This window comes from Pinus tabuliformis, chromosome X, assembly GCF_031772625.1.
Source record: "Pinus tabuliformis cultivar Carrire ecotype Pingquan chromosome X, CPIR1, whole genome shotgun sequence".
Lineage (NCBI taxonomy): Eukaryota > Viridiplantae > Streptophyta > Pinopsida > Pinales > Pinaceae > Pinus > Pinus tabuliformis.
Window position 1 is genome coordinate 36,005,080 of NC_142308.1, and position 144,179 is coordinate 36,149,258.

General features: G+C 39.8%; 1 protein-coding gene across 1 annotated transcript; it reads right to left on the reverse strand.

Annotated features, from left to right (window-relative positions):
• Positions 1-18,294: 18,294 nt before the first annotated feature.
• On the reverse strand, positions 18,295-100,860 carry COP8 (Proteasome component (PCI) domain protein). The gene is made up of 14 exons (XM_089452883.1): positions 100,583-100,860; positions 100,321-100,472; positions 81,227-81,330; positions 80,998-81,058; positions 80,783-80,875; positions 80,590-80,690; positions 66,875-66,983; positions 66,183-66,227; positions 65,954-66,022; positions 65,678-65,769; positions 65,526-65,568; positions 24,444-24,503; positions 18,816-18,875; positions 18,295-18,674 (listed from the first exon to the last, which is right to left on the reverse strand). Exons 1-14 carry the CDS (start codon positions 100,722-100,724, stop codon positions 18,600-18,602), a joined length of 1,206 nt encoding a protein of 401 aa, XP_089309009.1. The 5' UTR covers positions 100,725-100,860; the 3' UTR covers positions 18,295-18,599.
• Positions 100,861-144,179: the final 43,319 nt, after the last annotated feature.

Below are 144,179 nucleotides of genomic sequence, written 5' to 3' on the forward strand. Positions count from 1 at the left end.
TAGACATGGGCAGCATGCTAATTATCATGTTTAGTGCAGCATGGTGCAATATGCAGTGGTGTAGCTAGAGGACCAGATGCAGCACGATGATAGGTGAAAGAGTCACCTTGAGAATTAGTTGAATCATAATGTCTTCAACTCATCTCATCATTATACAAAATGATCTATGCTAGATCTAGATAAGTCAAAGAGTTGACTTCTATTGTAAATGTACTCTCTCTCTCTTTCTCTTCTGAACTTTGAATATAAAAGAAGATTTGATCAAATGGTTTCCCCACACATTTTGGGGTTTGTCCCTGGCTCACGCCACATCTTGTGTCCTCTTGTCTTGGCTTGTTTTCTGCGATTTATATTTATGTTCTATTTGCAGTTTATCTTAATGCTGATGTGATTGCTGGCTATGAAAATTTAAAGAAATTGCTTTAGCATAGAACATACCTAAACTTAACATGGTACCAGAGCTGAGGTGAAGACAATGCCCAAGCAAGAGTGAAAGAGTAATCACCAAAGACAGTTGGGACAAGACAAAAGGATCAATGGGTTCTTCACAGTTCACTTACGGTGAAGTTGAAGCACAACATATTATCAGAATGGTGCAGCAGAACTTCTGATGGCATACCTAAAGATCACTTCATTGGGAAGTTCAGATCTAAGGGTGGAAGGAAAGGTAGATGTCTTGGTTATGAGTTCAGCCCTTATACGAAGGAGTGTCTGAATGGCAGATATGCGGCTCATCTAGGACACAACCGACTCTTCAAGGAAGCAAGGAACCCCAAGAATGGAAGTTGAAGGTTTTAAGGTGGCCTTCGTCGATGGAAAGGAACATGTTTAAAAATATAATTTTCAAAGATGCTTTTGAGTTCAGGGTTACAGGAAGTCCATTGACACATAGCACCGGAGGTCTGTGAGTCAGATGGTGACAGGGAAGCCTGAATTCAAAAGGAGCATGTTTGAGATGTACCGAAGGAAAATCTTATAAGGGGACCATCCCCCTCATGCCACAGGTCCACAGGTTTGGAACAACCCCAGGAGTTTGATTCATGATCGGGAATCTCATGCATGCAGAGCCCTCTATGGCTTGAAGCAAGGCACCCCGAGCATAGTATGAGAGGATCAGCAGCTGTCTGATGAAGCTGAGATTCACTAGGAGTGAAATCGATCCAAACCATCTGAAGGTTGTAGATGACAGACCTCTCATACCTAAACCTATGTCTGATAGGTGCAGACCCTCTCATTTGTAGAAGACAGAGGGAGTTGGATTCCGAATGTGGAAAGATAAACTGCTAGCCTGTGACTACCTTGAGGATCTTAATTTTCAGAAGTTATATGGTAGTGATGTCAGACCAGATTTGGGAAATGCTTCTGAGTTTCATTCACGTTGATGTTCTTGGTGAACCTTCGTCTGAACATATGTTTTACAGTTAGCATTGTGAGCTCATATTTGGTTGAGTCTCACTAGATTGGTGCCAAGAATCTTCTGAGATGTCTTCAGGACAGAATTTCTCATGGATTGAGATACACTATCGGAAATATGAAACTGCATGATTATTCGAATGCTGATTACGTTGGTAGTGTGGAAGATCATTGGAGCACTTCTTAGTGTTGTTTCTCTTTGGATTCTGCTTCGATATAATGGATGAGCAGGAAGCCGAAGTCAGTTTCCATAAGCACTACCAAGACCAAATACATATCTACGAGTATGATCTCGCATGAAGCTGCCTAGTTGGGGAAGCTCTTCAGTGAGCCATTTGATCACATACCACTGTGATTCTCTATAACAACCAAAGGTGGGATTCGATTATTGAGGAATCCCGTATTCGTCGATTGCTCCAGTAGATAAATATCATATGGGATATGGTAAGTCGATAAGGAAGGAGGCTCCATCACATTAAGATGATGTACAGGTCGATACACCTTGTCAAAGCCCCGAGGAGAGATCTAATTTGTGATTTTCCCAAACGACTTGGAGTCATCAAGGAACCCTTGTATAAGGGTCTTGCATGTTGCATACATTGAGCTCTAGAAGCTCTGAGGGCTTGCGGTTCTTAGTGGAGCAACATATGACCACAGGGTGACTCACCCTCCCCTAGTGGTGCGCACTGGAACAAGATGATTTGCTCTCTTGTGGGACAAGATGATTCGCTCTCTTGTGGAACAGGATGATTCGCTCTCCTGTGTAGCAAGATTGACGTGTTCTCCTGTGAGGCCTAGATTGATGTGTTCTCCATGGCGATTGTAGCAGGATTGATGTGTTCTTCTGTGAGGCCTGGATTGATGTGTTCTCCTGTGAGCCCTGGATTGATGTGTTCCCCGTGGCGATTGTAGTAGGATTGATGTGTTCTCCTGTGAGGACAAGATTGATTAGTTCTCCTGTCGAGGCATCCTACCCATGCAGTCTAAGACTCATGGTAAGTACCTCTCATCTGATCAATGAGCAGGGAAATGAAGTTAGGGACCATAGTAGAACCGATGGACGCATTGTTGTATCTACCGTACTCCCTACGCTAGGATGGCCTCCATTGATCTGGGATCAATGATACTGGTTTAGGACCAGTGGTAGGAGTTATACCATACTATGACGTTGACTTCGGGTCGGTTGAGACTGGTCTGGGACCAGTGGTACATACTTTGAGACTGACTTCATGTTAGTGTAGTACTGGTTTGGGACCAGTGAGAGTGGTACTTACTATGACGCTGACTTCGGGTCAGTTGAGACTGGTCTGGGACCAGTGGTACACTCTCTGAGACTGCGATACAAGTCTGGGACTAGTGGTAGGAGTTGTACCATACTATGACGCTAACTTCGAGTCGGTTGAGACTGGTCTGGGACCAGTGGTACATACTCTGAGACTGACTTCGTGTCAGTGCAGTACTGGTCTGGGACCAGTGAGAGTGGTACTTACTATGACGCTAAATTCGGGTCGGTTGAGACTGGTCTAGGACCAGTGGTACACTCTCTGAGACTGCGATACTGGTCTGGGACCAGTGGTAGGAGTTGTACCATATTATGACGCTGATTTCGGGTCGGCTGAGACTGGTCTGGGACAAGTGGTACACTCTATGAGACTGCGATATTGGTCTGGAACCAGTGGTAGAAGTGGTACGCACTCTGAGACTGACTTCGGGTCAGTGAAGAATGGCATGAGACATTCTTGATCAATTCTTCTTCTTCATAGTTCAACGGAGTTGAGCAGAGCAGAACAGAGCCAACAGAGCTGAGCAGAGCCCACAGAACTGAGCAGAGTAGAGAAGAGCAAGCAGAGCTGAGCAGAGCTAGGCAGAGCAGTACAGGGCATTGATGGCAAAGGCAGTACAGTTGGACTTATGGATTAGCGGATGGAATTCTCCGTAGTTGAGAGGGAGTGTTAAATTGGCAACTAGGGCAAAACTCCATGTGGGTCAGCTTATTTATGGCAGCTGATATTTTTATTGGATCCCTCTCGTCGAGAGGTGTATGATTGATCCAAAGATCATTCGATTTCAATAAGTATTTATGGAGATATGAATTTATTTTGATTATGTAATTATTATCAAGCCGACCAGCTCTTACGTCGGCTCAAGAAGCCAAATAGACGTGTCTATTCATAATCCACATTTTAGTATAAATTGGTGAGGACTTGAAGTCATTTGCAACATGTATTCTTGAGGTGATCTCCTCTCCACGTCTTGGGTTTTTAAAGGAGAGAACCAAAAGAATACGTTGGCTTAGAAGGAGCCCTAGCCGCAAGATGATGCCATTATCCTATGCTGAGCATGGAGACAAGTCATACGCATGGAGACAGTCATTACACAAGACAGTCAACGTATCTGCTCCGTCGGAAGATCCGCAGTACAATCTTGACGATGTTCCGTAGGAACTTATGCACTGTCATCTATATGTACAACAATGAAGAATATATATACATTCGATGTCAAGACTATATCACAATATACGCACAGTCACGTAAATGCCCTAAACGCTATGAAGATATACGCACAACATTCAAGGGATACATACGCAACTATGAACAGCATGAAAACCCCAAATCTAGCCGCAATGCTTAATACGTTGGTTATGAAGACTCTATGTACGTTGGACATATATACGCTAGTTATGAAGACACTCCACGCTTTTGTGAAGACTTAATCCAACACAGTTCATGAAGACATTTGGACGCTGTTCATGAATACATTGTTTTTAGAAATATTTATACGCAGTCAAAAGTCAAGAAGATCCACATTTCGATGAAATAGATCTAGGGTTCAGCACATAGCTATGATCTGAATATTTAAATGATAAAGTGAAGTTTCTATCTCATTCTGGGCATACCTCTCGGATAAATGAAGCAACAGAAACTGCTATGGAAAAGACGCAGTGAAATGCAGCATTACCACGCAGTCAAGTGCAACATTACCAATGAATCTTTATACGCAACAAGACGCACTCGTGGATGGAAACTTTATACATAGTTGTGGAAACATTTATACACAGGTCCCAGGATCTAGCTGCTATAATAATGTCTAGCTACAGTCAAAGAGATCTGGCCCTTATGGTAACCTATAGCTGTCAAAAGGAATACCAATACGCTATGTGAAGGTGTTAGGAGACCATTAACACAACAAACCCTATACGCAGCAAATAATGGGATTGCGTGGAGGATTCTATAGCCTAGCTGCTTTGCTAGGCTGCAAGCCATAGCAAGCAGCTAAGGCTGATATCAACAAAAGCAAATTATTGCAGCATGATGAAGCAACGAGAAGGCAAAGGCAGCAGCATGATGGGTAGCACTATGAAATCATGTGCATGGGCAGCACAATGATACATGGAGCAGAGGCAGCAACATAATGATAATACACATCTAAAAGGACAGCAGCGTAATGATAATACACATCGGTAAGGACAGCAGCACGATGATGATGCATATTAGTATGCGCAGCTTTATAAGATCATGAACATGAAGGGCAGCATGATGAGATCATAGACATGGGCAGCATGCTAATTATCATGTTTAGTGCAGCATGGTGCAATATGCAGTGGTGCAGCTAGAGGACTAGATGCAGCACGATGATAGGTGAAAGAGTCACCTTGAGAATCAATTGAAGCAGAATGTCTTCAACTGATCTCATTGTTATATGAAATGATCTATGCTAGATCTAGATAAGTCAAAGTGTTGACTTCTGTTGTAAATGTATTCTCTCTCTCTCTCTTTCTTTGCTGAGCTTTGATGATAAAATAAGATTTGATCAAAGGGTTTCCCCACACATTGTGGGGTTTGTCCCTGGCTCACGCCACATCTTGTGTCCTCTTGTCTTGGCTTGTCTTCTGCGATTTATATTTATGTTCTATCTACAGTTTATCTTAATGTTGATGTGATTGCTAGTTGTGAAAATTTAAATAAATTGCTTTAGCATAGAACATACCTAAACTTAACACAACTTATACAAATGCAAATTAGGAAGGAAGTAGTGATGACAAGAAATTACAAGTGAAGGAGTATTCTTTCTAAGCAATTGGCCAGTATCATGGTGGAATAAGAAGCAAACTTCAATCTCTCTATCCACAACATAAATTGAATATATTGCAGCAGTAGCATGTTGCACATGGGTTCTTTGGATGAAGTAAACACTAAAGAATATCAAGGTAGAATATGATCAACCAATCTCAATCATCTGTGACAACATAGACACAATCAACATTTTAAGGAATCTTACTATGCACTCCAAGATGGAGCATATTACCATCAAGTACCACTTCCTAAGAGAACAAGTAGTCGAACAAAGTGTCAAGCTTGAATACATTTCCACCAAGGAATATGTTGCATATATTTTTACCAACCTATTCCTAGACACACATTTGAATATATCAAACATAAATTGGGACTAATATCCCTCTCATCTCGTTAATAGAGGGAAGCACAAGCTCAAGGGGAGCATCCCTTTTCCATTGATGTCATTGACTTCAAAGATAGGGGTAGACCAGAGATGCCCAAGATAAAATTTGCAAGATGAAAATTGTTGGGAAATATTCTTAGGACATCAAGCACAAGTCAGAATGCAGTGTCCTGCTACATGGTTGGAAGCAACTGAGAGGACCCTAGAAGTCGAGATGGTGATTAATGCACAAACAAAAAACTGAAATTCATTCCCCACACTAATTCTCCCCATGATAATTCACCAAACAAAAGTCCTACTCATCTCTTAAAAGTACAAAGTTTGTCTCCAACAAAAATCGCAGAACACTAAAGAAATGGACTATGCTACAATTGTGATGAAACATATGCCCCAGGTCATAGGTATAAAGAACATAAATTGTTCCAAATTGGTATTGACCTATTAGACCATGACCAAAGGCATAACTATAGAATAAAAACCAACATTACAAGTTGAAGACATCAACAAACTTCAAAAAAATAAACGTCCATGTCCTATTGAAAAATCCCTAATCTCCCTACAATCATTATCCATCATTTCAACTTTACAAACCTTGAAATTTACAGGTTACATCAAGCACCAAAAGGTTATAGCCCTTGTTGATAGTGGCAATTTTCACAATTTCATTCGCAAGACAATGGCAAAAGAGATGCATTGTTTTGTACACCTAGTGCACAACTTTCAAATCATGATTGCTAATGCAGGTATGATGAAATGTGGGGGAAGATGTGAAAACATCAAACTCCAAATGGGAGATTATCAACTCAAAACCCATCTATTTTCCATTGACATGGGCATATGTGATATAGTATATGGGAAAAATGGCTACACATGTTTGGACCAGTCACGGTGAATTTCAAATAAATATGTGTTTCACTAAAGGAAATCTATGCACCCTTCAAGAGCTTCGAGCAAGCTCCCTTGAAATAGTGTGCCCTCATCATATGGATAAATTGTTAGATACAGACCACTCTGGCATTATTACCAAATTTAATGCCATACAAATTATGGATATTATAACACAAGAAATCCACCCAAATTTGCAGTTGGTCCTTGACAAACATCATCGAGACATTGAGACACCAAAGGGTTTGTCCCCTTCTCCAGGGGATCATGACCATGCCATTGTCCTAATTCTAGGAAGTTGACCACCCAATTTATGTCCTTGTCAACACCCTTTTGCACAAAAGAATGAAATAGAAAAGATCATTCAAGAACTATTGGAAGCAAGGGTCATACATCCCAATACAAGCCCTTACTCATTACCAGTAGTCACAATGTTGTAAAAATTCTGTTTCCCACCCCGGTTTTCAGTTTCACCTTATTTCTCCCATGTAGTTAAATGCCCATTCCCATAACCATACATTTAACAGACTGAAAAAAAAAAAAAATATATATATATATATATATATATATTGCTGAAAAGACAAATTCTGGAAATTTTTCAGAATGCTGGAAATTGCAGAAATAAAAATCAGCAATTAAAAACAGCCATTAAAACACATTTAAACTCAGTGATTTTTGGTCAACTTGACCCTGGAAAAACCCCCTACAACTCTTGGGGAAAACCAGTTTGAGAGCTCTTCTTTATTTCTGGAAATGCCTTTTTACAGTGAGAAATTTTCAGCAAAAATCAGCAAACAAATTTACAACTTATCTCGATTTCTGAGCCTCACAGCCCACCAGAAATTTCCAAACAGCAACACAATGTTGTACGACCACTGTACGGACGGTACGGGCGGCTGTACGGGCGGTACGGGCAGCTGTACGGGCGGTACGGACATGTTGTACGGACGGTACGGACATGCTGTACGGACCTCGATTTTTGTGCAGAAAATCAGCTGCCTCGATTTCTGTGCAAAAACAAATCTGCCTTTTGCTGTTTGCTCAAGAAAAATCTGCCTTTTACTGCTTGCACATTCAGCTGTAAGGATTTGCTTAAATGCTGCCTTGGTATGTGTGCCAAGCTGCTGCCTCCTTCTCCTCCTTGTCCAGAAATCTCCCTTGCTCTCTTGCTCTCTCTCTCTCAATCTACTCATGAAAGAATGAATGATCTTTTCCTCCTTTTCCTCCCTTAACCCAACCCTAAATGACTTTTGGGTGATCCCTAAATCCAATGGCTGAAATAGATTTAGATCAATGGCTGAGATTAAATGCTCATTTAAATCTCACTTTCTATTTTTTAATTCACCCCACTTTAATAAAGACCCACTTAGTCATTTATTTCCAAAGTCACTTTTCCTTTCTAATTTTTCATTGACTTTATAAAAGTCACTTTAAAATTAGACTTAGTAACTTTATCACTTAAAGTCACTTTCAAATTAGATTTAACTTTATAAAAAATTATAAAGTTACTTTAAGAGAAAAAATTAAATTCTTTTGGACACTTTTCCCTAGGCCAAAGATCAAAGCCTTAGGGAACCACCTGTCCTCCGGTACCAAATTTCAACACTCCCTCTTACCGAGGAAGGTGTTCCTCACCACACCCATCTTGTCTCTGAAGTAGACATGCTTGCCCCGTGGTAAGGCTTTGGTAAGAATATCTGCAACCTGCTCATCAGTGGAAATATACTCAAGCTTCACAGCTCCCTTCTGAACATAGTCTCTGATGAAATGATATCTGATCCCGATATGCTTTGACCTGTCATGAAATACTGGATTCTCCGTGAGTTTAATGCAACTCTGATTATCACAGTAAATCACTGAAGGTCTCAACGGCTGACCAAATAAGTCAAACAACATCTTGCGAAGCCAGATGGCCTCACAACTAGCTAGACTGGCTGCCATATACTCTGCTTCCGCTGAACTCAGTGCTACTGACTGCTGCTTCCGGCTGAACCATGACACTACTGCTGAACCCAACCCAAAACAACACCCTGAAGTGCTCTTCCTATCAGAAGCACAACCTGCCCAATCAGAATCAGTGTATCCTGCCAATCTCACTCCATCTCCCTGCCTGTAGTCCAGACCATAATCCACTGTCCCCTGCAAGTACCGCAAAATGTGTTTTGCAGCCACCCAGTGAACCTTCCTAGACTCACACATAAACTGACTCATCGTGTTGACTGCAAAACAGATATCTGGTCTAGTGTTGACCAAATACATCAAGGATCCAATCAGCTGCCTGTACAATGTGGGATCCACCAACTCGGAATCCGAAGCATGAAGCTTCTTCCAGTTGGTGATCATCGGTGTCGACATGGGTCTACAATCCTCCATGTGGAATCTGCTAAGGATGTCCACAATATACTTCCCCTGCCCCAGGAAGAAATGCCCCTCCTCCTGCCACACCTCCAAACCCAAAAAGTAATGCATCAAGCCGATGTCCTTCATCTCAAACTCCGCCGCAAGATCTCTCTTGCAGTGCTCTATGAGTCTCTATGCACCTGTAATGATCAAGTCATCCACATACAGCACCAGAATGAGAGGCTCCTCACCAATCACAATAAAGTAAAGGTTCGGATCTGCCTCACTCTTTGTGAAACCCATCCCCTGCAAGTATGCATCTATCCTGGAGTACCAAGCTCTGGGAGCTTGCTTCAGGCCATAAAGGGCCTTCTTCAATCTGCACACATGGGACTCCTTCCCATGCACCTCAAAGCCCTGTGGCTGCTCAATGTACACCTCCTCCTGTATGAAGCCATTGAGAAATGCGGTCTTCACATCCATCTGGTGGATCTTCCAACCCATCTCTGCTGCTATCGATATAATGGAGCGGATCGAAGTATATCGAGCCACGGGAGCGAAGGTCTCCTCATAATCAACTCCCTCTACCTGGGAGAACCCTCTAGCCACAAACCTCGCTTTGAATTTCTCAATGCTGCCATCTGCAGCATGCTTTACCTTGTAAAGCCATCTGGAAGTAACCACGGATTTGCCCTCAGGCCTCGGCACCACCTCCCAAACATCATTCTTCATGATAGAAGAATACTCCTCCTGCATGGCCTCTCTCCAGACCTGCTGGCTAGCTGCCTCCTCATAGCTAGAAGGCTCAGAGTCAAGGATGCTGGTAACCATCGCCATATAACTACAAAACCTCTCAGGTGGTCTACTCTCTCTGACCGGCCTCTTCGGCTCAGCAACAGATGTGGCATCTCTCAAGGTGTCCTGAAGCCACTTGGGCTTCCTCTTCCCTGAGCATGCTTCTCCCATAGGAGAATGAAACTCCTCCTCCTCATCACCATCAGTAGCCTGAACTCCTGACTGTATGTCTGCTGTCCTCCTGCCTGCACCTGAACCTGTAGAAGCTGAGGTACCGTGTGAACTGTCCATCAGTGGACTCCCTAGTGAACTGCTCTGCATGCTGCCCGGAGCACCACCCCTCTGGCTCGGCGAGCCACTGCTCACTGATGGACCTGACATCCTCATAGATGTACCTCCGGATCCTCCTGATCCCTGCCCACTGGATCCCTGCGACTGACTCAACTGCTGCTGAGGGTCTGGCTGATCCAGATACTCTAACTCCCGTGACCTCCTAAAGGCCCTGTCCTCCTCGAACTTCACATCCCGTCTGACAACAACTCTCCTCTGTGCAGGAATGTAAATCCGAAAGGCCTTTGAGGTCTCACTGTAGCCCACAAAGATACCCTTCTCTGCGGTGGGCTCTAGTTTGGTTCTCTTCTCCTTGGGTATATAGGAGTATGTAATGCATCCAAAGATATGAAGATGACCAAGATCAGGCTTCTTCCCAGAGAAAGCCTCCTCCGGAGTCATGTGCCCCAAGGCACGATGCGGACTCCTGTTCTGCAAGTAAACAGCTGTGTTGCAGGCCTCTGCCCACAAGAACAATGGCAACCCCTGATCATGTAACATGGCTTTAGCAGCCCCTATGATGGATCTGTTCTTCCTCTCCGCAACCCCGTTCTGCTGGGGGTTGTAAGGAACAGTGAACTCCCTCCTAATGCCTGCCTCCGCACAATAGTCAACAAACTCTCCAAGGGTGTACTCTCCTCCATTGTCCGACCTCAAGGACTTGATCTTTCGACCTGTCTGAGTCTCCACAAGAGCTCTGAACTCCTGAAACCGCTTGAAGACCTCACTCTTGGTCTTCGAAAAATAAATCCAGGTCCTCCTGGAGTGATCATCAATGAATAACACATAGTACTCATATCCACTCAAGGAAACATGAGACATCCGACCGCTCACATCGGAATGAATCAAATCAAGTATCCCCGTCGCTCTGCTGTCACTGCTGGGAAAAGGGGATTTGGCAAACTTGCCCATCGCACAACCTCTGCAAGTATCAAAGTGATCAGTACTGAAATCTGGCACACCTGTAGTGATCTCCCGCAATGTCCTCAAGGCTCCATGATACATGTGTCCCATCCTGCGGTGCCAAATCTCACACAGCTCAGAACTGCTAGCTCTGTTGTCGGTACTACTGCTCAATGCCAAAAAGGGCTGGAATGCAAACTTGTACACCTTTGCATGGCGTACACCTATCACTCTAGCTGAATCAGCTGGAGTGCCCCTGGGATACATCAACACCTGTCCTCCCCTGAACAGTACCTCATATCCTCTGTCCTCCAAAGCTGAGACGGATATGAGGTTCTTCCTCATCCCTGGCACATAAAGAACATCTGACACTTTCAAGGGAGGTCTGGACTCCCTCTGAAATGTCAGTGTACCCACCCCGACTACTCTAACAACTCTGTCATCACCGAGTACTACCTCAATATCAGTGCCACTCTCTGAAAGCTCTGAGAAGTACTCCTGGACTCCTGTCATGTGACGTGAAGCCCCACTGTCCACATACCAGATACCTGTAGATGCTCCGCTAATCGAGGGAAAAGCATGCTCCCTCTGAACCTGTGTGGCAGGTGATCCTGCACCAGAGGACTCACATGTAGTGAAGGCAAACTCCCGGTCAAAACGACCTGCAAAGTCCTCAATCCCAGCTGAAGCTGCCACATCCTAGTTCTTCCCCTTCTTCTTCTTCTTCTCCGGACACACAACTGCATAGTGTCCCATCTTCTGACAATTCCAACACTTCACTTTGGAATAGTCCTTCTGTGAGTTACCCTGTTTACCTTTACCTTTGCCTTTGCCTCCACCACCGCTTGTGGAAGCCTGCTTCTTCCCTTTGCCTTTCTTGCCTCCTGCCACCAGTGCTACGTCCTCATCCTGCTCAACTGGCTTGGCTGCCCCAAGCTGTCCTTTCCTGATCTCTGTCTGAATACGATCATCCCAAAACCTCTCCCATGTGGGAAGGGTCTCACGTGCACAAACCCCATCAGCGAAGTTCAACCATGAACGGGGGAGGCCATTCACTGCAATACGCACCAACTCAGTGGATGGAATGGCCTCTCCAATCGCTGCCAACTCATCTCTCACATTGGTAATCTTTGTGAGATATCCAGCTGCACTATCATTCCCCATCTTAATGTTCTTCAGCTTCTCCTTCAGGACCATCTTCTGGTTCTCATTGGTACTCTGGTAGAGATTGGACAATGCTGTCCACATCTCATGGGCATTGCTCTTTCCTCTCACATGAGGAATGCAATGGTCTTTTATTCCGTCTAGAATCAGCCTCTTACCCTTGTTGTTCTTTCTATTATAAGCTGCCAACTGAGTAGCATCAGTAGGCACAACAACAGGGTGCTGTGCTGTATGCACCATGATATCCCAGACTTCTGCCTCCTCAAAGATACTCTGCATTCTCTCCTTCCAAACGCTGTAATTTGTATGCCCATCCAACCTATCCTCCACCCTCAATCCCAATGACATCTTGCTGTCCTAAAACTGAAAAATAGCACTGCTGTGGTAAAGATAAAACTGTTGTTTATGAAAAATCAGCTTGCTGGAATTTTCTGAGTGAAAAAATCAGCAGCTATATTTTTTTTCTTTTGCTGTCCCAAACTGCCCTTCAGCACTCAAGCTCTGATACCATGTAAAAATTCTGTTTCCCACCCCGGTTTTCAGTTTCACCTTATTTCTCCCATGTAGTTAAATGCCCATTCCCATAACCATACATTTAACAGACTGAAAAAAAATAAATATTGCTGAAAACACAAATTCTGGAAATTTTTCAGAATGCTGGAAATTGCAGAAATAAAAATCAGCAATTAAAAACAGCTATTAAAACACATTTAAACTCAGTGATTTTTGGTCAACTTGACCCTGGAAAAACCCCCTACAACTCTTGGGGAAAACCAGTTTGAGAGCTCTTCTTTATTTCTGGAAATGCCTTTTTACAGTGAGAAATTTTCAGCAAAAATCAGCAAACAAATTTACAACTTATCTCGATTTCTGAGCCTCACAGCCCACCAAAAATTTCCAAACAGCAACACAATGTTGTACGGCCACTGTACGGACGGTATGGGCGGCTGTACGGACTGTACGGACAGGCTGTACAGACCTCGATTTTTGTGCAGAAAATCAGCTGGCTCGATTTCTGTGCAAAAACAAATCTGCCTTTTGCTGTTTGCTCAAGAAAAATCTGCCTTTTACTGCTTGCACATTCAGCTGTAAGGATTTGCTTAAATGCTGCCTTGGTATGTGTGCCAAGCTGCGGCCTCCTTCTCCTCCTTGTCCAGAAATCTCCCTTGCTCTCTTGCTCTCTCTCTCTGAATCTGCTCATGAAAGAATGAATGATCTTTTCCTCCTTTTCCTCCCTTAACCCAACCCTAAATGACTTTTGGGTGATCCCTAAATCCAATGGCTGAAATAGATTTAGATCAATGGCTGAGATTAAATGCTCATTTAAATCTCACTTTCTATTTTTTAATTCACCCCACTTTAATAAAGACCCACTTAGTCATTTATTTCCAAAGTCACTTTTCCTTTCTAATTTTTCATTGACTTTATAAAAGTCACTTCAAAATTAGACTTAGTAACTTTATCACTTAAAGTCACTTTCAAATTAGATATAACTTTATAAAAAATTATAAAGTTACTTTAGGAGAAAAAATTAAATTCTTTTGGACACTTTTCCCTAGGCCAAAGATCAAAGCCTTAGGGAACCACCTGTCCTCCGGTACCAAATTTCAACAAATGTTAAATAAGGAAGACACTTGGTGCATGTGTCCTAATTTTAATGCCCTCAATAAGTTGATGATTAAGGAAAATTTTCTTATCCCAGTGACTAATGATCTCCTAGATGAATTGCATGGAACAAAGTTTTTCAATAAGCTTGACCTATGTTCAGGATACCACCAAATCAAAATGAAAGAGATGAACATCCCTAAGATGAATTTCAAAACACATGAAGGTCATTACGAGTTTGTAGCGATGCCTTTCGGTCTTCATAATGGCCTTCATTGTGTTTTGAAAATCTTTTTCACGAGGCTCAAACAAGTTGCTTTATTTATATGTGTGCATGTGTGTATCCCCAGTTCTATTGAGCACCCAAATGTTCTAAGCTTTGGTAAAAGGACTAGAAAATATTACAATGTTGATTGGTTGCACAAGTACTCTTCCCTAACATAGATTTGAATTTCTTGTTCTTATTGCAAATGGATGATTTGGTATCATTGTGTATATAAGAAAGCCTTAATGTGTGGGGGCAATTGGAAATACGAGTCAACATCTTGTCCAAAGAAAGTGTTGGCAACTCTTCAAATATTTGACAATGAGTTCAATAATACTTCATTGCATAATTCTCTCAAGCTATTCATGGAGGGTAAGCCCAACAAGTTGGAGATTGGGAATTCACCCCAATTGTATTCACTATACCACTAAAAAAAAACAAATTCATATCCATGGACTTGATAAAGCTTGTTCCAATAGAGCCACATCTTGATTTAGTACCAAAGTTAGGTGTTCCATATACAAATAGATCTCCAATTCCTTCAATTTTGACTAGCTCCAAATAACCACAATAGATCTCCAATGCCTCCAAATATGACTATCTCCAAATATCCATTTAACAAATCTCCAATGGCTCCAATTTTTACTAATGCCAAATATCGATTCAAGAGATCTCCAATACCTCCAATTTTGACTAGCTCCAATGTAACTCGTAGTAGTTGGACTATACTATAATAAACCATGTCATTCCATTGTTGCTTAATCATTATACCAATGCAAGGTGCAACGAAAGAAGGTCAGAGCATCTTTTCACCATTTCATCATAACAAAATTCTTGCCCATTGTTCATGACACAGCGAATTTACATTTGATAGCCAAATTATACAAAACACATTTTCTCAATTGGCTTTAGTCGCAACAAAGTTCAACAAGTTGTTCTTAGGACAATAATTGTTACAATGAGCACCGTATATTTACACCAACTTGGCATTGTCTACCCCAGTGTTGTTCAACACATCATCCCTGCCCTGGCTAACAATTACACTTGATGTGCATAACTAGAGTAATAATCCCAAGATTGTGTATTCTTGGCCCTAGTAGTATATGCACTACTACTACCAACCCATATAACTCCTACCCTATTAATCTAACCAAATGTCCCCTTAAGAAGTGTCTAACATAGAGCTACCTTGGTGTCACATCTTGATTTAGTACCAAAGTTAGGTGTTCCATATACAAATAGATCTCCAATTCCTTCAATTCTGACTAGCTCCAAATACCCACAATAGATCTCCAATGCCTCCAATTATGACTATCTCTAAATACCCAACTAACAAATCTCCAATGGCTTCAATTTTACTGACGCCAAATATCCATTCAAGTGATCTCCAATACCTCCAATTTTGACTAGCTCCAATGTAACTCCTAGTAGTTGGACTATAATATAATAAACCATGTCAACTTCCATTGTTGCTTAATCATTATACCAATGCAAGGTGCAACGAAAGAAGGTCAGAGCATCTTTTCACCATTTCATCATAACAAAATTCTTGCCCATTGTTCATGACACATCAAATTTACATTTGATAGCCAAATTATACAAAGCACATTTTCTTAATTGCCTTTAGTCGCAACAAAGTTCAACAAGTTGCTCTCAGGACAATAATTGTTACAATGAGTACCATATCTTTACACCAACTTGTCATTGTCTATCCCAGTGTTGTTCAACACATCATCCCTGCCTTGGTTAGCGATTACACTTAGTGTGCATAACTAGAGTAATAATCCCAAGACTGTATATTCTTGGCCCTAGTAGTATATGCACTACTACTACTAACCCATATAACTCCTACCCTATTAATCCAACCAAATGTCCCCTTAAGAAGTGTCTAACATAGAGCTACCTTGGTGCCAATCATAGTGTCCCTGGACCAAATTATGCCTACCAAATGTCCCCTTAAAAAGTGTCTAGCGTAGAGCTACCTTGGTCCTAATCATAGTGTCCCTGCCCAAATCATGCCCAACATGTATAATGCACCTTACGAACATCCATTAGTGATTGAAATCACTATCCCAATGCAAGATTTGACAAAAAGGCACAAAATGACTTTTTATATCATCATCACAAAAAAAAAATTATCTAGTGCTTGCAGCACATCAAATGACTTCAATAGCCAACTTGTATAGAACATATTTTCTTAGTGTATTTTGATATCAATAGTATTCAACAAGTCATTCTAAAAAAAGTTAGGAACAAAAAATGTTACAATGGACAGTACAACTCTCCATCCAATAGTCACCACATACCCTAGTATTGTCTAATCCATTATTGTCAGCGTGAATACCTCTATTGGTGGCGCCCAATAATGTAACACATACAACCCCAATACCATTTAGCTCATCACCACCAAATCTAGTGACCTTTGGCCTAATATCATCTAAACCAAGTAACACATGCCCTACTAGTGTCTAACCCACCTAGAATAGTACCCCCCTAAAGGATATTACAAAGCATAACATGAGTATTTTCCTAGGATGAATTGCCCTAATTTAGAAGTAAAATGTACAAGAATGGAAATGAGAAATGAGAAATATAAGAAATGAGAAAACCTTTCAAGCAATGGAAATGAGAAATATAAGACAACTTAGAGTGTTTATCACTAAAATCACCATTGAAAACATGATAGATATACTAAATATCATAATTAAGGTGGCATAGATCTCTATATATAGAGAGATCAACCAAAAAAAGAAAACCCAGATATAAATCTTTGGGTGCACAAAAGTGCTACAGGTTGAGATCACTTTTACAAAAATTGCAAGAAGTGTGAAAAAAATTGCTGAGCTACTGGGAAAGGTGTTTTAAGACATAATTTTTGGATTTTTTCAACTCATTTTTGCAAATTGCAAACAGGGTTTGGAGAGCAAAGGAGGAGACCGCTTTTGCTGAACTAAAGAGGACACATTCTCCTCTGCCATCACCATGTTTAAAAATAAAAAATAAAAATTAAAAAAAAAAATTTGAAAAAAAAAATTTCTATTATTCTAATTTTTCCCGTGTTTACCAATATTTTCCAGAATTTTATTTTCCCGATGTTTTAGAAAGTGTACTCTCTCTTTCTTTTAAATCTTACTTTATCCGCAACAGCCACATAACTCCTTTAAAATCACGGAGAGAAGGAACCTTTGAACATGTGTTTTGTTAAGCCTAAACCCTTCATATCTAACCATAAGTAATGGCAGTTTGTCCTGTCATGATCTCTGAAAAAAGTCAAAATATGGCATATGACAATTAACATCGCTTCACAATTTTAATCCGTTTAGAAATTCAGTGTATGTGAGATACAACCATAATTCAACCAACCTGAATAGCCTCGAATGAAACAAGTTCCAGTATGCAATTCCCCGACTCCAAGTGAATAACTCGTCATTCCAGTCTTATCAAAATCTGAATACTGTCTCATAACATGTGATCCCACAGAACTCGTAGAAATGACATGACTCCATAAAACAGCTTAAAAGCGTACAAATTCTTAAAATCAATTTGATATTACACGAAATCTGAATACTGTATCATAACATGTGATCCCACAGAACTCGTAGAAATGACATGACTCCATAAAACAGCTTAAAAGTGTACAAATTCTTAAAATCAATTTGATATTACACGAATACTTATACTGCAAAGCATCGCCAAAGATGCACACTGGATAAAATTTTCAACAGGATAATCATAATCCTTGAGATAAGATAATTTGTTTCGTGATAGGACATTCTTCAATGCTAGACATGCACGATGACAGAAATTAAAATGGCTCACATCCCCTACTTAGATAATTAATGCCGATGTCACAACCATGAATTTATATTAAAAAGTTTAATAGGAATTGTGGAATAGTAAGAATTTAGTTATATGTATTGTAACTTTTCACAGCATAATAGATGTTGCATTTATCCTATATTTGTAGTTAGTTCAAACAGCTTACAAAAATATTTCAAATTTGCTAGTGACTTAATGAGGTTCTATTTGTCTCATGATATCCAACTCATGTCATCTGTTCCGAATTTGCCAGTTCATTCCAAGCTTACACCACGCATGCTTGTTTTCAGAAAAAAACAGGCACAAAAGTCGTCATATCCAAAACAAAAGCCACTACTGGGCCTTCACTTCATCTCAAAAACCATGAATGTTTAAACCACAAACATAGCCAAGAAAATTGTTCTGAATTTGACAATTTATTCCAAACTTACACCATGCTTGCTTGTTTTCAGCATAAACTGGCTACAAAAGACCGTATCATAAGCAGGAAAAAAAGCACCACCGTGCGTCAGTTCATCTAAAAGACAATGAACGTATCAAACACCAATGGAGCCAAGAAAATTAAATAATACTGTGATTCAATTATTTCCTTGAAGAATCTTCCTATCACACTAATTTTCTCTTACACTGCTATAGTCAGCCCTTTCTTAGCCATGCTATCCAAGACATCATTCAGCGCTTGACATAGGCCTACAATCTGGCATGCAAAGTCAGCAAATAATGATTAGAACTCACGTATATGGTGCGGAATTGTGGAAACTATGATTAGAAGTCACGTAAATGGCGAGGAATTGTTTAAACCATGAATGCGACTCAGCAAAGGGTGCAATTTTCTTACTTGTTGGTCCCACTGCTGCAGCTCTTCTATATCATCCTCAAAGTGTATGACTGCCTCAACCTGCAATGCCAAAGTTACATTGTAAGATGAGGTATTTGCCCAAAAAATTTTGGGTTATAAACAAAACTAAATATTCTTTCTCAGATTTCTAAGATAAGATATGTCAGTTATAAAGATCAAAATCACGACATTTCAAGATCATAGAACTTAATCCAATCAACAAATCTATCTTACAGGTAAAAGTGGAAATAAGCTAGATAGGGAACAACCCTAGGGAACAAATAACCAAGGAAATAATACAATTTAACATAGATAATGAACCATTTTATCTCTTACTAAATAGAAATTTAGTTTGCTTAATGATCCCTCGAGTGCGTGAAATTAAAACGCCCGCTTCCATCACAACAGTATTAACAATGAGGTTAAGAGGTTTAAAAAGTTAAGCAAATATGGAACCAATGACTGTCCCTCGTGGATTATCAGAGGAGGAAATTAATTGCATTTTGCAAAGATCAACCAACCAAGCTTAGACCATAATCAAGTTGAAATAAATTAATAAATTTGTGTTTCCTCAATAATGACTTCATTTAGGGTCCGGGAAGAAAACAGGGAAGACAATTCTATTACATGTCACAAATGGCCTTAAGAACATTAGATATAACAATGTTAGTTTCAGAGGAAAATGAAAAATGACAATATCACTTAAATAATCCATTCGACAGAGGAAGAGTGCACCCATCAGTCTTCGCTTGAATTGCATCACTCTTGGAATGTATTCAAGTTTCAAATTCTTAAAAGAGAAGAATATGACAATATCACTTGTGACTTCAATAATCCATTCTACAGAGGAAGACTACACCATCACTCTTGGCCTGAATTGCATGAGAGTTAAATCCTATACATACCGAGTTGAAGAGTGGCAACTCAATACCACTTATTGTGAGCGAGCAGCATAGACTGGTGCGCCCCACCCTGGGATTTGAACCAGCAACTGCTGGCACAGATCTAGCTAAATGCCCAGCAACTCTGATGACAACCAGTTGGGCTAACCCCTTGGGCTAAGGAAATCCTTTTTTTTAAGATATATACAAGACCAAAAGCAACGTATTTTACAATCTCAGTGTATTTGAAATGGATAAAGAAATAGTGACCCAAATAATTAATGCCAGAATGATTATTATTATTATTATCCAATTTTAAGGTCACGGCCAAGCCAGACTCCAAATTAGTGTATGAGACCCCTTGTTTGTGGGACAAGGGACCCACCTCCGCGCAGCGATTTGACTGCTAAGTCTACAAAGGCATACATACTCTACCCCTCTAGTTTTGAACCTGTGACCTCTTAGAAGGAAACACATGCTCTTAACCATTATATGGTCTTGTGCGGCTGAAATCGAAAAACAATTCAATTTGCAGCTAAGTTTTATCAATCTCAATTCACAAGGAATAAAGAACAAAATTCAGTCACATCTGTCTTATATCCCATTGAATAACAAAAAAGGTGCATAGCAGCACAAAATCAACCTGCTTACTCACAAAAAAATAAAAAAAATTCTGATGGAAACAAGATACAATTAATTAATGTTAGGGTCAGGCGGTTTGATATGATCCTTCAGATATACTTGATCTGAACTAGAGAAAATTCATAAACATATCCCAACCACACACAACCCATATCCAGAGCCTGAAAAAGAATCTGGTATACAGAGGCGTATAAAACATGTATGGTTTTTAATAGTGGGGAAAGAAGTATCAATTAGAAAAAGAAAAAGAAATACAGATTTTGATAGACCATTCTCAAATGATAAATTTCAAAATTAGTTTTGTGATTTTGTCTGACTTGTTTGACATTCACGCCATCTAATCCCATACAGATATAGCAAGTTACATGTGTGCTTCCATACATCTTCATCTTGCATGACTCGAGCCTTGAAAGTTGAAAAGTATGAACTAGTATGGGACATACCAAGTTTGAACAGAATACAAAGGCAATTTTGAAGGTACTGACATGAGAAATATTAGAGACCTTTGAACTTTGCACACATAAAAATAGATTTAATATCACATATTGTCAAAATGGTAAAAAAAATTGAACTCCCCAAAGATGGTGAGATAAGAACAGACTACGACTCTATTTAGCTTCAATATTAGAAAAAGGTCTGATATTGCCAAAAATTTGGCAGTTGACAATTACACCTGTTATGAAGGACATCTACACTTGTATTGAATGATATCAAGTAATAATAACATAAACATAAACAGGACGTAATTTTTGTTCAGTCAGAAAAAATACAATTTGTTCTATTTTCTCACCAATTCCAAAGCAACTATTCCTGGAAATTTTGCAACAGATAAGATAACCCAGGCCAAAGATAAATATCTGCAGAATCCTCTGAAACCGGATTCGTTGTTTGAGGGCCATGTGTCCAAATCCAGCGAATCGGATTCGGTTCAACCTAATTTGTGTCCGGATTTCATGACACGTCGTGTCCGAATGGGACACAATCAAATCCAGATCGTGTCCCATTCGGACAAATCATGTCATGAAATCCGGACACGAAACCAGCAAACCAGGACCCGCGCGGCCATAAAAGGGTGGAAATGCCTCTATTTTGTATCATTTTGTGTCATTTCTTTTACAAGAGGTGAGCTGTGGGTTGCTGTTAGGAGTTTGGAGCAAAGAGCCAAGGGCTTGGAGTGTTTTCAAGGAGATTCAAGCAACAGGTAAATTTCCTCTCTATTTTTTTGCATTTGTATTTACAGCAGTTTTTATATGTATTTCTTTTACAAATTTGTGCATGTTTTGTTTATTTTTTACAGTATTCATGGCTCAATCAAGGGCAAGCATGTAGGGGGCAAAGGAAGGGGAAAAATGTCCCCATTCGAGATGCCCCTCCTCCCCCAATTTGATCAGAGTCTGTTGCAACTTCCTCCTAAAGGTAACATTGAGAAATATCCCCTGTGGAAATATGTCAAAAGAGAGGATGGGCCAAGCAGCAAGGGAAAGGGAGGAGGCAATGTGAATTGGAGATGCAACTTTTGCCACAATACTTTCACAAGCACATATTTTCGTATGAAAGACCATTTGTTGGCTTTACCAAGTTGTGGAGTTGAAGCATGTACACAAGTTCATTTACCAAACAGGGAAGAAATGGAAAAAGAGTTCGTTGTTGGTATGGAAAATGTGGCTGCAAAAAAAAAAAAAAACCAAGAATGATGACCCCCTTCCATTTTTGAGGAAATGCAACAACAAATTTCCATTTGAGAGTTCTGTTGGGGACAAGTAGCAAAAAGAAAGGCAATTTCACTTGGTCCAATGGACAAGATTTTTCAAAAAGAAAAATGGAAAGAGTTTGATCTCACCATTTCCTTTTTTTCTATCAAAACTCCATATCCTCTAATGTTGCACGCTCACCTCTATTTATTGAGATGTGTCGAGCTCTAACTCATGGGTCTCCATCATGGTATGTGTCTCCTGGTTCAAAGAAGCTTAGAACCACATTGTTGACAAAGGCAAGAAAAGAGGTGTTAGCATTGTTTTTATGGATGGACAGATCCGACACGACACCCACTCATCAACTTCATGGTGTCTTCCTTGAATGGTCCAGTTTTCTTGAAAGCAGTGGATACACTTGAAGAATACAAGGATGCACAACATATGGGTGAGTTGTTTATTAAAGTTATTGAAGATGTAGGTGTTGATTCTTGTGTGCAAATCATTACAGATAATGCACCTGCTTGCAAAGTTGTTGGCATGATTGTGGAAGCTAAATATCCACAAGTGTTTTGGACACCTTGCATTGCCCAGTCATTGAACTTAGCATTGAAATCCATTGCTTCTGATGTGCTTTGGATTGGTAACATTATTGAGGATGCACGACATATCTGTAACTTTGTACAAAATTATACAAATGCCCTCACTATCTACAAGGAGTACAACAATCTATCATTGTTGAAGATTGCATATACACGGTTAGCCTCTTCATTCATCATGTTGAAGAGGTTGAGGGAGGTCAAGACCACTCTTGGGGCCATGGTTATTTAAGAGTTTTGGTCTCTTTGGAGAAAAACAGATCAACTAGCCTCTAAAAGAGTGAAGGACACAGTGTTAGATGATGTTTGGTGGGAGAGGGTAGATCTAGTTATTCAGATCATGGACCCTATCATTTCTTTGCTTCGATTTGCAGATACAGACAAACCCATCCTAGGAGAGGTTATGAGAGATGGGATTCCATGATTGAGTCTGTGAGGAGCATTATTCTACAGAGTGAGTGCCCCGAGTATGATACATCACCAAAGGCCTTTTGTGGTACTATACAGGATATTTTTGTCAGCGGATGGGACAAGAATTGCACACCTTTACATTGTTTGGCTCACTCATTGAACCCAAAATACTACAGCCATGAGTGGCTGAATGGTGGACCTTCCCGTAGATTCCCTCCTCACATGGATGGTGAAATCTCATAGGGGAGGAAAGATGCATTCAGGCGAGTTTTTCAGGACAGAACATTGCTTGATGAGGTGGAGGATGCCTTTGCAGCGTTTTCCACTGGCACTGGTTGATTTGCAAGATATGATGTGATTGGAGACAGGGGGGCTAAAAAGCCCTATTCTTAGTGGGCAAATCATGGGGCAGCAAACCCTCCTCTACAACAGTTAGCCATGAGGCTCCTCTCTCAAGTGACTTCCATCCTCTTGTTGCGAGAGGAATTGGAGCAAATATGGGAATTTGTATAGTGTTAAGAAGAGCATGCTTGAGCAGTCCAGGGCAGAGACAATGGTGTATGTGCACACCAACCTTAACCTTATTTACAGGCAGAGGAAAGAGTGGTTGACGGGAAAGACAAAGATGTGGGATGTCTTTCCTGATGATATGGGTCTGGACAACAGTGTTGAGTTGGCATTGGCCATCATGGATCTCAATGGTCCAGTGCTAGAACCTGTTAGATTTGATGATGCTGATATTGTAGAGGGTTCATCCTCCACACCAGCAGATGCAGACATGACTTTGGATACAGGGGAGGAGGATGCAAAGGAGAGAAGTGGTGACTGTGATGATGAGGACAATGATGCTAATTTTGATGATGACTATGAGGATTGATGACTCATGAGTCATGGGCTACCAACTGCCTTCAGAACACTACCTATGTAACACATTTTGATTTTGATGACTTAATGAGAAAACTACAGCTGTCAATGTCTTTATATTACTATCTTGTCTTTCTCCTATTGGATCATTGATGAATTGAATATGTATTTAGAATTTATGATTCATTTATTTATCATTTATGTGACATGTATTTGAATTTTGTATGTACTATGCATGCTATAATGTTACTAACTTACTTTGTAAACAGTAAAACTTGCATCTAGATGAAGATCTATGTTTGAAATCAATGAATTTGTATCATTAATGAGAATTTGTGTAAGAAATATCTAATTTTTAATATATATATATATATATATATATATATATAACGTATCCGAACATGTCCTGTTCCGGGGGTCAACGTGTCCGAATCCGACAATCGAATCCCGTATCCGACGAATCCTGAATCCCCATGTCAGGTTACTTAGGCAGAATCCAATACACCAAATCTACAGTTCTTTGAGAAATATGAACAATACCTGATCAATTGAACCCCTCATGCGGTCCTCACAAATCATTCGTGAAGCTATTTTCTCAGCCTGCCAACACCATAGTTACCCAAACTTAAACAATATCCAATCAAGAAACATAATCTAAAGCCCGAAGCAAATATTGTTCATGACAGGAGTTAAAAGTAATGCTCATGTTTTCAACAAATCAATGGCAATAAACATCAAACAAGAGAACTTTACCCTACAGGAACCAAAGTCTTTCTGTTCTGAAAGAAAGAACGATCAGTGGAATACCATCCTAAAAGAAAGGAGTCATATTACCAAACTTTCACATTTAAGATAATATACTACATATGGAATTAGATGAAGAATCAATTATATTTGAAACAAAAGATGTGGACACTAGAGACATTAGAAATGATCCATGAGCTCTAGAGTAATGCGAGACTTTAGCATAATTATCAGTAGAAGAGAAAGTATGAAGTAAGGCAATCTAGTTGATCTTTTCAAATCCAGAAAATACATGCTTAGTACCATTGGAAAACTTACGTTCAAATTTAATGGCCTTGACAACAAACATGTGTACTTCCTACCTCCTTAACAGGTTTCTCTGAGCTAAGAGTAGAAGCATGAAATAAGACAATCACGTTAATGTTTGTAACTCCAGAAAATATATGTGTACTGGTCTACCATTGGTAAAACTATGTTCAAAATTAAATCCCCCGTAATTTTAAATATCAGTTGAGGTATCAGCTCATATTCAGCCTGTCTGGTGTCAATCACTTACGGTCCGGTCCCTATTACTTAAGCATCAGATAATATATGATATCTTGATCCAAAAGGATAAGTAAAAATATGACCTGGAAATCTAACCAATGAGACAGCTTAGACAGAAGATTTGGAATGTGGGTACCTATCTATTGATAGTGAGAAGAAAATCACATTGAATAAGATTCTGTAGAGAACAGAACTGTGGTAAAAAATAAAATATGGCGATAACAAGAGCATTCTACTTGCAATATTATAAAATCAAATATTGACACACAAAGGATGAACATTGACAAAAACCACATATACACCAAACTGGATCCAATGGAGAAAATGACTCGATGCATAGCATGAATATTAGTTTGTTACATGTTGTTCAACATTCCAGAGAACGTAGAGATTGATTTAAAACCTCAATAGGTGAGATGGCAGCCATTTCAGTATGATTGACAAATAGAAAAATCCACCAACTAGAAATTGTAACAGAAAAACCATTCCATATCTTGGATCAGGATAACCAAGAGAGAAGACAGAGTAAAACAGAAAATAAGCCTCTGCAATCCACAGGATGCCAAGAAATAAAGAGGGTAGAAGCAAAATCTTGAACACAACCACTCCAGGAAGGATACAGAACACATCAGAAAAACGATCTCTGAGCTTTATCATGAGGAATAGCATGTGGGGTTACATCACATGAGACAACAGAAAAGCATACAAGAGCCAAGTTTGACTAAGCTTTTACAAGCAAAGCTCTAAAGGGAAAGGAGAAACCTTCAAATGATGCAGAGTTAATTTGAATGCAAAGGCATGCAATAGCCTATATTGGAATTCATGCCGATGCAGCTGCTATTAGAAAAGTTCAGTTCGAAAGAAATACCATCCTTGGAATGGACCATTAATTATCACGTTCTCATTTGCAGGAGAGTTTGTATGGACAACCATCATTCGGACATGGAAAAAACGCAAAATCTTTAGGGAGAAACAGACATGAAAAGAAATTAATGGTTATTTACTTGTCTCCTGCCTGAATTCACAAATTGGTTGCCGGCTGCTTCAACTCTTCACTGTTTTCCTAGACTCATGCCTTAATTCTATATCTTTGTATAGCAAAATGGATTCCTTGAGCATGATCACCAGCAGCATTGGATTAACAAAGCTGGTGGTTATCATTGCACAGCAATATGATAAACAGAGAATTGATGAGTGAATAGCAGCAGCAGTGTCAAGCATATTCCAGGAAACAATGGCCGTTAAAACAGTGATCAGCACACTTTTTGAGGATGGAAGAGTTGTCAGAGATTGGGCATATCAGATTTCAAAATAAGAGTTCCCAAATTTTAGTTTGCTGCACTGCACTGAAATGCCCAAATCAGCACTGAGATGCTTTTGATAGCAGAGACCATCAATGCTTAGGAAAGTTATAAATTGAGCCTAAGTGTTGACGCTAAGACACAACAGCAGCACAAGATTGAGAGAGGCTTCTCAGTGAACGTGTGCTAGGTCCGAGATAGTGCAGTTAGGCTGGTGATCAGCTTTGTAGTTTGTATTTTCTTACTTGGGCCATTATCCCAAGACAGGAGCCCAAATAAGTTCCGTGACTAATTTATTAATCAAGAACTGTTGATTGGGCAGAAATCTGTTTATGTTCATGTGAGTCAGATTGAGTAATTTTGCTTCCGCTAAATATTTGGTTAGTAACTAAGTTGTGTATTCGTTCAGTTAATAATTGTTGGGAACCGAATACAGGATGTTGGGTTCGAGAAATTCTAACATGGTATCAAAGCCCCCACTCTGAATTGATCTCGGAATCGAAGGTGCTAGGTTTGTATCGGATCATCGGAGCCAGGTTGGCTAAGATCATACAAACAAACAAAAAATTATTAGGCAGTGAAAGTTTTTTTTTTAATTCAGGCAAGATAATCTTTGGATTAGGTAAGGAATTTCTTCTAAAGAAAAAAAAAAAGTGATAGCAAAGTTAATTGTTAGTCAATTTGACAAGGATGACTATTGGGTTGCATTACGAGGATACTGTTGAAAATAGTACCCAGGAGAGGTGTTACTAGGCTTTTATCCCTTTTAGCCTAGTGAGCACATTAATGGCTTTTGTCTTTATAACATTTATGATTTATATTAATGTCATAGTAGGAAAAAGTACTTAGAAGTGTTGTACCATGTACTTTTTCTAATATTAAAGTCACTTGTACTTTATGATGATGATGATGATGATGGTTAACGTCCACTGAGACCAAATTGGTCTATCGGACCTACAATTTTCTTAATTTTTACTTGTCTGGCTCCTCGTCTTTCTTGGCGAGATTGGTGTTGTAGCTTTCTTTTTTTTCTCTACGGTCTTCCAACTTCCTTTGTCTTGCATCTCCTTCATCTCTTCTGGTTCTTGGGACATTGGTGTCTTAGCTTCGCGATCTATAGTTGGAGAAGTTTGGTTTAGGAGATCTGCTTTGCTGTTAAATGAAGATTTATTTTCTGCGGTATTCAAATCCTCATAAATGTTGATTTGTTGGGGCGGGCTTTCTCCTTGCTTGCTTTCAGAGTTGTTTCCTTCTTCCTTGATTTCTTGTGACTCAGAGTTTTCTCTAGAATATTCTTCTTTGATGACAGTGTAGTGTTCTTTTTGTGCTCCTTCCCACCATGTAGATCTGTGGTGGTTTTTTCTAACAAAATTTTTCTCAGAGGCTTTTGGGCAATTTTTGGCTAGATGCCCCGTCTCAAAGCACGATCGACATCTGAAGAGGACACTTTCATAATCAAGCTTCTGGTTCCACACATAGTCTTTACTTGTTAGGTTTATTTCAGCTGGGAATCCGGCGCTGAAATCCATTTCCACACAGATGCGTTAAAAGTATCAAGTGTACTTTTCTAATATTAAAGTGAGGAGAAAAATCACTTTATGAGATAAATTAAAAAGGTACACAACTTGAAAAAGGTACAAGGAGATTTTTAAATGATGGGGCCAATGTATGAAAGGGGTCATTTGAAAGAAATGATCTCAACCACACATCTTGAGATTTGAGGATGAAATCTTAACCATTGAATCCTAGGTTTAGCGATTCAATCTTTTCCAATGAAATAAAAGAGGAAAAGAGAAGCTCATTCTTCACTTCACACTTGAGAGAGGATATGGAGAAAACTTCAAGGAGAGGAGGAGAAATTGCAGCAGTGAGGGGCTCGAATCCCAAGGCGGAGACAGTACAACAACATGAATTTCAAGGAGTAGCTGACATGATTTTCAAGCAGAACAACAGCTAAAAGGCAACACAAAATTCAAGGCAGTTTTGGCACAAATTTCGAGGAAGGGACAACATTGTTCTGGCCCGAAATTTGAGGCACGAATTTCGGGATTCAATCTACTACACGCAGCACAAAAATCGAGGGAGTTTTCAACAGCTTTTTAGCACGAAATTCGAGGAAGTACAGTCAGCACAGGGCACGCAGTTTGAGGCAGATCTGAGCACTCTTTTCTAGGTTGTTTTGGGCACTGATTTTGAGGAGCTTGGCAGAGAAGAAGTGTTAAATTTCTGGGCACAAATTTCTGTGAATCTGAATTGTCAGTGGGCACAAATTTCCAGAATGAATGCATTTAATGCTACAGCAAAAGGGAGATAAGTACTGTGATTTTTTATGTACTTATTTACAATTACTCAAGCAATAAAATCCTCCTTTGAAGACTGGTTTTCCCCAAGAGGCTGTGGGTTTTTTCCAGGGTCAGTTTGACAAAAAAATAAGTCTCTTATGTGATGAATGCTTGCATTAAATTTTGCAATAATTATCAGTTGTTAGGAAAGAGAAAAAGAGAAGAAGCACTCCTTATGTTTGCAATTAATGCATTCTAAATTTTATATTAACATGACAAAACATGTGGGTTGGGCCTAAATAAACACATGTCAAATTGCAAACGGGGTCAAGGGTGCAGGTCATTAATTTTCTACATGGTATCAAAGCAAAGTTGAAGGCTCAGATCTAAAATTTCATACAGCTGATAAAGAGGGCAGCAAGCATTAAATTCTGCTAATAGTGAACCAAAACCTTTTGAAACTTTGTCAAAAACCCAAAGACTTCAGCAGTTCAGAGGGAAGAAGGTTCTAGCTCACAGATTTGCTCCAAATTGTTGGTTGTGGGGTCATGGCAACAGGGTTGAGAGTAGAGGACAGATTGGCAGGGTCTGAAAATTTTGGCCATGGAAGGAGAGAATCATGCTTTTACTGGAGGAAGTTGAAGTGTGGGATGTTGTTGAAGCAGTTGTGAAGACAAAGAGGATTCTTCTAGATGCCATCAAGGACCATTTATTCCCTCATGTGTCCGGGATGAGATTTGCCTATCAGATGTGGGAGTCCTTGGTCTCTTTACACCAAAGTTCTAATGAGAACAGGAAGATGGTGTTGAGACAAAAGCTACACAACACCAAGATGACCAAGACCGACAGTGTGACCTCATATCTCACTAGGATCTCACAGGTGAAGGATGAGTTCGTTGCCATTGGAGAGGCTATTCCAGATGAACAGTTGCTTAGGATTGCCTTAGATGGGTTCACTGAGAAATGGGATCGTTTTATCCATGGCTTGGTGGCCAGAGAGCATTTTCTTGGTTGGAGGGGGATGTGGGATGATTTCATCCAGGAGGAGTGCAAAGGGGGGAAATAAGAGTGGTGGGGGAGGTGAAGAGGAGAATGAAGGCCAAAATGGGGTCTTCTAGTGGAGCAAAGTAGGAGAAAGGGACGCAGAGGACTAAGGAGAAGGACATGTGAAAAGTGAAATGCTTTGCTTGTGGGAAGATGGGTCACAATGCTATACAATGTCCCAACAAGAAGGGTAAGAAGAAACAGGGAGTTGCATCTTCAACTGAGGTGGACGATTTTGCGGTTAGATTTGATTCAGAGTGTGAATTGGTGGTGAGTTCAGCCACTCATGTTACATCTTCCCGTGCATGGTTCATTGACAGTGGAGCATCCTGCCATATGACCGGAGTGAAAGAGCACACGTGCCTTTTAGGATGATGTTGACTTGGAGGTTGTGCTTGGAGTCAATTCCAAAGTCAAAGCGGCAGGAGTGGGGACAGTTTCATTTCAAAGGGAGTCTTTACTTCCTCTGAAGGCAACAGAGGTTTTTTATGTTCCAGGGTTGAAGAAGAGTTTGATATCAACCTCTAGCTTGGAGAACAGGGGGTTTGAGGTACTGTTCTGAAAGGGACAAGTGTTGATATATCCCAGAGGATCCAATATCATGTTTGCTCGTGTGATTGGAGCTCATAGTGGGAGACTATACAAAGTTATGTTTCAACCTCTTAGAGCTATGCTAGCGCAGACCAGTAGCAGTGAGTTGTGTGAGCTATGGCACAAGAGGATGGCCCACTTGCACAATCGAGCTTTCAAGATGTTGAGGGGGATGGTTATAGGTTTGCTTGATTTCAGCACAGAGCATCATGATGTGTGCAGGGGGTGTTCTTTGGGAAAGTACACCAAGACACATTTCCCGAGCAGTGACAACAGAGCTGCAGGTATCCTTGATTTGATTCATTCTGATGTATGTGGTCCTATGTCCCATGTTTCATTGAGTGGATATGAGTATTACGTGACTTTCATTGATGACCACTCCAAGAAGACCTGGATTTACTTCCTGAAGACCAAGGATGAGTTCTTCCAGAGGTTCCAAGAGTTTAACGCTCTTGTAGAGAATCAAACAATGGAGGTGAGTATACCTCCACGGAGATGGAGTTTTGTGGGAGTGTTGGCATGAAGTGGGAATACATTTTGCCTTACAACCAACCCCCAACAGAAGGGGGTGGCAGAGAGGAAGAACATGACCATTGGGGTGCAACTAAAGCGATGTTGCATGATCAAAGTTCACCTTTCTTCTTGTGGGTCGAGGCGTGTAACACTGCTATATATTTGCAGAACAGGAGCCCACACAGAGTCTTGGGGAGCAAGACTCCTGAGGAGTTGTTTACTGGCAAGAAGCCAGAAGTTGGGCACATTACATAGTTTTAAAAACCGGAACCGGTCCACCTAATAAACTAGGTTTCAAACTAGGACTAGTTAGATCTCAATGAACCGGTTTTAAAAAAATACATTAAATAATTAATTTTAAATGAAAAAAACTATTTTTAAGATTTAAAACCATGATTCCAAGCCAATAGAGACAAAATACGCAAAGTTTTCTCATCTACATACCATGTAAAGGTGAGTATATCAAAATGGCACCGAGTGCAACGCGTATCATCGACAAAATACACAAGTAATGAGGCTCTAAATGGCCTATAAAGTCCAATAACAATGCTACAAGCTATGAAGCCATTGGCCTACTACAAGACTACAAGTCTACACATGATCAATCATCAAATTCATCACCAATACTAGACATAGGATCATCAACAGGAACTACATAGACATCATATGGATCAGAGTCTGAGGATGCCTCAGCCTCATCTACAACCTTAGTAGTAACATTGCCACCAATAACAATAGAAGTGGACCTAATGGAAGCACAACTTGGTCGAGTTGACGACTAGTGCCTTGCATTGGTTGTTTGCCTTTGCTTGATGCGGCTACTAATCTTGGTTCTAATGGTGCTACCAAATATGCTTCAACCCCCCCTAACGCCATGTCAATATCAAAATCAGCATCAAACTCGGGATCTTCAGTCTCCTCCACATTCTGATGCTGGATTAATATCTTCCGACACAATGGGATCTAGATCAGGTCTTGTCTTCATCATTTGGTTTCACCTTAGTCGAAGGTTGTATTACACGAAGACAAGATCATTTCACCGTTTTTGTTCCAAACAATTTCTCTTCTTCATGTATGTGCTCAAAAACAAACCAATTGCGCTCCAACCTGAAGCACAGCATGTTTGGCTGATGACTCTAATTGCAAACTTTTGCAATTGAGGACATTGGCCGCCAAATGACTCCCACCAATGTGCTCCAAAGAAAAAGACATTAATTAGTAACTTAGTTCATTTCATTACTTATTTACAAATTACAAGTATTGATAGATAATTTGAATTGTAAAATTGTAAACAATTTAACTTGAAAAGAAAAAGAAATTGGAATTGCTTACCTGGTTGATCCAAATTTGTTGTCATCTTTGCCAAAGGTACCAGCTGCCATACCAAAAAGACCAAGTTGTTTATGTATTTCCAACTGGTCTACATGCTTAGGGACCATGCGCTCCAAGCAATCCATCAATCCATATCTAACCTCCACAATCTGCAGATCTCCTAGCCAAGCTTTATAATGATACTTTTGGTTCAAAAAATACCCAAATGCATGCATAGGATGATGGAATTGATTGTTCCATCTGTTATCAATGATATCCCATATACAGCCATATTTAGCTAACCTATCCTTGTAAGTTGCCTGTATCTACTCCTTTGCCTGATCCATAGCCTCATAAATGTAGCCCATGGCCAATTTTTCCCCATCCACCATCCTTAGCACCTTAACAAGGGGCTCAATGATTTTCACAAGTTCTGCAGACCTTTTCCAAAAAATAATAGTCAAAAACTTTATTTTTGGTGTCTTTGCCATCTTGTCTAATGAGCCCATTGAGATTCAGAACGTCTAATAAAAAACACTTTCTGCAGGTTTTTTTGTTGAGAATTGAGACATTACAACGTGAGGAAGTGAGTTGCAAATCTCGTAATTACAGGCCAAACAAGCTCTTTGCCCCCAGTGTTTTTCCTCATTAAGCTCAATACCCATGAGTGGTTGTAGATGTATTTTGTAATGCACTTGGCATGCTCTACAGTGTCTCTTACCCACCCCACTTTGCCTATGTCCTCAAGAAGGTCTATGCAATGTGCAGCACATGGAGTCCAAAATATGGTCTTGTATTTGGACTCAAGCATCATTCCAACAAAAACATAGTTTGAGCCATTATCTGTGATGACCTGCACAACATTCTGCTCCCCCATTTCCTGAATAATCTCATCCAAAAGCTTAGATAGAAGGGTTCCATCATTCACCTTATCATATGCATCAAATGATCTCAAAAACATGGTTCCTTGAGGGCAAGAAACTAGGAAATTAATGATAATGCGATTCTTTCCATCGGTCCATCCATCTGACATGATGGAACAACTGGTTTTGAGCAATGACTCTCTATACTCAGCGAAATACTCATCAATGGAAGAAATCTCTTTTTGCAAAAGACCTCCCCTCAGGTCATGCATAGTAGGCCCTTTGAAGCCCTTTCCTGCAGCTATAACAAAGTCGCACATATCTTGGTAATAAGGTGAGTGAGCAACATTAAATGGGAAATCTACATCATACCACCATCTAGCAATGTATTGATACGAAGTTTCTTTACATTTTTTTCCAATGTTCATCCAAAGTGGGTTGATGACTTGGCTGCGAGGAAGTGGGATTAACAGAGGCAGTGGTCAGAGAGCATGAGAAATAGCTCTGGATGTTTGTTCTCTTTGTTCCTTTAGATTGTTGGCCAAGAGCAAGAGGAACATAGTGAAAGGGATCATTGGTTGAAGGGATAGAAGAGGAGTCTCGAATCTCATAAACATCACACCCACTCTCTTTCATGGCTTGTAATAATTCTCTCTTCCTTGCAATTTCTTCTTGGATGGCCTTCTCCCTAGCTTTATTCTCCTCAAACTTTTCAAACTTGGCAAGGTATTATGCCCTAACAGGATCTAACACTTCCTTTGGTGCTTCACATGGCTTTACTTGGCCTCTTATCCCAGCCAAGTGTTGTTTCAATCTGAGAATACCCCCACCTCCAATAGCTTTATTGCAAAATTTGCATATCAATTTTCCATCAATCACATCACAATGAGCCCACGTTGGCTTGCAATAATTAAAATTTGCAAAGAAATCTGCAATTTAAAAAAAATGCACTAAGAAAAATGGAAAACATAAGATAAATTTAGGGAAAAAAAATGCATATGTAGCCTACAAAATTTGATAGCATAGAACACTGTTTAGAAAATCTTCGGCAAAATCACATAACCAAACTTTTGTCGACGCGTTTCGAACCAACCAGTGTGGTTCATCGTCAGGACAAGTTGAAGAACCAATCCGGCTTAGCTCGAATAAATAGAGCGTGCAGAGACTCAACAGCTATAATGCTAACAGCTAATTTGACTTAATGTTCCTGGTCAAATCACTAAATTAATAAATTAATGTTTCTAGAAATATCTAAAATAGGTAAATAAATGAATTCATTTACAAATAAATAGATATATTAGTATTATTAACGAGAATCCATAGTATAATATTAATATTTTAATTATAATGGTCATTATATCTTATAATATAAATTAAATAAATCAATCCAATATTATTTAAATACAAGTGAAAGGTAATACATCACTCTTATTTTAATAATTTAGTTACACTAGGTAAAAGTGTAATAATTATTAATGGTCCATTGGTAAGTTAGGACTTTACCATTTAGTTCTTTAAAATATATCATATTTATTATTTAAAATAATGGTCCATTAAAATACTAAGGTATATAAAATAATATATGTTTATTAAATAATCTATATCTACTTATTAATTTGTAATTCCAAACAAGTTGTTAAAATATTATTATTCCTAGAATTTAGTTTTAATAGGTAATTACCATAAATTAGGGTAAAGTCCCATAATATAACTAATATTATCAAAGTTTATCCTTTAAACCTACTTGTCCAATACTCAAAGTTCGTTCAATATTTTATTCAAATAAAAATATTAAGGTAAATAAGTCCTTAGGTAAATATATTATTACCTATAGGGTGGATAAAGTCCATGTATATTACTAATAGAATAACTAATATTAATGGTATTTCATAATTTATCGTTTAAACCTAATGGTCAAAAATATATATTTATTCATTCCAAAAATATTAAAGATAACAATGTCATTAGGTAAATGAATTATAATTTATAAGGTTTAAAAAGGGGGGGTTTTTAGACAATAGTAAAGGGAAACTCAATTCTAAGGTTACAATAGAAATAATTATAGATGTATGAATAATGAAATAATGGAAAAAACAAATCTAATTTTAATAAGCCCAATAGTATCATACATAGGTTAAGGTTAATACAATAATTAGCCCGAAACCAATTCCTAACTTAATAAAGACTTAAACATTCCATAATAATCGGACCAATCTGCCAAAAGAAAAATTAAAGGAGGGGGGAGACAGACACCCTAAGATAAACCAAAAAAGGGGAGAATGAGGAGGCTAGGAGGATAAGGCTGGGACCCAGCAACTGCTGATCTTCCAGCCATCATCCCTATTAAGATTGTTCGGCCTTTTCTCAATCTCCAGGGCCTCTCTAAATTTGCGATGGTGAAACTGCGCAATTTTGGCAATGACCTGAGCCTCCTCTATACATACATGATGCATAGTCTTCCCCGCATGCTCAGCCAGGGCCGAGGACTTGGTCCTGCCATGTCTTAAGTCAGCCGAATGCTCGCTAATCCGCTGATTGATAGAGCAACCAGTGTCACCAATATAGGGGGTCCCACAGGAACACGGAATGACATAGACGCCCTTCATGTCCTTAGGGTCAATCGGGTCTTTCACAGACCTGAGGGAGCCACGGATAGTATTGAGAGGTCTAAAAGTTGCGGGAACATCATACTTCTTCAGAATCCTCGCAATCCTGTCCGTGATTCCTTGGATGTAAGGAAGGTTCACACCCATGATACGATCATTAGGAACCCTTCGGATTGAAGGCTCCTTCTTGGCCCTGAGGAAGGCTTTCTGACCTAGGCGCCTATTGTAACCATTCTTCTCAAAGACTTCAAGAAGGTGAGCCTTCTCCGCTTCCAGGCTCTCCTCATCCGAAATTCTGACCGCACGGGTGGCAAGCGTGCTAAGAACCCCTAACTTCTGAGCGGGGAAATGATGCGAAGACGCATGCAAGTATTGCTCAGTATGCGTCTTCTTTCTATACACCTGATGAGAAAAGGAACCATCCACTTTCTTAGAGATGAGAACATCCAAGAACGGAAGACAACCATTATCTTCTTTTTCCATCGTGAATTTAATGGCGGCGGATTGGTTGTTGAGGTGACTGAAGAAACGATCCAGCTCGTCAGGACCATGAGACCAGACAACACCAGTGTCATCAACGAATCTTTTCCAAAGCTTAGGTAAGAGGCGAGAGGAGGCCAAAGCCCTAGACTCAAAATCCTCCATGAAGAGATTAGCCACGACGGGGGACAAGGGGGAGCCCATAGCAACTCCGCAAGTCTGTTCATAGAATTCTCCCTCGAAGCTAAAAAAGGTAGAGGTAAGGCAAAGCTCAACTAACTTAGCCGTATCAGGGTCAGTTAGCTTATTGATAACCATCATGGCCTCATTGATAGGAATGCAGGTATAAAGAGAGACCACGTCGAAACTTACCAAAATGTCCTCGGGCTCAAGATTAATTTTCTTAAGATCCTCAATAAACGAAGCTGAGTCTTTTACAAAGGACTCAGTCTGCCCAACCAAGGGTCTCAACTTTGCGGCGAGGAACTTGGCCAGGAGGTAAGTCGGACCACCGATGGTATTGACAATGGGTCTCAGGGGGACCCCCTCCTTATGGATTTTAGGAAGACCATAAATCCTAGGAGTGATGGGGTTACCCTCAATAAGTTTCTGGGCTAGAGGAATCGTGGAATTGCACGACTTGATCGCAAGGGCGACCGCTCTGGAAACCTTTTTGAGGGGATTCTTCGAAAGCTTCTTATAACTCCCACTATTACACAGATGGTCAAGCATCTTATTTCTGTAATCCTTTCTATCCATGATAACGGCAGCCCCACCTTTATCAGCTTTTAAGACCACGACGTCATGATTACCGTTCAAGCTCTTCAGAGCCTCAAACTCAGCCTTGCTGATATTGCTACGGGGAGGCTTAGCCCTCCTCAGGGTGACGGCACAATACTAATATATCTATTTATTTGTAAATGAATTCATTTATTTACCTATTTTAGATATTTCTAGAAACATTAATTTATTAATTTAGTGATTTGACCAGGAACATTAAGTCAAATTAGCCGTTAGCATTATAGCTGTTGAGTCTCTGCACGCTCTATTTATTCGAGCTAAGCCGGATTGGTTCTTCAACTTGTCCTGACGATGAGCCACACTGGTTGGTTCGAAACGCGTCGACAAAAGTTTGGTTATGTGATTTTGCCGAAGATTTTCTAAACAATGTTACGGATCACAGAAGTCTAAATTTCTTAAGCATAGAACACATTAAAAAAATTAATACATGGACAAGAGTGAAATGAGGAATTTTTCAAGTGAAAATCCTTATCTGGAAATGCAAACTAGCTTCCTTAGCCTCCTCTTAAAGATGCCAACTCTACTAACAACTCCAAACTATCTCCAAAATAGCTCCAACTCCAATTCCAAGCCTCCATGATGACTACTCCAGCGAAAACTCAACACTCTCCAAGCTCCCAATCAAACTCACAAAAACTCCAAATGAGATGTGTGAGGCAAATGTGGGGGGTGAGCCCCTTTTAAAGGCTTGGAGAGGGTGTTTTTGGAGGGAAACAACCCTTACTTTCCCTCCAAGACACTCAGTGAGCTTCCAAAAAGACGTTATGTGGATCCGTCACATCCTTGGCAATGAACCGACCTGTTTAGGATGAAACCATCCAGTTTGACCATAAATCGGTCAGTTTCGTCCTAAACCGGCCAATTTGGTCCGGCTTATGTGTTTTTTCAGAGAAGTCAGTCCTTAAACCGGGTTTTTTGCCCAGTTCAACCTGGTTGCCTAATGAACCAACTAGTTCGACCAATTTTCGGTTCATGCCAGCCAATTTTTAAAACTATGCTTATTCACACATCCCTGAGGAGAAGAGGACGAAGTTGGAACCCACTACAGAGAAGGGTATCCTAGTGGGTTACAGTGAGACCAACAGAGCCTATCATATATATCTTCTTGCACAAAGGAAGATTGACATGAGGCAGGATGTGAGATCTGAGGAGGAGAGGGCTTTGAGGAGGTCTCGGGAAGTTGATCAAGTAGAGAAACAAGCTCCTCAGCAGTGGCCCACACTACAAGTTTCGGGAGCATCAGGTGTTGCATCACGATCAGGAGGTTCACCTTCTTCAAAGGTGACAGGTTCACAAAGTATAGTTTCGACTGGTTCAAGATCACCTAGTGCAACATTGCAGGCCCATCAGGCACAGTATCTCTAAGTCCAAGATCTCCATTAGTTATAGCAGAGCCTTCCTCATCAAGAGGAGAGGCACCAATTGGGGACTTTCCCATATCTCCACAGGAGACTACTATAGGGAAGAGGAAGCCAAAATGGCTTCGGGAGACCCTAAAGAAGGCTCAAGAGGCAGTGGGGAGACCCAAGTGATCAGTGAGGGAGAGCAGACCACTAGAGAGGTTGGGTGGCTTTGTGGAGACAGAGCCAGCTAATTTTGAGGAGGCCACCAGTGAACATATCTGGAGGGATGCGATGGTGGAGAAGTATGCCTCTATCATGAAGAATGACATCTGGGAGGTAGTGCCACGTCCTGAGGGGAAGTCAGTGTTGACTTCCAAGTGGCTCTACAAGATCAAACATGTTGCAGAAGGCAGCGTAGAAAAGTTCAAAGCTCGATTTGTGGCGCGGGGGTTCTCACAGGTAAAGGGAGTTGACTGCAAGGAGACCTTTGCATCGGTTGCTCATTATACTTCCATTAGAGCAATGATATCTATAGCAGGTGAGATGGGATGGAGGATTCACCAGATGAATGTGAAGACCGCCTTTCTTAATTGTGTTATACAGGACGAGGTGTACATTAAGCAGCCTGAGGGCTTTGAGTTGCATGGGAGAGAGTCTCATGTGTGTAGGCTTAAGAAAGCCTTGTATGGATTGAAGCAGGGAAAGAGGGCACGATACAAGAGGATAGATGCCTACTTGCAATAGATGGGTTTCCAGAAGAGTGATGCAGATCCAAACCTATACTTTATCATGGTAGGTGACAATCCACTGATTTTGGTTCTATATGTGGATGACTTGTTTATTACAGAGGAGGATAGACTCATCATGCACTGCAAGAGGGATCTTGCATCAAAATTGATATAACTAATATGGGGTTGATGCATTACTTTCTAGGGTTGGAGGTTTGGCAAGAGGATGGGCATATCTTCGTGTGTCAAGGTAGATATGCAGGTGATATATTGAGGAAATTTTGTATGGAGGCTTGCAGGCTTATGGCTATTCCTATGATCACCAACTGGAAGGAGTTGCATGCTTCAGAGTCCAAGTTGGTGAACCCCACCTTGTAACAACAGTTGATCGGTTCATTGATGTATCTAGTCAATACTAGACCGAATATTTGTTTTCTAGTCAACACATTGAGTTAGTTTATGATGGAGCCCAAGAGAGTACATTGGGTGGCTGCAAAACATGTGTTGAGGTACTTACAGGGCACGGTGGATTTTGGTCTAGATTATGTCAGGTGTGATGGGGTTAGAATGATTGGTTGCACAGACTCAGATTGGGCTGGCAGTGATAATGACCGAAAGAGTACTTTCAGGTGTTGTTTCTCATTGGGTTCAGCAGTTGTATCATGGTTCAGCAGGAAACAAAAGTCAGTGGCATTGAGCAACGCAGAGGCAGAGTATATGGCAGCTAGTTAGGCAAGGTGTGAGGCATTGTGGCTTTGCAAGATGCTTTTTGGTTTATTTGGTTAGTGTTGAGACCAACTACGATTTACTGTGATAATCAAAGTTGTATCAAACTCTCTGAGAATCCAGTATTTCATGACCGGTCAAAGCATATTGAGATCAAATATCACTTCATCAGAGACTAGGTTCAGCGAGGGGCAATGAAGCTTGAGTATATATCCACTGATGAACAGGTAGCATACATTCTCACCAAATCATTGCCAAGGGGAAAGCATGTATTTTTTAGAGACAGGATGGGAGTGGTGAGAAACACCTTCCTCAGTAAGAGGGAGTGTTGAAAATAGTACCAAGGAGAGGTGTTACTAGGCTTTTATCCCTTTTAGCCTAGTGAGCACATTAATGACTTTTGTCTTGATGACATTTATGAGTTATATTAATGTCATGGTGGGAAAAGGTACTTAGAAGTGTTGTACCATGTACTTTTTCTAATATTAAAGTCACTTGTACTTTATAAAGTGCAATGTTTTAAAACTCGGACTTCGACTCCGACTCGACCAAGGGTCGACTCCGACTCCGACTTGGCCGGCTCGATTTCAATGACTCGGTCCTTGTAAAAAATACATTAAATATTTATCTTTTATAAAAACACATAATTTTAGAGATTTTCATTCATGTTTCCAAACACACAGCATTAGAATATAGATAGAAGACAACATATGATCAAAGTAGGCTCATGAATATATCCATTATATCAAAATGGCACCCAGTGCACTATCCAATACATACACAATGATGATATAGAGATTAAAACAAAAACACATAACCAAGGAGGCTAGAAATGGCCTCTACAACAAAAGTCTATGACCAGTACTCCCGGCCACTGCTAGAGTTGCCAACATCATCTGGCTCAGTGTTACTTGCGAGCAGGAGCGAAAGCGGTGAGCGAGAGCGAAAACGGGAGCGACATTTTTAGAAGCTCCCAGTTTGGGAGCGATTCCCGGAGGAGTTCGACAACCAATGTCACTAACATCAAGGTACATAGAGGGATTGGTACTCTTGATTAAATATGAGTTCCATACCCTAATACATGACAAAATTCAATGGAAACATTGCAATCCCCCAATCCTGAAATCCTGAAAAAACTGATAAGTCTGTTGTATTTTGAATGAAATCTAAAATTCTACGTTCTCCATATGAAATCCAATGAGGCCGGAACCACTCTCAAACATCCTGAGTCATTTCATGGTAATGTTAAAAATTTAAGTAAAAGGATGAAAATGAATATTAAGGAGAATGTCACTTTTACTTTAAGAATTTAACATTACCATGAATAGCATATCAATACTAGGGATCAAAGTCAGACAGGGAAACCCATGAGTCAAACAGGGAAGCCCAGGGAGTCCCCAAAAATAAAAAATAAAATTAAAAAAAAAGCCTTTTTTTTGGGTTCACTGGCCGCTATACGTAACCCAACCGGCCGAACCAGTTCAATGGCCGGGTCACAAAATCCAAGGCTGGCTCGGACCAACTCGGCTGAGTCAGTTCCGAGCCGGCCATTTTTTAAAACATTGCTTAAAGTGACATTATGTTAAAAAGACCAAGTGTACTTTTCTAATATTAAAGTGAGGAGAAAAATCACTTTATGAGATAAAGTAAAAAGGTACACAACTTGAAAAAGGTACTAAGAGACTTTTAAGTGAGGGGGTCATTTGGGAGAAATGATCTGAACCACACATCTAGAGATTTGAGAATGAAATCTTAGCCATTGGATCCTAGGTTTAGGGATTCAATATTTTCTAAGGATACAAAAGTGGAAAAGGGAAGCTCATTCTTCACTTCACACTTGAGAAAGCATGAGGAGAAGAGAAGAAAGGAGAAAACTTCAAGGAGAGGAGGAGAAATTGCAACAGTGAGAGAGGGGCTCAAATCCCAAGGAGGAGACAATCCATCAGTGTGAATTTTTAGGAGCAGCTAGCACAATTTTCAAGGAGAAAAACAACTAAAAGGCAACACAAAATTCGAGGTAGTTCTGAAACAAATTTTGAGGAAAGGATAGTGTTGTTCTGGCCCGAAATTTGATGCATGAATTTCAAGATTCAATTTTCTACATGCAACACAAAAATCGAGGGAGTTTACAACAACTTTTTGGCATAAAAATTGAGGAAGTACAATCAGCATTGGGCATGCAGTTCAGGGCAAATCTAAGCGCTATTTTCTGGGTTGTTTTGGGCACTGATTGCGAGGAGTTGGGTAGAGAAGAAGTGCTAAATTTTTGGGCACAAATTTCCCAAATGAGTGCATTTAACGGTATAGCAAAAGGGAGATAAGTATTGTGATTTAGTATGTACTTGTTTACAATTACTCAAGCAATAAAATCCTCCTTTGAAGACTGGTTTTCCCCAAGAAGCTGTGGGATTTTCCAGGGTCAGTTTGACCAAAAATATGTGCCTCTTATGTGATGGATGTTTGCATTAATTATCAACTAATAGGAAAGAGAAAAAAAGTAGAAGCACTCTTTGTGTTTCTAGTTAATGCATTCTGAATTTTATATCAGCATGAGAAAACATGTGGGTTGGGCCTAAATAAACACATGCAAAATTGTAAATGGGGTCAAGGGTGCAGGGCATTAATTTTCTACAGATAGGTTGGACAGAGCAAGAAAATTTCGGCCCATGGAAGGAGTGGATTGTTCTATTATTTGAGCAACAGGAGTTGTGGGATCATGGAGAAGGTAAACCAATTCCTGCAGATCCTAGTCAGTTAGCTAAGTTTAATAGGAACATGAAGGCCAAGGGAATAATCTTGGACTCCATTTAATACCATGTTATACCTCATGTGATGGGGAAGAAGAATGCGTTTGAGATGTGGGCATCTATAACCAAGTTATACCAGAGTACAAACCAAAACAAAAAGATGGTGTTAAAGGAGAAACTGAGAAACGCCAAGTTGTCTGAAACTGACACAATTACATCATACCTAACCACGATCACTCAAATTAGAGATGACTTGGCAGCAATGGGGGAACCCAATGTTGCACGACTCGTACTCGTATAGGACTCATCACGACATTGACTTGTTGACTCGTATAAGACTTGGGAACAACCCTTATAAGACTCGTATAAGACTAGTCAACCAAAAATATATATATATATGGTAAATTTTAAGCACAAAAAATAAACTAATGACAATTCCAATCCTTATAAGTTATAAAAACCACAGTATATGCAATAGTTCATAACATCATCTCATATCTATAAAAGTACAACATAACATATTCGATTTTTGTAAGCAAAACATTCAGATACTGAATAAGAAAAGGACTCGTGATTCCATAATTAAAATCAAAAATGTCAGCAAGTTCAAAATTCAAATACATATGTCATAAATGATAAATGATTGTCTCATAACAATCTTGAGTCTCATCACTCATGGACGACCACGCCTAAAATAAGCCCTCGTGGAGCTAGTGGTAACATCGGAACGCTGAAGCAATTGTGAGGCAGGTGTATTTGGAGTTTCCATTTGAGATGGCAAACTAGAGAGATCCTCAGTCTCTTCATCAAGCCAACTCAAATCAAAGGCCTCCTCCTCCACAACCCAATTAGACTCTAAATCAATAGTATCCAATAAAATTGGATATGTATCCTTTGGTTGCACTTGTTTTGTGAGCATTCGAAGGTTGTAGTAGATGAAAACCAACTTCTCCAACTGTTGAAATTTCTAAGTATTACCGGTTAGAAATTTTACCTATATTCTTCTGGCTTATTTCTCCTACTTGTTAATTACGAACAAGTTATTTAAACATATAAACATCGAAATAAACACAATATAGTCTCAACCATCTACAAATCAACAGCTAAAAGAAATAGCAAACACACAAGTGACACCGTTATTTTTTAGTAACTCGTCCCCGAAAAAACAAATGCTGGAAAACCGGCACAGCAATTCTGAGGGTTTATTATTATGCAGTATATCCTTGAGTACAACTGGGTTCCAAACTGGCTCACCCGACAGAGAAAAATAGCCAGCAATAATACCTCTCTATTCGGAAGCAGGTATTCAGAAAACTTGGCCCACAAAACCCTCTCCAGCAACACTGAAGCACTGCGTCAGCCCTCCTGGCCTCTGCGTCAACCTCAGAACCCTCTGCGTCAGCCCTCTGAGGCACTATGCAGCCTTCTGCATGAATGATGCCGCAGGCACTCTGGCCTCTGCGCTGTCTCTGCTGGGCTCTGTGTGGCCTTCTCTGGCTTTTGCGTTTTCCTCTGCTGGGCTCTACGTGGCCTGCTCTAGGTTTTTGCGGGATCTCTTTGAATGCTAGACCCCTCATTATAGAATAAGCTCGGATTGAGATATGTTCGTGCTGCATGCAATGGTGAATGTAGTTGCATGTCCCACCTGGAATCAATAATTTGCTATATAGGGAGATATTTAGATTCATTTCCCTTATAGAAAGTCTTGATGGCCTCTTTGGCCCTATCCATGCCCTCATAAATATATCCCATTCCAAGTTTCTCTCCATCCATCAATCTCAAGACTTTCAAAAGGGGCTCAGTGAAGCTGACAATCTCAGTGACTTTGTCCCACAAACTATCAACGAAGACGGATGTTTTCACAGACATTGCTTCTGGTTTTGTGCTATCTTTCCAAAATACCCATTGCTAGCTACAAAACATTCTTCTCAAAGCTTGGTACTCATACAAAAGGCTTTGGAGGGAAAGACTAACCTCACCCCGTGTGAATTCCCTCATAAGGTTCAACACCCAAGCATGATTATAAATATGCTTGGTAATTTGCTTGCATTCTTGCACAACATCTTGCACCCACTCCAACTTCCCAATGTCCTCTAGCATCAAGTCTATGCAATGGGCAGCATGTGGAGTCCAAAAAATGGTGGGATATTTGGCACAAAGCAACCTTCCAACTGCTACATAATGTCGTGATTACTTGGACAACATTTGCACCCCCATCTTCCTCCACCACATCAGCCAACAATGAAAAAATCAAATGTGCAAATTTTACATTTGCAGATGCATCAATGGATTTTAGGAACATGGTTCCTTTAGGGCAAGCTACAACAAAATTTATTATTATTCTACCCCTCTGATCCGTCCACCCATCAAACATAATTGTACAACCTGTAAATTTCCATGAGCTTTTAATGCTCTCCAATTGTTCCTTGACACACTCAAGCTCCTCATCTAGCTCTTTCCCCCTAAGTGCATTATAAGATGGGGCTTTGTATCTAGGGCCAGCACTTGCAATGGAATCCACCATGGGCTAATAAAAATAAGACTTTGCATAGTTGAGTGAAAGACTGTTATGGTACCAAAACCTCCTCACTGCCATATTTGCCTCCTTCCTCTTCTTTTCATTGACACTGCCCAAGGTTGGTTGAAATCCTGGAGTTGTACGAGGACTGAAGAAAGAAGAGGTTATACTCATGTTTGCCACAACACTTGAAGAGTTACCAATACCTGGACTTTGAAATTGTGTTTCACTCTGAGCTGAAGATTTATCTATCCCAACAATCTCATCCTTCCTTCTTGCCCTCTTAGAACTTGCTTCTTTAATGGATTCCAAAGCAGCTACCATTTCATTAGTGACTTCATCAGGGAAACTTGGACAACATCCCACACCATTCCCAAGAATTCTAGCTAGGTGGTATTTTAGTCTGTTTATGCTTGCATGCATTGCAGCATTGCAATAATTGCACTTGATATTGTGGTCATTACCGGCAATGATTCGTTGACCATGTGCCCCTACCGGATCACGAGACTGTTTGAAAACCTTTGGTGGCATGGTGACAAAATTTGGAATAAATATATATATATATATATTGGTTTTGAAATATTTTTTTAATTTGCAAATTTTTTTGGTTGTCGCTGATTTTCTCAGCCACACAAGGCCGCTTGTGTGGCTGAGAAACTCAGCCATAGGCAGCCCCAAACATAACAACAAAACAACAACCAAAAAAAAAAAAAATTAAAAGTTTGCAAACATAAAAGAACAAAAAAAAAAAATTGCAAACATAGGACAAAAAATAAAATAAAATTTGCAAACATAGAAAAAAAAAAAACAAAAACAAAAACAAAAACAAAACAAAACAAAATCATAAAAAAAAAACAAAAATGAATACATGGAAAACATTCTAACTAGGTTCATGAAGCCTACCTAAAGCTTAGTCCGATCCAATGAAGCCTCCTTTAGCCTCCTCCAATAGCTCCTTCAGGCTCCTTTAGCTTCACTCTCAACACTCACAGAAATTAGCCAAACACTCAAATGACAAGTGGGTGAGAAATGGAAGGGAGAGATGTGCTTATAAAGCATTTTTTCCCCCTAATTTCCCTTTTCCTCCACCTCATTTCCAAAAAAGAAAAGAAAAAATCAAAATTTTTGACAATTTGTGAGTTTTCATGCCCGACAAGTCCTATACGGGTCCGATAAGGGTCTTATGGGCCACCCACGGGTTTGATGCAGGTAGCCGAGTCTTATGGAAAACCTGCCAGGTCCGGATCTAGACCATGGGTTCTATGCGGGTGAATCGGCCTAGCCATAGACCCATCCTTCCTCGCAAGTACTCGCGGGTTTAATCCGGGTGATGCTTCACTAGGGGAAACTATTGATAGTGAAGAGTTGGTCAGATCAGCCTTAAGTGGCTTTCCTCTGAAATGGGATGTCTTTGTTGTTAGGGTCATCACACGAGAGACTTTGCCCAATTGGGATAGATTGTGGGATGATTTTGTATTAGGAAGAGAGGAGAATTTTGCTTTTGTTGTAAAGGGGAAAAGTAAAGTAACAAGAAGTGGGGGATATGCTTATGTGTAGGACATGAGTAAAGTGAAATGCTTTGCGTGTCACAAGACTGGTCATTATGCGAGCCAGTGTCCATACAAGGAGGAGGAGGATCAAGTTGCATTACCACCAACTGAGATTGATGACTTTAGGGAGAAATTTGAAAAAGAATTTTCTCTAGTTTTCTATGTTTCTGATAGTAGTACTATTGTGTGTGAGGACAGTGGGTTATGGCTAGTGGATAGTAGAGCATCTAGTCACATGATGGGGATGAGGTTAGTGTTCCATGGTATTTTAGAGACAAGCTCAAACTGCATTGTGTTTAATGGGACTAGTACCATACATGCAGTGAAGGGGGTTGGATGTGTCAAATTCTAGCTAGATTCAAGAGGATTTTTGGAGGTGACATGAATGTTGTTTGTTCCAAGGTTGATGATACACATGCTCTCAATATCAACCTTCGAGGATGTTGGATATAGAGTTTTGTTCTGGGATGGACAGGTGCTTTATATTTAGAGGGAGCGTCCTTGGATGCAGTTGTAGTGCTTGGCATCAAACAAGGGCAATCATACAGGTTGTTGGGACAGCTTGTGGGTATATTGGAGGGGCTCTTAGATACGAGATCAACATCAGTTGCTAAGAGGGAGCAAGCGACGAGGAAGAATGATTCTTCAGGTACTGCAAGGAACCTGCGCTGGTATGATATGACATTGTTAGACAGTCAGGAACAGGATCCTAAAAGCATGGTTGAAAGGAGTAGGTCTTCATATCAAATTCCGAAGCAAGTAGCAAGGAAGTCTTCTAGTTTAGAGGAAGCAGTTACAACAGCGAATTACGTGGTGGTGTTGGAGACAGATCCAGGTGGAGGAGGCTCTTCCAAAAGTATTGTTGAGATTTGTAGCTTGGGAGGTACTCCAAACCCTAGGCTTGAGGGTTGTGGAGGAGTTGGCACACAAGTGTGGCTTGTGGGCTTGAAACCCAAGCTTGGGTTTTGTACCCATCGATGTTGGGGCCAAAACCATGAGGATATTTCTACATGTGATGGATGGAGATGATAGAGGATGCCAAGACGAACCGGACGTAATGAAAATCGTCAAAATCCGAGTTGTAGAAATGAAGATATTAATTTTTGAAGTTAATATGTGGGTTTGGTCAAGGTCGGCTAGGCGTTTAGAGACCTTGTGACAAGTTGTCAAGCCCACACATGTGACTTGATGGAGCCCTTATATTGTGTATAAATATAAGGTGGAGGAGAGTCATTTAACACATCCAAGAAGCATCTTTCATAGTCTACACATCAAGAAAGCCAGCTTGAGTGCAGGCAGCACGAGTGCAAGAATGTGTGAGTGCAGGAATGCGCGAGTGCAGGAACGCGCGAGTGCAGGAATGCTTGAGTGCAGGAACGTCAGAGCAGGCAATGCGAGTGAGGGTTGAGCGTGTAGCAGACTACAACAGGGTGACGCAGAAGCTGAGCAGGGCTCGGTATGTATTGTATTGATGTATTAAGGTTGAATTGATGCTAGTGGATGATGTCCTAGGCGAGGACAGTTTGGAAGTCTATTAGCAGCCATGTGGAGGAGTTTCCTAAGTGTTGGATGCCCTAACTAGGAGCAGATGCTATAGCAAACTTGGTCAATTGTGGACTATTGGAGGGCAGTGTGAGAGTGGTCCAAGTGTGGATAGTGATTGGGCATTTATGGTATGTTGGAGGACAGTGTGATAGTGCCCAAGTTGGAGGTCAGTGTGCAACACTTTGATGGACAAACATAGTTGCTAGAGTGGCAGTTGTTGAGCTCAAGGGTTGATGAACCAAAGGAGAAGTTGAGCAGCCCTAGACTTGTGTGTGGAGAAGGAATTCTACAATAGATGATGGGCAGTCCTCCTAGCCCGTGTTCACTGTGGGAGATGGACGTCTTGCAGTGATAGGTGGCAGCCCTTTGTGCCCTATGTTGGTCTTCATTGGAGCAGCATAGGAAGACTACAGTGGGTTGATAGCATGAAACCCATGCTATCAATAATCAACCAACTTGCTTGGGTGCAAGATAACCTGACAAACTAATAATGGATCCTACTATAGTTCAACTTCATGACATTATTAATGGAAAGATGAGCTACCTTTGGACTATAAAGATTGGTCTCATCCTTTTTTAAAATCACATCTACTTATGACATGGCTCTTTTGTTATACAAGAGGCTCATCATGTTCAAAAATGAGTAGCTATGGTCGGTATTTTCATTGGCAAATCATGGAGGAAAATTCATATTTTGACAGTTGACCAAATCGGCCTTGAATGCACAAGTCGACCTCACGTGGAAAAGCCACCTCCTAAACCTCATATAAATAAAGGCTCGTTGGACTTCATTTTAGCATCATCTCATCACATACATTCAATCTGAAATAGAGAGAATACATCCACATGTGCAAAGGAGACAAAAGGAGAATCTATTCTACGTTGACCAGCCTATCTTCTTCTGTTTGACCAGCATTGACTTGGAGAGATTGCTTCTATTTTCACTGAATTCTTTGACAATCTTAGAGGCCAAATATTACAGGGATCTATTGACTCTTGTTAAAATTGGCAACTAGGGCCAAACTCCATGTGGGTCATCTTATTCATGCCAGCTGATATTTTTCTTAGATTCCTCTCATCGAGAGGTGTAGGATTGATCTAAAGATCATCCGATTCGGACATGTATTCATGGAGATCTTGTTAGGATATTCCGACACATAGGAAATAGTTAAGTATAACTTGGTCTAGTATAGAGTTAGGTAAAGTGTGTTTCTTTACTATGTACATTTTGTAACTTACAATCCGACGGTCACGATATGTAGTGATCCGACGGTTCATTCTCTCCTCGGTATTACCGACACTTGATCCGTGGCTTAACACCCGATTGGTCCATGATCTCTATTTAAAGAGCATGGAGGATCATTTGTAAGGTAACTGTCCATGAGAGAAGCTTATGTAAATTTTCATTCTTTTATTAATAAATTGCCTGAAGTGGCCGCGTTGGCTCAGGCCGTGGACTGTTTCCCTCTTTGAGGGTTTTAACCACGTCAAAATACTGGTGTATTGATCTGTGATCTGTTTGTGAGCGGTGTCCTTTGGTGTTCTGTCTGAGGAACTTACCCTGTAAATTCCTACATGGTATCAGAGCTATTTGAGGGCCGCGTCCGTTGGTGATCCAAATCTGAAGCCGGTAGAACTGCATCCGACTACCGTTTCCTAGATCTACTGTTTTTGACTGCTTTTGGGCCGAGAGGACTGCTCTGTTGTGTTAGGAGCATCTGTTCCAGTGAGGAACCCCTTTCGTTTCACGCGAAAAGGTTTCTGGTAGCCCTAGCTACGTCATTTTTAAGATCTGGAGGTATACAGTTTTTTTGCAGTTTCTAGTTATTTTCTCTCTGTTTATTATTTCGGTTTATTTAGCTCCTTTTTTATTACCGGATCTATACCTTTCATTTCTGCGTATGCTCTTTGCCCCACGACTCTGTGCGATCTGGGCAAATCAGAAACAGAAAGGAAGGATTTTTCTCATGCGTATGCTCTTTTCCGCCGTGCCTTAGTGTGATCTCGGAAAATCAGAAACATTGAGGAAAATATTTAGTTTCCGGGTAAAGCTAACTTCAAGCCGTGAGGTTTTTTTTTTTTTGTATGTCCATGTTGGGTTTTTTGTTTTCTGTTTTGTAGGGAAAAAGAGTTTTCTCAAGTAAGCACGCAGCCCAAAGCTTCAGCGACTAAAAAAAAAAACCCCCTTCCTCTTTTCCAAAAATTACTAAACTTTTAGTTTAGCTCACTTAGTCCGAAGCTACTTTATGAGAGTAGAGGTCTTGAGTTCAAGTCTTCTTTTTGTTGAGCTAATTAGATTAAGTTTGGAAAGGGGGTGGATTTTTTTTTAAATACAACATTATCATTCATTTCCGCACATTTCTGCACTTTGTCGGCATCTTCATCAAATTTTCTTCAAAAAGCCATAACTTCTTCATCCGGAAGCCGTTTTCAGAACCGTTTTTTTTTAACCAGCCTAATTTTTCGAGATCTTTCCATTGGAACACTTAATTTCAGCATCTATAGCTTCAGTTTCTGTTAAAATGGAAAGTTCATGCCAAGTTATTCTTGACAGCACCAACTACTTCCAATGGTGGTCCTACATTGTGGATTTACTTAGAAGTAAAGGTCTCTACAGAATAGTCTCAGGCCAAGAAACCAAACCGAAAGATGAAGATAAGGCAGCTAAATGGGAAAATAGGCAAGATCAAGCACGTGGGTTGATAAGGATGTCTATTTCTCCAAATCTTAGATTCCATATTGCAGAACTTGATACTCCTAAAGAAGCAATGAAACAGATCACTAAAGTTTTTGGAATTAAAAATGAACTTAAAGCCCATCAACTCGAAAATGAGTTGCTTACATTGGACCCCAATAATTTTTCTTGCATTGAAGATTTTTTGTCCAAGTTCAAGACCCTTAGACTTCTCTTGGAAGGTGTTAAGGTTAAGAAAGAAGATAGTAGCCTTATCTATTCCATTCTTACTAAGTTGGGACCAGCCTATTCTGTGTTTGTTTCCACCTTCCATTCTACAAGAGAAGCCTTCATTTCTCAAGGACAAGCCTACAAGTCCCCTTCCTTTGATTCATTTTGTGATTCTTTAATAAGAGAACAAGAAAAACTCTTACACCTTGGTCTTCTTAATCTTGGAAACTCTTCTAAGAAAGCATTAGCCACCCAGCAGCAACCAAATTCAAAGAATCCTAAGAAGTTGTATCCCAAAAAGAATGGTCCTAAACCAAACTAGGGTCCTAAGCAATTTCAGCCTCAAAATGAAAAATCATTTCAACAAAATGATAAGACAAATAAAAACAAAGGGAAGAAGACTGATAGACATTGCAACTTTTGTAATCGAGATGGCCACTTAAAATCCAAATGCTTTAAGAAGATGGAAGCCTTGGAAGCAGCAATGAAGAAGCATAACATCCATTTGGAGCACTCTTCAACTTCAACTTCAACTTCATCTTCAGGAATAACACTTTCTGCATGTGGTTGTCAAGCATCTCGGTCTGGCTATGCACTAAATGTATCTTCTTCTTCTCATTCTCATGAGTGGCTCATTGATTCTGGAGCTTCTTATCACATGGCCAAAAACAAAGCCATGTTTTCTTCTTTAAATGATTGTAACACCAAAAATATATATGTTGGTGATGATAGATCTCTTAGTGTTGTAGGGACTGGAACTGTTCATATAGACAATGGTCAATTTAATGATGTATTATGTGTTCCAACCTTATCCTACAACCTTCTATCTGTATATCAGATAACTCATTCAGGTGAAGGTAAAATCGTTAAATTTTCACCTCACGATGTTGTAATTAAGGACCTAAGAGATCCTAGACAGATTTTAGCTACTGGCATTGCTGATGATTCTACAAGGTTGTATAAGTTTCACAACTTTGGGTCATCAAATCTTCCCTCAGTATTTGTTGCTCACAACGATGAAGTGAGCAAACTTTGGCATGAGCGATTTGGTCACTTAAACTATCGCTCTCTTCAGAACCTATGTAAAGAAAATATGGTGACAGGTCTTCCAATGGTATCTTGCAAAGATGGTGTTTGTTCCGGATGTGTACTCGGAAAACATCATCGGGATAGTTTTGAAAAACGTGCCTCTTGGCACGCCTCATCCCCTTTACAGCTTGTGCATAGTGATTTATGTGGTCCACTTCCAGTGGTTTCATTCTCTGGCTACAAGTATTTCTTAACTTTCATTGATCATTTCTCCAGACGCACTTGGGTATACTTCTTAAAACTCAAGAGTGAAGTATTTAACATGTTCTTGGCCTTTAAGGCCTTTGTTGAAAAACAATCTGGACATCAAATTCTTAAGCTAAGATCTGATAATGGCGGAGAATATGTTAACAACAAATTCATCAACTTTTGCACTGAGAATGGAATTCAAATGCAACATACTGTTCCATATACTCCACAACAAAATGGTGTAGCTGAAAGGAAGAATCGCACCTTAAAGGAAATGGCTAATTGTATGCTTCAATCTAAAGGATTTGGTCTTAATTTTTGGGCAGAAGCAATTAACTGTGCAAATTACATAATAAATCGCACTCCTACTAAGGTTTTAAATAATATCACGCCAGAAGAAGCATGGAGCTCAATTAAACCAGATGTAAGTCACTTTCGTGTTTTTGGAAGTGAAGCATGGGCCCATATTCCAGATGAGAAACATAAAGCTTTAGAACCTAAGAGTGAAAAATGTATTTTTGTTGGATATTCTGAAGATGTCAAAGGATATAGACTTATTCCACTTAAGTCCAAAAATGTTATCATTAGAAGAGATGTAAAGTTTGCTGAAAATATATCGACCTATGAGCCTAGTTCGACGGATGTGCCACCTCTCCCTATCTCTTCTACTTTTGAAAATATTTCCTCTTCAGATGATGAAAGCGAGGATGACAATCCTCCCCCACCTTCTCAAGATCCTCCTTCAGCTCCTCAGCTTCCAAAATGGGTTCGTGCTACTCAGGATGCAGCAGGTGATATTGCCGGTGATCCTACAGATCAGTGACATACATGTTCTCAATTTGATAGAGCCTCTTCTTTACTGGCTCAAGCTTCAGTGAATTATGATCCTCACACCTTTGCAGAAGCTTCAAGCCATCCAGATTGGGAAGCAGCTATGAATGAAGAATATCATTCATTATTGACAAATGATACATGGGATCTTGTTCCTCTACCAAAGGGACGAAAACTTGTTAGATGCAAATGGGTTTACAAAACCAAGTATGGACCAGATGGGAAAGTTGATAAACATAAAGCTCGTCTTGTTGCTAAGGGTTTTTCACAAGTTGAAGGAATTGACTACACTAAAACCTTCTCCCCTGTTGCCAAAATGAACTCTATCCACCTTGTTCTTTCCCTTGCTGCCTCTTTCAAATGGGAAGTCCATCAGATGGATGTTAAATCTGCCTTCTTGCATGGGGACTTGCATGAAGAAATCTATATGGAACAACCTATTGGCTTTATACAAACAGACTCCAGCCTTGTATGTCGGCTTAAGAAATCCCTTTATGGTCTCAAGCAAGCTCCTCGAGCTTGGTATGCCAAAATGGATAACTTTCTTTTAGAAAATGGCTTTTCTAGGTGTCATTCTGACAATACTGTCTACACCAAGAAAGTGGGCAAGTCTCTTATCATTCTTGTTCTTTATGTTGATGATCTTATCCTGACTGGTAGTGATCCCAACCTTATAAACCATGTGAAGTCTAGCCTTAAAAGGAAGTTTTAAATGACAGACTTAGGACACTTACATTATTTTCTTGGTCTTCAAGTCTTGCAATGCAAGGAAGGTATTTCTCTTTCCCAGTCCAAGTATGCCTGTGATATTCTACGCCATTTTCACATGGAAGACTGTAAACCAGCCCCTTCTCCCTTTCAATCTGGAGTCAAACTTTCAGTCACTTGTACTTCTCCTGAAGTTGATGCTACCTTATACCGTCAACTTGTAGGAAAACTTTTGTATCTAACCCATACTCGTCCTAACCTTTCCTTTGTTGTTGGCCTTGTTGCTCGGTTTATGCAAAACCCACATGAAAGTCATTGGAAAGCAGCTAAAAGAATACTTCGTTCTGTTCAAGGTACAGTTCAGTTTGGGATTCATTATAGTGTCGAAGCAGCTCCTCTATTGGTTGGTTTCACTGATTCCGATTGGGCTGGTGACCCTGATGATCGAAAGTCTACTGCAGGTTATGTGTTCACTCTTGGTTCAGGACCTATTACATGGGCTTGCAAGAAACAAGGTGCCATTTCTCTTTCTTCAGCAGAAGCAGAGTATCGTGGTGCCATAGAAGCTAGTAAGGAAGCCTTGTGGCTTCGTCAGATCCTGTCAGAGTTTGGCTTTCAGCAGCAGCATCCGACTACACTTTGGTGTGATAATCAAAGTGCCATTCAACTATGCAAAGATCCAGTCCAACATCAGCACAGCAAACACATTGAACTGCACATGCACTTCATCGGAAAGCTCATTCACGACCATGTTCTTGAAGTGCAATATTGTTCAACAGATGATCAAGTTGCAAACATCTTTACAAAGGCTCTCACAGAGGCGAAGTTTACTAAACTTCGATTTATGGTTGGAGTTCAGGAAGTTGTCACTAAGGGGGGATAGGCTCTAGTGCCTCCTTCCTTCTCCTATTGTGTCATATTTGTAAATCCTTCAATCCTATCCCAAGTTGTTCTTAAGGGGGGATGTTAGGATATTCCGACACATAGGAAATAGTTAAGTATAACTTGGTCTAGTATAGAGTTCGGTAAAGTGTATTTCTTTCCTATGTACATTTTGTAACTTACAATCTGACGGTCACGATATGTAATGATCCGACGGTTCATTCTCTCCTCGGTATTACCGACACTTGATCCGTGGCTTAGCACCCGATTGGTCCATGATCTCTATTTAAACTTTAAAGAGCATGGAGGGTCATTTGTAGGGTAACCATTCATGAGAGAAACTTATGTAAATTTTCATTCTTTTATTAATAAATTGCCTGAAGTGACCGCGTTGGCTCAAGCCGTGGACTGTTTCCCTCTTTGAAGGTTTTAACCACGTCAAAATATTGGTGTATTGATCTGTGATCTGTTTGTGAGCGGTGTCCTTTGGTGTTCTGTCTGAGGAACTTACCCTGTAAATTCCTACAGATCTATAAGGAGAGCCCTAGACTAATACATTGTCCTAATGCAGATCAAATCACAGCCACGGAAGTAAAGGCTATACGTTGCCCTAGACCCTAACGCTGTCATGGAGGAGTCCTATACACAGCTTCTTATACACTGCCATGGAGAGCCCTAACTACAGTTAGGGAAAATCCCTAGACGTGGAGGAGAAAGGGTCTTCTAGGAGTACCTACGCTACCCCAACATTATTGTCATGAGACATCTAGACACAGGCCCTATGGACGCTATCTTGGAGGAGGATTATCTCATTGAAGAGAAGCACCTACGCTGCCCTAAAGGAGGCTCTCCTACACAGTCCTAGGAGAGGCTTTAATGCAAGCAAGAAGGCACCCTGATCTCAGCCCTAAAGGAGATCTAACTACAGCAAGCATTAGCCCTAATATGTTGTCCTAGGCCACAGTCATTAAGGGTTTGTATGCAGCAAGGAGAGGCCCTTAACAAGTCATAGTCGCAGTCCAATCAAGTGTTTTATGCCGTTGTTCTAAATCCCTTAACACAGGTCCAGTAATGACACTAATCCGTTGTCCTAGAAGACTATCAGCCGCAGTTCTAAAAGGGAGATTTAGATGCAGTTGTGAAGGCACTTTAGTAGCCCTATATGCGGCAGTAAGGAGGGCTAGACGAGGCCCTAATCACAGACTAGAAGATGACCGACCTAATTCGTTGTCACAATCTGACCTAATCGCAGTCAAACAGGAAGGCTATTATCCGCAGATAAGAAGAAGCCTTATCAATATATCAAGGCCTGAAAGGACAAGGTGGAATTTGTGGCAACATGGTAAAATAAGTATGATGACAGCACGGTGCTAGAAGGTTGTTCCTAGGACTGTTTACATGGTTTGTAAATCACAGTGCTGACAGCAAAGTCAAGCCCTTGTAAATACTGCTTCATTGACATTATTGATTGTTGCTTAACTCGCTGCTGGGCTAGGCCGTAGGCCATAGCCAACAGCTAAGGCTATTGTATCAGTCTTGACAGCATGGCAGAGGTGGTGTCCCACCTTGATACATTGTACTACATTGTTGTTTGAGATGAGTTGATGAAACAGTGGCTGCTAGTACTGCAGGAGGAGGACAGCATTCTGGAAGATGCAGCATGATTATTGGATGCAGCATGATTGGATGTAGCATGGTGATGGAATCACCTTGGAGAATCATTTGAAGTAGTAAGCCTTCACCTGAGTTCAGATCTGCAGTCCTTGTCATCAGATCTACAACCTCATTATGTCATCTTCTTGGTGAAGATCTCTGCTCTTATTTTGACAAGTCAAAGTGTTGACTTCTGATGTATATGTACTATCTCTCTCTCTCTGTTGAACTATTGAAGAATATAAGAATTGATCAAGGATTTCCCCACATTAAGGTTTGTCCCTGGTTGGCACCACATCTTGTGTCCTCTTGTTTTGGCTTGTCTTCTGCGATTTATGTTTATGTTCTATCTGCATTTTACTATCATGCTAAATGTGATTTCTAATCTGGAATTGATATTGAGCTCATTTGGAAAAATTGAAGTAAATTGCTCTAGGCATAGAACATACCTAAAATTAACATGGTATCAGAGCTGAGGTAAAGACAAAGCCCAAGCAAGAGTGAAAGAGCAATCACCAAAGACAGTTGGACAAGGTCAAAGGCACAATGGGTTCTTCATCCCTCTTCCTGGCTGAAGTCAAGCTCCGTGAAAGGTCTGTCATGAATGGAAGATGTCTATGGATCTGACATTGGAAGAGCAATAAGTGTTGGATTACGTGAAGGGTAAAATCCCTGAGCCTCCATCAAATGCACCAGCTACTACAAAGATCAAGTACACTAAGGGTGGAAGGAAAGGCAAATGCCTTGCTTGCAATGAGTTTGGCCATTATGTGAGGGAGTGTCCGAATAGAAGGGACACATCACTTGATGATGATTACAATCATTCCGGGGGCATCTTCAATGATCAGAGGAATGACAGGTACAATGGCAAAGGAAAAGGGAATGCAAGTCATCAAGGAAATGGCCGACTCTTCAAGGAAAGCAAGGAACTCCAGGTATGAAGAATCAAATGTTGTTTCTTAATATTATCTTATGTCGACCCTCTCCACCAGACTCATTGGGAAAATTGATAGTGGTGCGTCAAGGCACTTCACTGGATTCAAGGAAGCGCTCTCTAATATGATAGAGAAGGAAACAATCTTAAAGATTATTCTTGGAGACGATGTCGCCTATCCCAGAAAGGATGTAGGGAATGCTACCCTTCAATTGAATGAGGGTAGCTCAATTCATTTACAAGTTCTTTATGTACCTAATCTCAAGAAGAACTCGGTGTCCATTTCGGCAATGGAAGTCAAAGGTTTCAAGGTGGCATTCATTGATGGAAAGGTACGTGTTTGTAAAAAGAAAATTCAAGATGCTTTTACTCATGGGTTCAGGGTTGGCAGTTTGTATCAAGTTGCAGGAGGTCCATTGGGGGCCATGTCTGAACTATGGCATCGGAGGTTTGCCCATCTTCATAGTAAAGCCCTACCCGATATGAGTCGGATGGTGACAAAGATACCTGAATTCAAGGAAGAGCATGAAGATACATATAGGAGATGTACCGAATGAAATCTTACAAGGGGACCATTCCCCTCGTGTAATAGCAAGACCACAGATCTAGAACACCCCGAGGGGTTTTGAGATTCATGATTGGGAATCTCATGTATGCAAGTTGAAGAAAAGCTCTCTATGATTTAGAGTTAACACCTCGGGCTTGTTATGAAACGATCTATAGCTAGTTGATGAAGCTGAGATTCACTAGGAGTGAAGTCGATCCAAACAATTGCTTTAAGGTTGTGGATGATAGACCTCTCATACTAGTACCTTATGAGGACGACCTCCTTCTGACAGGTACAAACCCTCTCATTTGCAAAAGTAAGAGGGAGTTGGATTCCAAATAAGGAATGGTGAACTGCAAGCCTGTGAGTACCCCGATGAAGCTTAACTTTAAGAAGTTATGCGGTAGTGCTATTGGACATGATTTGGGAAATGCCTCTGAGTTTCATTAACTCATAATAGCATTGATGTTGTTGGTGAACTCTCATTCGAATATATGTTTTGCAGTTAGCATGTTGAGCTCATATATAGTTGAGCCTCACTGGATTGGTGCCAAGAATCTTTTGAGATATCTTCAGGGCACAATCTCTCATGGATTGAGATACACAGCCGAAAATGTGAAGCTGCATGATTATTCTGATGATGACTGGGCAGGCAGTGTGGAGGATTGCAAGAGCACTTCTGGGTGCTAGTTCTTTTTGGGTTCTGCTTTGATATCCTGGATGAGCAGGAAGCAGAAGTCAGTTGCTGCGAGCACCACTGAGGCTGTATACATAGCTTCGAGTATGACCTCGTGTGAACCTGTCTAGTTGAGGAAGCTCTTTAGTGAGTTGTTTGGACACGTGTTGGATACCATTGTGACCTTCTGTGACAACCAGAGAGGGATTCGATTGTTGAGGAATCCCGTGTTCTATGATCACTCCAAGCATATAGACATCAGGTACCATTTTATCTGGGATATGGTACAACGGGGAGCAAGAAAGCTCCATCACTCTGGGACTAATGTGTAGGTCGTCGATATTCAGATGAAGCCCCTGGGAAAGGTCAAATTCTTGACTTTCCGAGAACAGCTAGGAGTCGTGGAGAGACTCTCTCTTGAAGGTCCAGTATAATATGGACATTAAGCTCTGGGAGCTCCAGGGGGCTTGCGAATACTTCTTGGAGCGATGAGCAACCATAGGGTGAGTGGTTCAAACTTCAGCCTTCCCCTAGTGGTCTGCTATGTAGGCAGGATAAGTGGTTCATCCTTCTGCCGAGATACAATCATAGGGTGAGTGGTTTAGCCTTCCCCTAGTGATGAGTAGTTCAACCTTCCCTTGAGATACCCCTGGCGATAGGCAAGATGAGTGCTTCATACTTCTCCTGATGAGACATCCTACACATGCAATATGGGACTCATGGGAAGTACCTCTCATCTGGCCAATGAGTAGGAAAATGAGGATAGGGACCATAGTAGTACCGATGGACGCATCGTGTAACTACCATACTCTCTATGCTAGGATGATATTGATCTGGGATGAATTGGAACTCACTTCAGGTCAGTAAGAGTGGTATGATACGCTCTCTATTTAGCACTGATTTCGGATCAGTAAGAGTGGTATGACACACTCTTTATTGGAACTGACTTCGGGTCAGTAAGAGTGGTATGAGACACTCTCTTTTATATGGGACTGACTTCAAGTTAGTGGAGGATGGTATGATACATTCTCGATCACTTCTTCTTCTTCATAGTTCAGCAAAGCAGAGTAGAGCAGTGCAGGGCACTGATGGCAGAGATAGTACGGACTAACAGATGGATTAGCAAGATGGAGTTCTCCCTAGTTGAGAGGGAGTGTTAAAATTGGCAACTAGGGCCAAACTCCATGTGGGTTATCTTATTCATGGCAGCTCAAAATTTTCTTGGATTCCTCTATCGAGAGGTGTAGGATTGATCTAAAGATCATCCAATTCCGACATGTATTCATGGAGATATGAATTTATTTGTGTTATGTGACAATTCGTCAAGGTCGGCCAGCAACCAAATTACCGCCACTTGTCCTCCACGTTTTATTATAAATAGAAGAGGTCCTCAAGTCTTGTGATCTCTCTCTTCATTCTGTTTTGGGTTTTATGAAAGAGAGATCTAGAGGGAGTGCCCTAGTCTAATACGTTGTCCTAATGAAGATCAAATCACAGCCATGGAAGTAAAGGCTATACGCTGCCCTAGAAGAGATGCCCTAGACCCTAACGCTGTCATGGAGGAGTCCTATACACAGCTTCTTATATGCTGCCATGGAGAGCCCTAATTACAGTCAGGGAGAAGCCCTAGACGTGGAGGAGAAAGGGTCTTCTAGGAGTGTCTACGCTGCCCCAAAATTACTGACATGAGACATCAAACGCAGGCCCTATGGACGCTGTCTTGGAGGAGGATTATCTCATTGAAGAGAAGCACCTACGGTGCCCTGAAGGAGGCTCTCCTATGCAGTCCTAGGAGAGGCATTAACACAGGCAAGAAGGCACCCTAATCTCAGCCCTAAAGGAGATCTAACTACAGCAAGCATTAGCCCTAATACGTTGTCCTAGGCCGCAGTCATTAAGGGTTTGTATGCAGCAAGGAGAGGCCCTTAACAAGCCCTAGCCACAGTCCAATCAAGTGTCTTATGCCGCTGTTCTAAAGCCCTTAACACAGGTCCAGTAATGACACTAATCTGCTGTCCTAGAAGACTATCAGCCGCAGGTCTAAAAGGGAGATTTAGATGCAGTTGTGAAGGCACTTTAGTAGCCCTATACACAGCAGTAAGGAGGCCTAGAAGAGGCCCTAATCACAGACTAGAAGGTGACCTAATTCGCTGTCACAATCTGCCCTAGTCACAGTCAAACGGGAAGGCTACTATCCGCAGATAAGAAGAAGCCTTATCAATATATCAAGGCCTGAAAGGACAGCGTGGAATTTGTGGCAGCATGGTAAAAGAAGTATGATGACAGCACTGTGTTAGAAGGCTGTTCCTAGGACTGTTTACATGGTTGGTAAATCACAGTGCTGACAGCAAAGTCAAGCCCTTGTAAATACTGCTTCATTGACATTATTGATTGTTGCTTAACTTGCCACTGGGCTAGGCCGTAGGCCATAGCCAGCAGCTAAGGCTGTTGTATCAGTCTTGACAGCATGGCAGAGGTGGTATCCCACCTTGATACATTGTACTACATTGTTGCCTGAGATGAGTTGATGAAACAGTGGCTGCTAGTACTGCAGGAGGAGGACAGCATTCTGGAAGATGCAGCATGATGATTGGATGCAGCATGACTGAATGTAGCATGGTGATGGAATCACCTTGGAGAATCAGTGGAAGTAGTATGCCTTCACCTGAGTTCAAATCTGCAGTCCTTGTCATCAGATCTGCAACCTCATTATGTCATTTTCATGGTAAAGATCTCTGCTCTTATTTTGACAAGTCAAAGTGTTGACTTCTGATGTATATGTACTCTCTCTCTCTCTGCTGAACTATTGAAGAATATAAGAAGAATTGATCAAGGGTTTCCCCACATTGGGGTTTGTCCCTGGCTGGCACCACATCTTGTGTCCTCTTGTCTTGGCTTGTCTTCTGCGATTTATGTTTATGTTCTATCTGCATTTTACTATCATGCTAAATGTAATTGCTAATCTGGAATTGATATTGAGCTCATATGGAAAAATTGAAGTAAATTGCTCTAGGCATAGAATATACCTAAAATTAACACTTTGTTTGACCATGCTTAGATCACCATTTCTAGGCTCGTTGACTTGGGTTGACAGAAGCTTTGACCTAAGGATTTCAGAAGGTTCGTTTGACTAAGGCTTTGACCAAATTTTGGCCTCCTGTTCAAAGTTACCACAAGTCGAAATTTGGCCCTTTTGTTGTAAATCATACTTTGACCAGAATTGACTTTTTCTCTCTTCGTTGACTGGTTTTGACTTGGATATATTGAGGTCAAATTTTGGAATCTTGTTGGAATATTTTGATGTACTATTAATGAACATAATTACTCTCTCATCAACCAACTTGCTTATTAGGTGCAAGAGCTCGTCATAAACTAATAATGGATCCTACTATAGTTCAACTTCTGCAAAATATTATTGATGGAAAGAAGAGTCATGGACTATCAAGATCGGTGTCATCCTTTGTAATAATAACATCTTTTTACATCATGGTTCTCCTCTTATAATAGAGACTCTTCAACAAGGGAATACTCCTCCCTTTGTTGGTCATGTGGACTTCACAAAACTTACAAGAACATCTCCTCCAACTTTCACAAATAAAAAAAATGGAGGCTAATCTGGCAATTTGTGGCAAATGTGACACTTGCCAACGCAATAAGGTGGAAAATTTTCCCTATCCTAGTCTTCTCCACTGTAATACCATTCCCAATCAAAAGTAGGAAGGGGTATCTATGGACTTCATCATAGTTTTGTCATCCTTTAAAGGTAAGGATGTCATTTTTGTTGTAGTCAATTGGTCAACCAAATTTGTTCATTAATCCCTTTAACTAAAAAGTTTACAGCTTCTAAGGTCATTGATTTATTCTTTAAGCATGTCTCTAAACAGTATGGTCTCCTTCACTACATCATTAATGACAAGGATCCCACATTTGTAAGCCAATTTTGGGCAAAAGCTTTTCAAACTAGCAAGGATGACTTTCAATATGAATGTTCTCTACCACCCTCAAGCAGATGGACAATAGTAATATTGAGTGCTTGATGCAGTAGCTTCAAATGTGCATAGTGGGTCAGCAAAGTACATGGAAAAAGTGGTTGCACGTAATTGAATATCAATACGATACTACCCGTCACTATACCACTAGAATGGCACCCAAGAACGCAATATATGTTATGACCCCTCGTGGCCCAAGGATTAGATCATTCAAAAAATTAAAGACCCTACCAGCACTAACACGATATAAGAAATGCAAAACATCTTTAGCATCAAAAGGACTTGTGCATAGCAATAAACATGATGAAACAACACATGGCCAACACCACTTAGAAGGACAATTTGAGATTTTGAGATACTGATTTTGTAAATTACAACCCTACAAACAAACAACTATTCTTCAACATGGTAAGAACAAGCTTCCACCCAAGTTAAATCGCCCATATAGAATGGAAACAAAGGTGGGTGACATGTCTTATGCACTAGACATTGCAAACAAGGGAAGGCTTCATGAGGTCTTCCATGCCTCCTAGTTAAAAAAGAATTTGGGTAAGTGAGGTGGTTATTAAAATAGAGCTCCCATGACAAGCTAGTAATGTACCTCGATGGCATCCTTGAGGTGAAGGTAAAGAAACTTCATAGAAAGAAAATCAGATAGTACAGGATAAAACGGAGAGGCTTCCCGAACAAGGAAGCAGCTTAAAATATTTCTACAGAAACAACCAAATTTGCAACTTCTGTAGGGTACCCTCTTCCCAAGTTGCCATCCACTAAAAGAGATACCCCTTTCTCTTTTCATGAGGTAGACACAATGTCTTTAGTATAATTCATTGGCACAATATATTCTATAATAAGGTGGTTTTGGGTCCAAATCTCCCTCACTATTATTCAAGAGACTTACTTATAAAGTGCACTGTCTTTTCTTTGCACACATTCCTTGAAAACCACTCTCGGGACCACGAAGCAAGTTCCACAAGATTTAGACAATGATGTGTACAGGAGATCCAAATGTAAGTTTACGCATCTTCTAAGATATTATATGACATATGTTGTACTCTTTGAACAATTTCTTCCTTTGCGATGAATATCAATCTGAATAGCACTTAGAGAAAGAGATCTCTCAACTTCTCTTTCATAAATGCTTCCTCTCCATTATAAATTTCCTGGTGTGCAGAATGATGAATCTCCTTGTGAAGAGGATTTCCAAGAGTCAAAGAGGATATCCTAACTTTTTCTTCAAAAATACTCCTCTTTACAATGATCTACTAATTAACATAATGTACTAGTTGAAAGGAAGAAAAAGCCAATGAGGGAAGTGACGAACAAGTGGTGGAAAAGAGTTTTCAACTTGAATATTCTCCATTAGAAATGTTTCTCCACTCCCACAACCACCCTTTTTATCTAGATGATATTTCTAATCAAACAATTCCCAGTGTCTTGGTTGACCCATACTTGGACCCTTGTAACCTCATTGAGCATCTTCAATATAGTACAATGAACGAGTTCATTCATTACAAAGGAGTAGAACACTCCCAATGGTTTTATCCATTCAAGTGGGATGTATCATGTATATACTCATATGAAAGCAAAGTCCAAGAAGAGTAGAGAGAAGAAGACATGTGGTTTGGCTATTGTTTTATGATTTATCTCCGTCTTTGAGGACAAAGCTTCTCTCAGGGGGGCATGTTATCTAGCGAAACATGTCTCTATTTACACAAGTAAATCTATGTTTATGAGCTATTATGTATGTAAGCTAATAGTTTTGTAAGCATGTTTTAATCTTTAGTCCTTCAATATTTTGAACAAGGCAACTTATGTTAAATAATGTGTAAAATAGATAATTAATTTGATTAGGTGTAATTAACTAAACAAGAGCTTAATTACCTTGTAAATTTAACTTGGGCCACAAGATAAGGCCTTACTCCCTCTTTAGTATAAATAGCAGTCCATCTTTAGTATAAATAGCAATCTCACTCCCCCCCCCTCACTTGTAATCAATTTTTATCTAAAAATCAATCAAATCAAATCACTCTTTTGAGAACATTTTAGAGGTCTTCCTCCATTTGGATTCGAAGTGCAATCCACTCTTGGGTTTGCAAGTGCTCCCACTCATTTATTCTTGTCTCTTTGTCTCGTCATTTGAATCTCACTCCTATTGCATAGCTTATTATTACTCCAGTTCAAATCTGTATTTTGTGATACTAAAAAACAGAAGATAGGATTCATTACTATTCTCTAATGAACTTGACAATTTGTTCTTTACTGACCGTATTTTGTTTGTGCTAGTGAGTGCATGGTCATTAAATGCTTAAAGCTAGATCTTCATACATAGATTCAACTCACCATCCATGATTACTAAGAGCCTCTTAGCCAGAATTCATTGAAACATTATAAAATATGTCATAAACAAGATAATTTAAATGGAAGCATGCAGATTCACTTTATTGGCTGTATATCATTATAATACCTAGAAATTATTATAGCTGGATTTTAGCTTCATGTCTACCATTTGGCATCACCAAATTTTTCCCTCTTGCTTATGTTCAGTACTTTTGCTGGTTGTCTAAGGATTTACCTATTTGTCAATTTCTCCAAGCTGATGCTTTGCTTTTAAGCAACAGACTACCCAATTAGTCAATAACCACATTTGCACAGATCATTTACTTTGGGCAGAAGCATTTTAAAAACAATCAACAACTCATCACTTGATTATTGTTTACATTGCAGAAAATTACCAGGGTTGGATCTGTTCAATGTAATGTCATTTAGTTGACTCCTTAATTAGCACATACAACTGTGATTATTAAGGGGCCATTCATCTTATTAATATGCCTGCTCTATATCTATGGTTATATAATAGCAGAAACAGTTCAGGAATCAGAATATGGTATTATACCCTCTACAATTAACAAAGTAATTGCCCAGATTCATAATTTATACCGTGTCTTTTACATACAATTCAGCAGAAGATGCAACTTACCTTTTCAGGAGCAATGCCAAGCAATGTGCCCAGCTCTTCAAAGCTGCATGTGCAGATATACAATCCATATATTAGCTAAATAACAATTATAGAATAAAGCTAGTAATTCAAAAGGATCCTCACTAGGACTTGTAAAGATATAAAGCACCAACCTTATATTTGTATAAAGTTTGCTTGCACTCAGAAGATTATGCTCAATCATAGCACGATCCAGAACAGTTGAGTTGTCTGATAGGAGAGCTTTCTATAAATATTAAACATCAAGATTCAGGTATCTGATTTTGAATTGTAGGGAAATTTTCCATGCTCAAACCCAGGCAAAATAGACAGAAAGACAAAGTCACTGTGAACATCATAAAAGGTTATACTGTTTGCATCATGTATGTAAATACTAAAATCTCTAAACAGCAAACAAATAGTTCTCATACCTGATGGGGTTTGAGTTCTTCAGCAAATGCATCAATTTCTGGCTTCCTAAGAATTCTTTCTAGATAAACCTTAGCACACATATCCAGATTCCATACAAAGAAAAAGGGCAGTAAAACATTAAAACACAGATTAAATTGAAAAATTACAGCTAAATACCCTGCTTAACCAAACAATACAAAAGCAATAGATTACACATTGATAAGAGATAGGTGTTTCCGCAAGATATACCTTCTGCAAAATTGGGTAGATCTTTAGTTTGGAACATCTTTCGTCCTAAAAAGGCAAACACAGTCTTCAGGGCACATGCAAATATGCATTCATTTTTGAAGTTCATATAAAAGTAAAGCTTATATTGCAAACCAGTTTAAATATATCGTTAGATAGCACTGATGGATAGCTTTTATCAATATCCAATAGTGGCCAAAACTTAAAAGCAGCCAATTTTACTAAAAGAGAAACAAAAAGGCAAACAGCTTTGAAGGCACAAGGGGAACAAGGGGAATTCCCATCAATGTGCTGATCCACAAGCTTATTAACGCACAAAACAACAACAACAAAGGCAAACTATCCAAATATAGAGACATCTAAATGTCAGAATACCTGATGCAGAGTAAGATAAGTTCGTGATTATTGTTCAACATATATTAATATCACAAATTGTGTTTGTAAACCAATACTTAATATGTTCTAAGATAATAGTAAATACAATTGCATTTTCCAAGAAGTTAATGTGTAGTCCATGATAGACTGTCCAAAAAGGGGGTAAACATGTATTCATCAACAACCTGTTTTGAAAAAAAATAACAAACACACAAGTTTCGATCTAAAGAAACTGAATCTCATAGCTTTTGGCAGCAACCATAAAATAGCATCTAAATGAATTAATATACATAATGAAGTGACAACACAAGCCTTATCACCTTGTAAAGTGTAGCAAGCACTCTGGAGCGTTGGGGCCCAGCAGCAGCAAGAATAGTGCATGTCACAGCAGCACTAAGTGCTTGTTGGAGTGCATCCTCATCTATCCACCTAGAATATTCAATTGAGATGCAATCAAAGAAAATCTGTCAACAATAAATATTAAAAACATTTCTGTAAGAAGAAAAAAATATGATGTTGGCTCAATCCCAGACAATGTGTAATAATCATTATACAAAGAAAGGGATATCCAATACAAATGAGAACATCAATCATGAATATTTATTTTTATCAAATGAAATTGAAGGAACAAGTAGAACAGCTTTTATTTAATTGTCAAATTCATAAGCAATTCCTCAGCTCCAGAATCAGAACTAGCAAATCAATGCTTTAACCATAGTCACAACTTTGGTACAGTCTGATCAAAACTCTTAACCTCAAATATGGGAAATAATGGTCCACCAAACAAATATACTAGCTACAGAAAAAAGAGTAAATTATAAAAGTTTATAATAATTTCACAGATAATTTGATAGAGTAACTCCCAAATCAGTTAAAATAATGTCAGTCATGAAGATACAAGTAAAAGATAAGATACCAATGGAGCAAAAATGCATAACATAAAAGTTTTGGGTTAGAATTAAGCAAAAAAATCAACTCATTTTAACCATAGCTTGAAGCCCAAATTGAAAATTGGAACTGTTCACTCACTTGGGTTTTCATTGTCATTAACCCAGAAAAAAAAAAACAGAAAAAAGATGGTCCAAACAAGAAAACCAGTTGCTTTGTGTTACTACGGTTTGAATATTGGAAAACTAAAATCCACACAATCATAATTAGAAATTCTGAAACAGTTCTATAAAGTTAATGAAAAACACAGCATCAAACTTATCATGTCATTTAGCCTTATAGACTTGAACGAGAGATCCAGCTTCATCATGTTAATCTGTCCCATGAAAGCTCTGGGAACAACATACAAGGAGGTCCTAAAGATCTATTACACTAAAGTCTAAAACCTCTCTGATAAGTGCATCGAGTATCTTTAATCAGCAGATGAGATGAAAGGAACCACTATTCCTTAAAGAGGGCAGTCATCTGGGACCCCCCCCTCTAGGTGGTCCAATCCTCGGCCGTCCAAATGACAGGCTAGTCTAGATGGAAGGGATGTCTGCCATTTTTATTGCTTGCTCAACTGTAATGGCACACCATGTTCCCCTCCAAGTATGCTCAATAATGTTCTTGTAATCAGTGACAATCTTTTTTTCACTGAGCCCCATGCAAGCCCAGAATGGACTCCACCTACAATCTAGGGTTATATTGGTCATTGGCTTTCAGAGAGAAGAATTGCCATTCCGGTAGTGTGAGAGGTTCAAAAGCAGTTGCATGCCTTATCCATGACTCACTTCATGATATGGCTACTATGGTCACCCTTGATGAGCACACTAGGTTCTTGTAGATCCAACTCCAACTGACTCCAACATAGGACCCCACACGTCAAAATTGGCATCCCAATATGCTACTTCCCACTAGCTTCTTCACACTTCACAACAAGTTTAATAAAGTCCCTTTCCTTGACTTGTATGCAAACATCTTTCATTATTCTACCTCTTAGCAAGGTCATTCTTTTGGGAGAGTTCAACACTTGTAAAGACTTCAAAGATACTACTTCAGGACAAATCTGATAAAATCTCTATTCCAACAATCTTTTGGGAAAGTTCAACACTTGTAAAGACTTCAAAGATACTACTTCAAGACAAATCTGATACTACTTGACCTAGACAAAGACCTCCTCCACACCAATTCAGCCTCTCCTTCTTCAACCCAACATTCGACCTAGCAGCAGCAGCACTTCAACCCTAACTTCGACTTGGCAGCTTCCGATATTAGTAGTAGCTTCGACCTAGACTAGGAGACTTCGATCTCCTAAACCAGCCCACATGAGGGAGAGAGAGAGACACCAAAATTTCGATTTTCTTCTTCTACTTTACCTAGACCAAACTCACAATCCTTTTGGACCCTTCAACTTCGCACTTCTTCCCAGCTTCCAACTTCCAAAGATCGAACTATGCTTGAAAGAGTGAGATGCTCAAATGAAGTCGAATTGCCTTGTATATATAGCCTTCCAATGAGGTCGAATTGCCTTCCTTGAGACCAACTTGATCTTCTTGAGGCCGACTTGGTGTGGAGGTTACATAATTTATTTTTGACTCAAAAATAATTATTTTTACATCGTTAGAAAGCCTAAGAAGGGTCTCATAAAATACACAATGACTCTATTGACTCTTTATTAATCGTAGGAGTCCTCAATGGGGACTTTGGCTAATAAAATGATAACCCAAGCATGAAACCCATGCTTTAATAAGTCATTGTAACAATAATAAAAATTCTTTTGACAAATACATTTTATGAAGACCGAACCTAGTTACAATTTTCAACACATACTTTCTTTGGTCGTTGGAAGTCATTTCTCATCATCCCATCAAGCAGATCTTCTAGTTATGGTTCCAACAAGCTATTACACTCAGGTGTTCCATGAGATATTCCTCCCAAAATGCCACCTTAAACGTAATTAATTTAGGTTCAATAATAACCCCATTTTACAGGAATTATCAAAATGTAATAGAACCAAAAGCAAGTTGTGTGAAACTGACCCTGATGATGGAATATGCCAAGCGAACACTGTCAGACCCCATAAAACTCCTCAAAACCCCTCCGGGACCTCTGATGACTTAATCCTGCTCCTACAACCTAGCCATCACGTAAGCCTAGAAATCCATCATGGTTGTACTATAGAGGAAGTTGAAAATGGGGACATTATAGTTTTTTGCTAACACACTATGTATTTTCCTTTCACTTTGTCTTTCTTTTATAACATTAAATTGATGATCTCCATAACCCTAATCTCTTAATAAGATTGATAGCAAAGATTAAATCCCAATCGATGATGGAGATTGCATTTAAGTCACTTCTATAAATACTTTAAATTTTATTAGACATTAATGAACTCACTGATAAAAGACTTCACTTTAATAATTAATTTTAATTAAAGTGAGTTACGAAATAGACAAGACCTTATTGGATGACTTCTACATGCCCAATACCAGACCTGTGCGGAAGTTTCTATCCAATGCTACAAACATCAACAGTCTTTGTGGTCTTGGCACGATGTTCCACACATCATCCTCCACAATGGCATTCCTCCAAACCTATTAGTTTGTTGCTTCTTCAATGATGCTACTTATTAGCACCATATTGTTCGAAAACTTCTTCAGCGGCTTTCTCTCCCTAACTTCGCTCCTAGAACCATCCACATGCTCTCGAGCATCTTTCAATATCTACATGAGCCATAGAGGTCTCCTTACAAAATTAGAAGGATCTGACCTCTCCTCATCCTCATCTCAAGGTTGATTTCTTGAACTAGTCGTTGATCTAGACTCAACCTTCAAAGCTTCTTGCTCCTTGTCCTCTATCACTAATGGGGTCTCATGTGACTTCATGGATGCTTGGTCCTCCTCGAACTTCACATCCTAGTTCACCATAGTCCTCCACTAGCTGGAATGGAAATCTTGTAAGCCTCCAAAGTCTCGTTGTATCCCACAAACACGCCCTTTATGTTGGAGGGCTCCATCTTGGTTCTCTTCTCTTCTAGTACATGTATATATATTATACACTACACAAGCAAAGATACGTAAGCAGGTCACCTTTGGCTTCACACTAGTGAATGTTTCCTTTGGTGTCTTGTCCTCCAAGGTCCTGTGAGGAAACCTGTTATGGGTGTACACCATCGTATTGCATGCCTCTAGCCAAAGGAACAAGGGCAAATCTTGATCATGGATCATGGCCTTATCAACCCCTATGATTGACCTGTTCTTTCTTTGCAACCCCATTTGGTTGTAGGTTGCAAGATATTGTCATCCCCCTCTTATTTCCTACATCCTTGCAGAAATACTTGAAGTCATTGGAGTTATATTCACCCCAATTTTCTGAGCTCGAGACCAATGTTGCACGAAGCAGGGACGTTCTTTGGAACCGGGGGCACGAAAGCATCATTTCCCAAAAATCTAGAAAGTGAAAACATCCAAAATACATCCAAAATACAAAATTAGTTGTAGAAGACATGAAATCATGCATATTTTTACATAAATCAAGATAGATATGGCATCCATGATTCCATTGTACATCAATGATTAATTATTCGAGAATCAACCATCTAGATTCTAGCAATTACAAACATACATCAAATTTTTAAGCATATAATAAAACATAAAACATTTAGAAGATAAAATCATCAAACATTCAATTAACTTATCTAGCAAGTGAGCAACTATCAACATGAGTCATGTCCAAAATTCAAATAATAATGTTTACAAAATAGGCCACTTGGCTACCAACAAGACTCAAGTACACACTGAACTAGGAAGAGTCAAACAGGAAAGTTCAAATTCACAACAAGACTACAAGTCTAATCTATGACAAAAGTAGTAAATTGTGAATATATATACTAATCTCTCCTCCTTCCACCACGAACAGTATGTGTGCCTCCACATGATGGCAATGAAGATGGTGGCTCTGGAAATTGTGGCAATGGAACTGACGAAGATGAAGCCCCTGTTGTTGGTGTTGAAGCATGGAACCTGAGAACCAAGGGACCAGATGGGGGTGGCATCTCAAATCAATCATCATCAGCCTAGATAAGAGCATCCTCCAATTGCTCTAATCGCAACACTCCATCCTCCAAATTGGGCTCTTCTAGATTTTTGTCCCAAACTTTAAGGTCTTCATTAGTCTTTGCATCATCACAATAATGGGGAAATAATCACAAGTTGCAGTGAACATAAACCAAGCTCTCTACCCCGTCTAAATTTAACCTGTTCCTTTTAACATTGTGGATGAAAGAATAAGAGCTCCAACACCTCTTTGCAGAAGAAGTGTTACCACCTATGATAGCACCCGCAATGCCAAAGTTTGTAGAAGTGGAATTGCACCTCCATGCATGTTCCACCACTCAAGAGAAGATAAAATTTAAATACTCGTTCTCTAATTGCATGCATGCTCCCAAATGGACCATTGCTAAGCGTATAGTTCCTCAAATGTCTCTGTAGCATGGCCAACTCCTCCTCATCAGGGACTAATTTATCCAATGCTTTCATATAAACAGATAGAACCTCTAGATCTAGGTGTGGTTTTATCCTACTCCCACCCTAGGTGTTGGTGTTGAAAGCCATGATGGATGATAGTATTTAGGTGTCAAAAAATATGCAAAGGCATGCAATGGAATGTTTAGCATATCCCATCATTTTTCCACCTATGCATGAATACAATTGTATGAGGTGATATCTCTAGGCTCAACAATGTCTTTAATCTGCCCCAAGATGATATCCATTTGCTCATACACCTCCCCAATTATTGGTCGATCTGAATCTGCAAACTTGATCATGTGATAAATTGGTTTCGTGAATTGCAAAACATATTTAACCTGTGACTAAAAGTAACTGTCAAGAATAGTGTCCTTGGCTACATTAGCACCATCTCTATTAGTGTTAATGTCATCCCATGATTCAGAGGTCACCATATTAGTTAAAGTTTGCCTCACCTTCAATAGACACCTAAAGGTGTAGTAATAACTTGCAAATCTTGTTTTTGCAAGTTTATGCAACTGCAACTTGGAGTAAGTGCCATAAAAGTAGTTTACTCTTGTATGCCATGTGATAAATTTAATGAGTTGCTTCCCTCTCTTGTAAAGCTCATTAATCCATCCACATTCTTTATGCTTCACAATATCACGCATCAAAAGGTTCAATATGTGCACCAAGCACCTGGACCAAAAGATGTGTGGATGAGTATGCTTAATAATTTTTCCTGTTTCCTTACAATTCGTTGCATTATTAGTGATCACTTGAACCACATTATTAGGACCAACATCTTTGATTGATTTCAATAGGAGATTTGCAATGTTTTGGGAAGTTTCATTGATGGATGAGGAGTCATGACATGCAACAACACTGTACCATTAGCAGAAACACCAAGAACCTTTATCAAATGTTGGTTTCTAACATTTGTCCACTCATTTGATACAATGGGTACCCCACAATCCGCCCACTCATTTGTAAAACGTGTCAAAGCTCTTTGAACCTTTGTTTTTTCTCTTTCTAATAACAATGTTCTAGCTTTCTCATAGTTGGGGCTCTTGTATCCTTTTGGGGCTTCATTGATGCCCTTAACCATATCATGTCAATAGGGAGAGCGAAGCACATTGAATGGTACATCGCAAGCACAAAGAAACCAGACTATCTTTCCATCCACATCATCCCTCCCAACAACATTCAGGATATCCCTTATTGTTCTTCTACTTCCAAAGGTTGCAAAAGTACCATGAGAAGATGAGCTACCAAATCTAGAGGTTGCACTTGTTTCAGAATGAGTTTTTGGTTTCTTGTTTTTCTGTTGTGTAGCCTCCTTTATTTGGATGTATTTTCTTCTTTGTTCAGTTGTAACCTTAAGGCAAATTGCTATGCCCACAACACCCTTTTTCTCATCACTTGCCAACACCCCACAAAGATGCCTCCTCACATGGGTATATGAACCACTCTATGGTTTTCCTCCATGACAACCACAAGGGCACAAAAACTTGTAGCTTCTGCCACCTTTTCCCCCTTCAAGTTTGGTCACATAATTCCACAAGGGTGTCAATGCAGCTTTCCCCTCTTGCATTCCAGTGTCCTTTTCATCCCCTTCCTCTTCAAACCCTCCCTCCTCAACATACATTAGGTCACTCATATGGGGACCACTATCCTCTTGTTCTTCTTCCCTTCTATTCTTACCCCCCCTTACCATCATGAAAACCAAAAGTGGAATGATATATAGAAGCCAAAAGAACACCACTTTGGAATATGAATATAGATGGACAACTTGCAATGAAATGAGCAAGAAGTAAGAATGGAAAAGAGTAGGAGAGGAAAGAGAAAAATACACACAACAATGACATAAAAATGAGGGAGTTTGGGGTTTGCACTTACCTCTTTAGCTCTTGTAGATGGAAGCCCTTCTTTACTCCTCCAAGCTCCTCCTCCTTCACTGCTCCTAGCTCCTCCTCCTTCACTCCTACAAGTTCTCATTAAGGCTCTCTTCTCCAAGCTCTCTTCTCCTTTCTTCTCCAAGCTCTCCAAAGATGCAAGAGTGAGGAAAAGAGAGGGGGGAATGACCTTTATCCCCATCTATTATTTCCCTAACTCACCTTAAATCCACCCCCAACTCAAGTTAAAGCAACAAACAAACAAAAAAATAGGTCAGCCTCCGCACAACCGCCCATCGAGCCTCGGATCCACCCAGATTTGTGCCTGATCCGCCGCGAATCGGACCCACGTGGTTCCAGATTTCCAGGAACCACCCCGGCGAATACCCCACAGATCCATACGAGACGCAATTTCACCTTTGGAACCTTGGGGGGGGGATCATGCAACATTACTCAAGACCTTAATCGTCTTCCTTGTTTGATTCTCCACAACAGTCTTGAACTCCTTAAACTGATTGAAGATCTCATCGTTGGTCTTCATGAAGAAGATCCATGTCTTCCTAGAGAAGTCACCAATAAAAGACATGTAATACATGCATACTTGTATTGATGCTACTGACATCGACCCACATGCGTTCGAACGTATTAGATTCAATATCTCCTTGGACCTGTGTTCATTGCTTGGGAAAGAAACCTTGGCATGCTTGCCAAGCATGCACCCTTTACACACCCCTTTTGCTATTCAATTCTGAAATTTGAAAGACAAGTGACAATCTCCCTGAGAATCAACAATGCCTTGTAATGCAGGTGTCCCATCCTCCTATGCCACTATACAACTCACATAAGTTGTCATTGCTATGAACCAAGGCTTGAACAGACTCATCTCATAACCTGTATAAATTTCCCTCTCTAACCCCAATAACCATAGTTGTTTCAGGGCAAGATCCTTCCAATTTGATAAGTGTTTGCCCTTTCTGGAACTTCAAAGCAAAACCTTTAGTCTTCCATGACCAAGACTAAAAGCAAGTTCTTCTTGAGCCCTAGAACATACAGCACGTCCTTCACTTCCAACAAGCTCATTGACTTGAGCTGAAACGAAATTGTCCCTCCTTTTATTGCATATTTGGCATCATTACCAAGCTCCACATGTACTCCTAAGTCCTGCTCCAGCAAACTAATAAACAACTCCCGTGCTAATGTCATATGGCAAGATGCGCCACTGTCCACGTACCACGTACTCCTGGAAATTGTGGCGAAGAAAGATAGGAAACAAATGAGAAATACTTCTCAAATTTCACAGCAAACTCACCCATATGAGTTTTGTTGAGGCTACAACTCCCCTCCGCCCTTCTTGCTCTATAGACATTTGATGCATCGTGACCATGCTTGTGACATACAAACACTTGATTTTACTCAAGTCTTTCTTCTTCCCCGATTGTGAAGCTGAATCCTTACTCTTTCCTTTACTAGAACCTATTCCTTTGGGTTCCTTGTCTGAGTGACAAGAGCCAAGTTCTCGTCAGCTTCCTACCCACCGGCTTTAGACTCCTCCCAAGTCTCTTCCTGAATGTAATCGCCCCAAAGCCTTTCAAAAGTGGGAAGGTTCTCCCATACATAGATACCCTTGACAAATGGTCCCTGAGGCTTTGAGAATTCATCTAGTGTTGTATTTACCAATTCTATATTGGTCACCTTCTCCCAATTGTTGCAAGGTGATCACGGATATGAGTGACCTTCATGAGATAACAAAAAATCAAATATGATATGGACATCTGCGTATATCTGAGCTTATTCCTCGATACCATCTCCCTGTTTATGTTCTCACTCTAGTAGAGACTTACTGGCATATTGAAAAATCTCATCAGCTATATTTTTCTTAGATAAGTGACGAATCAGATGATTCTGCACTACATTCAAGATTACCCACATGGCTCTTATCTTCTTCTTCACATGAGCTACCAATTGTTTTGAATATGTTGGTGAAGGAACTAGTTTGTCAACAATCTCCCAAAGAGCATCTTCCTTCAAAAGCAAAGCAACACTCTTGCTTTCTACGGCCAGAAGCTTGAAGCTTCATCCAATCCATCTTCAAACCCGAAACTCGTTGTTGCCATTTTCCACATCTAAAGTTAACAAAAATTTCTGGCAAATGTGCTTAGTCCTTCAAGCACCTAGTAGAAAAAAATTGTTTGGTCCCCATATCTACTAATTCAACCTGTTGTATACTGAGATTTGCAGTATTTGTCCGTCAATTACACAAATCTGCAAGATTTGCTTGTTGTATACCCAGATCTACAGTAAATATGCCTGCTGGAAACTCAGATCTATTGTTGTAGCCTTCAAATCCATTGTAACCTTTAGATCTGTTGTAGCTTTTAGATATGTTGTTGTCACTACTAGGAATTGACTTCTCTCAAAGATCAGGCTTTGATACCCTATTAAAATATGTATTCCAACAACCTAGGTAAATGATTTCCTTACTGAAAAACTAATTTAGACTGAAATCTTCAGCTCATAAAATAAAATATACTTGTTGGAAATTTAATTGGAAATAAAAAATCAATGGAAGCTATAGGAAATCAGTCTACAAAATACACACAGAAATTTCTGCCCTTCAAATATCAACTTTTCATTAAAATAACCCCAAGCTTAACAGGGCTCCCAAACTGGGAAAATAGCCCACTAAGAAAACAAGAAAAAAATATAGCAAAACATGGTTGTTTTGGTGCATCATCAACTTGTACATCCCTACCAAAACCCGCTTTGAAAACCCCTCTTGCTGCTGAAATTTGTCCCAAAAAAATTTATAACCACCCTTCTCTTTTGGTGGGTTGTGTAGCCTCGTAAAGTTGCCTATTCGGGAGGTTACACTCAACTATTGCCCCTATTCCAATCCACAATCCACTTGTGCCCCCACACCTGGCTCTTTCCCCATGAACCATTTGGTTCAATGAGGAAATCCTATCATCGCCTCATCCATTGTAAAAAGCAAGCTTTCTTTATTTTCAAAGAAGCAAACTTTGTGAGGCCCTCCACCATTAGCTCGAAACCTTTTGGTGCCCCTCCCCCTTCTCTTGTCATATTTTCTCCTTTAACAATATCAAGTAAGCAATCAAGGTTATGATGACTAATAGGGAACCTAATGAGGAAGGCTTCCAAGTGAAGTTCCTCATACATGGTATTCACTCCATCTACTCCATCATTTCCCTTCAAAAGTATTTCATTTATTTGTGGAATTTCATGGTCCCAAGAGTGGCCTTGTTTCAACAATTTTGCAACAATGGCATTTTAAAGGCACTTTGTTGCAATCATGCAACTCTATGACTTGATTCTTGTTCATCACCATATAACACACCTTTCAAATTTCTTGTGGAGCGCCATCAGGGTTAAGTAAGAGTGCCCACTCTTGCCAATTCACTTTTAGTATTTTATTTTTATTTTTTGAGGAAATAAACTCAACTCACCCCCACACACTCTAGGTGAAAAATGGGAGTGTTGGCAATTTCACACCAACCCACTACCCCTTGGAATTTCTAAATGGAAGGGGAATCTACCACCATCTGTAGAAACGGTTGGTAACCACAAAGGACCTTATGGGAATTAACCCCAAGACCTCTATGAACTAAGCACAAAAGCATCTGTCAATTGAGATAAACCATGGGCCTATGACTCCCTTTAGATTTACAATAATGCATTGGAGTCATTCCTCCAAAAGCATATTCAAGCTAGCGTTGATTGCATTCTACACCACGTGTTGATATATCTACAACTTGCTGATGATTTGATATGTTTGCACTCCTCACTTGAGGACCTAGAAACATAGTGTACAAATAAATGCTTTATCCAACTTTTATGAACTCCAACAATTGAGAATTAACTTAGGTAGAACTAAGGTTATAATTTTCAACCCTTCAAAGCATGGTCTATTTGATTACCAAAAAGATTGAGATCACTACAACTTACACATACATGGGCGTTCAATGTACAGGGCCTTGTTTCAATTTGCAATATGTCCTCTAGCCTCAAACAGACAAGAGATACCACTCCCTTTCCCTTCTTAAGAGACAATGCTTCTAGAACAATTTTCTAGATATCTTATAAAAGATTCACCTCTTGGACATGATCATCAAGCCAATGGTTCTCTAAGTTCCTAAGATATAGGAACCAAGTGTGCTTCAAGGTTACTGGACTAAGAGAGGATTCGGGATATCTTATCCAAGATACACCTCTTGGACATGATCATCAAGCCCATGTTCCTCTAAGTTCCTAAAATCTAGGGGCGAAGTTTGCTTCAAGGTTATTGGACTCAACTTTGTCCTCTCAAGCCCATCTTCCAATCAATCTCATTCCTTCACGAACTTTGATATTGGGAAACTCAACCTCTAAAAGGGGTCAGTATCCTTATTTGACAATTTGTTCTTCAAAGGCTTGCCTTAGCCAATCCCCTACAGCACACCCAATGTTGGTTCTTAGAGGTCTCTTTGTTACATCAATGTGTTCCATCTCTCAAAACCCTCCTCCCCCTTTCAAGTACTCCCTAGATGCACCAGGTCACCTCTTGTCATTTCAACAAGATTGGAACTAGGCAATTAGAGAGGACATTTATAAAATGTATATCCAAGTCACTCAGACCACATGCCTACAAATGGCATTGTCCCCATGATGGCTTTCTATTCTAAGCACTATTTGTTAGTTTTATTTATGATTGCTAGGTCATTATTCTTACTCTAGCTACAATCGCACACTTACTTTCCTTGTACACCAACAACAAAGAGGAATGAGGGTGCAACTCTAGCATGCCTTGGGAGGTAGGTTGTTCTTATGTATAAAAAGAGGGCTTGCAAGTGGAAACGTTATGCTTTTCCACCTTTAAGGAAAAGAATATTAATTATGCATGCTTGCAATTTCAGAGGGTGAAAGCAAGTAGCATGATGAGTCTTATCTAACTAAGGTAGAATTTCCATGAGGGCCCTGCAAATGCATGCAAGCAAACTAAACACTCTATCCTAAGCACCCAGATTTAGGGTTCTAAAATTCTAAACCCTAGCCTACTTATCTACAAAAGTGGGCAAGGTCTCTCTTGGTTAAGTATGTAGAGTTTTATCTTCTAGTCAATAGAAGAAAAACATGCATGATTTTGAAAGCTACAAATTTCTATAGTTTGTTGCTTAGATCGAGCCTACAAACAATTGTTTTTAGAGTTAACTGAGTTCCCTCCATCCAAGGGTTTGCAGTTTGCAAGTTTGCTCTCCATGTATTGAAATTTTACCATGGCATGAACGTTGTGATCTAAAATCTTCTAGGGATCCATGTTTAGATAGATGAACTATTTGTGAGAGGGCATTGTCAAAGGTTTCAATGAGGGCACAAAACTAATGAACAATAAAGAAAGAAGAGGTGGGGGGAGGATGAGGTGCAATTCTCAAGTATCAAATTGGATGTGATGCACAAGATTCTTCAGTGATTGCAGAGATCTACAAATACAAGAGGTTGTGGCATGTGATACACTAAGAGTTCTAGTGAATGGAGTATTGTATGTGATTCTTTTTTGGCTAGTTTGTTTCATTTTAAGCATGTTCCAGGTGCTCCAACTATGACCAGTGTCAATTTTAACGAGTGTGCCCATCTAGAGGGTGCTTCCAACTTCATCATGGAAGTGCAGACCGCAAATATAGGAGAAGAATGATCTTTGGGTTATGTGGATGTGGCTACAACTCCTATGGATGTTGCACTGTTAGCTAGGCATGGTAAAAAACAGCCCAAGGCAAAGCTAATCATCCTTGATTCAGTCAAGGACTACCAAATCCCTCATATCATCAGGAAGGCAATGAAGGAGATGTATGAGGCCCTAGTCACTTAATATCGGAGTGTGAACATATACCATAAGATGTTGCTGAAGAATAAGCTCACAACCACACACATGAGTGACAAAGAAATAATGACCAATTACCTTATGAGATCACCCAATTTTAGTGCAAACATGACAGATCAGAGATGTAAGTTGAGTTTTGTTATAACAAAATCTCACACCTTAGTGCAAAGCTTCACTCAGCGACCTAGACAAAGTGCAACAACAGGAATGTCACCATTGTTACCAACTCCCCTCATTTTAGTGATGGACACAATCCAACACAAGGGAGACTTCCCTCAAAGATCATATGGATCAAATAACCCAATCAACACAATCTAAGTGCCCCCTAAGGGTTCTACAATGGTTTCCACCAAAGGATAAAGATAGAAAATTAGGGTTTAGGGTGGATTTGAGAGGATCTGGGAAGTGAAAGAGCTCAACCACTTCAATGGGAGTCCTAAAAACTTTAGCTAGCAAACCAGCTTATACATAAATCATATAAGGGCAATATAATCAATATTGTCATAGTGTAGTCATTTCCCAGATTCTTAATTTATTGTTCATGGAGAAGCCACTAATAAAATATAAGATTGCTTTGGTCTCTTTTCAATAATAAGAAATGTGTGTACTATGTAGGCAAAATTCAAAATACATTCAAGATGGTCATGAGCTAAAAACTCTTACACTTTGGATGCAAACATTATATTTTGCTCCTCTGTTACATAATTCCAACAAAATTTATCAGTTATCATGTATGCTAACTTAAGGTAAGTGAAAGACCTGATATTGACGACAGCACAAAATAACCTTTAAAAGTACATAAAATAAACATTGTTACAACATATGAACCATACTTGTCTCCAATTTGGCGCTTTTCAATCTGCGATATCTCATAATAACGAAGTGCAGCTTCCAGAAATTTCCGTTTCATATCCAAAATGCGCGCATAACAAACCTATCAAAACATCATATAAAATACTAATGACTTCCCTATAGTTTCAAAGCTACCAAAAGAGAAACTGGTTCCACGAGATTAGAAAAAGGTACCTTATATTCTAAATTTAATGCTTCGTCATGCCTGTTGCTCACTAAAAAGGAAGCCTTCTTTATAAATGTTTCTGCATTAACAGCATCATCATCCTGTCATGTAACAGAAACTATCTTAATAGGGCAGTGACATTAATATATATAATAGCAATATAGATGAGCGAACCAAACCAAAGATCCATAGCCATTGAAGATAAGACTTTATTGAACATTACCTCCAAGTATAAACGAGCAATCTGGACACACTTTGATAGTTTGTATGCATCATCAAGCATCCTGTATACATGAAATTAATCAGAGATAATAAACCAAAACAACAATTTATTTGGGCTGCTGCAAGAGATTATAACTGAAAAACCACAGACTTTCAAAAGTACTGTTCCTATTGTATTTCCAAAAATTAGCACACAGACAAGAAACAAACAGAATATCTTTCAGAAAAACCTTATGCCAGAATCTAAGTCAATCCCACTGAGCATTTGAGCTGCTTTTGACCATTGTTGTTCAGTCTCAAATAATTCAGCAAGCTTCTCCCGCATGATGGATACCTGTCATGCCATCAGATGAATTATAATATATGTGCTGAATTCTGATGCGTCAAAAAAAACCAAAATAGCAGCAATGACCAATTAATATGATAAAAGAAATTTTCAAGAGAATTTCTGGGTCACTTACCACAACATTAATAAGAATTATGTACATTAAGAATCAGTAAGAAGGTGCAATAAGTGAGAACAAACCATAACACTCCTCCATTACCTGATATCATTAAGGTAACACAAATATCTAGACGCAAATTTTATAGAAATTTAAATTTAAATTAAAATATCTTGTACTTTGTTTCAGAATCTGAAAAAAATCATGCGATGGAAATTCTAACATGCTTCACTACAGAACAGCCCTCAACAATGTTGATAAACTAATCTAGGAAATATCCTCAGAATGTATTTAATCAAATCAATATTTAAGTTAATTTATTATATGAAACTGCAGAGACACATCCCCTAGAATGAGCCAAACAGAGAGACATTGATGTCATGACTGAGTCAACACTCTCAAGACTCAGACATGAAACCCCAGTACTTCGCTGCGAAAGTCAGGAGATAGGAGCAGTGTAGCATGACACTTATAAGGCCCGCGAGTTCCTGCGAGTCTTGATGGGTTTTATAGCGAGACGTGTCACTCGCATAGAACCCAGGTTTCTACCCGTACCCACAAAAACCCGCATAAAACTTGGCTACCTGTGAAGAACTGTATATGACCCGCATAAAACCTATGGAGACCCTCAAAATTTGATTTTTTTTTTGGAAGATCATGTGGAAGGAAAAGGAAAATGGAGGGAATTTTTTTCCGAGTCTTATACAAGTCTTATATAGGTCGTTCCCGAGTTTTATATGGGTAGCCGAGTCAATAGCCAAACGAGTCTTATATGAGTACGAGTCGTGCAACATTGGATAGGAGCAAGTGTTCTTGGAAGTTGGAACAAGGACTGTATATCCCCACTAGTGTGCATTGAACACTCTACAGCCAGCCCGAAATAGAAATTTTGATAAGAGAGTTGATGGGGACTGTCAACTGAAAGGGTGGAGGTATGGTCTGGGTCATATCAGGAAGTCTTATTTTGCAAAGACAAAAAGGGCAAGTAGATCAAAGATCTGCAGCAAAAGTTACAGAGTTGAGTAAGTTGTGGAATAGTGGAAGTCGCAGGTGCCACAAAGACCAAGAGGCACAAGTCTAAAAGCTATGGCAATTCTGTAAATATAAACTGTGTAATAAAAGTATTGCTTACATAATTACTCGTGCAGTGTTTTAAGCATGTACATTATATTTACTTTATTGTCTAGACTCTACATTATGATGCTAGGAGACAAGATAACATTGTGCATAAAGAAGTGCAATTCAAAAGCATATAAAAAAGCCCCTTAAGCAATAAGCTGAAAGCACTTGTAGAAATGTAGTTCTAAAGGCCACAGGGACATTAAACCCCGGAACACTTGGTAGTGGAGCCATGATGTAAAACTGCATTGTGCAAGATAAAGCCACCCTCATTATGGAACATCACATGAACATAATTACAGTTAGGATCAAAAACATGCATCAACAAACCAACAAGAGATAAGATAAGATAATTATATTTATGTCCAACTAATGACCACAAAGTAGGTCAAAGGGACTGTTGAGTACACTGATGTATATACAAAGCAGGAGAACCAAACGGTCTCCTATAAAAGATACAATGCATGAAGTAAATCAAAGATACAATGCATGAAGTAAATCAACATCTGGCTCTAGCGGAGAAGATCTAGGACCTAATAGGTCTGAGGATCAGACCCATCTCTCCTAACATCTGAGGCTGAATGAATAACACTAAAGAAACTCAATAATGTCTGTTGGCCCGATGAAGAGCCGATGGCAAGTGCAGACTGTCCACTAAATCATGTCCTAGGGGGGTTCACACGCTGCTGAATGCTGGAGGACCTAGTCTGTCTCCCAAGAACGGATCTGAGACGGAACTGTTGATGAGATCTCGTGTAGCAAGGTGAGGTCCCACAGATCCTCACTAATATGGAGTCTAGATACGTACTGGTATCAATCGATCTCTTGGTGCCCCTGTCTGAAGGTAGTACCCTAAAAAATGTCGTGATCCTCTGTGTGGGGTCTGGTCTGATGGGAGGCTGAAGAATATGCGCTCAGAACCTAAGAGCCTCTTGCATATATAGGGCCAAACATCTCTGATCGGGGTACCTGAAAAAGTCGGCGAGGGTTCGAGAATCTCTGAACAAGCAATGAAACCTTCCTCTGATCTCGTAGTAGACAGGGCATCCAAGGATGAAGTGCACCTCGGTCTCCACTTCCTGTAAATGACATACCTGGCAGAGTCTGTCTAATCTAGGTGATCTGTCTCTACCTAAAGTCTATGAGAAACTACTCTGAACTGGCCTATAGGAATGCGAAGAGCATGCATCCAGTGGTGAAATGTATATTGGGGTCGAACAATGAGCCCGTCTCTCAACTCCAAGAAGTGCTCAGCATAGAAGGCCATCTTTGGGCGCAACCTCATGGACGATTGACCTAGGTGACCTGGACGAATTGCCTGTAGATGTCCTCCCTAATGATCTTGTTTAGCTCTTGTTTAGTAGGTTAAAGGTGGTCGGGAGCATCTAAAGAATATCGGAAAGGAGGGAGACGATCCAACTGAATTCCCACTGACTCTAAGAGGTTTGAAACTCCTGTAAACGAACATCTAGCTTGGCCTGAGTGGGTAGAACGGGAAATAGTCTCAGAAGAGCAATATGCCAAGTAACAGTAACAGTCCCTACTCTTTATTGAGTCTGTCAAGCCATGGACACGATGCAAGAATGAAACCAATCTGAAGACCATCTCAAGCCGAAAGGGCTGAGCTCCAAACTCTGCCAGGATGATGTGCTGCGGCACTGTCAGTTTGCACCTAATGATGCGGCGGAGAAGAAGAATTTGGACTCTCTCAGCTGAAGCCCAGTCTGACTCAAGTAAAGACAGTCCCCAAATCTCTGAGCCATATAGAATAGTGGGACGAATCAAGGTGTCCATGAGGCTCATCTTGGACGAGATGTCCTGGAAGTGATGTCGAAAGCACTGTCTCTCGAGAAGGGCTAAGGATCCATATCCTTTGTTGATCCGAGGCTGAAGCACTGGTCGCAAACTGAAGCGGGGACCTGAAAATTTCACCCCGAAGTAAGTATACGTGCTAGTGATCTCAATCTCCTCCCCTCTGAATAGAAAGTGAAGGTCTGAGGTTTTCTTCACCCCATTGAAGATCATAACCTTGGTTTTACCCAGGTTGACCGTCAACTGTCGATGGTCACAGAATAGAGCTAAGGCATCCAACTACCTTTGTAATCCTTCTGGGGATGAGGAGAGGAGGACCACGTCATCAGCAAAGAGTAGAATAGATATCAGAACCTAGTGAAGAAGGCAGCCATCAGTGTCCTGGATATGCTCGTGTAGAAATGCTTCCAACTCATCAATATAGATCCCAAACAGGGTAGGGGACAGTGGACAACCCTATTTAACCCCAATAGTGCTTTGAATGAAATCAGACATCCCATGGGCTGTGTGAAGACGACCAAGAATGGACTCATATAGGTGCATAATAGCGATCAATAAGGTTGCAGAAATTCCAATATCTCTGAGTCTCTGGAGCAAGGCCTCCCTCGGAACAGAGTCAAAAGCTTTCCGAAAATCTACAAAACAACAGTAGACTTTCGAAGAGCAGTGTCGTGCCTCCTCAATCACAGCGCGAAGGGTGAAAATGTGGTCAATGGTCTGATGATCCGGTCGAAAACCTGCCTATCCCCTAGCTCTGAGTTGTCTCTGCTCAAGGTCACTGGAGAGCTTCCTATGTAGAACAGTAGCATACAACTTCAAGAACGTGTGACCCACCATGATCGTTCTGTAGTTATTGGGATTTGAGCTGGAACCTGATTTGTGGATCGGATGGATGATGTGGTGTGCCCATGTCGATGGAAAACCTTCACGAACTACATGGTTGAAGAGATCAGCCAAGTAGCTAACCAAAGCACGGAAACCGTGCTTAAAGAACTCTGCTTGGTAGCCTTCCTCATCAGTTGCTTTGTTGTTGTTCATCACCCAAATGGCCTCTCTAATATCTCTGTCTGAGAATAGATAACAGGAAGAGGGTGGGGAGGTAACATGAATTTGGGCCTGCCCGGGAATATCATAAAGGTTGGAAGTGTGAGAGAACATGGATGTAGGGTCGAGGTCAGGTGGAATAGGGGATCGTCAGGGAAGGATGGTACGCTAGAATTGTTTAGGGGAATGGACAAGGAGAGTAGAAAGTTTCGGTCTTCTATGGGAGACAAAGAGTCGTTTCTTGTGACGAAGAAGACGACAATAAGAGGCTTTGAGTTCGGAGTGGGAGGGTTGAGAGTGGGTGAAAGCATATCGAAGTTCTCGATGTAGAGTCTTGCATTCATCAACGTACCATTTGTTCATGGGGAAAAATCCAACTTTAGGGGAGATGGAAGTGGAACGAGCGGAGTGGGGAAAGTATTTGAGTGTTGCTTCCCAAATGGCAGCTGAAAGATAGGTGTATTTAGTGGAAGCAAAGTCAAGCAAGGAGAACTGGGTTTACGATGGGAGTATCTTGCATAGGGTAGAGGAGAAAATGTCAGGGTCTCCTTCATCAAATCAAAAGGTAGTTCGGGGTGGGCCCCGAGGGGAGGGATGGGGTGGAAGGGGAAGGTCAAACCGGAGAGAGAAGGAAATAAGTGCATGATCAGCAAGGGGGATGGGGAAGACTGAGAGATGGCGAATAAAAGGGAGCAAGTTATGGCTAGCAAGTACATAATCAACTACACTCACACCCCCGCCATATGGCCAACAAATGAAAAAGCGAGAGTCTGGGAAACAGGGGAGACCATTTAGAATCAACAACTCTTGAGATTCCCCAATTGCAATAGATGTTTACCATAAATTGTAATGGGCCCTAAAGCATCATCTGACATCTGGTGAAGCCCTACTGAATCTGGATCTATCCCCTGAGTACAAAATACATCCTCTGATCGGTCATGGAGAGGGATCTGGAGATCTCTAGTGCGAGCATTGAAGTCACCTAGGAGGATGACTTCCCCAACAGCACAGTACTGGGTGATGTCGATGTACAAGTCTATAAAGGGATCCCCATTTGAGCCATTATGGACAGCAAATGGTGAAGAGGTTGGGGGGAAGTAACAAACTGCAATGTAGATGTCCCTCGGAGGAGAGACTCCGACGCTAATCCGAATCCACATAAACCTGGCAAACTCATCTTCGGCTACCAAAGATACCCTGTTCCGGAGTGAGTCACTAGCCAAACAAGCAACTCCACCTGATCCTCTGACCCCTCCTGAGCTCCTCGTCTCCTGCCTGCAAACTGAGATCCAATGGTAACCTGCAATATCTGGGAGGGGTCGAATAGGGCTCGCATGAGTCTCGGTCACGAAGAGGATGTCCGTTGATTCAAGAGCATCATACAAGAGTCTTGGCGATGACCAAAAAGATCCATTGCCATTCCAACAACGGATAGAAATGCATGTACCCTGTTGCCTCCCCAAGTGGGCCCGTCATTTGGAACCTCCAGTTCGAGGTTTCCACCCAGGTGGGAAGGAGTCCCAAATCACTGCCCGGAGATTCCTGATAACCGCCCATTTCCCTGCCTGTCGTGCTGCCATAACTTGTTCTCTGGATTGCTTAAGTTCCACACCCTGTGCTCGAGTGAGGTCCTCGTCCCAGAAAATCCTGTTGGGAAGAGAAAACAACTTTCGCTTAGCCCTGAGGGCATAGAGTTGGTCAGATGCAGTCTGAAACCTGAGGAGAGAGACGCAATCACTAAGCCACAACATATGAGCATAGTTCAACATCGTATTAGAGCCACAGTGAAAAGCAATATGATAAAAGCATGGTTACTAGGGTATAGAATGAAAATATATTACAGTCTGGTATCAGACCTGCAATGAAAAGTCGCTAGATAAAGGCCCCATCACCAAGTTGTATGATGGTTAAACATCTAAGCCATGGAAAACACATAATACGGGACATATTAAAAATATCAGATCACTCTTAAGTATTAGAGTAAATCTGGTGCCACTTAGAAGAATTTTAGAACACAGAGTCGTTGCAATATAGACCATAAAGCATATTCCTAATTGGATTTGTCAAAACCTTTCCCAACCTTTCAACACTATCCCAAGCCAATCAAACATGGCTTCCTTCTCCACACATTTTGAAATATAAATAAACTACTTTGAGGTTAAACTTGGCTGCAATCTCTTCATTGACGAGAAAAGAAGGGTATATGTTTCTTTTGACCCTTCAAACAGTGGCCCTTCAATATCTACCACTTCTTGCTTCCCATAAAAGGTTAGTCTTCATAAAATTTTAATGTTTAATTGTATTTTTGTCATTTGTTGAGAATCTGGACGTCATTAAGAGCAACTCAAAAGTTAACTTCTTTTGATTGTTATTAGCTTTTTTAGCCTTTCCTCCTGACCATCATTCCAACTTGTTTTAGCTTTTTGAATCCTTTCCTCCTAACCATCATTCCAACTTGTCTTGCCTGGTTCTAGAATAGGCTTAGGGTTTCTAAGATTAGGATTTTGTTCAGTTAATCATAGAAGCAGATGGCTTTGTAAGTTTCTTTTGGTGTCTGTACTTACCAGAAAAAAAAATTGCAGTTCATCCACTCAAAAAATATTAAGTTGTCACATATCTTTTTGACTGGAGCTAATCATGTACCATCTATTCATTGGGACCTTATACTAGCCTATGCCTGCCCTTTTGCAGCTGGGTCTGTAACTACTATCTAGGTGTTGATATCATTTTGCTCTAAATGACATTATCCTCCTACTGTAGATACTTCCGTCCAGCACCATTGGCATCACTAGAATTGACTACAGGTTTCTTATGCAATTACAGTAATTTGCTCATCAAGCCTTCCCCACATGAACCACTTATATTTGTATTACAAATTTTCCATTCAAAGATCGTGATTTAACTAATATCTAGGACATCTTTTGAAAATGCATTAGAAGATCAAGTTAATGCAACGTCTCTTGTTTTTCTTGATTTGGTGCAAATCTAGAGTCCTAAAATGTTTCTCAACAGTGCGGTAGCAATGATCTCGCCTTTTTGGCATTCGCATGTCTTTTGTAATGGCATGTTGAAGTATTGCACCTCTGAACAAGTATAGTGAATGCCAGATTTCATTGTCCTTTTTCTTTTTTTATGTGTTTCACGGCCCACAGAGATCAGTGATTGCTATGTCCATAGAATATTTGTACCAAGCAGATCTACCAAAAGGATCACTTCCTGCCAACTCAACCACGCAGCGTGACCCTGAGAGTGTCGAGAGAATTGAACCTATGACCTCTCAATAACAAAAGTGCTTTAACAACAGGGGCTCGACCAATTGTGCTAACCCTCAAGATGTAGAAAATCCACGAAGTTCTGATCTACTAATATGAACAATCTGAAATATAATTTCTTCTCATATAAACACGAAATTTCTCTATCAAAATTGCAGCAGAATAGAACAGAAATAATTGCACAAATCACACAAGAACACAACATTTTTTCTAGGGAAACCAATTGGGAAAACCCTCGCTTGCTTGAGAATATTATTGAAGAAGAATGAGCAAAAGATCTCTTACAAATACAATTGATTCAATAGAGAATACAATGACCTCTCAGCCTTAGTCTAGGCTTGAAAAAACTTGCAAGATGTTGACCATGCTTCCCTAAATCCTTGTGCAAAAGGGCTCGTATTTCCTTGAGCAAGCCTCCCAAACCTTAGCGCAACTCGAGCTCCTATTAAATAGAGAAATTCCCTATTTCTATGCGCACTTCTAAGGGATCTTCCTCCTTCAATAATTCGCACAAGAAAAGTCCTTGGCTCCTTTCTCTCACAAGCTCGCACAAAATTATCATACAAAGAGTGCCTTCGTTCCTCCTTTTAAAGCAATTTGAATGGCTAAGTTTAGCAAATTTATAATTAAGGAATGATTTTATGATTGATTGAGTTAACTAAGTGAAAACTCACATGCAACTCATCTTGTCTCAAATCTAAGACTTGAAACTCAACCACTCATCATTTTCCTCAATCAACTCGCACTAGAAGACATGTAACTCATCCTTCCACTTGAGCACATTAGTTAATTGCATCATAGTTGATCCTAATTTTTAGGGAATCTCCTAATTTTTAGGAAATCGAGCACGCCAAAGAAGAAACTCAAATTTGAATCCTTGAATTAAGGCACAAATCAAGGAATCAATTTCTCTCTACTACTTTCAACACTCCCTCTTAGCGAGGAAGGGATTTTGTACAACTCCCAACTTATCTCTATGATGAACAAAACTGCTTCGCTAATGCCTCTGTCAAGATGTCTGCTATCTGCCCCCTGTTGAAATATATGGTAGCTTCACTATCCCTTTTTGCACACAATCTCTGAGATGATGGTACCTGATCTCGATATGATTTGAGTGATCATGAAACATTGGGTTCTCAAAGAGCTTAATGCAACTCTGATTATCGTAATATATCATGGTAGGCTCCATCCTCTATTTGAAGAGTCCCGCAAGCAACTTCCTCATCCAAATAGCCTCACATGCTACCAAACTAGTAGCCATGTACTAGGACTCTGCTAAACTGAGTATAATTGATCTATGCTTCCTGCTATACCAATAAACAGTTGTTGACCCAATGTTGAAGATGCCACCTAAAGTACTCTTCTTGTCTGTGAAGCACCCTGCCCAATCTGCATTTGTGAAGCCTTACTCCATCAACTTGTCTGTACCACAATCCATAATCCATTGTGCCTCTGAGATATCTCAACACATGCTTCGCAGCAACCCAATGCACTCTGGTCAATTCCACCATGAACTAACTCAGTTGGTTGACTACAAATCAAATATCAAGTCATGTGTTGACCAAGTACATCAACGACCCAATGAGTTGCCTGTATACTATAGGATCCACTCGCTCTCCTCTACTAGCATCCACCTTCTTCCAGTTTATGACTAGAGGCGTGGCCATGGGCCTGCAATCCTGCATATGAAATCTCCAGAGAAACTTTGTAGTGCACTTTCCTTGTCCCACGAAGATCTCACCATCACCCTACAAACCTCCAAGCCAAGGAAATAGTGCATAAGCCCCATATCCTTCATCGCAAACTCCCATGCAAGGTCCTCATTGTAATCCTAGATCAAGCTCTCATCTCCAGTTAGTATAAGATCGTCGACATAGAGAACTAGAATAAGCAGAAGTCCTCCAACCATGATGTAATATAGGTTGACCTCTGTCTCAATCTTAGTGAAGCCCATTCCTCGAAGTTAGCTATCAATCCAAGTGTACCATGCTCTCGCTTTCGAAGCCTACTTGAGCCCATAAAGAGCTCTCTTCAGCCTGCACACCTATGTGTCTCTGCTAAACTACTCAAACCCCTTTGGCTGCTCCATATAGATCTCCTCCTCAACCACTCCATTGAGGAAGGTTGTCTTCACGTCCATCTGATGGATCTTCCACCCTATCTGTCTTGCAAGTGCCAAAATATTCTTGATGGATGAATACCGTGCTACTGGGGCAAAAGTTTCCTCATAATCTATGCCCTCAATCTGTGAGAAGCCCTTGGCCACGAACCTGTCCTTGTACTTCTCCACACTCCCATTTGCTCCATGCTTCACCTTGTACATACATTTCGATCCAACTACTGATTTCCCCTCAGGTCGTTGAACAATCTCCCAGATATCATTCTTCGTGATAGAGGAATACTCCTCCACCATGGCATCTTGCCAAACCTGCTAAGAATTTGCCTCCTTATAAGAAGAGAGCTCAATGTCCACCAACTCTGTCATCGGTGCCATATAACCCGTGTACCTCTGTGGTTGTTTACTCTGCCTAAACATGGTGCTAGGAGCCTCGACTTGCTCCTAAGCCTCCTGAATCAACCTCTCGAACCACTTGGCCTTCTTCCTCCCTGTGGTAGGCGGCTCTAGCTAATCCCTGAACTCTTCTCCTCATCCAACTGCAACTCTTATTGTGCAGCCCTCTTTCCACTTAGTTGTGGTTGGGTTTGTGGTTGACTCTGAGGTGATGGTTGTGACTCTTGATTGGGAGCGAGTAGCTCCTCCTCAAATACTGCAATTTGCTCACACCTAAGGTAACTCTCAAAAGCCTGATCCTCCTGGAATCTCACATCTCACTTGAGAACTGTCTTCTTGAGTCCTGGAAGATACACCCTCTATGCCTGAGCTGTCTCACTATATCCCACAAAAATCCCCTTTTTTGTTGTGGGCTCCAGCTTCTTCTTGCTATCCTTGGACACATGACAGTAGACCTTTGTGCCAAAGATTAGGAAGTGTGAAACATCGGGCTTTCTGCCTGTAAAAGCCTCCTCTAGTGTAGCTTGTCCAAGCACCCTGTGTGGACTCCTGTTCTACAGAAATATTGCAGTGTTGCACACTTTTGCCCACAAGAACAAAGGCAATCCCTGATCATGCAACATAGCCTTGGTTGCTCCAATAATACTCCTTTTCTTCCTCTCAACCACCCCATTCTGCTAAAGGTTATGAGGTGCTATCAACTCTCTCCTAATACCTTCCTTTGCACAAAACTCCTTGGAGGCATTAGAGACAAATTCTCCACCATTGTCACTTCTCACAGCCTTGATTTTCTTCCTGGTTTGCTTCTCAACCAAGGCCTTAAACTCCATGAACCCGACTAAGACCTCATCTTTCCTTTTCATTAAAATAAATCCATGTTTCCCGAGAAAAATCATCAATAAAAGTAACATAATATATGTGTCTCATCAATGATGGAGAAGAAAAGGGGCCGCACACATCTGAATGCACGAGCTCCAAAATCCCTTTGGCTCTGTTGTCCTGGCCGTGGAAGAAGACTTGGCATACTTGCCAAGCATGCACCCCTTGCACACTCCACTCTTGTCAAAGCCGCGTGCTGGTAATCCTATGGCAATCTGTTGAAGAATCTTCAGCGCCCCATGATGCAAGGGTCCCATGCACTTGTGCCAAAGCTCACCAACATATGCACATCATGCCTTGCTTCTCAAGGCTACATCCTCGCACCTATCTGCTTCACTGTCCCTAAAGCTAGATGCTTGAGGTAGGCCTTACCTCTGCTGAAGATGACATCATATCCTTTATCCTCAAGGACAGCTATGCACATCATGCCTTGCTTCTCAAGGCTACATCCTCACACCTATCTGTTTCATTGTCCCTGAAGCTAGATGCTTGAGGTAGGCCTTACCTCTACTGAAGATGACATCATATCCTTTATCCTCAAGGACAGCTATTGAAACCAGGTTCTTCTTTAGCCCTGGGACATAGAGCACATCTTTAAGATGAAGATAATTATCAGACTCCCTCTCAAAGCTGATAGTACCAATTCCTTTGGTAGCATACTTGTCATTATCTCCAAGCTCGATATTCACCTGCATATCCTTCTCATCCAACTGGCTGAAATACTCCCTGTTTCCAGTCATATGGAAAGAGGCTTTTGAATAAATATACCACATGTTTCTCCCTACTAAGCTTGTCATGCAAGCTATCAATGAGAAATCCTTCTCAAACTGAGAGGCAAACTCATCTACCTCAGTTGATGCAACTACATGCTCCTTATTCGACCCCTTCTTCTTCCAATTAGGACACTTAGAAGCAAAGTGCCCAAACTCATGGCAATGGAAGCACTTGATCTTACTTAGATCCTTCTTCTTCTTGTCATTCTTCTGATTGTTCTCACTCTTCCCTTTGCCTTTACCTACAAGAGCAAGATTCTCCTCTTCCTTCTCACCCTTGGAACCCTTGCCACTGCTGCTAGAAGCCTCAACTAGATTGAGCCTTAGCTCCTCCTGAGTGAAGTCACTCCATAGGCATTCCCAATTCGGTAGTGTATCTCGTCCAGTAATACTTTTCGTGAAAGTATGCCAATTCTTGGTAAACCCATTCAAAGCCACACACAAGCTCTCTATCGACCAGCTTCTCTCCAACAACTACTAGCTCATCACAGACTTCCTGAATTCGGTGCAATAGGTAGTTATATTCTCACCCTTCTACATCTTGATTGTCCTTAGATTCTCTCTGAGGACCATCTTCCAATTCTCAAAAGGGTTCTAGTAGAGTTGGACTAAGGCATCCCACATCTCCTTAGTTGTATCTTTACTTGTAACAAGAGGGACTACATGATCCCGAAGTCCATCTAGGATCATCCTCTTGGTCTTGGCCATCTGCCTTTGGAACAAACTTAACTCGTCTGGATTTGAAGGTTTTGCAACACCTTTTTCTGCATAGTCCTTCAGCTCAAACTTGTCCAACAAGAACATTATCCGGACTTTCCAAACACCAAAATTTGAGCGCCATCAAGTCTATCCTGCTCTCTTAATCCTACTCATGCATGTGTCATCTTTCAAACATGAAAGCTGTGTGTTGGTCAATTCCTGTTCACTGCTCTGATACCATGTAGAAAATCCACGAAATTCTAATCTGCTAATATGAACAATCTGAAATATAATTTCTTTTCATATAAACATAGAATTTCTCTACCAAATTTGCAGCAGTATAGAACAAAAATAAATGCACAAATCACACAAGAGAACACAACAATTTTTCTAGGGAACCTGATTGGGAAAACCCTCGCTTGAGAATATTATTGAAGAAGAATGAGCTATAGATCTCTTACAAATACACTTGCTTCAATATAGAATACAATGACCTCTCGGCCTTAGTCTAGGCTTGAAAAAACCTGCAAGATGTTGACCCTGCTTCCCTAAATCCTTGCGCAAAAGGGCTCTTATTTCCTTGCGCAAGCCTCCTAAACCTTGGCGCAAATCGAGCTCCTATTAAATAGGAAAATTCCCTATTACTATGCACACTTCTAAGGGATCTTCCTCCATCAACAATTCGCACAAGAAAACTCCTTGGCTCCTTTCTCTCACAAACTCACACAAAATTATGATACAAATTGTGCCTTCGTTCCTTCTTTTAAAGCAACTGAAATAGCTAAGTTTAACAAATTTCTAATTAAGGAATGATTTTGTGATTCATTGAGTTAACTAAGTGAAAACTCACATGCAACTCGTACTAGAAATAACTCGTCCTTCCACTTGAGCACATTAGTTAACTACACACCAGCCTAGATCCATCTTAACTCCAGATCTACCGAGCACCGAGAGGGATCAAATCTCTTGAGATGCAAACTTCTTTAAGAGTGAAAGGGGAATTGATCTCTCTGGGCGCTTGGTAGATACAGAGTAAAGATGGATCTAAGCTAGTATTATATGCATGTAGTTGGCATTGAAACATTTTAATTATAATTCACGTTCTCCACATTAAAATGCCAAAACATGCCCCCTCATTTTTTTTGTATGCATACATTTAATTATTTTTATTATTAATATTTCTAAAATATTACATATCAAATCCATATTAAGCATTGAAAGGATTACAAATTTCCCTCATACATTGAATTAGAAAGCAACTATTAATAGAATAAGATATCTTCAATATTTCTCTTTCATGTTAAAATCTTTTACTCAACTAGCTTCTTGAAATATTTTATTTATAACACACGTTATTTTTTTCTTTTTTATTGATATTTTTAAAATTTTATATATCAACTCCATATTAAAAATGAAATAAATTACACATCTCCCTAGTTATGAAAAGTGAAAATATAAGATAATTTTTAATTTAAATTACTTTATTTTTCTCTATATAAAGTAGATATAAAATTATTTTATATCAAATTATGATATATAAGATGGACATTGAAATATTTTACTTATAATTGATGGTAATTTTTTATTATTAATCTATTTTTGTTTTAAATATCACATGTAAACTGAACGTAGAATGAACTACACATTATGTAATATAAATAATACTATTTCTTGTCATCTCCATATTAAGTAGTGCAGAAATTACATTTCTTCATCGTATTAAAAAGTAAATTATCTTTTTTTACTCATCGCCACATATTAAGTAATGAAAAAAGTACATTTCTTCCTCATAATTATCTGTGACTTTTGTTACTTTTATCTCTATATAAAGTTATGTAAAATTAAAGTGCAAATTGAAGTATTTTAATTATGGCCCACATTAATTTCTTTTGTTATTGTTATTTTTAATTTGTTAATTTAAAGTATTATTTTAAATGTAACGTTACGTGACAACATTTCTCCCACACTGGGTTGTAGAGCACCTCTCGGCGCAATCATAGCTCGTCCTAATTTTAAAGGAATCTCCTAATTTTTAGGAAATCGAGCATGTCAAAGAAGAAACTTGAATTTGACTCCTTGAATTAAAGCACGAATCAAGGAATCAATTTCTCGCTACTATTTTCAACACAAGGCTCAAATTTCATTGTATTAGAAATTGTAGCTCGGGGGTACTTCTCCAGTGGCAGTGCATAGCCTGCTGAAGTGATCGAGCAAATGTCACTTTCTAGACACTTTATTTATAAAGTGGCCTTTTAAAGTGATTTAAGTGATTTTAGAAAGGTTGAGTGACTAAAGTGATTTTAGAAAGCCTTTTTTTCCAAAGTGATTTAAGTCATCTCAATGAGAGACTAAGTCACACCCGTTGATCTTAAGATGGCAAGATTTAATGGTTTTAGTAATTAATGAGTTTATAAAAGGAGATGGGGGAAGTGAAGAGGCACACTTTTCAAAAGAGAATAAGATGGCAAGATTTAATGGTTTTAGTAATTAATGAGTTTATAAAAGGAGATGGAGGAAGTGAAGAGGCACACTTTTCAAAAGAGAAAGAGGAAAAGGGGGTTAAGGAGAAAAAGAGGAGGTGCAGCAAGGAAGGGCACAAATTCCAAGGCAACTAGCAGCAAGAGAAGGGCGCATTTATCCATGCAGCTTGAAGCAAGGAAAGGGCACGCTTTTCTAGAAGATTTTTAGCCATTAATGCAGGTTGTACAACAGTAGATCTAGGCACAAAATTTCAGCTGAGATGGCAGAAAATTCAAGGAGAAATATTGTTGTTTTGTACAAGAAAAATTGGCACACAAATCGAGACAGCAAGGACATTGTTTTCTAGACTGTTTTTTGGTGCATTTAGTGTTGTCCGTACAATCGAAACACTCATATAGTCCGTAAAACAGAGGCACAAAATTCTAGACAACGTGTGGCATGATTTTCGAGAGGATCTTGGGCACAATTTTTTAAATAAGTACAACTAATTTTTGGTAGAAATTAATTGCTGTAAACGCAGAAATTTATCTATGAGCATTTAATAAAAAACTCCCCTTCTCTATTGGTTTTCACTTTAGGGTTTCTTCCAGGGGCATTGCCCAAAAATCTCAAGTGTCAATTCTTGTGGGTTTTTACTGTTATCTTCAACATTTAAAGTTCAGATTTAGTCTTTAGCGTTTCTGCTCATAAAAATCAGTTTGCATGTGTTTGAGTTAAAATACATTATTGCCAAAGTTTTTATTGGAGTTGGAAATCTGAGTTTTGACCAAGTGTTTGACAAAATTCCTACATGAGATAATCACATTATAGGTAAAATTTCAACAAGGTATCAAAGTGAGGATGTTGAAGTACAATGGACAGGTGTTTACACAGGTTTATTGCAAGGATTGCAAAAGAGGATTGTGAAGGAAAGTGAACGGAAAAGTGACCATTAGTTATTAGTTAGTCGGGGAAGATGGCTTCCAGCATCAAATATGAGGATATGTTGAAAGGGGTCTCTAACTACTTGCAGTGGAAAGTGAGAATGGCAGCTATTCTCAAGGAGAACAAGTTGTGGAACTTCATTAGCACTATTGTGCCTGTACCCACATCAGATCCTATTGCTCTAGATGTTCATGAGGTGAAGGAAGCAAGGGCATAGAGGATTATCTTGGATGGTGTGAGAGACCACCTCATTCCACATTTGGCTGAGAAACAAATAGCCAAGGAAATGTGGGATGCACTTAAAACTTTGTACGAGGCAAAGAATGAGAACAAGAAAATGACCCTTAAGGACAAGCTCCTTAATAGTAGGATGGTCAAAGGAGAGAGTGTGGTCTCCTATCTCACCAGAGTTGCTTAGGTGAAAGATGAGTTAACAGCAATTGGAGTGGTCATTTCAGACTTAGAATTGGTGCATATAGCTTTAAAGGGCTTCACCAAGGAGTGGGATGTTTTCGTAAAGTGTGTGGTGGGTAGAGAGCATCTTCCAGATTGGAGCAAGTTGTGGGATGACTTTACTCAAGAAGAGATTCGACAGTGTTCTATGAGTAGAGATTAGGTTAAGACAGACGATGGTGACGAAGAGAATGTGTCCCTTGTAGCAAAGGGTAAAGGCAAGGGAAATGTAAAGGGAAGTGGGGGATCTAATTCCAGGAAGACATGAGAAAAGTCAAGTGCTTTGCATGTCACAAGTTTGGTCACTATGCAGGCCAATGTCCAAACAAGAAGAAAGGTAAGAAGGAGAATGAGGAATAGGTAGTTGGTTCAGATAAGGTTGTTGAGTTTGCAGAGAAGTTCAAGGAGATCCCCTCGGTATCTTGTCTTTCGAGGAGCAATGTCGCTCAGTGCAAGAACACTAGAGTTTGGTTTGTGGACAGTGGGGCATCGTGCCATATGACAAGGACTAGAGCTATGTTCCTAAGTATAACAGGTATTAACTCAGACATGTGTGTTGACAAGGGGGTGCACACTACACATGCAGTGAGGGGGACTGGATATGTGAGATTCTAGTCGGAGTCAAGAGGATATTTGGAGGGTGACCATGTGCTTTGGGTACCAGAGTTGCGAGCAAATGTCCTCTCCATGGCAGTTCTGGAGGATGACAAATATGTTGTTATTTTTTGTAATGGGCAAGTGGTGAGTTATCTGAAAGGAGAGAGCGTGGATGTAGCACGAGTTATTGGTATCTGTGTGGGTAGGATGTACAAGCCGATAAGTCATCCTATGGATGGTGAGCCCGGATGGATCTCATGTTCAGTGGTAGTGCCAGAGGCAACTAGAGGAGAGGATTCCTCTAGCTCGGTCAAGAGACCGTCATGGTTTGAGATGACGGATGAGGATGCTCAGGTTGGGAGAGAGGAGTCCCTTAGGAGCATGGGCTACTGGCACAGGTCTTCAAGTCAAGGACAGGTAGCAAGATAGGTTGTTGAGTCAAACGAAACTTCTGAGCCAGAGGGAGCTTCTAGTTCAGAGGGAGTTGCTACAATAAACAATGTGATGGACTTGAAGCTGGACCTCAAAGGTGGTGGACGTGCCAAAAGTATCTCCCTCGCAAAGAGGAAGTGTTAGAAATTGTAGCTTGGGCGTACTTTTGCAGTGGCGGTGCCTAGCCTATAGAAGTGACTGAGCAAATTGCACTTCCTAGACACTTTATTTATTATGTGGCATTTTATATTTAATTACTAAAACTGATTTTGGAAAGTGGTTTTTTCTAAAACTGATTTTATAAAGGCTGAGTGACTTAAGTTATTTTAGAAAGTTTTTTTTTTTCTAAAAATGACTTGTCACTTAAGTTATCTCAATGAGAGATTAAGCCACAACCATTGATCTTGAGATGGAAAGATTGAATGGTTTTAGTAATTAATAGTTTATAAAAGGAGATGGGGAAATGAAGAGGCACACTTTTCAAGAGAGAAAGAGTAAAAGAGGGCTGAGGAGAAAAAGAAAAGAAGCAGCAAGGAAGGGCACAAATTCCAAGGCAGCCAACAGCAAGAGAAGGGCAATTTCTCAAGGCAACTTGCAGGAAGAAAATGGCACACTTATCTAAGATATTTTCAGCCATTAATGCAGGCAATACAACAGTAAATCTGGGCATGAAATTTCAGCTAAAAGCACAAATTTCAAGGAGAAATACTGTTGTTTTGTATAGGAAAAATTGGCCCAAAAATCAAGACGGCAAAGGCATTGTTTTCTAGACTGTTTTCTGGTGTATTTAATGCTGTTTGTAAAGTCTATGCTTGTACAGACCGTACAGCAGAGACACAGAATTCTAGACAGCGTGTGGCACGATTTTCGAGAGATTTTGGGCACAATTTGAGATAAGTACAGCTGGTTTTGCCATGTAATTAATTGTTGTAAACTCAGAAATTTCTCTGTGGGCATTTAACAAAAATGTCTTCTTCTCTACTGGTTTTCCCTTTGGGGTTTTTTCCAACGGCATTGCCCAAAAATCTCAAGTGTCAATTTCTGTGGGCTTTTACTGTTATCTTCAGCATTTAAAGTTCAGATTCAGTCTTCAATGTTTTTGCTCATAAAAATCAGATTAAATGTGTTTGAGTTAAAATAAATTATTGTTGAAATTTTTATTGGAGTTGAAAATCTAAGTGTTGACCAAGTGTTTCCTACACGAGATAATCACATTGTAGGTCAAATTTCAACACATTGTTAATCATTGTCCTTTCATTGTGGAGAGTCGAGACAATGAATTATTTTGTAGCTTTTGTGTGAGTAAATGGCACACCCTTCCCTGCATCCATATTACAAAACTGGAAAACTGATTCCCACAGCCACACAAACTGGCTCCACAATGAAATATTTTGTATCTTTTGTGTGAGTAAATCGCACACCCTTCCCTGCATCCATATTACAAAACTGGCAAACTGATTCCCACAGCCACACACACTGTCTACATGTATCAAAGGCAATTATGTGCTTATTAGGCACCCATGTTTTCGCCATGATTTGCGAGGTCTGCACAGACTTATCAATTTTCAATGCATGAGTCTTTTTAACCCGCTGGTGATTTTGCTAATAACAGCCCTGGTGACTTAGACTGCGGAGCACTCTCCAAATTAACGGCCCCCTTTAAGTGAAGGTCTACACTAAAATCCCATTAGTTTGTCTCTATGTGCTCTAAAGAAAAGCAGCAAAACATACTCGTATGGCCCTAAAAGTATTTTACTTCATTTTCGTCACTGAATTGACCCTTAGATGAGTTTGTATTCCAAGTGGTAATTATTCATGCGATTCCCCGACGGTGAACTTACACGGCACATTTTACCCTAGAACGCTGTGCAGCAAAGAACTTACCTGTTCTTCGAAGGAAACAACCCTGGGTTGAATTTGAGCCAAAGCATAGTGGGCAACCTCCTTGTGAGCCTCGGGCTCTAACTGCCCTAACTCCTGCGCAAATATCTGCAGCAGTTGCCTCGAAGCCACCAGCGGCACATCGTCGGACACCACTGCAGCATGTTCAACAACAGAAATTCTCGATTAATCCACATTCATTAACAATGCAGAGATCGAACTCAAAGTTATGTTCTAGGAATAGAAAGTTGGAGATAGAATTTACTATGATCAATGAAAGCCTTCGCATTTTGAACATTATTGCTGGAGAAAATGGAGGCAAGAATAAGCTTGTACTGCTCTATCTTCTGCCTCTGATCAGTAATGGCAGCAGCGCTTTGCAGAGCGCTCTCTATTTCGCCTGCCATCGTCCTTGAATTTGCGTTGTTGACTCTGTTGGCAGATCGATTTCCCCAACTCCGTTTTTCTGGTTTCACTCCGTTTTTCTGGTTCGACTGTCTGAGGGTGCCTGGGCTCTTCGAAAAGGAAAAATACAAATTTTGTTTTCAAAATAAATAGCTTAAAGACGTTTATATATTTATGTTAAATTTTGTTTTCAATATAAATAGATTAAAGACTTTTGGTTTTTGGCTTCTGGTCCCTCGCTAAACCACCACGATTATTTCTAAACCACCACGATTATTTTTAAACACGTTAGGAGGGGTGAATATGGACAAACATTAGCCACCCCGGAGTGAAAGATAATGCTATCGCTGCTAACGTATTGCCATAACTGTCCTTGAAAGAAAGAAAGAAAGAAATTATTTTGGCTAAAGAAATTATTTCGATCTCTCTTAAAGCATCACATTCCAAAATGAAATGTTTTTCCAATTCTATTGTCCCAAAGTGCAAAAAGTACACACTCATTCTTCCCGAGCTTCTAATTTATAATTTAGCAAAGATCAAAACGTCTAATTTAATTAGTACATGGTAACATGTTTTTTGGAGAAATAAAAATAATAACATTTCCAAAGGTGATGAAAGAAATTACATATTAATGTAATGCTTATTGATGCATTTGTTGAAATAAATCTCAACATGATATAAATTTTACTTTCAAATTTTTAATAAATAAAAAATAAATAATATTAATTATATATAAAATATGTTCACGAGATATAGAATAGATGGTGATAGGGTGTTTTGTTATGTAAAAGTCACTAGTTCGAAACTCTGTTGGCAAAAATCTAGTCATATTAAGCGCTGGTGTGGCCCAGGGCGAGTATGATTGATCCATAAACTATCGTGGATATTCCACTAGACAATTCATCACAACATATAGGGTGTTTTGTTATGTAAAAGTCACTAGTTCGAAACTCTGTTGGCAAAAATCTAGTCATATTAAGGGCTGGTGTGGCCCACGGCGAGTACGATTGATCTGTAAACTATCGTGGATATTCCACTAGACAATTCATCACAACATAACTGATAAAATTATAATTAAAGATCCAAAATCTACATTATTACAATTTTATATCTCTTTAGATATATATATCAATAGATTATTGTTAATAGTGTATGCATGTGAATTAAAATTATGCAAAAAATAGAAAACAGCGAAATAAAAACTCAGAACATGTTTGACACACGATATAACCTCGGAAACTCTTTTGAGAGAAAAAATCAGATGGAAGGAGTGGTCACTCCGCTCTCTTTCTCTGAATGGAAATATGGTCGTGAATACAAAAAAGTATGGTCTGTGGATCGTGGGATAGTACAGTGCACAAATCCTCTTTGTGTATTTTATCTCCTATCTCTCTTGCCTATTTTTGTTCAGTTAAGTATAATTTTATCAGTTATGTTGTGACGAATTGTCTAGTTGAATATCCATGGTAGTTTACGGATCAATCGTACTCACCTTGGGCCACACCAGCCCTTAACATGACTAGTTTTTGCCAATGAAGTTTCGAACTAATGACTAGATTTTGTTAAACACAATTTATTAAATTAGTAATAATGATATATTATGCGTGAGAAATTACACTCAAAGCATTTTGTTTAAAGATAATTTTAGTTTTAAATTTAATTGGAATTATGTTGGAATTGTGGTATCAAGTTTGTGTGAGCAAATTTTATTCATGAAATTTAGTCTTGAGAAGTTTTTTGAAATTTTAAGGTGACTTGATAAGTTTGTTGAGAAAATGAGTGAAAATAGGATCATCTAACTCCTCCATATCAAATACTTATTTGTTATTGGTGATGTTTTTGAATGTCAGGTATGTGTTACAATCTTTGCACAATTGATTTTATGTGTAATTTGTATTTGTTATGAGTAAGAGGGGTTACAAGAGGCTAGAGCCTCCAAATTATTTTTTGTTTTTCTGCAATGACTTTTGATCATTTTAAGTACATAATTTTCATTTCTAATGGGATGGCACATATTTTTCTAATTCTAGCTAAGAAATTAAAGTTGTAATTTCATTTGGATCAACGAATTAGAGATTTTAAATGCCATGGGATTCCATCCATTTTATTGTAAACATTTTTCAGCATGAAAGAAGCTTTATATTGATATTATCAGCAAGGTGCCAAAACATAGACAGTGGTGCGATATTTCTACACTATAAACATGGCGGAAGATATGAAGAGAGTTCTGTGTGAACAGAGTAATGATGGAAATCAGCAAGGTGCCAAAACATAGACAGTTGTGCGATATTTTCCACACTATAAACATGGCGGAAGATATGAAGAGAGTTCTGTGTGAACAGAGTAATGATGGAAATCAGCAAGGTGCCAAAACATAGACAATTGTGCGATATTTTCCACACTATAAACATGGCGGAAGATATGAAGAGAGTTCTGTGTGTACAGAGTAATGATGGAGATTGGAAGCATATTATCTTCAGCTGTCAAACAAAACTGTATTCCAAGCCAGCAGAGAAATTACGATCATAAATAATAAAAATTGGAGATGTGACTCTAAATAATTTGTTAGTTTTATCAATTTAAATTTATAGAGTAGATTTTTATATTCTATCGTGACTAAATTTCATGAATGAAATTTGCTCACACAAACGTGATACCACAATTCCAACATAATTCCAATTAAATTTAAAACTAAAATTATCTTTAAACAAAATGCTTTGTGTGTAATTTCTCACGCATAATATATCATTATTATTAATTTAATAAATTGTGTTTAACAAAATAGTTGTCTCACTTGTTCCAAAAGCTAACTAAATCATCTCATTTTGGATTAAAAAAATACTAACTCAAGACATCATCTAAACCATCTCTTCTCATTTTAAAAATATGTAAGAGTTTTAGTCAAAAATTCATGTAATAAAATATAAGACCAAGGTCATACGACATGTATTCCAAGTTGAATGGTGATCAAAACATCGTAGTGTGGGTGTTCATTTGGTTTATTATGGCTAAGGAAATTGACAAAGGCAATGGCAAAGATTTTGGAAAGGCAAAATGCCATTTGTGGCAATTTGTTTATGAAAATAATGGGAACTAGGAGAAAAGGAATATGAAAGGTCACAGGTTGCATGCGAGGAGGAAAATCAAGGAAAATAATGGAAATTGAAGAAAATATGATCCAGATGGATGTTGGTGGCCACCCACCTATCCCATTTTGGACCCCCACAACTGTCTCTTTCAGTCTTTTCAGTTTCCTAAATTGCAGCACAGTTTACTATTTTTAGCAGTTTTTCGGGTCCTGAACTTCCGGAGCCATTTTGAGGCCCTAAACGACGTTTTTTTGGGATTCTGGGGCAACATGTGTCCATGGACCGATGTTGCCTCCCAAAGTGGTAGTACTCGGATAGATCTTTCTAACGAGCTATCGTACGCGTCAAACGGAGATCGTATGCCAAAGTTACGACCCCCGGAAATTGATGTACCAATTTACCCAAACGGGGCCCACAATTTGGCGTTTCATCTTCTAGGGTTAGGTTTCGGGATGTGAAGGGTTTTCCATTGTTTCTCAACAATAAATAGGCCTTCGAGCCTCATTGTAACACAGTCCGAACAGTTCAGAGGCATGTAGCCGACACATCTCTTCTCAGAGATAAGCTACCATCGCCCTAGCTGGGTTATTTCTATTTGTAAGCATATTTCAGTATTTTACAATAATGAAATGAAGTATTATTTCCGCTGCATCTCTGTTTTTATGGTTATCGCATCTCTGTATTTATGGTTATCTCTGTAATCTATTGCGTTCCTGTTTAAATCCGGATCAGTGGTATCAGAGCGGTCTGCTTTTTCTCTGTTTTTCTTTGCATGTCCCCAACGAGGTTGGGATATAAGGAGTTAGGGCTTGAATTGGTCGAACCTTTGCAAGACCAGCCTCGCAAATCCCGACGGCCTCCCATGGCGGATGAGAAGAAAGACGAGGGAGCAGGAGATCCTATCAAAATCTTGCTCGAAGAAACCCTCGAGCGGTAAAGGAACGCGATGATGGATAGCTTTGCGCAGATCCTTCAGCGGCTACCTAGAGGCGACGCATCGACTTCCAACAGCGACTCTGGAAATGCCACACCGTTTAAAGTACAAGTGAATTTTGAAATCCCCATATTCGAGGGAAAAATAGACGCAGATGCCGTAGATAAATGGTTAAATCTGCTAGATGGGTATTTTTCTGTTCACGAATTTTCAAATCGAGAAAAGATAGTTTTCGCTCTTCTCAAAGCAGCCCCCCACGTCAAGGACTGGTGGGAAACTTATTGCGAGCAGAAGAATGAAAGTACAGGCTCACTATTTTCAGCCGCACCCACTTGGAATGACTTCCGGGATGCCATCACGGAGCAGTACTACCCTGTCGGAAGCTATGAGGACAAATACATCAAATGGACCACACTGCGGCAGGGACGAGACCAAGATGTGCCGGAGTTCACAAACATTTTTCATACCCTTCGCACACAGTTGGGTATCAAAGATTCTGAGTTGCATCTGGTACTCAAATACCGTGGCTGCCTGCACAGATACATCCAGGAAGAGATGGTGTTCTTGAACATTTCCTCACTCGGCACAGCATACCGATACGCTGTCAAAATCGAGCAAAAGTTCAAACAGAAGAAGCGAGACTTTGGATCTGCAAATCCGAAGCCCAAAGGACAAAGCCAAGGCGGGGTGACCCAAGACAACCCGTCGAAGTTGCAAGAAAAGAACAATACCACGAAGCCAAAGAAGGACACAGGAAAGTGGTGTGAGTTCCACAAGAGTCCCACTCATAACACAAGTGAGTGTCGGACCAAGCAGTCGCTGGTGGCCGAGTTGAAGGCTTCCAAATCAGATGCATGTTCCGACCCTGAGCCAGAACCCGACAAGGGGAATGGCAAAGGGAAGCAGATCATTGATGCGGATCCCAGCGCCACTGTTGCCACCGCCAAGATCAAGAAAAATGAGCCCGAAGATCCAGAGGAGGGGGAGCGTCTTTTCCACTCACAGATGTGGGTGAAGGGTTCGCCGCTGCAATTCATTGTCGACAGTGGCAGCCAAAAGAACCTCATTTCAGCAGAGGTCGTGAAGCGGTTCGGCCTACCGACTACACCGCACCCGCAGCCGTACAGTATCGGGTGGCTACATGAAGGACGAGATCTCAAAGTTCGCCAGTAGTGTCGCCTTCCCTACAGCATCAAGCCCTTCACAGACGAGGTATTGTGTGATGTTACACCTCTGGATGTTTGTGATGTACTATTAGGCCAGCCATACTTATGGAGGCGACATGCTGTGTATGAGTCAAGGCCTCGTGTTGTCATTATTTCTTTGAATAATTCATTATACAGGATACCAGAGGTAGCCCCACCTACTGCCACATCCTTGATCACTACCAAGAAAGGCAGCAAGCTCATATCACAGACCAGGAAATTCATTTGTCTGGTTCACTCCCAAAATAAGGGGAAGATCGTTGCTACATCCATGACCCCAGCAAAGGGTTCCTCCACGCAGCAGCAGCAGCAAAGGGATACGGTCATGACAGAACACAGGAACAACTTCTCCTCACCCACAGGGGTACCACACAAGTTTCAGGTGGGCGACAAAGTTTGTTTACATCTGCAGAGAGCACGCCTTACCAGAACCCATCAGAAACTCAGGTGACTCCGACATGGTCCTTACACCAGTACCAAGACTACGGGCAACAATGCTTTGAAGCACAACATTCCTCCATTCCTTGGCTTGCACCGAATGTTCAATATGGACCATCGTCAACCATGCTTCCCACCATCACTGGACACATCAGAGATTGCAGGACAAGTTCAGCAGATGGAGGAACTCAACGCAATGGGGACCATTGCTTCCTAAGGGGGGAGGAATGATCCAGGTGGATGTTGGTGGCCACCCACCTATCCCATTTGGACCCCCACAACTGTCTCTTTCAGTCTTTTCAGTTTCCTAAATTGCAGCACAGTTTACTATTTTTAGCAGTTTTTCGGGTCCTGAACTTCCGGAGCCATTTTGAGGCCCTAAACGACGTTTTTTTGGGATTCTGGGGCAACATGGGTCCATGGACCGATGTTGCCTCCCAAAGTGGTAGTACTCGGATAGATCTTTCTAACGAGCTATCGTACGCGTCAAACGGAGATCGTATGCCAAAGTTACGACCCCGGGAAATTGATGTACCAATTTACCCAAACGGGGCCCACAATTTGGCGTTTCATCTTCTAGGGTTAGGTTTCGGGATGTGAAGGGTTTTCCATTGTTTCTCAACAATAAATAGGCCTTCGAGCCTCATTGTAACACAGTTCGAACAGTTCAGAGGCATGTAGCCGACACATCTCTTCTCAGAGATAAGCTACCATCGCCCTAGCTGGGTTATTTCTATTTGTAAGCATATTTCAGTATTTTACAATAATGAAATGAAGTATTATTTCCGCTGCATCTCTGTTTTTATGGTTATCGCATCTCTGTATTTATGGTTATCTCTGTAATCTATTGCGTTCCTGTTTAAATCCGGATCAAAATAGAAGCCTCATTAATAAAAAGGCTTCTAAGGATCAATTCACAAGCTTTTGTCAATGTAGACTTTTGTCAGATCAATTTTGGAGCTCTCTCTCTATTCTCTCTCTCTCATACTCTTGGACACTTAGAGTTTCTTGGAGCACTCTTGGAGAAGTATGACATACTTGGGATTTTGGAGCAAGAAGGCAAAGGAAGAGCAGGAAAGTGCAAGAGGACATCGAGATCAACAGCTACAACGAGTTTTGCTTGCAGGTACTGAGTTGCATGTATGGTTTCCTTGTTAGTTTTGACATGAATGTCATATGCATGTGGTTATTTGGTTATGATCTGTCATTGGTATGGAGGATTGCCCAGATTAACAGTGGTTTTGCCTAGCCTTACCATTTCCTAGATAGCCATGGTGTTGTGGGTTTTACTTTTGTTTTCTTGTTGGTTCTCCTATTCCTTTGGTTGTGGGTTGAGTTATTAGTTCTTGGAGCCTTGGTTGGACAAATGCTCTAGAAGCCCTGTAACAGCATGGGTTGAGTTAATAGTCATGGAGCCTTGGTTGGACAAATGCTTCAGAGCCCTTGGTGGGTTGAATTACTAGTCTTGGAGCCTTGGTTGGACAAACGCTCTAGAGCCCAGCAACAACTGTGGGTTGACTGATCCATGTGGATATTGGTGGCCACCCTCCTATTCCACTTGGACCCCCAACACTATCTCTTTCAGTTTTAATTGTAGCACAATTTATATTTTTGGTAGTTTTTTGGGTCCTAAACTTTTGGAGTCGTTTTGAAGTCGTAAACAACAATTTTAGGGAAAACGGAGAGTCTAAAGCAATTGTAAATGAGGTTACCAAGTTGTTTCCGGCCTACCCTTCGAGATCTTTGAAACGAGGTATTATGATAGCCAAACAGAAATCGTGTGCCAAAGTCACAACCCTCAGAAATTGATGTACCAATTTACCCAAACAGGGCCCACGGTTTTGGCGCTTCATCTCATAAGGTTAGGTTTCTGGATGTTTAGGGTTTTCCATTATTTCTCAATAATAAATAGGCCTTAGAGCCTCATTGTAACACAGAGTTTAGAGGCATGTAGTCGCCACATCTCTTCTCAGAGATAAGCTACCATTGCCCAAGCTAGTTTATTTCCATTCTATTTGTAAGCATATTTCAGTATTCTAATATTAATGAAATGAAGTGTTATTTATGTTGCAACTCTATATTTATGGTTATATCTGTAAGTTGTTGTGTTCATGTTTAAGTTCATATCATTAAGTTACTAGTCCTCGAAGCCTTGGTTGGAAGAAATGCTCTAGAGCCCTGGACAACTTGGGTGGAGACCAATCTAGTGATGGTCAGTGATGTCCGACCATAAGGTGGAATCACTGGTTGAGGGTTGAGGTGGTTTGGCCTCTAGAATCCCTGGTTCAATTTTGTTAGATTTGTTTCATGATATGTAACACCCTCCTCCCATATCTACCCAAGTAACCCACCAATCAAGGTAAACATGTGACGAGAAGTTACTATGATATGATTCGACCTCCTAAGTCACGTTAAGGAAGTGGAACTGACAAAAACACACCATACAGACCTTCAACATCAGCAATAGGACTCCTAGGAACCATCCCAACCTTTCTTCTAACCAGCCCCTAAGTCCTACTGAGTTTTTAAGTTATTAAACCTCTAGACGGTCCCATGCTATGGGCATGCCATCATCCAGAGAGCTTTGGACGCTCCCACAAGCATCCATGTCTACATCCAGGGAATATTTCCAGCAAACCTGTGCCAGAGTCCATAAGATTTAAGGAACTTTTCAAGCCCATAATTCCGGCCACTGCCTGGAACTTATTGTAACTTCCGGAATCCATTAAACACGTGATGACAAGACTAATAAACCAAAAACTAACTCCAGGGTTAGGCCTAACCATCCCCAACCGAAACTGACGTTCTGTCAAACACTTGGCATCAAGGAAATCTACAGGTCTAGGATACAAGACAGAGCATGAATGATCTGGAATTTATCCAGGACAAAGAATGAAAGGTATTACAACTCATGTCCACGGATGTGCCTATGTTACTCATGCAACGGATTGATAAGATTGCTAGAATACATAGACATTGAGGCAATCAGGGAAAACATAACAGTTAAACATGTAAACAAAACAAGTTTAATAAGGAGTTCACCTAATGCTCTTGGGTTACGTCTCCTGGTCCAGCCTTTCAGTTGTGCCCTCTCTATTATGTTTTCAAGCAGAGTTTTTACAACAGTGAGCTCAATTCGAGACTCACTAAACAGAATGGAGTCAATAGGAATGGAGTGCACAAACTCTCCTTACTAAAACTTGACCTTTGAGGGTCACAGTAGTATGACAAGCCTATGCCAAGGAGTTTCTTGAACCTCTCAAGCCTTCAGTGGAGTACATAGACTCTCTCTGACTCTCTCTGGCTCTGTCTAGCTCGATGCTGCCTTCAGATCAGCTTGGCTTCTACTCTCTGTTCTCTGCTATTAGCTTTATTCGTCTCTTCATTGTTTGCCTCTGTGTTCTTGTCCCCTCTGCTTTGTCAGGTCCCGACTTTAAAGCCAGTCTGTTCTTTGACTGCTCGTTTCAGCTTCCCGACCTTTTGGTTTCCCTTCCTCTGTCCGTTCGAATTCCTCTGCTTTGCATCATCATCACCGGGTAACGCCTCGCAGGGAGGTGGCCACCTGTTTGCTAATGAACTAGGTGTCAGATTCCCTAAATCATATTCGAATGGTCGTTAAATATGTTTGCTTCAAGATCGCCCGCAAACACGAATCGTTTGCCAACTCATCATCCACGTCGGACTTCAAATCCCCTGTCATCTTGCTTTTTAACCTGTCAAATCCAGTCAGTCATCGGGACGTATCTCCGTCGTCGATCTGGACCCCCCAGATCCTACGGTCATCCTTCATATCAGGCGGACAAGTCGCACGACGTTTACCCATCTGATGCGGGCGGTTTTCTCTCTCATCCGTCGGACGCATGTCGCTCGATGTGTGGCATCGGGCGGGACTCAGTCAAAACTGCTTACCGCCTCGAGGCCTTCCAATATCCTGTCGGTTTGTGGAATCCCATGCTACGAAATCGAAACAGTTGCTTTTCCATTTTTCATAGCAATTTCGGGTCCGGTCGCTTCGGGGCTTTCCTTCACTGAGGGGGACGCCTTAATCGCGTATCAGAATCCACCTCTATTTCCCGAATTAGCCTCTGGTTTTTCCAGTTTTGTGCCATTGCGCTTTACCATGGGCCAACGGTCTGCGCGCTTGACCGAGGGTCCTCGTTGCTCCGCTCTTGCCACAACTGCAATTGTTATGAGGATTCCTTCTAATAGCTTCGATCTTTTCTAGGACTTGAATCTTTTATCATAATTTGAAACAGTCATGAAAACTTAGAGAGTTTCTAGGATCTGATTCGGATCACAACCTTCCCACTGAAAAAGCTTTTGGACCACCAAAAGTTGGTTTTCTTTCAAGCATCAATCAAGTGAGGGTATTGCTTCCTCGCTTGCTTAATTTCTATCCATTTCGCACTGCTTGACTTTGAACCTTTGAATCCAATCCTGAGGTACTCAACGTTTCCTCTGCGTGTAGTTCTTACCTTCCTGTCTAGAACTGTATCTTCCTACAACTCATTAAGATATTCAAGTAACAGATCATCAATAGAAGGTGATTGACTCTGCTCTTCGGGATCTTCAATTAATGAAGATTCAAATAGTCTCAAGTTGTCTGCATTAACAACTGAGTAGATGTGCATGTAAGCTGGTAGATAAAGGCGAAAAGCATTCTCACCAATTTTCTCAAGTATCTTGAAAGGTCCATACCTTATTGGCTTCAGCTTCTTACCTTCACCTTGCATTCGATCTTTGTTGATATACAGCCAGACTTGATCACCAACTTGGAAACTATGCTCCATCCGATGCTTGTCATGCCTTACCTTGTACTTGGCTTGGCTCTTTTCCAGTTGTTCCTGTACTGCCTGGTGAATCTCTTGGATTTGTTCAATGAACTTGGTTGCCTTGTCCACATCAATGTGTCCTTCAACTGCTATGTCTTTACCAAAGACAAATCCAAGGGAGACCTTGGTGTGAAACCAAAACATGTCTCAAAAGGAGATCTCTGTGTAAAAGAATGTTTACTCGGTTGTAAGCATGCTACACATAACATAAATTTTCATCCCAAAGTTTGGGATGCTTGCTACAATAGCCTCTAAGCAACTGGATCATTGTCCTGTTGACCACTTCTGTTTGGCCATCTGTTTGCGGATGAAAAGTTGTGCTTTTCTTCAGCCTGGTGTCCATCAATTCCCATAAAATTGACCAAAATTTCCCAACAAATCGAGTATCTCGATCAAATATTATGGAAGTGGGCAATCCAAAATGAACCCATACATGCTGAAAGAACAACTTTGTAGTTTGTTCAGTTGTAATCTATTTGTTACAAGGTATTAAATACACATTTTGCTGAACCTATCCACAACAACATATAAATAGTTATGACCTTTCCTAGATTTAGGCAGTCCTCCAACAAAGTCCATGGAAACACTTTCCCAAGGATGAGAAGGAACTGGCAGTGGAGTGTACAAGCCTAGTTTTCTATTGATGGGCTTGCTTTTTGCAAGCATGGTACACCCTCTTACATATCTAGAAACTGTCTCGTTCATTTTTTGCCAATAACAAAATATTTGCAGCTGTGCAACTGTTTTACTTACACCAAAGTGACCTGATATTAGAGAAGTGTGTGCTTCTCGAATTATCTTTACTCTTTCAGTTTGTGGAATGCATAGCTTCCCAAAATGATACAAGAGTTGGTCCTTAACATGATAATCCAATCCTTCTACTCGTTTTCCTTGACTTAAAGTTGCATATACATCTTTAAAATCTATATCTTGAGCATATTGTTCAATGTAGCTCTCATGCAATACTAAATTATGCTTAAGTATAATAGATGCATTTATAATTGGTCTAGATAACATATCTACAACTTTATTGTGTATGCCCTTTTTATATATGATGACTAATTGAAACTATTGTAGAAAACACATCCATCTAGAATGTCTTGATTGCTGCAACTTAGTTTGGGAGTGTAGATATTGAAGTGGTTGATGATCAGTACGTATAACTGTCTCTTTGCCCATTAAGTAATGTTTCCACTTTTTCACACTCTGTACTAATGCATACAATTCTTTATTTTATGTGGGATAGTTAACTACTGCAGAATTAAATGTCTCAGAATGCCAACATATGGGTTTACCGTGCTGCATCAACACTGATCCCATGGCACAGTCATTGGCATCTGTTTCAATCTCAAATGGTCTTTGAAGATCAAGTAGTGCTAGTACTGGTGCTGTACTAATCTTTTCTTTGAAGGTGTCGAAGGCTTTCTGCTGTTTGCCTCCCGACTGAAACACCTTGTTCAATCCTGTTAAAGCATGTAAGGGAGCTGCAATTAAGGAAAAGTTAGAAATAAACTTTCTCCAATATTGTGCTGCTCCTAAGAAGCTTCTAACTTCTGTAGCAGATTTTGGTTTAGGCCAGTTTACAATGACTGCAATCTTAGAGGGATCTATCTTCAATTCACCACCCCCTGCTATATGTCCCAAATAATTCAAATATGTTTTCCTAAATTCACATTTTGAGAGTTTAACATAAATTTTTTCTCTTTTCAAAACATCTAGTGTCTGCTTAACATGCTTTAAATGTTCTTCCCACGTTTTGTTAAATATAAGAATTTCATCCATATATACAATAACAAAATCATCAAGAAAAGGTCTGAGCACATCATTCATTACTCTCATGAAAGTAGCAGGAGTGTTAGTTAAGCCAAAAGGCATAACCAGCCACTCATACAATCCCTGCTTTGTTTTGAAAGCAGTCTTCCATGCATCTTGCTCTGTGACTCTGACCTGATGATAGCCACTATGCAAGTATAACTTGGCAAAATAAACAGATTCTTTCAACTGCTCTAATAGATCATCTATGCGAGGAAGGGGATAACGATTTTTTATCGTTATCTTATTCAGTGCTCGGTAATCAATGCACATTCTCCATGATCCATCTTTCTTTTTCACCAAAACAATTGGAGACCCACATGGTGATGTGCTAGGTCTGATGAACCCCTTCTCGAGCAGCTCCTGTACCTGCTTCTTGATTTCTGCATTCTCTAAAGCGGACAACCTGTACATTCTGATGTTAGGCAATGGAGCATCTTGCTGCAAATTAATATCATGAACTATTTCCTTTTTGGGTGGCAGACCTTTAAGTTCTTGAAACAATACATCATATTCTGAAACAAATTTTTCTAAATCAGCTCGTTGTTTAGCATTACAACCCTCAAATACATTGGTTTTATCAGGTTTCTTTTCCTTTATAACCATCAGTAAAGTTTGCATGAATTTACAATTCGTTTCATCTGCCCTGAGTTTATGAGAGTATAATTATTCTTGAGCTTATGAGCTGTTACAATATATTCGATTCCATCTTTAACGAGTAGATACTTGTTCTCAGCTCTATAGAAAATAGCTTTTCTATCATACAAGTAAGGACTTCCTAAAACAATTCCACATATATCCAAATGAACTATATCTAACTCAACCTCATCTACAAATGCCGACCCAAAAGAAAACTTAAGTTTACATTGTCTAGTCACTTGTAGCTTTGCTTTATCACATAGCCAACCTAATGGATATGGTTTCTTGTGAGGTGTGGTTAGTAATCCCAACTTCTTTACAATTTCTTTAGAAAATGAATTTACTTGTGAGCCACTATCAAACAAAGTATCAATCTTTTGATGATTGGAAATAACTCGAATATGAAAAAGCTCACGTCTTTTTCTCTCATTTTCTTCATTATCAATAGATTGTGCAGAATTACTAGTAGATGCTTCAAAATTTTTACCTTTTATACCTGTGGCTGTGATTGTTGCTTCATCTCCTGAGTCTGACCCCAAATCCTTTTGAATAATTGTAACAGTCGTCTTCTTCTTGCCCTCGAACTTCTTAGGTTTTAGCTCCGAGTGCAAAATCCAGCAGTGTTCATCATCATGCCCATCCTTCTTACAGTGAGTGCATGAGGACTTACTCTTTTGTACAGTGTTTGTCTTCCTCTCTTTCCATTTCTATTTTCTTTTCTCCTTATTTTTGCTTGCAATGGGTCGGGATGATCCCCCAACTTCTGGGTTCCCATTCTTACCTCTAGCTTCTAGATGTGTAGCCTGAACGGATACCTCATCTATGCTAGTGGGATTAAACATGAGGATAGTGTGCCTCATGTAGTTGTGTAGACCATATATATACTTCAATAGAGTCTCAGGTGAGTCTAAAGAAATTCCTAGAATCAAAGCTCTTTTCCTAAATACTTGGGTGTAACCTTCTACACTTTGCCCTTTTAGTTGTCGAAGAGTTTGCCAGCTCATCATGGCTTGTTGCATGTAGGCTAGTGGATAGAATTTCTTTTTAAGTGCAGAAACAAATTCAGTCCAGACAAAAAGAATCTTACCATGTTTCTTCATGTCAGCTTGTGTCTTGCCTTCCCACCATACCAAGGCAATGCCTCCAAGGCATAGGCTGGCCAACTGAATCTTACTCTTGTTTGAGTCAATGCTCTGCACTCTTCAATAAACATCAATCTATCTGATCCAATTATCCAACTTCTCTGCATTCAACTCTCCATCATATATCGGTAAATCAAATTTAACATCTAATTTAATCAAAGACGTCTTCTTTTTATTTTCAAGGCTATTAGGAGGTGTGAGAAATTTTTCTTCTTTCCCTTTTCCTTTAGAGTGGTCATGGAGGAGAGATTCTTCTACTCCTTTGTCTTGTTTGGAGCTTGATGATTCTTCATCTCTATGTTTCTTAAAGTCCCTATACATTTCCTCCACCATGGATCTCAGGGCCATAAAACTATCCATGAACTGGGGGTCTGATTCCAAGGGATTTTCTTCTGACATTTTCCTCTTAGAATAGTCTCTTCCAATTTTCGGGTTAGTTTCAGCCAATTCTCCTTCCCCTAATTTAAGCTTTGATCTAGTTAGCATTCAACAACAAAATCCAGCACAAGCTTGTCTAACCTTAGTAACCCTAATACCTCTAATACCACTTGATCTGGAATTTATCCAGGACAAAGAATGAAAGGTATTACAGACTCATGTGCATGGATGTGACTATGTTACTTATGCAACGGATCGATAAGATTGCTAGAATACATAGACACTGAGGCAATTAGGGAAAACATAATAGTCAAACATGTAAACAAAACAAGTTTAATAAGGAGTTCACCCAATGCTCCTGGGCTACGTCTCCTGGTCCAACCTTTCAGTGGTAACCTCTCTATTATGTTTTCAAGCAAAGTTTTTACAACAGTGAGCTCGATTCGAGACTCACTAAACAGAATGGAGTCAGTAGGAATGGAGTGCACAAACTCTCCTTACTGAAACTCGACCTCTGAGGGTCACAATAGTATGACAAGCCTATGCCGAGGAGTTGCTTGAACCTCTCAAGCCTTCAATGGAGTACACAGACTCTCTCTGACTCTATCTAGCTCTGTCTGGCTCGATGTTGCCTTCAGGTCAGCTCGGATTCTACTCTCTGTTCTTTGCTATTGGCTTTCTGTGTCTCTTCGTTGTCTGCCTCTGTGTTCTTGCCCCCTCTGCTTCTGTCAGGTCCCGGCTTTAAAGCCAGTCTGTTCTTTGATTGCTCGTTTAAGCTTCCCGGCCTTTTGGTTTCCCTTCCTCTGTCCGTTCGAATTCCTCTGCTCTGCGTCATCATCACTAGGTAATGCCTCGCAGGGAGGTGGCCACTTGTTTGCTAACGAACTACGTGTCAGATTCCTTGAATTATATTCGAATGGCCATTAAATCTATTTGCTTCAAGATCACCCGCGAACATGAATCATTTTCCAACTCATCATCCACGTCAAACTTCAAATCCCCTGTCATCTTGCTTTTTAACTTGTCAAATCCGGTCAATCATCGGGACATATCTCCGCCGTCAATATGGACCCCCCAGATCCTACGGTCGTCCTTCATATCGGGCGGACAAGTCGCATGATGTTTACCCATCCGATGCGGGCGGTTTCCTCTCTCATCTGCCAAACACGTGTCGCTCGATGTGTGGCATCGGACGGGACTCAGTCAAAACTGCTTACTGCCTCGAGGCCTTCCGATATCCTGCCGGTTTGTGGAATCCTGAGCTACGGAACCGAAACAGTTACTTTTCTATTTTTCATAGTGATTTGGGGTCCGGGCGCTTTAGGGCTTTCCTTCACTTAGGGGGACGCCCTAATTGCGTATTAGAATCCACCTTTATTTTTGCGCTTTACCATGGGCCAACGGTCTGCATGCTTGACCAAGGGTCCTCGTTGCTCCGCTATGGCCACAACTGCAATTTTTATGAGGATTCCTTCTGATAGCTTCGATCTTTTCTAGGACTTGAATCTTGTAGCATAATTTGAAACAGTCATGAAAACTTAGAGAGTTTCTAGGATCCGATTCAGATCAATGAATGACTAAAAACTCTTATGATACATGACAAGAAGGATCACCACCTTCTCCTTGAACTCTTCTGACATCAATTAGGTCTTGCATCCATCATTTTAACAATTACAAGTAAATATATGAAATAACCATGACATGAACCAGTCAATTAACCATGCTTATAATGAGCAATAAACCATGAACATAACATTGAGATAACAACCATTAAATCTACATATAAATAAGTACAAAAGTAAGGGAACTTAGCTTTTTACTAGACATAAGCAAATCCGACCAAGTTTGGGACTTCCACGTACCACCTGACCATAGACATGGTTGAACCAAATCTTTCTTTCATCTAGCCACCCCCTTGCCATATTCCAAGCATGAATGTGGAATCATAAAACACATCAATCCAAAACCATCCAAGGCTTCCAAAGGCCAACCACCTTAACCCATCAAACAGTGATTCCACCTCGCGGTCGAACATCACAAAACCATCATCATAATGGTCTCTATCCAAGCCTTCCAAGGCTCGAGAGAATTTGTTCCAACCAAGGCTTCAGGACTAGTAACTCAACCCACAACTTATATTGAGCTCCAGAGCGTTTGTCCAACTAAGGCTCCATGACTAGTAAATCAACCCACCAAGGGCTCCAAAGCATTTTTCCAACCAAGGCTCCAAGACTAGTAACTCAACCCAAGCTGTTACAGGGCTCCAGAGCATTTGTCCAGCCAAGGCTCCAGGAACTAGTAACTCAACCCAAGCTAAAGGAAACACAAGAACCAACCAGAAAAACAAAGAAATGAACCCACAACGCCATGGTTATCCAGGAAATGGCAAGGCTAGGCAAATCCACTATCAGTCGAGGAAATCCTCCATGCCAATGACAGATCATATCCAAGAAACCACATGCATGTGTCATGCATGCCGAAACTAGTGAGGAAAACGTACATGTAACTCGATACCTGCAAGAAAAACTCATTGTAGTTGTTGATCCCGATGTCCTCTTGTGCTTTCCTGCTCTTCCTTGCTTGATCCTTGTTTTCCTTCCTTTCCCCTTTGTCTGTTTTTCCTTCCTTTCTCCAAAGCTAGAGCGCTCTAAGAAAACTCCAAGTGTCCAAAAGTGAGAGAGAGAGAATAATGAGAAAGCTCATAAACTAAACTGATCAAACTTTACACTAACCAAGCCTGTCAACTGATCCTCAGAAGCCTTTTTATCAATGAGGCCCCTATTTTCTTCATTTTCCATTATTTTCCTTCAATTACCTCCTCCCATGCAACCTGTGACCTTTCACCTCCCTTTTTTCCTATTTTCCTTTATTTTCATAAATAAATGTGCCAAAAATGTCTTTTTGACTTTTTAATGCCTATTCCAATTTCTTTTAGCCATAAACACATCTAGTGATTCTCACTAGGATATCTCTGCCCAACATTCAACTTGGAATACTTGTCCCTTAATCGTGGTCTTATTTTTCCTTTATTAACTTTTATTACATAGAATTTTCACTAGGGTTGTTACATGAGATCTCACATTCATGCTTGGAATATGGAACACGAGTGATTGACTAAAAGAAATATTTGGTTCAACCAATCTATGGTCGGGTGGTACATGGAAGTCCCAGAACTGATTGCATTTTGCATATGTTAATAAGAGCTTATTTCCTCTGGTATTTGATTGTTAAATATACGTGTTCATATATGGTTTTTATGACTCTCATATCTTGTTATTTTTGTTGAATATATGTTGGTTATGAGCATATTTTGTGGCAATAATGATGTATGGCTCTCATCATGTTTTGATTTGCAAATGAATGAACAATGAATATACGGCGTAATAGATGATAATGCAACTAATGTGATAAGACATCAATGCTTCTTAGTGATTCTCCGATAAGTATGAGACCCTTATGCTCAGATCTGTTGTTATGACCTGTAGAATGCATATTTGTGACATGTTTGACGAAATTACTGTCATGGATAGTAGGGGTCCAGTCAAGTCTTTGTTCAAGTATTTTCATTAGTATCATTGGTTCGATGTTACTTTTCATTTATGGAAGTTTCATGAAGTTCTATGCAGTGGCATGAGTCTTGGCCCTGAAAAAGTGGCACGAAATCTGGGGTCGGAGGCTCAGAAATAGCTGAAATATTCCCCAGTCGCTGGCATGCCCTTGTTGTGGGAGAGACTGGAGGGTCCCAATCGCATACCTGCCCATGTCATGAGAGCGACTGAGGCTCTAGATCAGTAAAATGTCAAGCTACCTCCAAGGTTGGTCACCTAGAAAGGTTGGTTGGCTCCTTAAGGTTTTGTAACATGCATAGAAGGTCATATTGGTTGTGTTTTGTTGGTTCCACTTCCTTAACTGTACATGGGGAGTTAAATCAGATCATAGTAACCTCTCCTCACATGTTTACCCCAGTGGACCGGTTAACTTGGGTAAATGTGGGAGGAGGGTGGTTACAGAGTGGTATCAAAGCATGGTTCACCCCTTAGACTACATGGGCCGAATGTGTTTTTCATGCATGCATGTAGGTTGTATATGTGCTTGTTATGTATGCATGGTAGTGGTAATTGTTACAGTTGTGTTGACATGTAGGACTTGATGTTGTTGTTGTTAGGATATGTTGTCATGAATGCATGTCAGTTGTATATGCATTTGTTATGCATGTCAGTGTCTATATGTTGTTATACATGCATTGTCATGGTTATGGTTGTGCATGTATAGTAGGTAAGACATGCATTGTGAGGTCATTGAATACAATTTAGGTCATCGTGATGTTATTGGTATGTTATGATGTTGATGTGTTAACTGAGATGAAGCAGGAGAAGCAAATCATCAGAATGAGGTTGCAACACTGGACTTTGAAGTAAGAGAAGATCGTCATATAAGTTTATATGTTGGGCATAGAGTTATGTGGTTAATGGTTGTTATAAGCATTAAGGTTACTTATATGCTTGTCATTCTATTGTTGTTATGGTTACATGTGTGATAAATGTTAATTGATTAGTGTAGTCATATGCATGTGGTGGATAGTCATGAATGATAGTAAATTGTTAATATATGTGTTATGGTCATATGCATGATGGTTGAGGTCTTGATGTTATTATGTTTTGTGATAATTTGGACTGACCTATGTAGATGATCATGGTTATGACATTCGTGTATGAGTTAATATATGATGATATTATGTCATACTAATCTAGACTAAAGGTGCATATGTGATTATTATGCATTAATGGCAATTGTTTATGAGCTTATGAGGTGAACATGTTAGCTAGTTATTGTTATGGATATTATGACCTTATTTATGTTGAGTTGTTGCACTGTGAAGTTATATCGTGCTAATATAGATTGATTGTTCAGACAAGATAGCCTCCCCTGAGATACATTAAGGTATGAGTTTGCTTATGTCATCTCTTTGGTGTTTGAATGTTTGGTTATGTCGTTTATTTGGTGTTTGAGTGTTTGGTGTCTATTATGTCCTCTATCTATTGTTTGAATGTTTGATTAAATTCATGATATGAGTATGTGTCTATAAGATAGCATGAAGAAATGATCTTGTTTCAAGATGGTTGTACTAACGCATTATGTGCTGAGACAACTAATATGTACTTGAGTGTAAGTAGGTGCTAGTTGTAGTGTTATGATTTATGACTATGAGTTTATTGTTGATTATGACATGGTTGATAGTCTTGGTAAAGGTTGATTTCAATTACTAGATATGATGTTTTGATCCCTGGAACATGTGGCTCACATGTGTAAACAGTTGCAGGGCAACATGCTTGGTATTAGCATGACAAGGTAATAGTTGAATTGTTTATATAACTAAAAGCGAGATGATGTGACAGTACACAGTAAGACTTGATTGCAACAACGTAAAAAGGCAAGAGAAGGAAAATGAGTGAGGATTCCTTTGGATTTGTTTGGAAACCACAATTCCAAATGAATGAGTTCTTTGCATACGGGAAGTCTTCTTAACCCTAATTTGCCTGAAATTATGTGGATATATGCTATATCTATGGACATGTATTTGACAGGTATAACAACTAGTGTCTAGTTATAGCTAGATCTATCAAGGGAATTGGAGTCCCTTGAGAGATATCACAGATGTGTTCAACTACAAGGCAACATGCTTGGCACAACATGGTAAGATAACTAGTATATTGTATATTTATGTATACATTGACAGTTGTGTGTTTATGATAGTATGATGCAGGGATTGCATGGCAAAGGAGATTGCCATGAAATCTTGAAGAAGGCTTAGATTGAATTTTCCTTAGAGGCACTGGGAACCCATGGGATTGAGTTATGGTGTTTATTGTTAGTTTGTGCCTTCAGTATTTTGTGATTTGTTTGAGCTTGATTTATGTGTTTGATTGTGTCTAGTATATGGCCATACCACTTTGCTCGTGGTGTCGCATTGTTATTGGTTTTCATGGTTTTCTTCTTGTCTATTTTTTGTTATTTCCTTTTATGTTTTGAATCTTGGGAATTGGTTGGGAAAATAAGAAAGTTAGTGGAGTTCGGGGAAGAAATAGATTAAAGACTTTTATATATTTATGTTATTTAGCGGTTTTTGGCTTCTCGTCCCTCGACCTAAACCACCACGATTATTTTTAAACACGTTATGAGGGGTGAATATGGGCAAACATTAGCCACCATCGAGTGTATATTAGTGTTTATTGGTTTACTTAGTACGAAGTGTAGAAATTATCACCGTAGATTAAACTGATTATGCAATGTATTAAAGCAAAATACTTAATCTACTTCTACAATCAAACTTGCGGAAGCTTAATCGATTTTGAGCAAGATCAACTAGAACACATATAACAGAGAAGAAGATTCAATCACACATGAAACACAAAAGAATACTCTGCGGAAAGTCTCAGCTAAAAAAAACCTGCTATTTGTATTATCATACAAGTGGAAATATCTCAGGATTACACAAAGCTTTAGCTCACAAGCTGTCCAGATCTCAGTACAATCCCTCACTACTGCTTATAGATAGAATAGACAACACATATGTTTGCCTTCAGTCCTCCAAGCCTCCTATTTCCTTACGCAGTTTCTCCTGGGTTCTCCAACTGCCACCTGTGTGATTCTCACATCACACACTGCTCTGACCTCTGTAGTAACTACGCAATCCTCAAGGAATGAATTCCTTTTGCATGCAAGAGATATTCACATGGGAATATTCTAACAACTGATAGTACATTGTCCTTGCCTTTAATCTCAACTGGGTCTTTGTCTGAACTGACATGCATGAGTTATTTATGAGAGAATATTCAGTTATCTGGAGAACACTAGTTGCATGCATGCATACATTAACTGACTAAACTCACAATTAGTTCCACAAACTGTTTGGAACTAATTTAAGTGGACTTAACTTAGTTAATTGAGCTAACTAATTACAAATCAAATACAACTCATCCTTATCTCCTTAATTAAGGGATAACTTCCTCAATCAAAGGGATAACTGTTGCATGTCTTCACAAAGACTTCATGTTTGATTTTCACCAACTAATTAACTCAAGATGAATTAATTAATTATTTTTCAAACAGCTAGTGAGACTAAATTCAAATTTTAATTCTCAATTTTAGTTTAAGGACAAATTAAAATTGGAATATATCCTGAAATGCTATCTATAACAATGCCATTTTTAGCATTTCTTGTTGATATTTTCAACACTCCCTCTCAACAAGAAAGGGATTATCTGTCACCCTGATCCTGTCTCTGTGGAACTCGAATTTCCACTTTGACAATGCCTTAGTCAAAATGTCAGCATCTTGCTCCTCGGTCGAAACATACTGCAACAACATGATCCTCCTCGCCACACAGTCTCTGAGATGATGATACCGAACGTCGATATGCTTGGATCTGTCATGAAATACTAGATTCTCAGAGAGTTTGATACAACTCCGATTATCACAATAGATCACAGTTGGATCCATCCTTTGATGAAACAAACCAACTAGAATTTTTCGAATCCAAATGGCCTCACATGCTGCGTGACTTGCAGCCATGTATTCAGCCTCTGCTGAGCTAAGTGCAACTGACCTCTGTTTCTTGCTGTACCAAGAAACTATAGCTGAACCAAGGTTGAAAATTCCTCATGATGTGATCTTTCGATCTGATGGATTTCCTACCTAATCTGCATCTATGAAGCCCTGTAGCTTCACTCCCTCTGACCGTCTGCACCATAATCCATACTGAGATGTGCCTCTGAGGTATCTTAAAACATGCTTCGTTGCCTTCCAAAATAGCTTCGTAGGCTGAACCATAACTTGACTCAGCTGGTTCACCGCAAAGCACAAATCTGGTCATGTGTTCACTAAGTACATCAGTGAACCCAGAAGCTGTCGGTACACAGTAGCCTCTACTGCCTCACCTGAAGTAGCATCCTCCTTCCTCCAATTACCTGCTAGAGGAGTCTGCATGGGCTTGCACTTCTCCATGTGGAATCTCTTGAGTATCTCACTGGCATACTTGCCTTGAGACGCAAACAATTCCCCATGCTTCTGCCACACTTCCATGCCTAGAAAGTAGTGCATGAGACCCATGTCTTTCATCTCAAACTCTCTTGCAAGGTCCTCCTTGCAAGACATGATCAACTGATCCTCACCTGTCAATATCAGATCATCAACATAAAGAACAACAATCAACTGCTTACCTTCCACCATGATGTGGTACACGTTCGCATCCGCTTCACTCTTTGTGAACCTCAACCCGGTGAAGTAGTTGTCGATCCTGTTGTACCAAGCACGAGGTGCCTGCTTCAGCCCGTACAAAGCTCTCTTGAGTCAGCACACATGCAACTCACGATTGAAGGTCTCAAAACATTCTGGCTGCTCTATGTACACCTCTTCCTCAATCTTACCATTGAGGAATGCAGTCTTCACATCCCTCTGATGGATCTTCCAACCCATCTGTGCTGATAGTGCCAACATCGATCTAATAGATAAGTACCTTGCTACAGGAGCAAAAGTCTCATCATAGTCGACCCCCTCGACCTGTGAGAAACCACGAGCAACAAATCTTGCCTGATGTTTCTCCACACCACCATCAGCAGCATGCTTTACCTTGTAAAGCGAACGGGAACTCACAACTGACTTGTTCTTCGGTCTTGGAACCACATCCCAAACACTGTTCCGAATTATGGAGTCATACTCCTCCACCATAGCATCAACCCAAATTGGTTGCCGCACTACTTCCTCAAAGGAAGATGGTTCGGTCTCTACACATTCCCCAACAAGTCTAACTAATGTACCGCTCAAGTGACCTCCTCTGTCTGCACTGAGAAGATGGCTCTCCCACATTCTCTCTTGCATCCGACAACAATCTATCAACTTCTCTCGTGTGCTTCTGCCCATCTCTGGAAGTCTCTGCATGAGTAGATTTCTCCACTCCTGAAACCTCGGCATGCGGCTGCTTCGCATTAGTTTGAGGCTCCTCTTCCTTAGGAACCAAAAGTTCCTCCTTTGCCTGCATCTTGAGCTCCCTCTCAAGGGAAACTCACATGGCCTTCAGCACATCAAACTTAAGATCTCTACAAACCATTGTCCTCTAACTGGTATGAAAATACACCCTATAGTTGTGGGGAGTATCAGTGTACCCCACAAGTATCCCCAACTATGTTGTCGGATCTAGCTTCTTTCGGGCATCCTTGGTCACATGGCAATAAACTGATGAGCCAAAGATCCTGAAGTGACTCACATCTGGTCTCTTCCTAGAGAAAGCTTCCTCTGGTGTCTCCATCCCAAGTATGCGACGTGGGCTTCTATTCTGCAAGTAAACCGATGTGTTGCATGCCTCAGCCCACAAATGAAGTGGTAGGCCTTGGTCATGCAGCATCGCCCGAGCTGCTCCCACAATCGTTCTGTTCTTCATTTCGGCCACCCCATTCTGTTGTGGGTTATGAGGTGTCGTCAACTCCAGTTTAATTCCTTATGCTGCACAAAAGTCCTTAAACTCTTGAGAGACATACTCTCCACCATTGTCACTTCGCAAGGCCCTGATCTTCTTTCCTGATTCTTTCTCAACCAAGACTTTGAACTCACAAAACCTTGAGAAGGTTTGATCCTTCTTTTGCATGAAATAGATCCAACATCTACGAGAAAAATCATCAATGAAAATAACATAGTACCTTTTTTTAGCGGTGGAGGCTGTTGAGAATGGTCCATACACATCTATATGAACTCGCTCCAAGATTGCTTCAGCTCTACTGTCTCGATCATGAAAGGAAGATTTTGCATACTACCCATGGTACGACCTTTGCATGTGTCCACTTGCTCAAGTTTACCTTTGGGAAGTTCGGTAGAAATCTGTTGCATTATCTTCAAGGCCCCATAATGCAAGTGGCCCAACCTTCTATGCCATAACTCGCCAATATCTTGGCTTTGCACCAATTCTGCTTTGGAACTCAATGCAGCACGATCATCTACCTCTAGCTTGTAGAGACTCTTCACTCAAATCCCAATCCTCTTGGTCTAACCCATGGCTATGTGTCTCAAGAACGCCTTTCCTTTACTCAAGACTACATCATAACCTTTGTCTTCCAACATCGCGACCGATACCAAGTTTTTCGTCAATCCAGGCACATACTTTACATAAGTCAGGGTGAGAGGAGCTCCATGCTCCCTTTGAAACACAACCGTACCTTCACCTGAAACACGGTACTTTCCATCATCGCCCATCTCTATGCGCATCTAGAGGTCTTTCTCCTCCAAGGTACTGAATAAACTCTTATCATCAGTCATCTGGAATGAGGCTCCACTGTCCAGGTACTAAACACAACCCACCATCGATGAAACCATGCATGCGAAGAGGGTAAAATCCAATTCGAACTGTGAGGTCAGTGCCTCACCATCTGATCCTTTCGAGGATACCTTCTTGGATTTCTTCAATGGACAATTTGTTGCATAATGGCCCACCTCATGACAATTAAAGCATCATACTTTAGATTTGTCAATCTTCTTCCCACCATGGGAAGAACTCAATTTGGAATGGGAAGCCTTCCCTTTCCCTTTCCATGCCTTACTTGCTAAGGCTAGATTTTCTTTATCATCATGCTTTGATGAAGAACCGTCTCTAGTGCTTCTTCTGATCTCCTCTTGCATCAGATCCGACCATAGTCGTTCCCAATCTGGAAGTTTCTCTCTTCCATTCATTAAGTCTTGGTAGCTATGCCAACTCTTAGGAAGACCGAGGAGAGCAAAACTCACCATATCATCATCAACTGTCGTGATTCCTACACTTCCAAGCTCATCTCTGCAGGTGGTGAGCTTGTTCAGATATGTAGAGATCATGTCGCCCTTTTCACACTTGATTTTCCAAAGCATGTCTTTCAGCGCCAACTTCCTTTGGTCATTGTTGTTCTAATATAGACCCTTCAATGTCTTCCACATTGAAAATGGAGTCTCCTTCCCATGGAGACACGAGACAATATGGTCTCGAACTCCCTCCAGAAGAATCCTCCTCGCTCTTGCCACACATTTCTTCCATTCCGCCAATTCTTGGGCATTAGTTGTTGCTGGCTTGAGGACTTCTTGATCAATGAAGTCCTTCAAACCATTGTCCTCTAATACCTCTTCCATGCGATCCTTCCATGCTATGTAATTCAAGCTGCCATCCAAGGCATACTTGAGTCTCAAGCCATTGAACGCCATTGGTGAACTTTGAGATGTGATAAGAAATCGATTTGTACCTACAATCAAGAACTTCAAACTTCGAACTTCTCCCTTCTTTGTATATTGTTCTCCACTTTGATCACCTTTGCTCCGATACCATGTAGAAATTTTCATTGTAGATTAAACTGATTATGCAATGTACTAAAGCAAAATACTTAATCTACTTCTACAATCAAACTTGCGGAAGCTTAATCGATTTTGAGCAAGATCAACCAGAACACATGTAACAGAGAAGAAGATTCAATCACACATGAAACACAGAAGAATACTCTAGGGAAAGCCTTAGCTAAAAAACCCTGCTATCTGTATTATCATACAAGTGGAAATATCTCAGGATTATACAAATCTTTAGCTCACAAGCTATCCAGCTCTCAGTACAATCCCTCACTACTGCTCATAGATAGAATAGACAACACATATGCCTGCCTTCAGTCCTCCAAGCCTCCTATTTCCTTGCGCAGTTTCTCCTGGGTTCTCCAGCCGCCACATGTGTGATTCTCACCTCACACACTGCTTTGACCTCTATGGTAACTGTGCAATCCTCAAGGAATGAATTTCTTCTGCATGCAAGAGATATTCACATGGGAATATTCTAGCAACTCATAGTACACTATCCCTGCCTTTAATCTCAACTGGGTCTTTGTCTGAACTGACATGCATGAGTTATTTATGAGATAATATTCAGTTATCTAGAGAACACTAGTTGCATGCATGCATGCATTAACTGACTGAATTCACAATTAGTTCCACAAACTATTTGGAACTAATTTAACTGGACTTAACTCAGTTAACTGAGCTAACTAATCACAACTCAAATACAACCCATCCTTATCTCCTTAATTAAGGGATAACTTCCTCAATCAAAGGGATAAGTGTTGCATGTCTTCACAAAGACTTCATGTTTGATTTTCACAACTAATTAACTGAAGATGAATTAATTAATTATTTTTCAAACAGTTGGTGAGACTAAATTCAAATTTTAACTCAAGGACAAATTAAAATTCGAATATATCCTGAAATTCTATCTATAACAATGCTATTTTTAGCATTTCTTGTTGTTATTTTCAACACGAAGTAAGATGTCTTTGTTGGTTAGATTTAAAAAAAAATGAATGAATGATATTTTAATGTCCACAAGACTAAAAATAGTCTATAGGACTACTAGTGTCCTTATTTTTTGTCTTTTGCAATCAATATTTTTTATTTATTTAAATTGATGATGAGTTGACCCAACCTTCTAACAATCCCCTAACTTAAAAGACAATGCCAAGGAATTGATGCTAACATATTGCCATAACTGTCCTTGATGTCTCTGAAAGCATCACATTCTAAAATGAAATGTTTTTACAATTCCACTACCCTAGAAGTGCAAAAAGTACACACCCGTTCTTCCCAAGCTTCTAATTTATAATTTAGCAAAGATCAAGATGTCTAATTTAATTACTATAGGGCAACATGTCTTGTGGAGAAATTAAACCCAAGTAAAATAATTAGTATTGTCTTTCTTAAAATAAAAATAATAACATTTCCAAATGTGATGAAAGAAATTACATATTAATGTAATTCTTATTGATGCATTTGTCGAAATAAATCTCAACATGATGTAAATTTTACTTTCAAATTTTTAATAAATAAAAAATAAATAATAATAATTATTTATAAAATATGTTCACGACATATAGAATAGATGGTGATAGGGTGTTCTGTTAAGGCACTTTGTGGTAAATGTCACTAGTTTGAAACTCCGTTGGCAAAAATCTAGTCATGTTAAGGGCTGGTGTGGCCCAGGGTGAGTACAATTGATACATAAACTACCGTGGATATTTCATTAGACAATTCGTCACAATAAAACTGATAAAATTATATTTAAAAATCCAAAATCTACATTATTACAGATGTATATCTCTTTTGATGTATAGATCAGTAGATTATTGTTAATATTGTATGCATGTGAATTAAAATTATGCAAAAATAGAGAACAACGAAATAAAAAATCAGAACACGTTTGATACATGATATAACCTGGGAAACTCTTTCGGGGAGAAAAACTCAATTGGAAGGTGAGGTTACTCCGCTCTCTTTCTCTGAATGGAAATATGGTTTTGAATACAAAGAAGTATGGTCTATGGGCCATGGGATACTACAGTGCATAAATCCTCTCTGTGTGCTTTATCTCCTATATTTCTTGGCTATTTTTGCTTAGCTACGGAACAAATGCACTCAAAAGAATGGAACCCCTTTTCCTCCTAGTGGCCCGGTTATAGCACAGCATGATAACGTACTAGTGATTAGGTCTGACTACTTCAACTCTTAACCAGAGTTACAATATAGACTCTTCTAGAGTCTTCTTCATCATAATCGTGTGGTTAGCTCCTTTTTCATGAATAGTGGGGGCTGATGTGGCATCCTCTCGAATTATGGTGGTGAAAATAGGAAGGCCAACTTCTGAGTGGCATAACCTTCATATATGGACTCTGATTGACGTGATTATTTCGTCGTTGGAAAGGTTTTTGAATGCAGAATACGGAAAAAATGTGTTGCACAAAAGTGGAAAATTTTACCCCCCCCTCCCTCCCCAAAAAAAAAAAAAAAACATTGTTTGATGTCTCAAAACACTCCCAGAAGGTTCAAACCTCATTTTGCCAAATTGGATCCTACCGGTAAAAATGGTCATGTGAGTTGATTCCTCCACTTTTTCCACTCTGGAAGTGTAAAAAAGGATGAAAAACTATAATGATCCAATCTGGATCAGAGATCCTCGAGTGATTTTGACGGCTTAGATTCTCCTAGGTTACGGTTACTCAAGCCACAGATTAGGTGTGCAGTCACAAAACCTAACAAACAAAAACTATATATATATATATATATATATATATATATATATATAAAATGTTTATTATATTATTACATAAAATATAAAAATTTACTCTATAAATTTAAGTTGATAAAACTAACAAATTATTTAAAGTCACATCTCCAATTTTTATTATTTATTAATTTAAATGTTTACAATAAAATGGATAAAATCCCATGGCATTTAAAATCTCTAATTCATTGATCCAAATGAAATTACAACTTTAGTTTCTTAGCTAGAATCTGAAAAATATGTGCCATCCCATTAGAAATGAAAATTATGTACTCAAAATTATCAAAAGTCATTGCAGAAAAACAAAAAATAATTCGGAGGCTCTAGCCCCTTGTAACCCCTCTTACTCCTAGCAAATACAAATTACACATAAAGTCAATCGTGCAAAGAATGTAACACATACCCGACATTCAAAAACATCACCAATTAGAGCATTTAAATGATCTTATTTTCACTCATTTTATCAACAAACTTATTAAGTCACCTTAAAATTTGACAAAACTTCTCAAGACTAAATTTCATGAATAAAATTTCCTCACAGAAACGTGATACCACAATTCCAACATAATTCCAATTAAATTTAAAACTAAAATGATCTTTAAACATAATGTTTTGAGTGTAATTTCTCACGTACAATATCTCATTATTATTAATTTAATAAATTGTGTTTAACAAAATAGTTATCTCACTTATTCCAAAAGCTAACTAAATCATCTCATTTTGGATTAAAAAAATTATTAACTCAAGACATTATCTAAACTACTTCTTCTCATTTTAAAAATATGTAATAGTCATAGTAAAAAAATCATGTAAAAAAATATAAGACCAAGGTCATACGACACGTATTCCAAGCTAAATGGTGGGCAAAACATCCTAGTGTGGTGTTCATTTGGTTTATTATGGCTAAGGAAATTGGCAAAGGCGATGGGAAAGACTTTGGAAAGGCAAATTGCCATTTTTGACAAATTATTTATGAAAATAATGGAAGTTAGGAGAAAAGGAAGGTGAAAGGTCACAGGGTGCATGCGAGGAGGAAAATCAAGGAAAATAATGGAAATTGAAGAAAAATAGAGGCCTCATTAATAAAAAGGCTTCTAAGGACCAGTTCACAAGATTTTGTCAGTGTAGACTTTTATTAGTTCATTTTTGGAGCTCTCTCTCTATTCTCTCTCTCTCTCATACTCTTGGACACTTAGAGTTTCTTGGAGCACTCTTCGAGAAGTGAGGCATACTTGGGATTTTGGAGTTAGAAGGCAAAGGAAGAGCAGGAAAGCACAAGAGGGCATTAGGATCAGCAACTACAACGGGTTGTGCTTGCAGGTATCGAGTTGCATGTATGATTTCCTTTCTAGTTTTGAAATGCATGACATATGCATGTGGTTATTTGGTTATGATATGTCATTGGTATGGAGGATTGTCCAGATTGACAGTGGTTTTGCCTAGCCTTGCCATTTCCTGGATAATCATGGTGTTGTGGGTTTTACTTTTGTTTTCTTGTTGGTTCTCATATTACTTTTATTGTAGGTTGAGTTATTAGTTCCCGGAACATTGGTTGGACAAACGCTTTGGAAGCCTTATAACAACTTGGGTTGAGTTACTAGTCATGGAGCCTTGGTTGGACAAATGCTCTAGAGCCCAGCAACAATTGTGGGTTGAGTGATCTAGGTGGATATTGGTGGCCACCCTCCTATTTCACTTGGACTCCCAACAGTCTCTTTCAGTTTTCTTAATTGTAACATAGTTTACTATTTTTGGCAGTTTTACGGGTCCTGAACTTTCGAAGTCGTTTTGAGACCCTAAACGACATTTTTAGGGAAAACTGAGAGACCAAAACAATTTTAAATGAGGTTACCATGTTGTTTTCGACATACTCTTTGAGATATTCGAAACAATGTATTATGATATCCAAACGGAGATCGTATGCCAAACTTATGACCCTGGGAAATTGATGTACCAATTTACCCAAACAAGGTCCATGGTTTTGGCGCTTCATCTCCTAGGGTTAGGTTTATGGATGTTTAGGTTTCTCCATTGTTTCTCAATAATAAATAGGCCTTGGAGCCTCATTGTAACACAGATTTCAGAGGCATGTAGCTGCCACAACTCTTCTCAAAGATAAGCTACCATTGCTCAAGCTAGTTTATTTCCATTTTGTTTGTAAGGATATTTCAGTATTATGATATTAATGAAATGAAGTGTTATTTTTGTTGCATCTCTATATTTATGGTTATATCTGTAAGTTGTTGTGTTCCTGTTTAAGTTCAAATCATTGAGTTACTAGTCCTAAAATCCTTGGTTGGAACAAACGCTCTAGAGCCCTAGACAACTTGGGTGGAGACCAATCTGGTGATGGTTAGTGATGTCCGACCATGAGGTGGAATCAATGGTTGAGGGTTGAGGTGGTTTGGCCTTTGGAAGCCCTGGTTTAGTTTTGTTGGATTTGTTTCATGAGATGTAACAACCTCCTCCCATATCTACCCAAGTAACCGACCAACCAGGGTAAACATGTGACGAGAAGTTACTATGATATGATTCGACCTCCTAAGTCACATTAAGGAAGTGGAACTGATGGAAACACACCATACAGACCTTCAACATCAGCAATAGGACTCCAAGGAACCATCCCAACCTTTCTTCTAACCAACCCCTAAGTCCTATTAAGATTTTAAGCTATTAAACCTCTGGACACTCCCATGTTATGGGCATGCTAGCGTCTAGAGAGATATGGATGCTCCCACAAGCCTACATGCCTACATCCAAGGACTATTTCCAACAAACCTGTGCCAGAGTCCACGAGATTAAAGGCACTTTTCAAGCCCATAATTCTGAACACTGCCCAAAACTTGTTGTAACTTCCACAATCCATTAAACATGTGATGAAAAGACTAATAAACCAAAAACTAACTCCGGGACTAGGCCTGACCATCCCCAACCAAGACCGACATTTTGTCAAACACTTGGCATCAAGGAAATCTACAAGTCTAGGATACAAAACAGAGCATGAATGACTGAAAACTCTTATGAGACATGACAAGAAGGATCACCACCTTCTCCCTTGAACTGTTATGACATCAATTAGGTCTTGCATCCATCATTTTAACAATTACAAGTAAATACATGAAATAACCATGACATGAACCAGTCAATTAACCATGGTTATAATGAACATAAAACCATGAAAATAACATCGAGATAACGACCATTAAATCCACATATAAATAAGTACAAAATCAAGGGAGCTTAGCTTTTTATTAGACATAGACAAATCCGACCAGGTTCGGGACTTCCACGTACCGCCTGACCGTAGACATGGTTGAACCAAATCTTTCTTTCATCTAGTCACACTCGTGCCATATTCCAAGCATGAATGTGGGATTTCATCAAACATATCAATCCAAAACCATCCAGGACTTCTAGAGGCCAACCACCTCAACCCATCAAACAGTGATTCCACCTCACGGTCGGACATCACAAAACCATCAAAATGGTCTCTATCCAAGCCTCACATGGCTCCAGAGAATTTACTCCAACCAAGGCTCCAGGACTATTAACTCAACCCACAACTTATACTGGGCTCTACAGCGTTTGTCCAACCAAGGCCCCATGACTAGTAACTCAACCCAAGTTGTTACAAGGCTCTAGAGCGTTTGTCCATCCAAGGCTACAGGAACTAGTAACTCAACCCAAGCTAAAGGAAACATGAGAACCAACCAAAAAAACAAAGAAATGAGCCCACAACACCATGGTTATCCATGAAATGGCAAGGTTAGGCAAATCCATTGTCAGTCCAGGAAATCCTCCATGCCAATGAGAGATCATAACCAAGAAACCACATGCATGTGCCATGCATGCCGAAACTAGAGAGGAAAACGTACATGTAACTCAGTATGTGCAATAAAAAATCGTTGTTGTTGATCTCGATGTCCTCTTACGCTTTCTTGCTCTTCCTTGCTTGATCCTTGCTTTCCTTCCTTTCCCTTTTGCTTGCTTTTCCTTCCTTACTCGAAAGCTAGAGTGCTCCAAGAAAACTCAAGTGTACAAGAGTGAGAGAGAGAGGGAGAGAATAATGAGAAAGCTCCAAAACTGAACTGACCAAACTTTACACTAACCAAGGCTTTCAACTGATCCTCAGAAGCCTTTTTATCAATGAGGCCCCTCTTTTCTTCATTTTCCATTAGTTTCCTTCAATTTCCTCGTCCCATGCACTTGTGACCTTTCACCTCCCTTTTCTCCTATTTTCCTTTATTTTCATTAATAAATGTGCCAAAAATGCATTTTTTTTCCTTTTTAATACTTTTGCCCATTTCCTTTAGCCACAAACACATCCTATTATGCACACTAGGATATCTTTGCCCAACATTTAGCTTGGAGTACGTGTCCCTTAATCGTGGTCTTATTTTTCCTTTATTAACTTGTATTACATAGAATTTTCACCATGGTTGTTACATGAGATCCCACATTCATGCTTGGAATATGGCACAGGGGTGATTTACTGAAAGAAAGATTTGGTTCAACCAATATATGATCGGGTGGTATGTGGAAGTCCCAGAACTGATTGCATTTTGCATATGTTAATAAGAGCTTATTTCCTCTGGTATTTGATTGTTAAATATACGTGTTCATATATGGTTTTTATGACTGTCATATCTTGTTATTTTTGTTGAATATATGTTGGTTATGAGCATGTTTTGTGGCAGTAATGATGTATGGCTCTCATCATGTTTTGATTTGCAAATGAATGAACAATGAATATATGGCATAAAAGATGATAATGCAACTAATGTGATAAGACATCAATGCTTCTTAGCGATTCTCAGATAAGTATGAGACCCTTATGCTCAGATTTGTTGTTATGAACCGTAGAATGCATATTTGTGACATGTTTAATGAAATTACTGTCATGGATAGTAGGGGTCCAGTCAAGTCTTTGTTCATGTATTTTCATTAGTATCATTGTTTTGATGTTACTTTTCATTTCTGGAAGTTTCATGAAGTTCTATGTAGTGGCTCGAGTCACGGGCTCAAAACTAGCTGAAATATTCCCCAGTCGCTGGCATGCCCTTGTTGTGGGAGCGACTAGAGGGTCCCAGTCGCATTCTTGCCCATGTGATGAGAGAAAATAAGGCCCTAGGTCAGTAAAATGTCAAGCTACCCTAGGGGCTGGTCACCTAGAAAGGTTGGTTGGCTCCTGAAGGTTCTGCAACATGTGTAGAAGGTAAGATTGGTTGTGTTTTATTCGTTCCACTTCCTTAACTGTACACATGGAGTTGAATCAGATCATAGTAGCCTCTTGTCACTTGTGTACCCCAGCGGACCCATTAACTTGGGTAAATGTTGGAGGAGAGTGGTTACAAAGTGGTATCAAAGCACGGTTCAACCCTTGGACTGGATGGACAGAATGTGTTTGTCATGCATGCATGTAGGTTGTATATGTGCTTGTTATGTATGCATGGTAGTGGTAATTGTTACAATTGTGTTGACATGTAGGTGTTGTTGTTGTTGTTGATAGGATATGCTGTCATGAATGCATGTCGATTGTATATGCATTTGTTATGCATGTCAGTGTCTATATGTTGTTATGCATGCATTTTCATGGTTATGGTTGTGCATGTATAGTAGGTTAGACACACATCGTGAGGTCATTGAATGCAATTTAGGTCATCATGATGTTATTGGTATGATATGATGTTGATGCGTTGACTGAGATGAAGCAGGAGAAGCAAATCATCAGAATAAGGTTGCAACACTCTACTTCGAAGTAAGAGCAGATTGTCATATAAGTTTATATGTTGGGCATATAGATATGTGGTTAATGGTTGTTATAAACATTAGGGTTACTTATATTTTTGTCATTCTATTGTTGTTATGGTTACATGTATGATAAATGTTAACTGATTAGTGTAGTCATATGCACATGTGTCAGATAGTCATGAATGATAGTAACTTGTTGTTATATGAATTGTGGTCATATGCATGATGGTTGCGGTCATTGTAGTTGAGGCCTTGATGTTATTATGTTTTGTGATAATTTCGACTGACCTATGCAAATGATCATGGTTATGACATTCATGTATGAGTTCATATATGGTGATATTATGTCATACTAATCTAGACTGACGGTGCCTATGTGATTATTATGCATTAATGGCAATTGTTTATGAACTTATGAGGTTAGCTAGTTATTGTTATTTATATTATGACCTTAGTTATGTTGAGTTGATGTGTTGTGAAGTTATATCGTGTTAATCTATATTGATTGTCCAGACAAGATAGCCTCCCTTGAGATACATTAAGGTATGAGTTTGCTTATGTCGTTTCTTTGGTGTTTGAATGTTTGAAACAATTGATATGTACTTGAGTGTAAGTAGGTGCTAATTGTAGTGTTATGATTTATGACTATGATTTCACTGTTGATTATGACATGGTTGATAGTCTTGGTAAAGGTTGATTTCACTTACTAGATATGATGTTTTGATCCTTGGAACATGTGGCTGACATGTGTAAATAGTTGCAGGGCAACATGCTTGGTATTAGCATGAAAAGGTAATAGTTGAATTGTTTATATAACTAACAACAGGGTGATGTGATAGTACATAGTAAGACTTGATTGTAGCAAGGTAAAAAGGTAAAAGAAGGAAATTGGGTGAGGATTCCATTGGCTATGTTTGTAAACCACAATTCCAAATGAATGAGTGCTTTGCATACTGGAAGTCTTCTTAACCCTAATTTGCTTAAAATTATGTGGATATATGTTATATTTATGGACATGTATATGACAGGTATAACAGTTGGTGTCTAGTTATAGCTAGATCTGTCAAGGGAATTGGAGTCCCTTGAGAGATGGCACATATGTGTTCAACTATAAGGCAACATGCTTGGCACAACAAGGTAATATAGCTAGTATATTGTATATTTATTTATATATTGACGTTTATGTGTTTATGGTAGCATGATGCAGGGATTGCATGGAAAAGGAGATTTCCATGAAATATTGAAGAAGGCTCAGGTTGAATTTTCCTTGGATGCATTGCGAACCCATGGGATTGAGTCACGGTGTTTGTTGCTAGTTTCGTGCCTTCAGTATTTTGCGATTTGTTTGAGCTTGATTTATGGGTTTTGATTGCGTCTAGTGTATGGCCATACCACTTTGCTTATGGTGTTGTATTGTTATTGGTTTTCATATTTTTCTTCTCGTCTATTTTTTGTTATTTCCTTTTATGTTTTGAGTCTTGGGAATTGATTGGGAAAAGAGGAAAGTTAGTGGAGTTCGGGGAGAGCTGAATGAAACTCAACAGGTAATGTAAGGCTCGGATGAAGCTTGGTGCATATATAAGGGTAGCTGAAGGAAAGAGTATGACACTCAGTTGGATTGGTTGGGTCCATTAGGGTAAATGGACAATGACAGGATAATCATGAGAAAGGTAACATAGTGTAAATGGACAATGTCGTGTTTGAGAGGGTCGTTAGAGATCGTGATTGTTTTATGCTAAAGTTTATATATATGTATCTATGCATTTATGTCACTGTCTGACAAGGTTGTCAGGGGTCATTCTATGGAGGAATGATTTCTTATGCAAGTGAAGGGCATGAAATAGGTTCTTGGTCTTATGGGAAATCAAGTGGGAAGAGTAACCTCGACAAATTATGAAGTCCTTATCATGTGGATATGAGTTGATATTATGTGTTTATACTATGCCTATATTTACGTTATGGACATGTAATGATGAGAGATACATCAATGGAATGAAAACATCGTGATCCACAACATGCTAGGATAAGCATGGATGGCAGAGAGACACTGGAAGCAAGGTTTCTTGGTAGAGACATTGTGGTTTTGTATGTGCACTGCTATTATTGTATATATGTTGTACATGATTGCACCTATGATGTTGTGTGCATGTGGTGTTGTGTATATACAATGTTATGTACATGTTGTTTATGCAATGTTATGTATAGATGGTGTCTTGTACATCTTGTTTATGCAGTGTTGTGCGCATGTTGTTTATGCAGTGTTATGTACATATTGTGTTGCGTGCATGTTGATATGTGATGCTTTGTACATATGGTATTGTGCACATGTTGGATATGTGGTGTTGTGTACATATGGTGCTTTGTGCATGTTGCATATGCGGTGTCGTGTACATATGGCGTGGTATGAATGTTGTACATATGATGTTATGTACATGTAGTGGTGTGTGTATGATTGAACATATGGTGTTGTATGCATGTGGTGCCGTGTACATGTTATGCATGTGGTGCCGTGTACATGTTATGCATGTGGTATTGTGTACATGTGTCGTTGTGTACATGTCGTGCATGTGGTGTTGTGTACATGTGGTGTTAGGTACATGTTGTGCAGGTGGTGTTGTGTACACGTTGTACATGTGGTGTTGTGTACATGTTGTACATGTGGTATTGTGTGTGTGTCGTACATGTTGTGTTGTGCACATGTTTTTTCGTGTACATGCGGTACTACGTATGTGCATTGTGTAGTTGTGGCATTGTGACATGTGTATTCGTTGCATTATACTATGTGTAGTTTATGTATTGTGGTGTGTTGTACATTAGGTGTAGGTGTATGTATTATGTGGTGTTGTACGTCGTGTTTGGATGTACATGTTGTGATGTACACAATGTGTATGTGTAGGTGATATAGAGAAGCAAAGGCACCAGGTGTTTGTCGGGTGTGGCAACCAATCCATTGTGTGTACTAAAAGGATAAAGGTAGAAGCAAAGGACCGATTTAAGGATAAGTATATGTATTTTATTTCAGTTTTAATATGCATGTGATATATGACTCTGATTTATGATAGTTACATGTAATCTATGATTTTGAGTATGATGGTTGCGCTTTGAGCTAACTGGATGTGATATGTTTATACATGATGATTTGATCAAACAACTAGTTTGACTTTTTGTGACAGGAAGTCGACAGAATTGCAGGTGTACCTTATTGACAGGCCACCGATGTGGTATGGTGTGAATTTATTTCAATTCATTTTGAGTCTAATGGAAATTATGTGCTTCGTACATGAAATCATGGAAAATGCTTGGGCTTGGTGGTTGAAATTGACTGCAAGAATTAAAAGCGTTAGTGGAAGGAATTGGAACAGACAACAGTATGTTAGTAAAGCACTTCAGAAGCGGGCCCATTATGGGACACTGGTGCCCAATAATGTCCATTGATTTCCATGAGCATGCTATGGCTGACATGATGGTTTTGAGGCAGGGATATGCCTTGGTTTTGGGACTTCCGATGTGAGGAAACCTTGCCAAGGGATGGATAACCCGGGATAAGGGATGCTAGTGAAACTTGGAAGGTGTGTGATTGCATGGAAGGGGGTGACTGAATTTCCCGAGGGACTGTGTAACAGAGAAGGGAAGGTCAAGGAATACATTGATTTTGGTCATTAACATTCCCATATGGAATCAGATGCACACTGGGAGTGGGCCCTAGAACAATGAGTTGATAACTAGTCACCGAGAGGACAACAGTGTAGGATCAGTGTAGCGCTGGACATTGGATGCAAATTTGACTTTGGCAGTGGATTTTGGACTTCTTGGGAAGGAGGTGAATCCTAGTATTACTTTGAGGATGGAGGTGTGAGCCTTTGGATTCCCTTGTTGCTGATACGTGCTTCATATCCTTTCATTTGTTGGTTGAGCAAATGTGCATATGTATATATGTGTATATTATTGTAAATAATGTATCGAGCTAGATTTATAAAGCTCCATAGATAGTATGATTATTTGTTGGTTGAAGCAAATGTGCATAAGTATATGTGGTTATTGTAAATGTCGTAATGAGTTGTGTTATAAATCTCCAATAAATGGTATGATCATCATGTTTTCAACAGGTGGTCATTGTAAATACTACAACGAGTTGTGTTATAAAGCTCCATGGGTAGTATGTTTTGGGTTCTTAGCAGTCTTATTGGTTGTAGGTGTCATTGAACACCGAGGATGGTGTTCCCCTAAGGGGGAGGGTTTTGTGACAACCCTCGTTAAAAATTCATGTAAAAAAATATAAGACCAAGGTCATGGGACACATATTCCAAGTTGAATGGTGGGAAAAACATCTTAGTGTGGGTGTTCATTTGATTTATTATGGAGGAAATTGGCAAAGACAATGGAAAAGGCTTTGAAAAGGAAAAATGACATTTTTGGCAATTTATTTATGAAAATAACGGAAATTAGGAGAAAAGGAGGGTGAAAGGTCACATGTTGCATGTGATGAGGAAACTGAAGGAAAATAATGGAAATTGAAGAAAATAGAGACCTCATTAATAAAAAGGCTTCTAAGGATCAGTTCACAAGCTTTTGTCAGTGTATATTTTTGTCAGTTCAGTTTTGGAGCTTTCTTTCTATTCTCTCTCTCATACTCTTGGACACTTAGAGTTTCTTGGAGCAGTCTTGGAGGCATGTGTCATACTTGGGATTTTGGGTCAAGAAGGCAAAGGAAGAGCAAGAAAGCATAAGAGGACATCGGGATCAACAACTACAACGGGTTTTTCCTGCAGGTATCAAGTTGCATGTATGGTTTTCTTGCAAGTTTGTCATGCATGGAATATGCATGCAATTATTTGGTTATGATATGTTATTGGCATGGAGGATTGCCTAGATTAACAATGGCTTTTCCTATCCTTTCCATTTCCCAGATAGTCATGGTGTTGCGAGTTTTACTTTTGTTTTCTGGTTGGTTCTCATATTCCTTTGGTTGTGGGTTGAGTTATTAGTTCCTGGAGCCTTTGTTGGACAAATGCTCTGGTAGCCTTGTAACAACTTGGGTTGAGTTACTACTCCTGGAGCCTTGGTTGGACAAACGCTTTGGAGCCCTTGGTGTGTTGAGTTACTATTCTTGGAGCCTTGGTTGGACAAATACTCTACAACCTTGCAAGAGACGTGGGTTGAGTTACTAGTCCTGTAAGCCCTGGTTGGAACAAACACTCTAGAGCCCTAAACAAATTGGGTGGAGACCAATCTGGTGTTGGTTAGTGATGTCCGAACGTAAGGTGGAATCATTGGTTGAGAGTTGAGGTGGTTTGGCCTCTGGAAGCCCTGGTTCAGTTTTGTTGGATTTGTTTCATGAGATCCCACACTCATGCTTGGAATATGGCACGTGGGTGATTGACAGAAAGAAAGATTTGGTTCAACCAATCTATGGTCGGGTGGTATGTGGAAGTCCCAAACCTGGTTGTGTTTTTCATAAGTTAATAAGAACTTCTTTCCTATGGTATTTGATGGGTAAATATACTCATTCATATGTGGTTTTTATGGTTGTCATATCTTGTTATTTATATTGAATATACGCTGGTTATGAGCATGTTTTGTGGCAGTGATAATGTATGGATCTATTCATGTTTTGATTTACAAATGAATGAACAATGAATATATGACCTAATAGATGATAATGCAGCTAATGTGATAAGGCATCAATGCTTCTTAGCGATTCTCGGATAAGTATGAGACCCTTATGCTCATATCTGTTATTTTGACTTGTAGAATGCATATTTGTGACATGTTTGACGAAATGCATGTCATGGCTAGTATGGGTCCAGTAAAGTATTTGCATTAATATCATTTTTCAATGTTAATTTTCATTTCTGGAAGTTTCATGAAGTTATGGGCAGTGGCCTGAGTCTTGGCCCTGAAAAAGTGGCACAAAATCTCGGGTCACAAGCTCAGAACTAGCTGGAAAAGTCCCTATTCGCTGGCATGCCCTTACTGTGGGAGCGACTAGAGGGTGTTAGTTGCATGCATGCCCATGTCATGGGAGCGAATGAGGCTCTAGGTCAGTAAAATGTCAAGCTATCTCAGGGGTTGGTCACCTGGAAAGGTTGGTTGGCTCCTGAAGGTTTTGTAACATGTGTAGAAGGTCAGATTGGTTGTGTTTTGTCGGTTCCACTTCCTTAATTGTACATGGGGAGTTGAATCAGATCATAGTAGCCTCTCATCACATGTTTACCCCAGACATACCGATTAACTTAGGTAAATGTGGGAGGAGGGTGGTTACAAAATAAGTGTATGATTGGTATCAAAATTTAATTCATAACAATGAAGTGATTTAAAGAGAAGTATTATCAATATGGAAGAGGTGAATGTATCATTAGAAAATTTATTTAGACAATATGATATATTATGATATTTAACATTTAAAAGAATAAATTATTGAATATAAATATTTTTATTATGATAAAATAATAATAATTTGGTGTATGAGATCTTACTGTTTATTAGATAAAAGATTTGCTTTGAGGTTTACATACTTTACTTTCTTTTCTTTTTTAATTTAAAATTGTAACCTCTTACAAAGAGACACAAGCTCTTTACCATTAAGTCCGATTAAAAAAAAAATAACTTTTAATAAAATCTTTTAACCTACTCGTTACTAATTACTTGTATTTATAAATTTCTTGAAACCTAATAGGTGGTATAACATGTTTCTATTTTTGTCCTTAAATCACAATTTTATCACTATACTTTTTAAAATTTTATCACTTAAAAATTTAAAATGTATATTAACAAATTAACTATTTATTAAATTATATTAATTAAAACATTAACAAATTAATTATTTAAATTATATTAATTAATATAATAAGAAATTAATTTTATTTATATATATATATATATTTCCGAAGAGAAAAATCGTAATTTTATTAATTAAAACAAAATTACATGTTGCAGATGTTGTGGCGCATTCCATCAGCAATAGTTTGCTGCTGATCAAAGTTCATGAAATAACAAGAAAATAATGTACAAGTGGGGAAAAGTCAAGCTTTTCGCCCTTTTTTCTTCTCAACCTTTCGCCACTCCCCTTGAGTCGGTAATGAAGATACAAGTGCTAGCGAAGTGTCAGCCACAGGTTGGGGGTTGTCTTTATCAGAATCTGAAGTGTCTGATATGTGTTGTCGTTTGGATCCGCTGATATCCATTGTTTCTGGTATCTTTGTCGGTTGTGAGTCCATCGGTTCTTGTGGATTTATGTCCTCTGCTTCTTGTTCTTTATTCATCTGATTGTTCTCGTTGGGTATGACAGGTTCCACATCCTCTTCCTCCTCCTCATCGAAGAGTGGAGGAGGAAATTGCCATCCCTTGGCTTGTTTCCCCGTTTTCTTCTTTGTACGAATGTCTTTTTTGGTTGTTGGACACGTGTTTTGTAGATGTCCAGTTTTTCGGCAAGTTCTGCGTCTGAATGCTATATTTTCATAATCTAAAACTTGTGTCCAACACTTCTGCCTATGCTTCAGTTGAATTTGATCTGGCAAACCTCTACTGAGGTCTACTTCCACACAAATTCATGCAAAAGTGTAGATTCTTTCCTCTAGTCTTTGGGTGTTCATTTTGATGTATCGCCCAATAGTATTACCAATTCCTGCAAGGACTTGTTGATTCCAGAGGTGTATTGGAAGGTTGTGCAGGCGTATCCAAACAGGCATCCTAGAAACAACCATTGTATTTGCATCAAATTCTGGAAACCATGGTGTGATGAAGAGTCCTGTGGACCCCCAGAACCAAGGTCCTTCCTGTATAATAAAATCTCTAGCCTCTGTTGTAGGGAAATTCACTATGAAGAACCCCTTGGAACAGAGATGTATTTCACGTTGTATTGTCCAGTTTGTGAAAATCCAATGAAATAGTTCAACATGATTGGGCCAAAAATAGTTGAATCTACAAATTAAAGATTGTTTTTCAAACATAGTACAATACTCATTTGTTTATGGTATATCTATGTTTAATTTTGGGGTATAATTCAACTGCTCCACAATATATGGCCTTGGTTCCATTCCTGCTTGTTTTGGTGTTGCTGTGGCTGCATTTTTCCCTTGGAGAATGTTTTTGAAAGATATACCTCTAGTTTTTTTCCCCTAGTGTGTTTTTGCATTTTTTGCTGAGCAATTCCCACTTCCTTCTCCCCTATAAGGATTTTTGTTGTTATCTGCCACGCCACCTCTTAGTCTCAGATTGAGAATTATGGTTGACAAAGATGCGATTTTGTAATCCTTAAGCTGCTTGGAGTCCTAGAGTGCTCTGCCCCCATGTATCAGATTTTGTAAACTGGTGGGATATCCCACTTGTTGTGAGATGAGATTCTTCAGTTGCTTCACATAATCGGTTCCATATACCCAAAGCAAATGTGTTTTTCCGACAAGGGATTTGACAAATACTTGGAAGCGGACGACGTCTCTGTCGGTCTGGGCTGTATCTGTGCCCGTCACTGTAGGGTATGGATCCGTCTGAGAATGAGCTCGATCTACTGACCCTGATGACTTGTTCCAAACCAATAGATCTCCGTCATTCAGCTTGCCTTTCAGGCTTTCTTCTACACTTTGGCCTCGTGAGTCATAGCGGAGGGATATCTTGGCCTTTATATGCCCCCAGATCTGTACATAGCTTGGGCTATTCGGTCCTCTGTATGCCTGCTCTATTAAATTAATATCGAATCTGCGGATATTACCCTCTTTCATGGTGAGGTAAGTTGTCCCAGATCCATTCAATATCCAAACAAGAAAAGCGCAGCCAAACTCTTGATTGTGTATAGGGTAAATGATGAGTGTGCTTTCCCTTACCTCTAGGTTTATGGCATATACGCTGCCTGCTCCAACGCTATGACTGCCGAAGATCTCTTGACCATGGGCTTGAATGGATGCGAACACAGTTGCTACAGAAACCCTCATTGTCCATTCTGCATGTGTTCCATCTTTGTTCCTCACGCGTCTTATGCTGGTCAAGCCGCTCAGTTTTCCATCTCTGCAGCCCGTCGATGCCCCTCTATGCTCTGATCCGTGCGTTTCTTGCCCCATGGGGGTCGTTGTGTTCTGGAATGTGTATGGGCCCAAAGATCTCCCAAAGATTCGTGCCAGGGGCTTCCTTGAAGAGGCCGTGG

Bases quoted from the DNA above. Each gene is read 5' to 3' on its own strand.
- COP8 (XM_089452883.1), bottom strand. From the start codon at position 100,724: ATGGCAGGCGAAATAGAGAGCGCTCTGCAAAGCGCTGCTGCCATTACT. The intron at 81,331-100,320 runs GTAAGTTCTTTG...ATGGCATGACAG, and splicing joins TTGTTTCCTTCGAAGAACAG to GTATCCATCATGCGGGAGAA. The intron at 65,770-65,953 runs GTATGAGAACTA...TAATATTTATAG, and splicing joins AAGAACTCAAACCCCATCAG to AAAGCTCTCCTATCAGACAA.